Source organism: Lissotriton vulgaris, chromosome 6 (assembly GCF_964263255.1).
Source record: "Lissotriton vulgaris chromosome 6, aLisVul1.2, whole genome shotgun sequence".
NCBI classification, from domain to species: domain Eukaryota; kingdom Metazoa; phylum Chordata; class Amphibia; order Caudata; family Salamandridae; genus Lissotriton; species Lissotriton vulgaris.
In genome coordinates, this window is record NC_141694.1 from 273700519 (window position 1) to 273844697 (window position 144179).

General features: G+C 44.7%; 1 protein-coding gene across 1 annotated transcript; it reads left to right on the top strand.

The window, feature by feature from the left end:
* Nucleotides 1-10137: 10137 nt before the first annotated feature.
* Nucleotides 10138-91206, top strand: RAD51AP2 (RAD51 associated protein 2). The gene is made up of 2 exons (XM_086925183.1): nucleotides 10138-14272; nucleotides 91079-91206. Exons 1-2 carry the CDS (start codon nucleotides 10138-10140, stop codon nucleotides 91204-91206), a joined length of 4263 nt encoding a protein of 1420 aa, XP_086781309.1.
* The last annotated feature ends 52973 nt before the right edge of the window (nucleotides 91207-144179 follow it).

The following is a 144179-nucleotide window of genomic DNA, read 5'->3' on the forward strand; positions in this document are numbered from 1 at the left end:
ACCTTGGTATATATATTTAACACTATATTTAACGGCTGAATTTCTCTGGTTTTGTACAAGTGTAATCTGACCGTACCTATAATGTCCCTGTCACCTTTGTTTTTGCAGTCCAAATTCACACAGGGGGTTCTGCTGAGATCCTCTCCCTAGTCAGGTGGCACACGAAAACGGCGAACCCAGCCGTTGCATTTCAATTCAATTTCATCAAGTGCTTTTTAAGCACTGCGCACTCAGAAGCAGGTTGCTTTTAAGATTTTCTTTTATTCCCAAATACGCTACGCGTTTCGACACACAAATGTGTCTTGGTCACACGATCTTGTGACCAAGACACATTTCTGTGTCGAAGAGTAGAGAGCTGCCGCAGTGGGTGCCTTCAACCATCGCGGACCCGGTAATGCAAGCTAACCCTAAAGGTATGAGGACCCCGGGGGCGGCAGCCCTGGAGGGCTGATTTCCCTGTTCCTCAGAGCCACCAAAGATTGGGATGCTGGCAGTTGCATGACAGCCTATCGACGAAGCAGGAGTTGATCCTGTGGGTCTGAGAGGCTCTGCGAACAAGGAAGCATGGCTTGGCCCCAACGTCTGGAAGCCAGCGGAGGGAGACTGGACTAGAGGACTGATTCCTTTGCTCTTGGGGCCCTGTGTGATCTGAGTGCTTGCCGCCATGAGGCGACCCATTAACGACATCGGAGGGGGCCTGCCGTCCAGGGGCCTGCAAAGCGGAGTCAAAGTTGAGAGGCCGGATTGACGGAGTGAGCACAGGGGTGTGTCGAAGAGCACAGGAGTGGCCCGACCTGTTGCAGCCCTACGGACTGCAGTGAGTGACCTATAAGGGGGTTGAGAGATTAGCTGGGGTCCCAGGGATTCTTTTTGCCCTGGAGGTTGTGTTGATTCCAAGCCCCTTCCCCCACAATAGAGAAAGCCTCATAGAGCCCTAGGGCACCATGCTAGTTGTGGAGAGGTCCTGACTGTTCCAGACAGCGGCCACTGCTGTGGCCCTGGGTTCTGGGACCCACTGACAACACCAGGCTCAGAAACAATTGTATTGAGTACCGTCCGTGCTGCTTTGAGAAGAGGCTCAGCCGGGGACTGATGGCAGTCCCCCCCAGAGGGAGCAGAGGAGGTGAGGCCCTGAGGGCCTGAAAGATATACCAGTGAAGGGCCCAAAGTAAATGAAGATGTACTGAGGAATTGGATGGCTGCACCCCAGTGGGAGTGGCATGTGTAATTCCCTCTACATTCCACCAGGTAGGCTGTGGGCTGTGTCTCCCTTTAACTGAGCACAACCATGTTCACCTGGAGACCAGTGGCACTCTACCTTGGACTGAGGCCCTGTATATTGAATGCCGCATCCACCCTTCACACTAGTGAGGGACTGTGACTCACGATTCCTGAAAAGCAGGGGCCGGGTGACCACTGCTCAGGAATGACAGCGCAATGCACTAAAAAGGACCGTTCCCTCAAAGACTTGTGCTCACAAAGCCCTCTGCCTCATTGCCTTTGGAGCATTCCGGCTCCTCAAGCAGACCACCATCTCCCAGAGACATCGAGGGGGGGCCCCAGTCAACCGTTCTTACCTGGAAACGCTGTTCTCCTCCCTCAGGGAAGACTTGATGACAATCAAGAGGGACCTGGTGCATGATCTACAAGTAGTCTGGAAAGAGGTGCATACATAACTTTCCTCTGAAGGAGCGGATTCTCTGCAAGTCATGGGATACCAACTCAATACATTTCCGGGGCCATCCACTCAACTATTTCAAGATCTCTCAACAATCACACTGCAGAAAAGGCAGAGCTCCATCCCCCGGTGACAGCCTTCCTCCGTGACAAAAATATCATGTACTCTTGGGGCCATCCCTTTCGCCGGGTCTTTACATGGGAGGGGAGACTCCACTAGATCTGTTCCCTTGCAGCAGCCTGTGACATATTGCAAATTGAGGTCCTTGAGGGCCCATCCCCCAGCATGATAGCCTTAGGTCCATAGCCGGGCAATTTTCATGCTGGAATAGCAAACTTTGTGGTTCAGGGATCACGAGGCACGACCCGACCACGATCACCCAAAAAAGACGAGAAACTGGAGAAACTGTCTGAAAATCCAACATCACAAGACAATGCCTGAGGCTCCGAGGAGGCTCCTCCACCATTTCTCATACGTATCCTAGACAAGGGCCGAGGGGACACTCACTGTGGAGACTGGCTAACTATGGACCCCACCCCTCTACTTCCTGGACTGGTAAGGACATTGTTGAATTCCTCGCCCCTCCAGGGACATTGCATACATTTTTTCTTTAGTTTTCTATTCTAGTTCTGTTCTTTGTTGGGAATATTACAAGGGTAGCCACATCCATGCTACTGGGTGAAAAAGGTCCAGATTATGGCCATTTAATGCAGGTACACACACACACACCCACAGATGCTTGGTGACCCCTTTAAGGTGATTTCCCTGAATGTGAAGGGGCTTATCAACCCTGTTAAGAGGCAGGCCGTCCTCTAGTATTTGAAATGCATTCGGCAGGGATCTGCCTTCTCCAGGCTTGCAGGGGACTGGCACAGGCTGAAATCCAGAGCATTCCCTCACCGATTTGTATCCTTGACAGGGGAAAACATGGTTTGGGTTGCCATCCTGTGCTTCCGTAATTTCTGGGGGAAAGTTGAACATACACTAATAGCGCTTAAAGGTCACCTCCTGGTCTGTCGCATACAGCTAGCACCCAGACACTCATCTTAGGCTCCGTCCATGCCCCTAACAAGGGTCAAGAGCACTTCTTGAGAATGGCATTAGCGGACACCCTTGCCTCACAGGATCACATAGTCTTAATAGGGGCGACTTCAACTTGGTATTTGATAATTAATTAGATTGCTTGGCCCCCAGGGAGGGGGAGGTAGGGGCACTTATGTGGGAGGGCGCAGCTTGGCTCCGGAAGGTGGGCTTGACGGACTTATGGAGAGAGCACCATCCCCTTCCCTATGATTACACTTTCTTTTTGCACGTGCTTAGGTCTTAAGCCCACCTGGACCACTTTTTGTGCTCCAGGGTACTCCAGCAGTTAGCCACGAGATTGATCAACTATCTCTCTTCCACTACTCAGCACTCGTCCTTGAGTTGTGCGCTCCACCAGCTGGAGACACCCCCGGCAGTGAAGACTCTCAGAGACCCTTGTCCAGAGACCAGAAGTGGTGGGACAAGTCAGCAAGGCCATTACTGACTATCTTAAAGTCAATGATAATTCTGACGTGCCCGGGTCCATAGTCTAGGATGCCCTGAAGTCAGTTATTAGAGGCAAATTTATTGCGCTCTCGGCGGGGAAAATTAATTGCATTTAACCAATAGGGAAGAACAACAGAGAAAGGTGCTCAAACTGGAGCATATCCAACAACGCACTGGGGCTCCAAGAATATGGTGCAAGCTGGAAATGGCCAGGAAGCAACTGGCGGGGTTGGATCTATGTAGGGCCAAATATTCCCTTCATCAGCTAAAACACTCCTTCTATGTCGGGGTGACAAATGTGGAGGCTCTTGGCAAACAAGCTTAGAGCCCAGTGACAGTCAGCGAGGGTTAATTTTCTCCTGACTGCCGAAGAGGCATCCGTGGTGGGGGACGAACTCATATCATCCAAGTTCTTAGAGTTCCGCAAAGATCTATACTCGGAGCAGTCTCTACCCCCTTGGAACCCAACCCGTTACCTCCACACAGCAACCACTACCTGACTGACCGAAGCACAGACAGCCATGTTGGATTGTCCAATATGCATTAAAGAGGTCATAGCTTTGATATCTAGACAAAAAACCTCTTAAGTCACCAGTATCTGGTGGCTTCCTATCAGTTTTCTATAAACCTTCTGCCTGGAACTAGATTCTATCCTCACAAGGCTTTTTAACTCCATATCGGACACAGCCACTCTCCTACCCTCGATGCAAGAGGCAACCATTGTCATCATCCCTAAGCCTGGAAAAGGTGGGCGGCATTGTGCAACTTATCACCCCATTTCTCTACTGAAAGTAGTTGCAAAACTATTCACTGGTTTTCTGGTGGCCCATCTCAAGCCCTATAAGCAGAGTCTAGTGGCCCCAGGTTAAGTGGGCATTTTTTCCCCAGAGGCAGTGTGCCAATAATATGAAGCAACTCCTTCACATCATTGACAAAGCCAACCACATTTGGAGCAAATCAATGCTGTTATTGGTTGATGCTGAGAAAGCATTTGACCATGTGCATTGAGATTCATTGGGCCACTTTGGTTAGGGGAATGATTTTGCTCCTGGGTCTTAAGCAACTACAGGGTTTCAGAATGCCTTGGTGTCGGTCAATGGGCGTAACTCTATGTTCTGTCGGACAAGAAGGGACACGCAGCAGGTCTGCCCATTGTTGGCCCTTCTAATTGCACTCTATATAGAGCCGTTTGCACAGAGGGTGAGGGACCATCCTCAAATCAAGGGGGTTCTCTTTTGAAGGGGAGGAGCACCTGATTAGTCTATACGCCTTCCTGGAGAAGCTGATGGACTTTGGAGAAGGCTTGGTTTTCCGCATGAACCTCCATAAGTCTCAGTCCCTTAATTTGGGAGTTTCTCCAACTACACTGGCTTCTTTAAACCAGGCATATCAACTGCGATGGCCTACGGGCATCTATTTCCTGGAAATGCTGCAGGCCTCAGCACTGGAGTACACAGAATCCTTTAATTACTGAGTTCTTCTGAAGCAAGAGCGAGCCGATCTGGCCAACTGGAGAAACTATCTGTTTTCTTTGCTGGGCCGCATTGTGGCCCTTAAGATGACAATCCTCCCCAAGATATTCTTACAGATCCTTCCTTTGACTCCTCCAACAGGCACGATCCCCACCCTACAGGCCTTGGCCATCAATTTATATGGGCGGGCAAGAGCTTCCATATGCATGGAGTTGAGCTGGCGCCTACCTGCTGAAGGAGGACTAGGAGTGCCGAGCCCCCTCCATTACTACCAGGCCCTCCATCTTCACTATCTGGTCTAAAAGCCTTGGTTATTCATGGACCAAGCACTTGCGGGAACCTCACTGGGTAAGGTCCAGTTTCTTCCTCATGAACATAGAGCCCCCAGTCTCTACATATCCCTAATTACAAGGTCTTTGTTAAAGGTGTAGTACACTCAAACTTTCAGTGGGACCCTGACCACCCTTTCCGCCCCGTGACGTCAGTGGCGGGCAATCTAGCTTTCACCCAAGCGTGGCAGGAGTCCGGCTGTTGGGCAATTTGGCACTTTTTTTACCAGGACTGCCCCATCCCTTTTGATACTCTATGGGGAGATTTCTCTATTCCTGAAGTTGAACAGTTCTGTTTTCTTCAGATTAGACATTGCATTTTACACCCCTAAGTTGTCAGGAAGCTCAGAGGCTCCTACCAACATTTGAAAAAAGGCTCCTTATCAAAAGGTCAGAGAAATACCTTATCATGGAATTATATACTCTCCTCTTACCATCAGGGAAATCCCCCACCCAAACATGTTGGGAGACTGAATTGGGAAGGTAGCTCACCAATAAAGAGTGGCAAGATGTATTCTATAGAATGCTGTACACTACATACAACACATCTAGCACAGAAACATCTGTAAAAATTAGCATTTACTTGTATTTGACCCCCGTCAGGCTCCACAGAGGCAACCTTACCTGAATTGATGAGTGCTGGCGACAATGTGGGGTGAAGGGCACCCTCTCTCATATCCTATGGGATTGTCTGAAGTTGACCTCATTCTGGAATTCTGTATTAAATGACTGATAACCACTTCCACACCCAGATCCCCAGGTTTCCCTCTTTTATCTTGCTAGGACTCCCCAATGTTCAAACGCACCTGTTTACAATGCTTACAATGCACAGGGGGACACACATTGGTATTGCCCTATGGGCTGCCCATCAAACCATCCTATCACTTTGGGAATATGTCCCGATATTCTTGACACAGTATTTTTGCATCACAATATTTTTTACAATATTTTGTCCAAGCACCGTTTCAGAGCCTGATTGCCAGTTTGGCGCACAGGTTACTCCATCACAAATGTGACAGATATCCCGTCAACCGTATTGTAAGTTTCATTGTATCCAATTGAAAATAATGGAACTCGTAATATGGAGGATGGGATATCTGTCACATTTGCGACGGAGTAACCCGTCAGCCAACCGTGCAATCAGTCCCTCATTGTCCGCATCTGACATCATTATCCGAGCGTTTGTGATGTGTTGTTTCCTAGGTGCGACATACCTGTCTGGCCAGGTCTAAATAGAGCAGGTAGCCTGTCAGTTTGGTGGACAGAGTACTGCACCAATTTTGTGACGGTATACCCAATCCGCCGAACTGTAAATCAGGACTATTGTTTTGTTATGCATAATGCGAATACCGACTTCAAAATCTGCTTATTAACTGATCTTTTTTCATAGCAGTGAAAAACAAAAGTTGGTTTTCACTGCTGTAATGTCAATTGGTCTTTGTTCATCTTACCGGGATATCCATAAACTGCATGTCAAAATTGTTTGCAATTACAACTTCGACCAGAATGAGATTTCCATACTTGAGATCATATTACCAGGTCCAACCGTCTTCAGAGACAGTATACATGTCCTGCCCTCCCTCCCCCACCGAGACTTCATAATGAGTCCAGATTGAGAAACAAATGGTTGAACTACTGCAAAATAAAACACAACCTGTCAGGGAGCCAACAGTTTAACATATGTTTAATGCAAAAGTGGCGAGCACACAGGCAAAATCAGCAAATGACAACTGGCAATTTAATGGATCAAAACATATGCTCAAATTCTAGCTGAATCATGGAATTTTAAATTATATTCAAATTACACGTTTCAAACACTTTATCACCATTGCAAGTCAATTGGAACTTGATAGAAACTGATGCTTTTACAAAACTAATTATTGAGTAGGGTAAGGTATCTTCTCATGAGAAGAATGAGAGGAGTCCTTGAAACAGATAGTGATACATAAATATACTGTTGAATATACTACTTCCTGAAAATCTCTATTTTGGTTACCAACATTGTAAGCAAGACTACTTTTTACTATGAGGTGCACAAAATTTGGAACTGTACACCACTAAATAAAATGGCTTCTGGGCCTAGGAAATCATGCAAGATAGCATGTATGTTAAAGAAACTGAACCTTCAGATTAACACAAGAACAACATAAAAACGTATGTGATATATCAGCACACGTTAAAGAATACATTTGTAAAAAAAAACTTTGATAAAGGCAGCAAGTTTATGAGGTTGTACTTTCTCAATTCAACTGTCACTGAAATTCTTTGCAGCCAATGGAAGCCCCCATAATTCTGACAAACTGATGCTCTATGTTATGTTATTTACGTTGCATTAAATAGTTAAAGCAATGAAATTCGAAGTCTATTGCACATAAATGTACTGTTTTTGGATGACTGTAATTTCCTCCTTTGGGCTTACTCTTTTCATTGGCTGGTTTGAGAAGCAAAGAGGATCTCAAAATCAATATGAAAGCCATGTCAGAGCAGAAAGAGAAATAGCTTCAATTGCCCCATTCTTTTGGACAACATCCTCTGACTGGAAGTCTTATTTTGTGAAACTCTGCAATTTCTTTATAGCTGAGACTTTTGGTATACTTGAGAGTAGTTTTGCTCCTCTGTAATACTATAATCTAAAAGCGTCACTCGAAACCAAAATAAAATGACAGAACTGGCTGCAGACTCAATTCTTTAAGGAGAGCTGATCTGAACAACTGTCACTTGGGGGCATATGTTTCAAATACCGTTATTGTGATTCTGAAATAGCGATTTTTAGAGAATCGCTATTCGAGAATCGTAAAACAGGATGTAATAAAAAATGTGCAAATGTTTTGTGATTCCTAGGCTTTATTTAATTGTGATTCGCAAATTGGGAATCGCAATTAGGGAATACCTTCCCATTCATTGAAAGGGAAGACATTCGCAATTTGGGAGTACCCATTAGGTACTCGCAAATTGCTAATACAATTTCAAGGGTGCAAGGGTGTCATAAGGACACCCTGTTGCACCCCTGAAATGAGCATGTGAGCACAAAGAAATTGCAAATTACCATCAACTTGAAGTTGGTGGTTATTTGCGATTTCTAAAGGGGAAATCGCACAATCTGGGTGCTTTCTACATTGCATTCTTACGTGCATTCACAAAATAGGGAATCGCTAATTTTGCGATTCCCTATTTTGTGAGGGCCTTTTGGTATGATAGATCCTAAAAGGCTTTTTCCCGTTCGCAAACGGGCCGATTCTGAGAATCGTCCCATTTGTGAATGGGAGATAGGCTTCATACATATGCCCCTAAATGGCTATGATCTAAGAAGAGTTTTCGGTAGATTACTTTCTTCAAAGTTGGCAGATCCACATTGAGCTGGCTCTCCACTGACTAGCATGTTTGTAGGCAGGAAGGAAGAGATAAGTTGTATAAGGCTCAATTCAGACTGGGTAAACACAAAGAATGTTAGTTTTTAATAAGCGGATACTTTTAACTTTTAAGAAATGTTTAAAAACCTGGCTATTTTAAGATCTCCTTAAGTGAATTAGTTTTTCGTCTTCCATCTCCGGAATCAGCATTAGCACCGGGATACTCCTTTGGGAGTGACTTGTTGCACTGCACAAACCTGTTAACATAACATAACATTACATGGAGTAGAGCACAGAAGGGTAATACAAAGAGAGGTGGGGATGGGGTGGCAAAAAAACAGATTGTTCATGTTTTAATATTTGGGAAGGGATCGTTAATACCATGAGTGGCATGTGTGTGTGTCAGGATGCCAGGGCTGTTTTCAATTTGTATTTCAGAGGTCAGAGATGGCCAGACAAGGCCTGGGTTGAATAACAGGACACCAGGAATAATGTTTAATGTATGTACAGCACAGAAGGCAGGAGAAGGTTATGCTATGTTGTACATGGCTTCCCCGTGTCTACTCTACACCTAGGCGAATGAACTAAATATTTGTATAACATAAACTTTCAGGTAGGCAACTATTAACAATTCTTTTTATCCTGGGCTTCTGAGTGATATCATAGATAACTGGAGCTTCACTCTTGTTGTTTATTTGATGCCACTTGGAACTCCTTGTTAAACAGAATTCCTATTATTCTCACTTATCAATATGTCATTTTATGTAATCTTTATGAGCTCTTCTGTCATTCACTCAGTATTTGAAATTCCTATCCACTACACTTCTGGCTTGTTTCCTTGCTGCCCCGCTCCATAAAATAATTGAAAACTCAACTCATTTTTGTTGAAATACACACCTCCTCTCCCATTTAATACACCAGGTGGCTAAAATTATGTCCTACCAACGCCAACTGTGCAGAAAACTAAAACCCACCATGCCTCCTATAGTCTTCCGAAACACAGTAAAGGCTTATGTACTCATTCTTCTAGATGGTACAAATACCACCTTGACTGACCTTCCAAAATCTGCCCATGAATCAATTCAAGTTTATCAACATAGGCTGCTCAGTTAGTTGAAGGAGCAAATACATCTGATCATACTTTTCTCATCCAAAAGCACCTTTACTCACTACTGCTGGAAACATTTGCATGTATTAAAAATAAAGGAATTCACACCACCATTCCTCCTTATATAAACCCCAAACTCAGGGTCACAGGTGAAAGCGAGAATGCAGGGGATGAAACCACCAAATTCTTGACGCCCACCCGCCCTGAAAACTATAACAACCATACACGATTTCTGATGCTTTTCTTTAAGACGTTGGACCTCTATTCGAAACTGTATAAGGCTAAACTTGAGCCCTAAGGCTTTCCGGAAAGGCCTAGTTCCTCACTGTTCTTTGTAATAGTCATAGTTCTCTTGTTACCTGCAAAGTGCTCTGCTGCTCGGTGGCTAGGCTCTTCATATAGACATAATTTAAATAAATGCAAAAATTGGAGAACAACAGTTGCAAGCAGGTAATAGCGACTTCCTTTAGCACACCTATCCATTTTAATTGTGAGCATTTGAATTATCACTACTTTCATTTTTTAGAGCTATACTTTCACAGATTATTCTTTTGAGAGCATTTCAAGGTGATATTCATGATACTTAGTACAAGAGGAAAGACAGTTTTAACTATTCGTGTATTTTAATTATTTCAGGGGCTGCAAATTTATGTTCTGAAAAACGGAAAGGATGAGCCTTCAAACTTTTTCAGAACAACCATCTGATAATAGTGAACTTTCACAGCTGTGGCACATGGAAATTGAAGACATAGGGAGACTTACAAAAGGTGAACACTGTAGCATGCACCTCGAAGAAGAATTTAAGAAATTATCACTTAAAACTGAATCCCATAATTTAATTCAACATCGTGGCTTTGGGGACTGGGAATTTGTTCAGTGGTTCAACTTTGCTCGAGAAAGAAATACAGAGAAAACAGAATGCAAGAGTGATATTCTCAAAACGGCATATAAAACTAAAACCATACAGAGCAGTGCCAATCTGCAGTTGACATTGCATTTAGAAAATAATTTTTGTTGCGAAGAGATACTGTCATTTGGAAACTATGAAATCAATACCGCACATTGCTCTGCATCTGGTGCAAAAAGGCAGCACTCACAGACAGATATAATTCAAAAGTGCAGTGTAACCAGGAAGTGCAAAGTAAAAGGAATTGATCACCTGATAAAACTGAGCATACCTGAAACAATTAAGACCATAGCAAAATGTGATGAGACTGAATTTGGAGACGTTGGTACAATTTTAAATAACAGTCCCCAGATAGAATTTGTAGCTCAAACACATAGAAGAAGTAAAGCACGAACAAATGATAAATGTGAGTCTATAAATACATTTTGTGACAGAATGATCACGTCTCCAAAATTAAAATCCATATTTAAAGACTTCATTTACAGCGGTTTTCATGAAAATTTGAAGTACAGTGAGCCCAATGAAAATGAACTAGAAATGTTGGGAAAATGTCAACATCAATGCATTTGTGCTGAATTGTCTGCTAATAGATGTTCACATTTGAAGGGCAAATTTAACTTAGAAATCCCTGAAGGTATAAGGTACTGCAAGCAACAAATAGCTAATTTTCACAATCAGCCAATTGCATTTCAGTGTGGTATGGCTCAAGCACTTTTAAAACTAGAGCCAAAGCAAGATCATTTTGATTGCCATTCAAGCATGCAGTGCAAAGAGGCTCAGCAAAACCTGCAACAGTTTTATGGCAAAGAACAAACTGTCCAAGCCAATCACTATATTTGCAGACCTGCAAGAGGATTTGCTGAGTTCTGTGAAATGAAATTTACTTCTGCGATTAAAGGTGTTTCATCTATTTCAAACAAAGACTTGGAGAATACCGTATCCTGCTTTGATAGTGCGATGACATATGCCCACATACCCTTTCATAGAAATTTGAAGAGAAAATTGCAAATGAACATTAATGATGACTGGCAACTAAAGAAAAAGCGATACTTGGAATTTTCTATATATGCTGAATCTAATTCAATCAAAGATAATGTATACAACAGTTTGTGCCAGAGTTCTCAAGATCCATGTCAAAAAGTAACCTGCAAGATTGGCATTAAATTTAATGATCATTTGTTGTCCTCTCAGGCAATAGAGGAGAAGTTAAAACATGCATGTACACAAAATGTAGAGAATTTAAACAATGCTAATAGAAAATATTGCAATGCAAAGAATGTTTACTCAGATGTGGGTTATTTCCTTTCATCATTTTATATTTTATATCTCACGTCTGATATCTCAACGGACAAAGAAACCATTGTGTACAAACCAACTGCCACAAATGATGTGTTTCTTAAGAATCTACCTGCTGCTTCTGTTGTTAAAAAGGGTGCACTAAGTACACTCAATAAAGAGAGGGAAAAATCAAAATCCTGCATAGATTGTAGGCTGGTACATTTACAAACAACCACACAAAAGAATTTGAAGAGAAAATTACATTTAAACAGAGATATTAACTGCAAACGAAAGTGTTTCTTGGCATTATCTACAGTTGCAGATGCTACCAAGCCTGAAGATAAGGAACATGGCACTTTCAGCATGAGTTTTGTACCTCAGTGTCAGAAAGTAATCAGCAATACTGGTACAAAATGTTGTGAGCTTGTTTCACCTTTTAAGACAATGAAGGAGAAATTGAAACGTGCAGTTGATGCAAATAAGGAAATGTTAAACACTAATAACAGATCCTACTGCAAAAGAAAAAAACACTTCTTAATTACAGAGCATCGGCTACTTCTAAGAGTATATATATTTGATCTCAGGAATTATCTTTTTATCTGGTATTCTACCAATAGGAAACTTTTTTGTAGCAGAACATATTATGACCAAGTCCTTTTGATGGCATCCGTTTCAGTAACTTCTGTGCCTGACTGTATATGCTTACCAAACTATGAAGACAGTTGCTATAATGCTTTTCTCACTAGGATATGTAATAGTTTAAAGCTTGGAAAAATATATACCCCAGACAGTAGAAAAATTGGAAACATTAATGATGATTACAACAAATATAAGTGTTTGCAGAGTGATTTCTCAGTGCATGAATATATATGTTTAGCAAACTCAAATCATAATGTCCATTTTATTAGAGTGGACACCGAAGATTTTGTTTTAAACAGCCAGGTTGTCAGTATAACTCCTCGTCCTTTTACCATTACTGAAGATTGCTTTGATTGGTGCACTTCATTTTCAGTGGAGAAGTACCTTACTACCACAAAATGCATAGATATGAAACAAAAGAACTATAAATCTGCACATTATGTGATTTGCCTTTCAAATTTTGCTGTCGGGAAAGAGTTAGATTTTATTTTTTCAGAAATGTCAATGATGCTAGGCACAGAAACCAGTGTGAAGCTAAATACACGTAGGAGAGGCAAACCTAGGCTTTCAAAAGAAAATATGATTGTTAATAGTGAGCATAGTGACATTGGTATAAACAAACGAAAAAGCCATAAAAACATTTTCCAATTCACAACAGAACTACCATACTCACCCTTCAAATTGCATACCTATCGTCCATGCAACACTTCATTACTGATGAAAGCTGAGGGCAAAAAAGAAGCAAAATATTTTCACTTCAAAAAACCTATTTCCTTTATGTCAGATACATTTAAAAAGATTGACCTATCCCCAGAATTAAAAATCCTTGATAAAGTGGACTTTTTATCTGAAGGTCACTTTGGAAAATGTGTTAACGTTAGGTCCGTTCATAGTACTGTATCAAATGACCATAGTTGCTGTGATACAGGATTGTTAGGAACATCTTCCACATTTCAACCTACAAAAACAAATGTCGCCATAAATTCCAAAGCAAGGGATATAGACAAACATGCAAGGGAACTCCATGACAGTGATCAGTATTTGGAGAGAACAGGCTTATTTGTACAGTGTCCAGGTCAGGGTCTTCGACGAGGATCTACGATGCATAGTGCTTCCACTGATAGGTGTCATGATAAAAATGTTCATGCATCCCAAAATGCTATCAGAAAAAGTATCATCACAAGCAAATGTGATAATTTTCAAGATTCACTGTGTGAAAACATACAACAAAGTTCCACTGCAAACGCAGATTTAAGGGGATCTGTATATAAAATATATACACCTGAAAGTGAGGTAAATTTGAATAAGAACCCAATAACTGCTTTGACAGAATGGAACATAAATAACATGTTGTACAAAACAGTTTCTAAGCACTTAGACATGAAACAATCCAGAGCACAGGTAGAGCGTTCAAAACAACCAGTACGTATGAACCTATTGACAGATACAAACAATGTACCAGAAACACTACTTGAGGAGACAACGGTTAGTGACAGAATGTTAATTACCTTTGGTAGTACATGTAAACAAATGCTGGAAACTGAATACAGCCTGCTAAATGATGCAGAGAATTCTATCGCAATCAAAGAAATCCCTTCTGATGACCAAACAAAAAACATTTTTGCAATGAAAGCACAGTTTGATTTAGTATTAGAAGAGCTTGCCATGTTTAATGATATAAGCCTTGAGCAACAGAAAGAGACATACCAGGAAAAAGAAAGAAATGCACAATATCAAACTAAAACAAGAAACAATTCAGACTACGGACCTTACATGAAAAGTATAGCTGGCAGCTGCCTTTCAAAAAATGTATTGCAGTGTGTAAGTTGTCACACATCACAAAATGAAAATAATTCAAACAAATACCTTGGTGTTTATAAAAGGAAAGTGCAAACTAGCAAGGAAGAGCAGGAAGTTCCTGATGAGAGTTCATATTATAGTACAACAGAGGATGAATCACTGTATTCAGCTACTAATGAAGGTAAGTGAAAATATATTTTATGAATATATTCAGATTCTCGAAGAAGCAACAATACATTACTTAAGTCAAGAACACTAATTAAAGAAATTGCATGGCATATCAGCAAAACATCACTTTTCATTACATTTCTGTTTATTATCATAAAGGGACTCCTGGCTATCAAGTTTTAACCCCTTCGATGCGGATGACAAGGCCAGCTCGTCATGGGCGTTACCTGCGCTGCGCGCATGACGAGCTGGCTTTGTCACGTAACCCGCGAATTTCGAATCTTCAGCGACATTAATTGCAATTCACTTATAAATAACATGTTATAGAACAAAAACTGAGCGCCAAATGTACATACGTATTTTCTGGTCACAAACCATGCGTTTGGGTAAATCGCAGGGTTTCCAATGAGACAATATTTTTTTATAATGCACTACACCCATTTAATGATTCAATAACATGTTGAAGAATTGCTACTTTGGTTTAGGAAACCATTAGGAATGGCTATTTGGAAGGAGCGTGGTTAGTACATCCTTCCCAAATAGCAATTCCTAATGGTACGCATTAATGTTTGGGATCCAACTCCAGTCACAAAACATTACATTTGGCCAATTATTGAAAGGTGGTGGTGACCCGTTCGAAAATTTGTGACCTTTGGACCACTGCCACCACATAATAATAGTTTAGGTTTAAAACGTTCCTTTTTATAAACACATCCCATTTTCCAACAGGCAGCATTTAAGGAAAGAAAAGAAAATTGCTTTATTTAAAACAATCACAGACATGGTGGTTTGATTACCTCAGTGGGCCATCATCCCTGCTATAGCTGTGATTCATAGTAGGTCACAATTTGCAACCTACCTCATTAGCATTCATTCACTAGGTCGAATTGCAACCCACTGCTTTTCAGGATCTTGTTTACTGACCTAGTAGAACCTAGGTCAGTTCCCAAATACCATAGGATTCACACAAAGTTGGCATTTAAATTATGACCACTTTTCGTGAATCCTGTCTTAGCACATCTGACCCTTAGTTATATTTAGTTGTCTTCAATCTTGATTAAGGTATTGGGTTTTGTGGTGAAGTCTTAATAGTGCTTTTAAAAAACAAGAAAATCGTGTAATCTAGCCAGTGTATTAAACGAATTTTAGCTGCATTAATTGCACAATACAATGTGCTTTCTTTTGTATTTGTTGTATACCTTGAATGTATCTATGGGCCACATTTATCAACATTATGAATAGCGATTTCCTAATTGAAATTTTCTGCGAAGCGCAATTAGTTAATCGCCATTCCTAATGTATGAAACTCCAAGTTTCATTTAGTGATTCCTGGGGGTGGAGGGGGGCGCAAATGAGCCTACTTCATTAATATTAATGAGGTAGGTCGCAATTTGCAACCCTCTAGGAATCCCTAATAACATGTGGATGGTGGCCTGCTAGGGACCCTAGCAGACCACCATGCCCGTGCTTGCTTTTCAATAAAGCATTTTTTTTATGCAGACCATTTTCCTTAAAGGAAAACAGGTTGCGTTTAAAATTAAAAAAAAATGAAAAGTTTTCTTTTCCTGTTTTAAGAGCAGGCAGTGGTCCCTGGGACAACTGCAAGCTCTTAAAACATGTTTGCCATCATTCCCCAAGGGGAAGGGGGTCCCTGGCGGACCCCTTCCCATTTGTGAATGGGTTTTGGTGGTAAAATGCATTTTGTTTTTACTGTGTTCACAGTCACAAAACATTCATACATACCGCTGTAATTCAGTATTTGGAAGGGATGCTCAAAACACTCCCCTTCAAAATAATGAATCGCAAACATCTTTTTTGATTCAGTAACCGGTTACCGAATCACAAACTAGAGTTTTATACATAGGAAATGCCTTTTCGCATTCGCAAACGGCCCAGTTCTGAAAATTGGCCTGTTTGCAAATGCAATATAGGTTCATATATGTGGGCCTATATGTTATAAATGATTCTGGATGGTCTGTTGTGATTAACAGCTAAGACAGCCCCTCAATGTATTTGCCTTCTATTCATAAACTTTTTTATGGCATCTGATTTTCTCCTTTTTTGCATTCTTCAATTATGTTGGATTTTTTAAATTTCACATTTTTCTAAATTTACGGCGAAAGCAAAAATTCATTTATGTATTATCTGGAACATTCTCAAGAATGGAACTATAGTATTATGTAAATATGTGGAACAGTGGTTTACTATGGACTCATTCAGTATAAATTTGGAAGTTGGGTAGCATTTCAATTATTAGAAACAAATTACATTTTTATAATTTTTGCTGTCAGACTTACTCCAATTAGATGTACTTCACTGTCTTTGGTGCAGATGATGATTTTGTGAAGCAATGTATTAGACTGAAACATCATAGACACTACAATATACAGACTAGCTCTCTGTCTACCTGTTAATGGATTCAACTGTGATTTGAATTAAACAAAACCATTAAAATAGGGTCCAAGGGATATATATTTTAAAGACCCACACCTGATTTTATCCCCAGCAACAACTGAATGTATAACACACGAAACACAGGGGGTCTAACAGCCAAATTGAGAGGCTACACTGTCGATACTGAGTCAACAAGATCTCAAAATATCTTCATCGCACACACATAACGTATTAATAAAAATAAAGGCTCACACTACATGCATAGAGGAGACCGATACATCATCGATTATTCGTAAATGGCTGATTAATCCACAACAAATTGTAAAGGGTTTCCATCAAATTAGACTCAATGATCAGTCCTATCATTTGGCCAAACCCATGTGCAAATGAGGCTGGTCCCCTGATCAGTGGGACACTCAGCTTCGCACCTTATTGTTGTTTCAGGATTTGGTCCACCAAATGCACGAACCGTCCATGATGACTGATCTTTTGATGGTAAAGTAAAGAAAAATAGTGCAACAAACAAGAAGTGATTTAAAATAGGATGGAATGTCCTCCTTCTAAATACTTTATTCTGCGGACCAGACACGCCTCCTAATTAAAAAATAGAACAGTGCAAGAAGAGACAGTAACAAATATCTGTCTACATAAGGGCCAACATGTTTCTGCCTAACAGGTTTTTTAATCCCATGGCATTCGTCAGGGCCTCTGCTCGTATGATAGTTGCACTCCTACTAGTGGAATATAGAAATCACCACCATCACCAAAACAAATTATAATAAAACTGGTTGGAAACGGTACAACCTGTAGCAACCATGGACATTAACCCTCCGATTCACAATGGTTACTGTGAATTCTGTGAAGGAAAACGTTACATCATTAATATTGTATAAGATGCATCAGTCTCATGTGCATAGTGTGTCACCAAGCCCACCAATAATGTGTGTCAGTAAATTCATTTTTATGCTTACCCTTTATGGTAGGGCAACAGACCTCACCTCACCTGGACACTGCTCAGGTACTAAGAGGCCCCGCACTAAGAAGATATAGGAAAAAAAGAGGAATGTGGCAAAGTGCTGTAAAAAAATTGGTTTAAACTTTAAACCCTGCCTATATTCATTCCTATGAGCAAATGCCCTATATCTAGAGGCAAAACATATGAGGTAGGTCAACAACCCAAACCCAGTGTGCTGAGCCTCAAAACGACCCAAAAAAACTCGACTAAGACACCAAACTTTCAGGAAGATTAAAACTCCTTTGTGTGCTTTTTCAGGAATTTTATCAACATTCTAATCTTGAAAAACTAAGATTTACTAAAGGTTGCAACATAGTATTGCTAAGAGTATTCTGTGGTAGCTGCTCACCTTTCCGTCGGTGCCTCAAGCTCTCATCTGAGACTTGGGGGAGGCACCGTTCTGTAGGAGATGCTAGTATAAATAGTCTAATGAGAGTTTGTTTGTGAAGTATCCCTCCACCTATAGGATGTTTACTAGATAGTGACCATCTTATCATGTGTCCCTTCAATAGATCCTATATATTAGTGACAAGGACATTTTTATCAAACTTTTATTGTGGGGTAAGCCTTGTTGGTCTTGTTTGCATGAAAAAACTAAGCGCACTACTTTGTGCTCGAAATATCGCGAGAGGACGCGCTCAGAACTACACTATGATGTTATGTCGGCCATATTTGTAGTTCCTAGCACTATAATCTTGGAATCATTAGACCATAATTATGCCTCACGTGCATATGTTAGTGGAATGCCCCCAATATTATGAGTTAATGCCTTTATATCTACAAAGTATGCCGAATTCAGCTTGTTTGCTTAGGGACAATAGCGCACTACTTTGTGCTCGAAATCACGCGGAATGACACGCCCAGAACTACATGATGACTGCATATCGGCCATTTTTGTAGTTCTGAAGGTTCCAACCTACTTATCTCAGAACCACAAGAACCACGAGTGACCCTGATTGTTCCTTGCATGCATAAGTAGTTAGAAAGCCCCAAGTGTTGTTAGTCTTTATTTGTAAAGTAAGCCTGATTCAGCTTGTGTTTCTACGAAACAGGAGCGCACTACTTAGCGCTCGAAATCTCGCGGGAAAACGCGCTCAGAACCAACGATGACCAGATATCGGCCATTTTTGTAGTTCTGAAGGCTCCCACCTATTTATCATCGAGTCCCGGGTGTCCATATATTATTCTGAAGTATCAGGTGAAAATGCCTCGGATGTCATCCATAAGACAGGTTACTAGTGACTGTAATTCACACTTGATGATTCGTTTTTCATAGTCTCAGAGTGTATTTAAAGGGCATAACTATGCAGATGCTACACAATCTTACAATGTAAGATCCATCCTAATGTTTGTGCATAGTTATATGCCCCCCTCCAGTGCAGGTCAGGAAAATCCCATAATAGTACCTAAATTTGATAAGCTGAGAAGTGTGTGAGCAAAGTAATTCAGGCATGAATCAGTATGTACAACATGTATACATCATATAGACACACCCTGTTACAGTCAGTATGTCCAGGTTTATTGCTCACTAGTGCCAAGAATACAAGGAGGTCCAAGGAATATCATCATTTAATCCTTCTGTATCAGTCCGAAGCTTATAGATCCATTTTTGCTCTTTTCTGAGAAGATAACCCGACACATCACTTATGTAACTGGGTATATAAGGTTTCTCCAGGACAGTCCATTGGAAGTCCATTTCTAGGTGTGCACGCTCCAGGAAATGTCTCGTAAGTTTAGTGTTGTTTTTCTTACAGTGAGAAGATCTCTTGTGTTCTAACATCCTGGTGCGGACTTTGCGGGTCGTCATACCCACATATCGTGTGGAACACGGGCATATCAGCATATAAATCACATTGGTACTATTACAATTACTATAGTTGCTCTGCAACCAAGGTCTCGTGGTACCTATATCTATCTCCTTCGTGTGTTTGGTCTGGGGGCAGACTGAACAAGTACCGCAAGGGTGATGCCCAACAACTGGTGGAAGATTCCACAGTGTCGCGCCAAGTTTTCTGGGGAGCTCTTTCGGGCGTGTGTGAACAAGTCGATCCCTAATGTTACTTGCCCTTTTGAACGCAAACAAGGGTTGCACGATTTTCTCTCTCCCATGGTTCAGAAGGCGCCAGTGTCTTTTGACAATCTTTTGAATGCCATTACTTCTAGTATTGAAGGTGCTCACGAAAGTGAGTCTAGTCAGTGGTGGTTTAGGGATTGGAGCTTCCAGGAGGGCCTCCCTATTGTTATTGGCCGCTCTCTTTGTTGATCTTTTTATAAGTGAATTTGGATAGTGTCTGTCCCCTAATTGTCCACAGAGATTCCTAGCATGTACCTCAAAATCCTCTCTATTAGAGCAGTTCCTGCGAACCCGTAGGAACTGGCCATATGGTAGATTCTGGCGCAGGGACTTCGGGTGATAACTCTCGTAGAGAAGGAGTGAGTTCCGCGCCATCGGTTTCTTATACAATTCACTCTGCAATCCTGCAGAGGTGACATAGATCGACAGATCTAGGAATGCAATTCTTTCTTTGTTTATTTCCATAGTAAATTTGAGAAACTGGTTCCTACTGTTTAGCCATTGATGGAATTCATTGATGGAATCCACCGTGCCTCTCCACACCACCAACACATCGTCAATATAACGCTTCCACCACCTAATAGAGGTGTGGAAGGGGTTGGTGGGTGTCAGTACGTGTTGTTGTTCGAACTGGTGCACGTATAAATTCGCCAGGCTCGGCGCGAAAACGCTGCCCATACTCGTTCCTGAGATCTGGAGAAACAGCTTGTCCTCATACTTGAAGAAATTCATTTTCATGGCTATAGTTGCCAAAGCCATTATAAATGGTACAGGGGTGATAGTTTCACATATACTGTCCCTCAGAATGGATGTTACGACTTCCAAAGTCTCATCCTGAGGGATAGAAGTATACAAAGATTCCACATCGAAAGAGACCAAAAGTCACCGATAGTCAGTCATGTGGGTCCCGAGTTGGTAATTCGAAGTGTTTGGTTGGCTGACCCAACAGCCAATGAGAACACTAGAAAAACGTTACCTCGCCAGAATGTAAACAAACGGTGTTTTAAAAAAAAAAAAAAAGCATAAAACTTAAACCCCGCTTTAAATAACAAGGAGCAACATATTTCGCTGTGACTGACTATCGGCCAATGACGCTATGCGTCATATACAGCAGCCGAAGCCAGTTCAAGTACCTCCCCGATCGGCTCAGACGCCGAAACGAAGTACCGACGGACAGGTAGGGCGCCTGCTGTATAGATGCCGGTATTTTGTGATCGTTTTAGAACGAGGGACACTGAGACAGAGGTCTTGCTCACTTCTATTTGTTACAATTTGCATATAAAGTTGTGTTAGACATTTTAACTTTAATCCTTATTGTGTTGGTTCGTGGTGAACACCTTCACTCTAATTTCAATTTAAACGTGCTGGGCTAAATCGCCTTTTGGAGTGAAGCAGTACAAAGCAGTTTATGGCGCTGACCTATTTCTGACTAAACATATGAGAAACGAGTGGCATTTTCATCTTGCTGTTTTTTGCCTTTTTTTCTGTAGAGCGGTGCTTCCCCTTAACCCTGAGCCGTGGCCAGGTGGGGTGAGGTCCATACATCTTTCAAGTGGGGTAAGATATCATCTCCTTTGGTGATTTTGACAATTCAATCCACTGTTGAGATATTAGCACTGAATAAGATGTTTCTATGGGTGTGTTTGAGCATACGACACTAACTACTAGGATTGTCAAGTCAGAACCTAGTACATGTATACAAGTATAGGAACGCGGTGTATACTAACAAGATTTCTATTTTAATATTTCCATGTTTTCACTGTTCCCAGAAACCCCTAATAACTTGGAAAGGTGAAGAAACTGATGCGGACACTTAGTGGATTCAGGTGATCTCTGTATCGGTTTTGAAAATTTATGGTTTTGAGCACAATTTTTTGTTTCAACATCACTTGTTCGTAGTAGCAATCAGTTTATTGTGGTCCTGATGAAAGTAATGACAATCTGTGTCATGAATTGCTGAAACATGTTGACCTTAGAATACATCTAGACGATCCAAGAATATTGTGGTTGTCACTGACTACTTTTTAACGTTGGTAGAGAGGGTAGCACCAGAATAAAGTTCACGTTCAGTACCCCCTCATCCAATTTTATTATACACGTTTCCCTTTTGTTTTTTCACAAATTTTTGCACTACGACATCAGTCCCCCCTTTAATATTCCAACATCCTCTTAATTGAGAAGACCACTGAAAATCTGTCTGATCATGTGAGGGTCCTTCTACAATCTAAGCCCTCCATGTGAAAGATAACAGATAATACCAATGGTGGTCTTAAAAGGGACCCAAATGATGAAGGGCGGTCCCGTGTGGTGACTGATGGGCATCCTTATCTGACCACTTTTTGGGTTTAATGTAGGGGTGACCTGTGTCTTTTTCTTGTGCACATGGCATGGTAATAGAGTCCCTTGTAGGTGCATATCCGGCGTCCTTTTCCTTGTTACTCTAGACCCTCTGATACTTTTTGTCTTTCAGATTCCTGAGGAGTGCCATTCATGGAATTACTTATTTTTGACCTTTTTATTGATTTTCACTAACGATTTCACTTGCGCTACTTATGCGCATTGTTTAAAAACCTAAACAGCCTTACCAGTCTCAGCGTACCTTCCTTGGATTCCAAGCGTCATCAAGGAGTAAAACGCGAGAAACGAAGATCGGAAGCTTAGAGCAAGCTTGTAACTTCAACTCTCGCGTCATCCTTTGCGAGATTCTCCTCACGTCCGTCACATACGCAAGGTCAAAAGCGTGGCCCGTGCGTGGCGGCCATCTTGGTATTCGCCTTTCACTTCACTTGAAGCCAATTTACCGCGATCGGCAAAAGGAACAATCAGCGATCAGCGATCGGTGAGAGAAACATGAAAAGCAATCGGCAAGTAAAGCGATTTTGCACTTATTTGTGAGACACTAATTACTCTTCTACTAAGGAATATTACTTCATTGGGCAATGCTAAATCGACTCTTTTGTTGGCTTTTGTTGCAATATTTACAAATACTTCCAAACATGGCTGATCAAAACCTTGCTGCTCCTCCTTCTTTCCTTCCTACTCCGGGTGAACCATCTGTGCCTTGGAAGGAATGTAAAAAAATATTTTTTACTTATGTTTTTGCAACTGGTTCTGACAAGTTTGGACCTATCCGCAAACAAGCGATTTTACTACACCATTTGGGAGTGGAAGGCAGAAGATTATACGAAGACTTACCTGAAATTTCTTTAGGAATGTGGGACGGACAACCTTGTAATGTGTATGAAATGAGTATGCAAATGTTAGAGAAGAGATTTGTCACAAAAATTAACACTGTTTTAGAGAGGCATAAGTTTTTTTGTCGAGTGCAAAAAATTGATGAAGATATTGGGACTTATGTAGCAGCTTTGAGGGGGTTGTCCTTAAATTGTCAATATGAGAATCTTGGTGATTCCCTCATTCGTGATCAAATTGTCAGGTGCACCAACAACAAAAGGGTAAGGGAAAGGTTACTTATTAGAGATTGCACCTTAGAGGAAGCAATACAAATTGCCAAGGGTTTACAGAATACTGATCTTTGGATAAAAGAAATGGATAAGTGTACTAATTCAATGGCACCTAAGGATATTGCATTAAAAAGTTCTGAGGTCCAAGCTTGTGTGGAAAGAAACGAAAGTAGTTAAGGCAGGGGGTAAATTTGATTCAAAAACTTTTACCAAGTCTTTTGGACAAGCCATTCTGTGCCTGTTGGTCAGCAAACTCAAGTGAATTCCCATGTAATAAAGTGCTATAGGTGTGGTGCTCCTGGTCTTATTGCCTCCAGTACACGGTGTATGGCCAGAAATGCTATATGTAGAGCATGTGGTAGGAGGGGCCATATAGCCAAGGCTTGTAATACCAAAACTCAATATGTTAACAAAATTGATAATTGTTACGAAAATGTTCAGGAAGTAATGTTATGTGTTGATGGTGAGTCCCTAGTAGAGAATGCTCAGAGTTCATATTTCGATGTGGAATGTAATAGTATTTCCAATTCTATTTACCTTATTGATGTAGCTTCTGAGAGCTCAGAAAAGCTTGAGAAACCACATTGTCTTATTCATTTTGATAGTAGAGATCTTAAGTATCCTGGCATGAAAGATGTTAGGATGTTGATTGATTCTGGAAGTCTTTATACACTGTTATCCCAAGAAATGTATATTAAGGTATGGGGTAATGAAAGTGATGTTGGTTCTTGGGATGTCCCTGTCATCAGGGCGGTGGGGTATGGTGGGAAAACCATAACATTTTAGGATTTGAATGGATGGTGATTACTTTTTCTCATCGAAAAGTTTTTGAACGGGTTTATTTGACGAAGCAAGGTTCTAACTTGCTTGGATGGAGTCACCAGAAAGACCTTGGAATTCTCTTGAATCCTAATGCAGCCGAACCTGTCTCGTCTTTGCCCATCCTTAGTGTTGATGCTTTTGAAATTGACATCATGAAGAGATTTCCTAATGTCTTTTCTGAGGGACTTGGAAATTGAAGGGGTTTTCTCACAAAATCATGCTACAAAAAAATGCTATTCCTGTAGTACATTAGGCGAGGAATGTACCGTATTTGATGAGGGGTCCTCTTCAAGAGGAATTAGATAAACTCTTAAAATTGAAGATTATTGAGCCCATTGAGGCTTCTGAGTGGCTCGCTCCCATTGTAGTTGCGCCCAAGGATGGGGGAGCCAAAATTCGGCTCTGTGTGGATTTACGCGACCTCAATAAAAATATCTGAGTTGACAGACAACCGCTACCCAACATTTCTGAAATGTTGAGTGCCATGGGTGGTGGAGTGATTTTTAGCGTGATTGATATGTCCTCGGCTTACCACCAAATTGATTTAGATGTGAATTCTAGACATCTTACCTCGTTTGTAACACTGCTGGGAGTATACCAATATTGTAGATTGCCTTTTGGTCTGGCGTCTGCCTCAGCGGTGTTCCAGAGAGTTAAGCAACAGGTTCTCCAGGGGATGAAAAATGTGCTGTGTTTTCAAGACGATGTACTTATAGTTGGAAAGAATTGTGATCATCATGACAAAGTCTTAATTGAAGTTTTTTTGTAGCGGATGGAAAAAACGGTTTAACAATTAAAAAGGATAAGTGCCAACTAAAGAGAGATAAGGTAGAATATTTAGGGCATGAAATATCTGGTTTGGGGATAAAGCCAAAGAAAAGTATCATCTCTGCAATTAATGATGCCCCTACTCCATCTAATAAGGATCAGCTAGGATATTTCTTAGGATTAGCTGAATACTGTTCTAAATTTATTAGGGGATTTTCTCATGTTGTTGAACCTTTGAGGTTGTTAATGAAAAATGGTGTTACCTTTATGTGGGATGAGGCGTGTGAGGAGGCATTCAAGCTTGTTAAGAGGGGAATTTTACATGCACCGACTTTAGGTCATTTTGATGTTAAAGCCAGAGCCTTAGTTACTACTGATGCCAGCGCTGTGGGGATCGGGGCAGTGTTGTCCCAGATTTGTGATGGTGCAGAGAGAATTATTGGTTTCGCTTCGAGGAGACTTCAGGGTGCTAAGGTTTCTTATTCAGTGATTGAGTGAGGGGCTCTCGCATGTACTTGGGAGATTAAGCATTTCAGGTATTTCCTTTGGGGGTTGCCTTTTAGAGTGTGGACTGATCACAAGCATCTTGTACATTTGTTTAAGGGTGGAAGAGGTTTAGAGGGGAATGTTACTCCCAGGATATCTAAGTGGATTTTATCGGTGTTGGATTACAATTTTGAAGTGGAGTATATGAAGGGTGTCAAGAATGTTGTGGCAGATTATTTATCAAGGATGTCGGTGGAACTGGTGTTTGAAGAATCAGAGGACATGTATGGTTTGATTAAGTGCAATAAGGTACAGGCATTTGATAAAGAAGAGTGGGAGAATGCAATGTCTGACGATGAGCTAATATCTCATGTCATGAAATGTGTTTCTGAAGGATGGTCTAAAGATTCTTGTTCTGATACTCGTTTGAAAGGTTTTTATCATGTGGAAGGGGAGTTAAGTGTTTGTGAGAACAAACTGTGGAGAAGGAATAGATGGGTACCACCATACAAGTTTAGATCCAAAATTATGAGCCTAGCTCACAAAGGTCATTTGGGAAGGAATATGATGAAGAGGAGGATTCGTGAGTCATTTTGGTGACCAGGCATGGATGGTGAAATTGATGAACTTGTACAGAATTGCTATGCGTGTGCGGGTAGTGATAAAACAAAAATGGTTAGACAGCCTCCTCTTTCTTGTGTTGATTTTCCTGCTAGTCCTTGGGAAAAGTTAGCGATTGATTTTCTTGGTCCGATTTCTAGATTACGTGTTCGTAGCAAATTCTTAATGGTTCTTGTTGGTTACCACTCAAAGTGGTTTGTGGTAGAATCTACTGACAGTATTGATACCAAGAAAATGATTCATTTTTTGGAAAGAACGTTTTTGAATGAGGGCATTCCGAAAACGTTGGTGTCGGACAATGGAGTGCAGTTAGTGTCAAAGCAAATGAAAGAATTTCTGGATAAGATGGGAATTTGCCATGAAAGGTGGCATTGTTTAGGCCGCAGGATAATGGCTTAGTTGAGAGAATCAATAGGTTATTGATGGATAACATACAGCTATCATTGGCGAATGGATTGTTGTGGTCTGATGAACTTAAAAAAATGGTATGGTCGTATAGAGTTACGCCACATTCAATTACTGGTGTCTCGCCTTTTGTTTCTCTGAAGGGGCGTGAACCTGGAGTGAAGGAGGTTCCTGGGTGGCTCAAGAGTAGGGAGTGTGTGTGGGTTGATCGTGCGAAAGTTAAGAGTTGTGTTGATAAGCAACAATGTGATTCAGCAAAGAATTACAATGTGAGGATGAGGGTGAGAGAGTGTGATATCAAGGAGGGTGATTGGGTTGTGATTAGAAAAGGTGGTATTGTTATCAAAGGTGATAGTAAATATTCACAGCCAAAACAGGTGAAATGTGTTAAAAGAAATGTACTTATTTTAAATGATGGCTCTGCTTGGAGTTGTGGCAATGTTGCAAAGTGTCCTGCTCCCTAATGGTTTATATCTCACTTATTTAACTTTATCTTTGCGAATGTAATGCGCAATTTATTTGTTTCTGTTTTATTATGTTTTTGTTATAATGTGATGGGGGAGATGTGTTAGGATCTATGCTTTATAGAACTGTGGGGGTGTTGCTAGGATCTTAGAATGTTAAAGTCAAGATTTTAATTACAATTCAGTATTGGAGTCATCTTTACAGGGGTAATAAATAACTTCCTAGGAACAGCATAAAAACTACAAAACATTAAAAAGTACATCATGTTCTGAGGAGACTCACCTTCGAAGCTACAGAGCATGAGGCACTGACCTCTGTGGGAGCCACAAGGATGTGCTAAGAGGACATGGAAAAGGTCAAGCTGAAAAAGCGTCAGTAAAAAGCGATCAAGGATGCTTTTAAGCCCTAAAAGATATGGCTCAGTGGTTGGAACAGTTTTTAACACAATGTACTTCTCTTCCAGGGGATCCTCATCAACAGTCATAAGCACATGAATATTCCCGCCTATGTGCGGGACCCCGGAAACACATCACATATATGTGACAACCATATATGTAGCTCTGTATATATATCCATATATATATATATATATATATTCACAGAAAAAACCATAGGTTATAGTGGATATATAGTTAGGAATTTGCATTTACAAAACCTTGAAAATTCAATGAAAAAACCATTGGTTTTAGGCCATATATAGTTAGGGATTTGCATTTACAAAACCTTATTTTACTCGCATAAAACCATTGAAATTCCATATATAGTTATAAGCGCTAACTATATATCGCGCACCCGCAATCCACTGCTGATGATGTCACATATTACATCATTCATGACATGGTTAGTGACATCACTGATGACATCACTGATGACATCTCAAATGACATCACTGATGACATCACTGATGACAACATGCAGTGACTGTATGTTTCTGTAAAGTTAAAATATCTCTTACATATTGAAGAATGAGTGGATATATAAGTGTCTGGATGAAGGATTTAGTAGGTGCATGACTGACTGTATGAGTGAGTGATTAAATGTGTCTCACTGAGTGCATGGGTTAGTGACTAAACTGTCTTAATTTGTGCATCATTATGTCTGTTGTTCTGTGAACTGTTGCATGTGTTGATAAGTAGCTATATGAGTAACTATATGGGTTATTGATTGGTTGCCCAAGTATTTGTATGGGATACTGAGTGTGTGTGTAGGTGGCTGGGAGGTGTATGACTCTGTGCATAGATGTGTGAGCAGTTGATTCACTAGATGTATGGTTTCAAAAGTGCATGTGGAAACAGCTGTATGGGCGGTTGACTGTGTGCATGAGTGCATTGGAGAGTGAATGGATATCTCAGTGCTACATGTCAAAGTAAGTACATATGTAAAACACAGTACATGTTAGAGTTGACATATATAAATAACTGTGCATAAGAGCCAGTGAATGTGTGAGTGGCTGTATGGATCATTGTGAACTTGTATCAGGGATTGTATAATAGAGTAAATATGTGTTAGTATATGTTTGAATAAGTAAATTTTGTATAACTGTATAGTTGAGGAAATGGAGGTGTGATTGATTCTTTGCATGACTGACTAGGTGTGTGAGTAACTCCATGGATGAGTGACAGTCTGTGAGTGTCTGTTTACACTGATTGTATCTAAGGTTATATTAGAGTCTGAAGAGGTTCATCGTATTATCACATGAATGATATCATCAGTGATGTTATCAGTCATGTCAAATGAGATGTTTTCAGTGATGTCATCAGTGATGTCATTTGAGATGTCATCAGTGATGTCATCAGTGATGTCACTAACCATGTCATGAATGATGTAATATGTGACATCATCAGCAGTGGATTGCGGGTGCGCGATATATAGTTAGCGCTTATAACTATATATGGAATTTCAATGGTTTTATGCGAGTAAAATAAGGTTTTGTAAATGCAAATCCCTAACTATATATGGCCTAAAACCAATGGTTTTTTCATTGAATTTTCAAGGTTTTGTAAATGCAAATTCCTAACTATATATCCACTATAACCTATGGTTTTTTCTGTGAATTTCATTGGTTTTTTAATAGCAAATATGAAAAGCTTTAAAATGTCAAGTACGTGATAGATGAAAACATTTTCGTATTTATGCACGCTGATGTGCTTTGAACGCTGCACCCCCCCCTCCCCTCTTTTGTCTTAGTAGTACTCTCTCTTTGCAGATAGTGAACGGTAGTTAACGCAAGCCTTTCCCCCCTTTTTAATCCGTCGTGCCTGCTTGTCTCTCCATTTGATTGATTGTGGTCCAAGCATTTACTGTTTTAGAATTGGTTCTCTTTGGATCATTCTCTATTTACAAACAAGCACAAAGTCGCAATACTCTGTTTAGTCTTTGCAGATAGTGAAAAATCGTGTAAAAAAAATAAAAGTAATCGAGCAAAATCAGTAGGCCACTAATTGGATCTCTTTTTGACCTCGCTAAAATAGAAATATTAGGAACAACCATACATGAGAAATACGAAAATAGTGAGATGAACTGAGCTCCACACCATGAGGGCTGCAAGACAGCTCGGCTCCATCACCCATCCCGCACAAAATAACGACAAACCCTATGCAAATATTAAAAATATAGACAACACACCAGCAAAGAAACAGGGTAAAACATTTTATTAAAAAACTATTTACATAACGTTGGTTTATAAGATGATATCAGTAGTGGACCGATGTGTGAATAGATCGAAAGCAGCACAAGGCTCCAAGATCCGGATGGCAAGCTCCTGGATGTTGGGTGCCATAGTTTAGAGTTCTGAATTTGAGCCTTTTTCAATGCCTGTGCTTTGTTGAATCAAAATGGCGGCTTGACACAAAGCTGACTCAAGCGTTGCTACTGATGCTATGCAGACCAAAACTGGTTTTCAGTTTGTACATTTTTCTAGATTTTTCAATCCAAGTTTGGTTGACTTTGTAGAACGATGGCTTCAAATTTTCAACATACGGTGTGGTGGCGCTGACTGGGAGGGGGCGCTTCGCTCCTGCCCCCTCCCCAAGTAAGATTTTCATACGTGAAAGTACGTTAATGGTTTTGGTCCCTGAGATGCTTCGATGTCACTGCCATTCTCAAATAGCATAAGTTCTGGATGTTGGGTGCCATAGTTCAGAGTTCTGAGCAGCGCTTGTAACACTGTCTGAAGCTTATTTCCACCTACTGCAGCTTCACTACTCTCAAAGTAAGTGAGTGTCGTTTGTGGACCTGACTGCATTAGAAAACTTGGGCGGTGTGATGGCCATGGACTCGGAGAAGACGCTTGGCTCCGACACCCTCCCCAAGTCTTATAGCACTGGTGTAGCCTGAGATCGCCCCCGACATAGGCGGCCGGCTCCCGGGGTCCGGCGGAACTTTTTGCCTTTTGATGACTCTTCAATTCTGGACCTTGTCCCACAATCCGTTTCACCTGAAGACAAGCTGTAGTGGGGCGCCCCTTTACCGTTTTAGTTGCCATTCCGCCCGCTTTTGCTACACTGTGCCTCTTCCGCCATTCAGCTGTTTACCGCCCGCTCTTGCGACTACAGCGTCTCGCTCACCATGTAGTTGAGTTGCTCCCGCTCTTGCGGTGCAGCGATAGGCGGCTGCCACATGGCTCTCAAAATGGCGGCCGGCTCTTCGGTTTTGGGCCTGGTCCACTAAAATGGCCCTGGGACACCTTGGAACTCGGACGCTTCCCTGATAGGGCTTGGGTCCCATTCTCGAAAAGCGTCCCCTCAGCCGTGAAGATTCTACAAAAGTCTTGGGGGCCTCCGACTCCCGCAGGCTTCTGGTGGGGAGCGGCTGCCATGATTGCTCGTGGAATGGCCACGACGGAGCTACGAGATGGTAGTGGTCTCATGCTGACGCCAGCTTTAGTCTGAAACATCCTGAAACACTGTAGACTACCAATTCGATCAGTTCCGGTAGCGCCCCAACATGACCCGGAAGAGAAGAACTTGCCCTCCCCTCTTTGACTGATGGTTCTTGTTGCCTGTCCCCTCTGTTGTCATTTAACAGAACTTTTTGGACTGCTGAAAGGGGTTGTGTTCTGAACGCTGGTTGGTGGAGACATTTTGACTATATTCTTGACCTACGTTGTCGCGTAATGCGTTATATGACACGCCGCGTTAGCGCACCCGGAAGTGATCCGAGGCGCGGCGCGCAGCGCGTAACGTAAGCATAACAGGTCATGTGACTTGTTAATAAAACTTTTCATTGGTTCATTTTACTTTTGTTAATTTAATGATGAAAAGCTTGGTCATATGACCTAAAAATTACGCTTTTTATTGTTTTCGAACAATATTTTTTTTTCAAACATATGTTATAATATTCCAGGCTAATGTACTTTCCCGGAAAATTTACAACTGTCTTGCAAGTAAAATATATTCCTTTTTCGAGAAAAAGGGCGTTTCTTCCTTCCATGACGGAACCGTTGAGTAAAAGAGATTCGGCCTGCTGTCTTAGTCGCCGATACGCCTGATTATCAGATTCTTATCGATCACTTTATGTTGCAGACATGAAAAACACAACTGCCCTTGACCATTTATCTTTACTGCGTTCCTACATATTATACCTTTTATCCGTCATGTAATTGGACTGCTTTATTTCACTTGCCTTTTACTGATTCGAAAACAGTGACTAAAAGTAAAAACTTTACCAATGTAAATACTACTACCGTGTTTTGTTTTAAAAACCTTTATTGTGAAAATGTCAGTATACAAATACGGGCCTATAACCACGTGGGCCGGCCACGGAGCAAACTGAAATCGTATATGATGAGGAGACATTTACACTGTAGAGGAACGTAACGAGCGGGCCATTAGGTTGCAAGAACTAAGGTGTCTAACAGTTGCGGAATCGGTGGACATACATTTTGTAATTAAAATAGGACAGGGCCACTTACAATAACATTTTCTAGATATACATTTGCGGGCAAGGAGTTACGAGTCCCATTTATACCGGCGCCATTTTGGGCGAGGCCGGGCAGGTCCAAGATATAGTCAAAATGTCTCCACCAACCATCGGCCAGACCAGAACCCCTTTCGGCCCTTTATGCTACAAGATGGTGTCTTCCATTCAGAAAATATTGTTGGCAGCATTTTGAAAGGAAACAGAAACAGCCGTTCTCCTAGTGAGTTTCACATTGTTACATTTAGGAAGAATGTTGAAGAGTAGTATGTGGAAAATCTGAAGCCATTTTTCTACAAACTCTCAATCAGACTTGGATGGAAAAAAAAAAACATGAAGAATGTACAAACTGAAAACCAATTTTTGTCTGTATAGCATCAACAGTAACGCTTGAGTCAGCTTTGTGTCAAGCCGCCATTTTCATTCAATCAATAGCGTCCCCCTGCACACATTCAGGGACCTGGTCGTGTCTTCAGATGAAACGGATTGTAGGAAAAGAAGCAGAAAGGAAAAGGCAAAAAGTTCCGCCGGACCTCGGGAGCCGGCCGCCTATGTCATGTGCGACCTTTGGCCACACAAGGGCAATAGTGAAGCTGCAGCAGATGCAAATAAGCTTCAGACAATCTTACAAGCACTGCTCAGAAATCTCAACTGAGGCACTCAACATCCAGGACTTGCCATTCGAATCTTGGCGCCTTGTGCTGGTTCCGACCTATTCACACATCGGTCCTGGATCTTGGCGCGTTCGACTCACTGTACCGCAACAGTGACCGCAATTCAGCTGGACAAGCCGCCATTTTCATTCACTCAATAGCGTCCCCCTACACACATTCAGGGACCTGGTCGTGTCTTCAGATGAAACGGATTGTAGGAAAAGAAGCAGAAAGGAAAAGGAAAAAAGTTCTGCTGAACACCACCTTGGGCAATAGTGAAGCTGCAAAAGGTGCAAATAAGCTTCAGACAGTCTTCAACTTACTCTGATTCTTATAATAAACTTCAGATAGTCTTACAAGCACTGCTCAGAACTCTCAACTGAGGCACTCAACATCCAGGACTTGCCATTCGGATCTTGGCGCCTTGTGCTGGTTCCGACCTATTCACACATCGGTCCACTACTGACATCACCTCATAAGCCAACGGGGCACCCCACGCCGACTTTCGGCGCAGCATTGTAGGATGGCCACACCAGTGCGGCAACTTGCTGGACACAACATCGGGGCCATCCAGATCTCGGCGCGTTCGACTCACTGGACCGCAACAGTGACCGCAACTCAGCTGGACACGCCGTCTTTCGGCGCAGCATTGTAGGATGGCCACACCAGTGCGGCAATTTGCTGGACACCACCTCGGTGCCATCCGGATCTCGGCGCGTTCGAGTCACTGTACCGCAACAGTGACCGCAATTCAGCTGGACACGCCGTCTTTCGGCGCAGCATTGTAGGATGGCCACACCAGTGCGGCAATTTGCTGGACACCACCTCGGTGCCATCCGGATCTCGGCGCGTTCGAGTCACTGTACCGCAACAGTGACCGCAACTCAGCTGGACACGCCGTCTTTCGGCGCAGCATTGTAGGATGGCCACACCAGTGCGGCAATTTGCTGGACACCACCTCGGTGCCATCCGGATCTCGGCGCGTTGTGCTGCCTTCGGCCTATTCGCACATCGGTCCGCTACTGACGCCGCCTCACGTGCCAACGGATTTTCTACGCTTTTTGTAGCCCTATGCCGCATAACAGGTCATGTGACTTGTTTATAAAACTTTTCATTGGTTCATTTTACTTTTGGTTTCCTAAAGATGGAAGGCTTGGTCATATGACCTAAAAATAACACTTTTCATTGGTTTAGAACATTTTTTTTTCCCAAACGATGAAAGCCCCACCTTGTTTCTGGATCATTCAGACTGAAGCTGGCGTCAGCATGAGAGCACCACCATCTCGTGGCTCCGTCGTGGTCATTCCGCGAGCAATCATGGCAGCCGCTCCCCACCGGAAGCCTGCGGGAGTCGGGGGCCCCCAAGACTTTTGTAGAATCTTCACGGCTGAGGGGACGCTTTTCGAGAATGGAGCCCAAGCCCTAGCAGGCAAGCGTCCGAGTTCCAAGGTGTCCCAGGGCCATTTCAGTGGACCAGGCCCAAAACCGAGGAGCCGTCCGCCATTTTAAGAGCCATGTGGCAGCCGCCTATCGCTGCACTGCAAGAGTGGAAGCAACTCAACAACATGGTGAGCGAGACGCTGTAGCCGCAAAAGCGAGCGCAACTCAGCTAGATGGCCGCCACCTGGGGAGGCCCGTTCACGCCGCCTCCCCCACCCCCGGGCCGCCGCACGCCAATTTTCGGAGCAGCATTGTAGGATACCAAAACCAGTGCGGCAGTTTACTGGACATCACCTGGGTGCCTGTCGTACATGTTGTGTCAGCCATGTGACACTGGACACAGTCCCATCAACATCTCAACGCGTTCTGCTGCCTTGGGACTATTCGCACAACAGACCGCTACTGACGAGGCCTCCCCCAGCACCACCCGGGACGCCCCACGCTGTTTTTCTGTGCTGCATTGTAGGATCCCAAAACCAGTGCGGCACCCAGGCGACATCACCTGGGTGCCGTCCAGAACTCTGCACGTTGTGCTGCCTTGGGACTATTCGCACAAAAGACAGCTTCTAACCATTGTTGCTTTTTGTGTTGAAAAATGTTTAAATGTTTTTAGTTTTTGTTCCGTTCGTTATAGTTAATAGTTAATAAAGTTTTATAATCTTACTTTGTTGGAGTGTTATCTATTTTTTTAAAAACGGGTGAATGGGGCCTTGAATCGGGTTATTGTCATGTGTGGGCTTTGGAAGTGTGCTGCTGCAGGATCGGACATTTCAAACTCAAATGCACGTTCTTTTTCTTACCTTTCCGAAGCATGGAGCGCAATAGCAGGCAGAGAAAGGGTGATGCACGTGTTGAACACTACCTGACCTGGCAAGTTGCTGGCAGTGCCCCCCCCCCCGCCCGCTCCTGAAAGAGGACACACACACACCGCCGCCCCGAGTACTTCACAAATCTTTAAAAGACCATGCGCTTGTTCATGAGGCTTAAATGGTTTATCACCTCTTCTAGAACCCCTGCATCGACCCTCTGACGTTTCCTGGAAAAATTACCATGTAACACAATACCAAGCCCTGTCAGCTGAAACCCCCAAGGAATCGTGGGGCATATTATCAAGGGGGTTTATCTCCGCTTTTTTGGCTTTAAAAGCCAAGAAAGCGGAGATAAAAATATCTCCCTATTACCAAGCTGTCGCTAACACCAGTTAGTGACAGCTAAAAGGAGATAGCGACCATCTTGGGCCCCGCTTTGCATGTCAGTGATACTTATCACTAATGACATGCAAAGCGGGCGTGCCAAGATGTTAGCGACTGGAAACAGTCCCTAACATCGCTATCTCCTATTACCAACTTTTGGAGATATTCGCGCTAAACGCGAATATCTCCAAAATCTAACACCTGCCCTGAGCAGTTCTTAGCCATGTTATCCAATGGGAGGTGGATAACATGGCTAAGAGCATTTGCTCGATAATACATGAATATCGCTGACTTTTCTGCGATAATAGCAAGGTTTATCTGCGATAAAAATCGCCGATGTGCGGCGATAATTTTTGTCTCTAAACAAGTTAGAGACAAAAATTATCGCTAGTTGTTCGTAATATGCCCCCGAGTTTTTGCTTGCAGAAATCGGGAGGCGGGAGACTAGCACTGAAATCAGTTGTCTCACGCCTGAATCGGGAGGGTTGGCATGTCTGAATTCTCTACAGCTGGGGCCATAAACTACATCCGCAGGGGTAGGTGATAGCCTAGGTCCGGCCTGGACAATCGGACACAGAGGAAGAGGAGTGTCAGAGGGTGCGGTAGTGAATAGGGTGAAAGAGAGGTGTCGGGAGGGCACAGGGTGTGATTCTCAGAGAAGAGCAGCGCAGATGGGGGGAAGGATATGGCCCATGCATGAGAGAGAGAGCGGGGATGACCAGTGCGTGGGGGAGATGCTTGCGAGGGTGGGAAGCCATGCTGAGGATCGGCGGCGTGCAGAGAGTGGGCCTGGTCAAGGCATCTAAAATGGCTGCCGTGCACGACAAAATTGTGGCATTGGACAAAAAGGCAAGAAGGCGCAGACAATGTTTTTCAATAAGGATTCATTTATAACAAAATATTTACTCGCAGTGACAAAATGGTGGTCAACACTTCCTGATTTCCATCGAATCGAACGTTAACAAACGTCACGCAGCAAAAAAAAAAAAAAAAAAAAAAGCTCACGCACAGAGCAGTTTTTAACCATGTTATCCAATGGAAGGTGGATAACACGGCTAAGAGCATTTGCTGGATAATGCATGAATATCGCTGACTTTTCAACGATACTCATGCATTGTGGCCGATGTGCGGCGATAATTTTTATCTCTAAACAATTAAAACGAAGCACAAAATGGCGAATTCCCGTTTCGCTACCAGTTTGCGGCCCAGTTCGCGGCCCGTGAAGCGCTTCTACCGTGAAAAATCATTTTTTTTTTCTTTTCCCCACGGGACCCTTTAATAACCCCAACAACATTCCTAGGGGGTCAAGAGGGGGATACCTTGCCCCCTTTCATTAAATTCCCCTTTCGTTTTTCACCTCTTCTTCTCTCTCGATCCTACCGAGAGACAAGATGGCGGCCGCTCCGGACTGTCACGCAGCAAAAAAAAAAAAAAGCTCACGCACAGCCGCTGGAAGAGATGTATCAACATATATCAGCCTCCTCAGCCACCCTCAGGAAACATAGGGGATTAGGATACGTCTCCCGCACCCCCTTATACCTAATAATTTAATTAACGAAGCACAAAATGGCGAATTCCCGTTTCGCTACCAGTTTGCGGCCCAGTTCGCGGCCCGTGAAGCGCTTCTACCGTGAAAAATCATTTTTTTTTTCTTTTCCCCACGGGACCCTTTAATAACCCCAACAACATTCCTAGGGGGTCAAGAGGGGGATACCTTGCCCCCTTTCATTAAATTCCCCTTTCGTTTTTCACCTCTTCTTCTCTCTCGATCCTACCGAGAGACAAGATGGCGGCCGCTCCGGACTGTTTAGAATGTTGACAGACACCGGAGAGCCAATCAGCTTTCTGCGCGCAAAGTTCCGTTTCGCGAAAAGTAAGCGGACCGGATCGCTGCCCAGAGCGCTGTTACAGATATATATCTTGTTTTGAACGTTAATTTCTCAAAATCCACTGAAGCACATATATTGAGACCTAGCAAAGGCACATCGGGCTAACAGTCCCTACAATTTTGCCAAGTTTCGTGCAAATCCATTCAGCCGTTAAAGCTAAAAGTGAGGCCAAAGGCCCTATGGAAATTAACATGGGAAAAACGCGTTTTGGGACCCCCCTTTTTTCTCGGCCCCCCCTTGACGAACCCCCCCCAAATTTTCAAGGGCTGCTCAGAAACAAAATGCGCCAAAGTTATTAGACATAGAATTTTCAAAAATGCCATAGGGAAAAAATCCTAACTATATATACCTACTGGCGATAGCCAGTAGGTAATATATATATAAATACACAATGCAGCCTTCCATAGTCATGCTGAGCAATGTTGCAAGAAATGCTCTTGTACATACACACATTCCAATAAAAGCAGGGATAAAGAAAGCCTTTGAAAACTACTTTAATATACAGCAGAAAACACAATCCTGCAAGGAATAATGAAAAAACCTTGCCAGCACATAGGCTTCATTGTAGAAACATTAGTGTAGAAAGCTGAAAAGCGAACCCACAGAAACACTGGCACCGTTCCTTTAAGGCAGTCATGACCCCTAGCTTCCCCTCATGTCTCAGGGGTGACAGTTAGGTCGATTGTTCTTTCAGCTCCTGTCAGAAAATACTTCCATTTTTGTGTCAAAACCCTTTTACTTCAACGTCTTTTTGGTGTTGGAGTATTTCTCTACTGTTTTTTAGAGAGTTGGGAATTGTTTTTCAATCAGAAATACCCGCTCTTTTTCACCCTTGACATTCTTGTGGCAAAAATAAGGCTGAAACAGACCCCCATTCTGTTTGTATTCTATGCCTTCCTTCTGAAAATAATAATAAAACCTGCCAGCATTGCCAGCTGCTGTCCAAGAGAAGTCTGAAGGGCAGGGAGATGATTCGCCTCTATGGGCTGGCTGAGAAGAGAAAATCTCCTTCTTGAGGCAGGTCTCTGATGAAGAAGAGGAAAGAGAGAGCCACCACTCCATCTAGAAGTAAGATCCAAGTATGCTCCCCATCGGCGTCGGGCTCAGCCCCTCAAATCCCTTCATCGGCAATATCGGCAAACGCCGTGCAGAACACCGCAGCACGGCTGGTGACCAACACCCCCCCCAGAACACCGTCCCTCCCCCTCCTTAAAGCCCTTCATTGGCTTCCTATCCGGAAACGGGTAGAATTCAAGATCAGCTGTGTGATACACAAAAGTTTACACAATCTGGGACCACACTACTTGGCAGATAAATTTGTTTATCACCGTCCAACCCGCACCCTCAGGTCCTCCAACCAACAGTTGCTTCAGGTTCCTAGACACCACAAGACCAGACAGGGAGGCCGTGCCCTCTCCATCATGGGGCCACGTCTATGGAACAACCTCCCCCTCTCCCTTAGAGAATGCCAAAGTCACTCAGCTTTCAGGAAACGCCTAAAGACTGTACTATTCTAGGAGGAGTTCTTCGACCTACTCACCTCACCGCACCGCGCGGAGATACACCTTCGGGTGTGATGCCGGCGCGTAACAAGCCTATAAATAAATAAATAAATAAATAAATAAATCGATGGTGGGCTCGTTGTCGACAAAGAACAAAGGTACTTCGGATCCTCCTCCGTTGTCAACCCGGCGACGATCGGTGTCGAGAAGTCGCTCTCCATTGGTGCCAGCCCGCCCAACATTGAGAAGCAGATCTCCGTCATCGCTGTCTATTCAGTGTTCGACGTCGAGACAGGCTCCACCGTCGCAGGGTCACCAGCGATCGACGTCAAAGCAAACGTCTCCGATGCCGTCAACAAGGCGGCGGTCAACTTCCAGACTCGCCTCGTCACCTGAGGCTAGGCACTCATCGCCTCCATCATCGTCCAAGCAGCGTTCGACGTTGAAGGCTTGATCCTCTCCGACTGCAAGGGATTCGATGTCGAAACCAAGAGTGAAATATACCAAACGCCGTTCAACGTCGAGATGGCAGTCTCCATCGACGAATAGGAGTGCCCCGATCTCGACTCTACTGACTTCTGAAAGACGGTCAGCATCGAGAGAAAGATCGACGTCAAGAAGGATTTCTCCATCCAGCCGCTTGTTGTTGAGGTCTACTGCACGCTCAATGTCAAAAGCGAGGTCTATGGGCTCCAGACATTCGACGTCACACCATATAATGTCGAAACACACTGAGAGATCGATATCAAGGAGACGATCAGGTTCTAGGGACTCACCAGTAAAGGTGACACATGTCGAGACACTACCCATCGACGTCACATCGCTCATCAAGATGCTGATCATGCTCCAGAAGCCGCATAGAGTCCTCTCACTCCATTCGGAGCTCACCCCAGACGATTGATTCTGTTCATTTGCTGGAGCCTCCAAGATCTTCGCCAAGAGGTTCTCCAAGGGTACAGCGATCTCCTTGCATCCAACTCTCTCCCAGATGGCTACAACCTCGCCATCATTGGAAGGCAGTGCCTGCAGGTCATGCTCAACAGCCTACGGACTACTCCAGTACGCTGCACAGATCACCATTGCAGCGTCTGGTGCAGGAAGTGGATAGGCTCTCCCTCCACTCAGACCAGAGAACACCGAGGCAGATCCCCTGAACGCAGGTTGACTCAGGTGCATTGCATGAGGAGGCGTACACCATCTTGGACCTACTCTTCAACACACTCAACCAAAAGGAAATACTCTCCTACCCTGACGAATAGTCCTCCTTCCAGAGTGTCACCTATTGATGATGTGAACACTTTTCATGATGTTCTCACCAGAGGAGCTCAAAAACTGAGCATCACCATGTCAGCTCCTAAGACAACCACATCCATCCTTTTCGAGACCCTCCATCAGAGGTCTGCAGTGAGGTCATTACTCCCTTTGGTCCCTGGTATCATCGAGCCGGTAATGGATATCTTCCTCGCTCCATCATCGGCTAAAGCAACTCCAGCTCAGGTCCTATAAAATATAAACCAGCTGCATCAGATCCTCTTTTCCTCAAATCTGATTCACCTCCGGACTCTCTCATTATAGCAGAGGTGAAGAAGACACACGCAGCTGCATCTTCCTCCTCCGTTCCTCCAGGTAAAGAGAGTAGAGCACAAGATTCATGGGGACAGAAGGCTTGTGGCTCTACAGCTTCTTCTCTTCAAGTGTCCAACGCTGCGGCTCTGCTGGGCCGTTATGACAGATCCTTATGGGAGTCACTGAAGCGCTTCAAGGACAAACTCCCAAAAGAGAATGAACAGGACTTTTCTGAGAATCTCCAGAAAGGGGTTCTGGTGGCCAACCAGGTAATCAGCACCGAAGCAGATGGTGCGTCTTTGGCAGCTCACTCTTATGTACATGGCATATGTGCACGACGATCTTACAGGTTACGTCTCACAGCGTTGAAACTGGAGGCGCAACAGCGCATCCTGAACCTCCCTGAACGAAGAAATGGCTAAAATGAAAGCCGAATTTGACACCTTAAAGGTTGTGGGTCTGGAAAAGAAAAAAGGAGTTTATGAGGCGATACAGCCCCTACAATCGGAAAAATTATCAAGAGAGGGTTCAAACCCCTCAATGGTCATAAAACAAACAGGGCAAATCCCAGTACCAAGGCCGTCATTCCTCAAGAGGAAGAGGAGGACATCAACAGCAGTCCTCCACAGCAAAAAAAACTCCAGGAAAGCAATGATTTTCTGCTTCCTCTAGCACCGTTGCACACTCCAGTGGGAGGAAGTATTTCAAGTTACATTCAAGAGTGGCTCAACATAACCAAAGATCAGTGCTTGCTAAATATACAAAAAATGGGTACACACTACGTTTTTGTGCATCCTCAAGAGACATTCCTCCAGTAAACTCTTGTCATCTGCATCTAGACCTCCTGCGTCAGGAAGTGTCGACTCTTCTCGAGAAACTAGCAATAGAAGAGGTCCCTCCTGCACAGAGAGGAAAAGGAGTTTACTCACGATATTTCCTTGTTCAGAAAAAAAAACAACCAAACAAGTTCAGACCAATTCTAGATCTACGTTCTCTGAACAAGTTCATCAAAAAGGAAAAGTATCGAATGTTGGCGTTCCACCAAATATTCCCACATCTGAAGAAAGGAGATTGGATGTGTTTGGTGGACCTCCAGGATGCATAATTTCACATCCCAATCACAACACAACATCGCAAGTTCTTGCGATTCATGGTGGGAACAAAACATTACCAGTTCAAGGTCTTACCCTTCAGCCTAAAATCAGCTCAGAGGGTATTCACCAAATGCATGGCAGTAGTAGCTGCAGCATTACATCGCCAAGTACCTGGATGACTGGCTGTTGAAGGGATCATCTCCTCAAATGGTGCAGGAACACCTTCACATCTGCCTGGATCTCCTTCAGCGCTTAGGCCTGCATGTCAACTTGGACAAGTTGATCCTTCAACCAACTCAATCACTCCACTATCTGGGTGCCAACCTCAACTCCGACCTTGGAAAAGTAATTCCTTCGGAGGAGAGATTGTCATCTATGAGAGACAAAGGCAACATCATCCTTCAAGCTCATCAGCCATCAGTAAGACAGGTGGCTTCTCTGCTGGGATCGATGGCCCCATACATTTTTCTCATACCCAACGCCAGATTGAGGATGAGTCCATTACAGCAAGATCTCAAAGACAAATGGGATCAATCCTCCGGTCAGTGGAACAACTGGATTCTACTCTCTCCTGCAGCAAAGAAGTCCATTCTCTCGTGGCTGCAACCACCGAACCTTCTGGTGGGAGTTCCTTTTCACCAACCTCTGCCAGAACAATTAATGATCAGGGATGCATCACTTCAGGGCTGGGGAGCGCATCTGGGTCATCTGCAAACTCAAGGCAGATGGACCAACAGAGAACAGATGTATCACATCAATATGCTGGAACTGCGGGCGGTTCATTTATCCCTCAAGGCTTTTCAGCTTTCAATTCAGTCCGGATAGATCCTAGTACAAACGGACAATACAACCACCATGTAATACTTGAACAAACAAGGTGGAACACGCTCTCGCCCTTTGTCTCTCGAATCCCAGGCGATCTGGCACTGGCTGCTAGCCAGGAACCTATCGATCACAGCGGTCCATCTGCCGGGAGAGCAGAACTTGCGAGCAGACGCCCTCAGTCGTCACTTCCAAGAGCAAGCAGACTGGGTGCTCAATGAAGAAGTGGTGGCAGACATCTTTCATCAATGGGGTCATCCTTTCATCGACCTCTTTGCAGACGATCAAAACAGAAAATGTCACGCCTTCGCATCCAGGTTTTACCGACCAGGAACGAGAGGGAAAGTTCTTTTGATAGATCGGTCAGGGACGTTTGCATATGCCTTTCCACCCCTCCCTCTCATTCCGAAGGTTGTGGACAAACTTCTGCGATCCAGAATGAAGATGATCCTCATAGCACCGGACTGGCCTCGCCAATGGTGGTATCCGGACCTGTTGCAACTCTTGGTTTGCCCGCATCAGAGACTTACGTGCAGACTGGACCTTCTCACCAAAATGGGAGGTTAGATTCTGTACCCCAGCCTTCCCTCGCTCAGCTTGACAGCATGGCTCCTGAAGTCCTGCTGTATGGACATATGAACCTTCCTCAGGACTGCGTTGACATTTTAAGGGAGTCAAAGAGACCTTCAACAAGAACCTCATACTCTCTTAAGTGGAAAAGGTTTTACTTGTGGTGTATCCGTAATGGTGGAGTCCAATTAACGGGCAAGAGAAGGTAATCTTGCCATATTTACTCAACTTGACTAAATCTGGTTTGAACTATTCTTCCATGAAAGTACATTTGGTGGCTATCACAGCATATCGTAAATCACTTAACCAACCTTCTTTCTTTCAACTTCAGGTGGTCAAGGACTTCCTACAGGGGTTGAAAAAGGTTTATCCTCCTGTTCGACTCCTTCTCCTCCCTGGGAGTTGAATCTAGTCTTGTCAAAATTGATGGGACCTCCATTTGAACCCATTTATAAGGCCCCATTACAACACCTTTCTTGGAAAGAAGCCTTTCAAGTAGCAGTTACATCAGCACTCAGAGTGAGTGAAATACAAGCACTCTGTTCTAAAGAACCCTATACGGTTTTCTACCATAATAGGGTGGTTATGCGAACTCAACCTTCCTTCTACCCAAGGTGTTGAAGTTCCATGTTAATCAGATGAGTTCTCTACCCTCTTTCTTTCCCAATCCTACTACACCTGCAGAAAGGTCTCTTCATTTGCTAGACCTCAAGAGGGTTCTTAAATTTGGAGGCAACGAAATCCATTAGAAAAGCTGATCATTTGTTTGTAAACTATGGCTCTGTTAGAACAGGCTTCCCAGCTTCTAAAAGATCCATTTCAAGATGGATAGTATCTTGCATAAAGTTGGCCTACCACATAGCAAATAAGCCTCTGTTTGCCTCCCCTAAAGCTTTACTAGGGGCAAGGCTGCTACGGTTGCATTCCTACGCAATGTACCAATGGCCGAGATTTGCAAGGCTGCAACTTGTAAGTTGGTCCATACGTTTACCAGACATTATTGTCTGGATTGTGACTCCAGAGCAGATACCCAAGTGGGCAGGCCTCCTTGAGGAATCTGTTCCAATGCTAACCTAATTGAGTCCGTTTAGGCCTTATGGCTGCTATGTATCTTGATGGTACTCTGTTTACTTGCCCGCAGGATGAGGGCTTGGGCTTGCTATTCTATTCATGTGCTTATGACTATTGATGAGGATCCCCTGGAAGAGAAGGATAAGTTATTTACCTGTAATCCTAGTTCTCTTCCAGGGGTATCTTCATCGAAGTCATAAGCAACCCACCCGCCTCCCTGGGCAAGTGAACATGATACATCGCTTTGTAAAATGGTCTGTGGATATTCGCAAAGAACAACTGACCTAACTGTCACCCCAGAGGGATGATGGGAAGCTAGGGGTCATGGCTGCCTTAAAGGCACGGTGCCAGTTTACCTGAGTGTTTCTGTGGGTTAGCTTTACAGCTTTTTACACTAATGTTTCTCCAATGCAGCCTATGTGCTGGCAATGTTTTTTTATTATACCTTGCAGGACTGTGCTTTCTGCTGTATAATAAAGCAGTTTTTCAAAGGTTTTCTTTCTCCCTGCTTTTATTGGAATGTGTTTATGTACAAGAAAATTTCTTGCAAAATTGCTCAGCATGACTATGGAAGGCTACATTGTGTGTATTTATATATATATATATATATATGTATATATATATATATATATATATATATATATATATATATATATATATATATATATATATATATATATATATATATATATATATATATATAGTTACATATATGGTTGTCACATATATGTGATGTGCTTCTGGGGTCCCGCACATAGGCGGGAATATTCATGTGCTTATGACTTTGGTGAGGACACCCCTGGAAGAGAGCTTCGGTTACAGATAAGTAGCTTATCCTTACGCACACTGGGCTTGCACAGCTCAATTTACTCTCTTTCACAGCGGCTCCTTCTTAAAAAACACTCTGTGGCCCAGGCAAGGTCCCCCTTACATATGCGCTCAGGATTAGCAAATAATTTTGCTCTGCCTTACCTGGAGAGGCCTACTATTATATACAGGAGCCATCGGATAAGCAAGACGTGGTCAAGGGAAAGACAATCCTGTAGGACGTCGTTACTAAGTGTATTTTCTTGCTTAGCCCACATTGTAAGCCACAAAGCCACCGGATGGAAAGCCAATTCGTCTGAAAGGAAAGACAACTCCATCTCTTCATGCCATGCACAACATAGAACTGGATGCTTTGTGGGACAGAAAGGACCCATTGCAGGAAAGAGTTTTCAGCACTTTGTAGGGGCCCTATCCCAATGTGTCCCCATATCTCGCTCCCGTAACTGACATTTGAGCTACATTTCACTTGATAGATCTTCAAGCAAAGTAAAAACCAGCTACAGAAGCTTTCACTAAATCCTCTTTCTTCCGGGCAAGCAAGGGGCACCAACTCAAGGAGTTGTCAAACACTACTCCAAAGTAGGAAAAAACATCTATCTTGGGTATTAATGAAGGTCCAAGTTTAAAAGTGAACTGCTTAGCTTGATGAGGTCCCACCTGCGTAATGAACGACTTGGAATGATTAAATGACAAATCCAAGTCCTACATAAAGAGGGCAAAAGAATTCAGTAACAGTTGTAAACCCCTAGCTGTCCTCGCCAAGAGGACTGCGTCATCCCCATATAGGAGGACCAGCAGGCTATGCTTGCCTACCTGGGAACAACCAGCTTTTGTGGCCAAAAAGAATGAACATATAAATTAAAAAGAAAGATTGCTAATATGCACCCCTGGTGCACCCTTCTCTTAATATCAAACTGACTGGACACTTTTAGATCCTTTGAGTAATGAACAGCCGCCATTGTTTCTAGGTGAAGGTCCTTCAAAAATAAGACAATATTACTATTGGTGTATAAAGAAGACATCAACACTAGAACTTGGGCCTATTGACACAGTTGAATGCTGACGAGAGGTCCATGAAGGCTAGGTATATTGGGCCGGAACGAGCCACTGTGTACTTGTTCAAAACCATGTACAGATTTAGAAATGGTTCCACAATAGAACGGCATAGGCAAATGCCATATTTAACCTCGGCTAATAAGTTGTTTTCGTCAGCCCAGGATACAAGTCTATCCAGCACCATGCAACCCACTACCTTCACCACAGAGTCCAGGAGAGAAATCGGCCAATAACAAAGCGTGCTGTCCTGATCTCCCGTTTTGAATACTGGGACTATAATCGATAAGGCCCAGGAACAACCTGAACTGTAGCATTAATAACATCGGTGAGGACAGGCACCCAGGTCTCCACATAGGCAATGTAGAAATCAGGAGCTATCCCGTCTGGCACGGGGGCCTTGTTTTTAGACAGTCTTAAATTGCTGGCTCTCACCTCTTGTGTGGAGAAAACAAGATCCACCTAGCCTTCCACCATTTCATGCCCCTCAGTTAAGATTGGAAGATACTCTCAAGTGATGTACCCAGTCGTCCTCTGTAATAAGGGCATCCAGTAGGTTAACATCATCTCCAAATAGAAGTGGGCTAAAAATGATGCCCAACAACTTGGAACTGTTACACAGTGTGCTTGCCTCCACCAAATCACTCCCGGCCTCCTACTTCAGGGCAGACTTACAAGTTACTAGAGCAGCCTTGTACACTCTTCGTAGGCCTTTGACTGCCACCGGATCTCCAGGCTTAACACCCAGGGCCTGTCTCAGGTTCCTAGAGGCCTGGGAGCATGCCAAATCAAACCACCTTGGACCTAACTGCTTATGGTCCCCACCTGGGGCCTGCAGAAACTTCCCTATGGCGTTGAAGATTTTTCAGAATGCACCCACTATGTCCGAGGCACTTGCCTCACCATCGAGACAGATGGCAAACTCTCTGCGACCGTGAATCAGCTCTGGAACAATATACCCCCACTTATACTCCTACCCACTTCCACTACTTTAAGACGGCCTTCCACCCCCTTCCCTCCTTAATTTGACCATATGCTCTGGACCATCCTGTTGTTACACAAATGGGGTTGTGGTCACATGCTCGCCTGGATAGAAAAATCAGTAACCAAAGAATAACATGGAGCGGATACAAAAGTGAAATCCATAAAGGTATCACACCCTCTCCCAATAAATGTGGGGGTAATATCTGTTTTCCCAGAGGGCAGCTTATTTATGACAGATGTTAAATCTAATTCGAGCAGGATGGAGTTAAGTGCGATACCCTAAGGTGTATGTTCCAAATGTAATCCCGCTTGTGGTGCACAGCCCATAGCTTACACTTCTCCTTGTATGATGTCCCCACACATATGAATATTAAAATCCCCAGTTAAAAAATATGGTAGTAACTCTGACTGTTCAAGGTACTATCCTGAAATACAGACCTCAGCTGAGTTATGTTGTCCTCAACCAAGTGTATATCCCCAGGTGCTATAGAAATTAACCAAAACTAGCTTACTCTTTCCACTAGACAACACATTGCATGTAAGTTGGGAGAAATGTGTAGTGAAGTAATAGAGATGCAGAGGATAGCTAGTGAAACAAAAGTGATAAGCCCCCCTTAGCTCTCCCTAGCCTGGACGGGGTAGCTGGCATGAAGAGGGTTTTACAACCATCCAGGTGAAAGGTATTCTCTACAGCCCAAGTTTCCTGGAGGCATATCACATTGAAACTCTTAACAAAGGACAACAATTCTGGGTTCTTAATCTTACTCACCAACCCCGCGATGTTCCAAGAAAGAAATTTACAACCTCCATTCACCCTTGATAACTTTTCCAGGGGCGTACATTTGTCTGTGGTACAGGTGGCGCAGGCTCCAAGGAGCCCACTCATCGTCAATCGCAATCTTCCAGTGAGCTCAGAGGGGTAAACCTTTTGCTGTACTTACCCCTGCTAACCCCTATGTAACGCTGCTGTGGCCCACCACTTGCGCACGCTGGGACCCTTGTTGGTAATGGTTTGGTTTATAAAAGTATCCCAGCAGGAGTGCCAAGATTGCTGAGTTTCAACACCTGTAGTTAGACTGTGTGGCCCTGCTTAAGAAACGGTTTACCACAACAGGATTATTGAAGTTAATAATAAGGCAACCCCCTGACCAGGATTTATTGGTGCTACCCACCCACTGTGTCTGACGTACCATAAGTATTTGGTTTTCCACCCTAGAACCAGGGACAATGTTGGAGTTAAGCCAGTGCACCACCTTATTCTTCAACTAAAAAAAAGTCTTCATTAGTTCCGGGATCAAGGCACAGTACATTGGCTAACACCACAACAAGCGGAGTCGACTCGGTGGGAGGTGAACAGAGCCCAGACTATGGGAATCGTTATTCCTATCCCCAGAGGGCGTGACTTCGCACCTTTCCCACCTATCATCAGAACTGTACAATCCACCCGCTTCAGAACCCTGAGGTTGGCGAGGCTGAGAAGAGACTTGGTTCAAAGTACTCTCCCCCCTAAGGTTAACTGGTTGATTGGATGGTCGATCCTGAAAGTCATTCCTGGTCGTAGTTGGTGCTGTTGTGTCTGACAGGATGGCTGCGTAGTAGGCACTGCTCTGATTCCAGCCCCAATCCCACCACCGATGGGGCTGTGAGTAGTGGTCGAGCTTGTAGGCTTTGTTGAATGGAGACTTGTGGCAGAAGGTGCACGGTCCCTTTGCAAAGAAGCTATCAGTGCGATCAGGTTTTTTTCCGGCTCATAAAGACAAGTTAAAATGGGATCCAATTTAATATCGAGTGCTGACAACAGGGCTGCCTTGAGCATATCTAACAAGATAACATCCTGGTTATGCATTACTGGGTGTACTGCGGGAATTGACTGTGATCCAGTATTTTGTCTACATTTGTAAGGGCCCCCTGCCGAGGGAAGCATCCTCTTGGCGCCTTCTCTCGTTTGCCAGCCCAATGCCCGGAGTCACACCAGGACCTGCCCAAGGCCTGGTGACTAGGCTCTGACCCATATGGCGACAACTGGGGAGAGGGGAACAATACACCCCGCCTGTTCTAGAGATATGTCCACCAAGCCTACTTGAGGTGACTGTAGATGGGCTTGAAAATCAGCTTGTGAAACAGCACAGGGAGCCTATAGGGGAGGGTTGGAAGGTGAGCAAGATAAACGACTGACAACCAATTCAATCTCCTTATCCAGGAACCCAACAGCAAGTTGCAGGAAAGCGTCCATGGTACTGACCCTATTTGAGGGTTCTTCGCTAGCAGGGTCAGCCACACCCTACATTTACCCATTGTTTAAACACTAGGTCACTAAGATTCGAATCACCCTGTTCAGCCCAAAAGTCACCCACAAGAGTCAGGATGACTTATTGAAAATAGCAAAGTTGTTAAGATGTAGAGGTCAATGCAAACCACGAGGACAAGCAGAGCTTTCAAGCTGGGTTAGGGGTGAGGAAGATGAGGAAGTCAGTCCAACAGGTTTGATGAAAACAGCACAAAATTCTTCCAGGTTGCAGGATGGAAGAGTAGGGAGAGCAGAAAACTAGGCACTCTTACCTTGAATGAGTGAGCCCTGTTCCACCCTGAAGCGCCAGAAGGGTTTGAAGTCCTGGGGCAACAAGATCAGGCTCCTGGAAGTGAAATAAAAGGAGAGCAAACCAAGAGGGTGAGCCCAGCCCAGCCTCCTCTGGGCTTCGTCCACACACATCCCAGTCTGCGGGAACTACAGCTGAACTTTATGTGCCGCCAGGCGCAGTGGCGGTGATGGCGGTGCCAGGGATTCTGGGGAATGGAGTCCTCACTCCTTGGTCCACTCCCGCTGGTTCTGGCGCTGTGCTCTACCGGAGAGCCAAAGTCAAGAGTTGGTGGTAAAACCCCACGAAAAAAAGAAGGCACAGGTATCCAGGCTTCCCACACCTCAGGAGCAGCCGCTGAACTTTATGCACCTCCAGACGCAGTGGGTGGCTATGACGGTAGCGCCGGGGAGTCTGGGGAATGGAGTCCTCATTCCTTGGTCCGCTCCCGCTGGTTCTGGCGCTGTGCTCCACTGGAGAGCAGAAAGCAAGAGTTGGTGGCAGAAATCCAGGAAAATCAAGGCACAGGTATCTGGGCATCCCACGCCGCGGGAGCCGCAGCTAGACTTTATGCGCCTCCAGGCGCAGTGGCAGTGACGGTGGCTCCAGTGAGTCTGGGGAATGGCGTCCTCACACCTTGGTCCACTCCCTCTGGTTCTAGCACAGGCGCTGTGCTCTACTGGAGAGCAGAAGGCAAGAGTTGAGGGCAGAAATCCAGGAAATAAATGCACAGGTATCTGGGCTTGCCGAAGTCATTCTAATATTTTTACTAATAGTGTCCGCATTTTTCCATTTATGAATGAATTACTGGTAATTGTCGAGTGGGACTGTCACTCCAAGGAGCATCTTGGTGCTATGCTAAGAGCTAATATAGATCCTAAAAAGAGAAGCTAGTGACCTTAAATTACCAAACTACACAGTGAATTTGTGGCTCGGAAGATCCAAGTTTTTAATACTTGTTTAGATTCTTCTTCAGATTCGATGAACCGCATATAAAGAGGAAGCAGGTTCCAAGCTTTGGAGCCAAGCACTGTGAATGTCCTTCCACCTCGAGATTTCAGTCAGAAGAAAGGTGATTGATATAAAGAAGAAGCAAAGGTAAATGAAGAGCCACTTCACAGGTTTAATGTCCCTCATACAATCCACAACCGCAGTCCGTTAATGTATTAAAGCGTCAGAGAAAACAAAGGAATATTCCAAACATGCAAAAAGGGGGAAGAGGGTGATAGTACATGTGATAACAGGTAAGACACAATATAATACACGCTAAAGAGAAAACGAAATTACAACACATCACCTTCCAGTATAACAATTGTTTTTTCTTTTGTACCAGGTAAACAGAGGAGAGATACAGAACAAGGTAGAAAAATTCAGAATAGAATTAATAAATAAGGCAATCATTGAAACACATAGGGGCATATTACCAAGGGCCATTATCGCCGCTTTAGCAATGGCTTAGTTTTGGAAATATTTGCACTAAACGCGAATATCTCCAAAAGCTAACGCCTGCCCTGACCAGTTCTTAGCCATGTTATCCAATGAGAGGTAGATAACATGGTTAAGAGCATTGTCACGGTAATTCCTAAATATCGCTGTATTGACAGCGATATTCACGCATTTCGCCTGTTTTTTATCGCTTCTGAGATAAACCCTGATATAGCAAGGTATCTCAGCGATAAAAACAGGTGAAGGGCGGCGTTAGGAATATTCTCGATAAGCCAACATAGCGATAATTATCGCTAATTGTTGGTAATATGCCCCAGAATTCCTGTGCCAGGCTGGAGCCTGAGGGACTCGAGAACTGTGAGAACAGCCAGGCAGCTTCCAGAGATTAGACAATGGTACATCAGCTCCAGATCCCAATCCTGATACTAGAACAAGGCACTTTGCAATTATGTCCATGCTCCACACCTTGCCATCCTCAAGTGTAGGGGAGGAACAAAAAGAGAGCAAGAAAGAACCGAGAGATGTGTTCTCTTCCAATGTTTCGTAATAAAAACAACTATTTATTTGGGGAGAGGATGTAGCCTTTTGGCTAGAGCTGTCGACGTCGAAGCTGGGAAACCGGGTTGGAGTCTCGGCAACGACGCTCAACATCCTGTGATTCTGGGCAAATCACTTAATCTCTCCATGCCTAACAAAAAAAAGGAATGTGTCCTTGTGTAATGAAACTTGCTATGTAAGGCGCTCTGATACCCGATATCTTTGGGTCCAGTTTGTGCTATATAAAACAAAAAAAAAATGTGGATGAATCTTTCCATTTTTCCGACTCGGTGTCAAGCACTGGAGCACAAGAATCCAATGTATTTGGAAGAAGAAGCCTCACCCTCCAACCTGGTTGGTGTCATGCTTCAAAACAGGGTTCCCAGTTGGGCTGCCGAGTGCAACCCAGCTGTGCTTCGACGCCTGAATTACAGGGGAGAGTTTTTATTTGGGGTTTGTCAGTGTGGAATGTGCTCAAAAAGTGGTGAGGTTAAAAATGTCTCTAGGATGCCCAACCAGGAAATAATTTATTTATAGGGTCCTAGCACACGAAGAAGCAGCCTCCTGAAGGTTTGTGTGCTCATTTCACCAGAACTAAAACTGCAAACACTGTGTTAGCTTGAAGAGTTCCGGTCCTCGATATCTGCCAGACAGCAATGTTTGCTCCCCTGCGTGCATTCACCAAACATTACTGTCTGGACAGTCAGGTCTTTAATGATGGGCATTTTGCCTATTCAGCTTTTTAGGACTTCTATGTTTGAAGTTGGTCCGCAGTTCCACTGCTGGGGATAGTATTGCTTGGGTATCTATTCTAAAGTAAGGAATCTGTGGCTGGAAGTCTCTATCAGATGAACAAGGTACTTACTTTCAGTAATGCCTTTTCTGGTAGAGACTATATGTATCCAGAGATTCCTAATTAACTCTGCCTCTGGTACATATTTCTAGGGACAGGGCTGTTCTCCTTTAAGGGCCCTAGTTTTCCACACCAGTGGTCAGTAGTTTTCATGGCTCCACGCTTCTGGCATGGAAAGTTGTGAAAAGAAACTGACATCAGGTCGCCTGGATGATGCCTATATAGGTATCACAGACATCACTTCTGATACAGACTATGCCGCCATTGCACCTGAAGCTAAACAGTGCCACCTGCTGACGCTCTGGGGTACTGCTCACAAAAAATCTTCCAGATGCAGTCTGACGCCTGGGGAAATTCTAAGGTAAGTATTGTGCAGCTAGACTTACCAAAGTGTTGTATCTTGTTTGTCAGGAAAACTTGACTGTGATAATGTAGGTAGTTGAAAAACTAAGTTTCTATAAAGACCCATACAGTGTGAAATTTCACAGTGAGCCCTAGTTATGGTCACGGCTCAACACCTTGAAATGCAAAATGATTGGATGCTTTTTGTCAGTGGTCATTTGTGCAGCTTTTAACTGCTGTGAATGCTAATGTATATTGATCCTAAAATAAGAAAGCTTTACAACCTGGTCTAGAGAATCCAACTGCATGAGTAGTTTTAACAACCAAGAGAAGATCAATTAGTGTGATAAATAAACAAGTTAGTTATCTTTGGCAACTTTTTTCTGGTGGATACTCCACCTAACTGCAGATTTCTCACCTTTATGCTATCCACAGGCATCAGACTGGATCCTGAAGATTTTCTGCATAGCTCCTAAGTGCCAGTAAGTGCCACCCACTCCGTGCTGACAAATCCTACCCTGGAAATGATGATTGGAGCCGCAATATAGTAGACGCCACTCAAGCACACTTATGTCTTACTGGACAATGTCTGCGACCCCAGTTGTGGAGCCCAGAAAATAATGGTTCATGTCAATGTGCAGATCACTAAGTTGGGAACTTTTTAGGTGAGAAAAAAGTAATTCTGAAGACAATGGAAGCAGGAAGTTAAATGTAGTATCCACTAAAAAGAGCATTACCGAAGGTAAGTACCTCGTACATCTGGTGGGGACATCTAACTGCAGATTCCCCACTTTAAGAATAGATACCAAAGTAGTACCTGCTTGCTGGTCCTACAGGAGCGAATGGCAAAAATGCCCTTCCCAATTAGGCCTGACTGTGAAGGCAGAAGTGCTTCATGAACTTTTGCAATGATACCTACTTTGCAGCCTGACAAATATCCAGAACAGGCACTTTGTGTGGTTATGCTGTGGTAGCAGCCTTGGCCCTGGAGGAATTGCGCCCCAACCCTTCTAGAAGTTGACATATGGCCACTGCATAGCAGATCCTAATGCAGACAACTATTTTGCCTTGACAAAGTCCGTTTGTGCATCGCTTTGCATTTCTTTGCCCATGAGAACCACGTAAAGAGCTGATTGGCCTCCCAATGGACTTTGGTACAATTGATGTGACAGCTGAGTACTTTTTTGGGGTCCAGATAATGGAGTTGTTTGTCCTGCTTTGAGGGGTGATGTGGGGCAAAGAAAGTAGAAAGAGTGATTGATTCTCCAATGTGAAAGCCAGCCACATCTTTCAGGTTGAAAGGCTGCTCAAGTCCTCAGAACCATTTTGTCTGGAAAAAAGGTGATATAAGATAGCCGGACTGACAGAGCTTGAAGCTCACTGATGCAATGAGCTGAGGTTATTGTCATGAGAAAGACCATCTTCAGGGTCAAGAGATGAAGGAACCAGCTGTGCAACTGCTGAAAAGGAGTACACTTAAAGAAAGTAAGGACCAAATGAAGGTCCCACTGTGGCATCACAAAAGGTTTGGTAGGAAATACGTGGACTAATTCTCTGTGCAAGCATATCGCAACAGAAGATTTCAACAAGGACAGTGGGTTTGGTAAATGATAAAAGATCAAAAGGTTCAACAAATTGAATGGTGCAAACTCCTGCTGCTCAATCTCCAGGGATGTGCAGATTGTGCAGACCCAAGTACAAGACCCTCTCTTGCTGCTGCAACAGACAATCCTTCCAAAGTGGCAGCCTGCTTGGAGGACTGGTGCTCATGCACAAATGTACCAGGTACCACATTCCCCTGGTGCAATCCGGAGCAAATCAAATGACTTAGGCTGTGTTAGTCTTGATCTTTTTCCAAACTTGCGGCAGGAGAGTTAGCGGCGGGAAAGCATATAGGAGACCTGTGCACTACTCTAGGCCCATGTGCCTTCTAAGGAGAGCCCTTTTAGAAAATCTAGTGCTCAAAAGTGTTGACACTGCTCATTCTCAGCAGTGGCGAGGAGAAAAAGCCAGTCTTCTCCCCTGTGCTGAAGGAGGCCCAAAGCCACATCTGAGTGTAGCTACCATTCATCATCTGTTAAGCTACACCAGCATAGTTTATCTGCCCTGGCATTTATAGATCCGACCAGGCAGATGCCCTGATGATTCAGCCAACTAAATAAAGTTTTTTATTGATTGATTGACTGATTGATTCAGCCGGAGGCTTAGTGACTCCTGGCACAAAGCCCAGACCCTACCCCTCCCATCTTGTTGCAGTACTATATGGGGTGGTGTTGTCCATTAGAACCTGAACCCCAAGATAGCCAGCGGAAGGATTTTAATGCCAAGCAGATGGCTGGCAACTGCAGCAGGAGTCCAGATTCTTCTCATCTAAACCTATCCCAAATGTCCTGCCTAACCAAGCAGTGATACGTCTGTTAATACCATCAGCTCTGGATGGGGGAGGGAGTTTACTGCTGATCCAATAATGGTTGCGTAGCCACCACTGCAAATCTTTTGCAGTCTCCTCTGAAATCTGGATGGAGTCTCACAGGTTTCCTTGGTGCTGAACCCACTGAGACTTCAGATCCCAAGCCAGAACCCACTAATTCCACATGGCATGTTTGGCAAGCAAAATACAGGAGGCCAGTACACCAAGAAGTATCAGAGCCATCCTCACTGGGGCCCAGGATGGAGACTGAAACATAGGGCTCATAGCCCAAATGCCTTGACTCATTGTTCCAGAGGGAAAGCCTGAATGTACACCTAATCCAGGATGGCTCAGATGGAAGGGAGCCTCTGCAAAGAAGTGAGGTGTGACATTGGCATGTACATAATTAAATCCAGTGATGTAAAGAGGCGTGCCATCATCTGAAGTTAGCCTGAAGGTGACTGAAGTAAGCGAGCTTTCAATGTTATTTGGACATAATATTGGATCACTAATATCGAATTACAGAAGTATTACGTTTTTAATATCGTTACACATTAATATCTTGATGCAGAAATACTGTAGAAATAAATCTCGATTTTAAGGTAAGTATTATTGTTTACAAAAATATCGGTATTTTTAATGTTGTTTGCAAGAATATCTATATTTTTAATAACGTTTTAAATAATATTGTTTTTTGTGTTTTAGTTCATATTTTAATTGTATATGTTATATATTGTTTGTAAAATTATTGTTGATATTTTTAAATATAGTTTTTAATGTTACGTTATTTATAATTTTGAATGTAATTGTTAATAGTAATTTATAGTGCTGTAGTGGGTTGTGAGGTTTGCAGGGGTACAGGGTGTGACGTTAATTAAGTATAATTAATTGATAATTCATGTTGTCTTAATATTAATTATTTGATAATTATGTAAATTGTGGAATTATTACATTTTTTAATTGATATTTTAGGTGTGGGTTCTTTTGTTTGTAGGGGTATAGATTAGGAAGTTAATGAAGCAATAATTGATTAATAATTCATTATTTATTATAATTAGTTAATTAATAATTAATTGTATAAAATGTGTATTTCTTTTATCATTTAAGGGGTATTTTGGGTGTGTGTTGTGTTTTTAGGGGTATAGTGTTTGAATATAATTTAGTAACAATTGATTAATTATTAATTTAATTATAACTATTTAATTCATAATTAATTATGTAAATTGTGTAAATATTATTTGTGTAGGTAATTTTTTAGATGTGGGTTGCTGTGTTTGTAGGGTAAAGAGTGGGAAGTTCATTAATTGCCAATTATCAATTAAATATAATTTAAATAAATGTTTAATTTATGATTAATTATGTAAGTTTCTTAATAATTATATTTTCTTTGTCGTGTTTTTAGAGGCATAGAGTGGGAAGCTATTCAATTTTATTTAATTACCAAATAATTATTAATTCATGATTAATTGGGTGATGGGTGGGTGGTGACTTCAGTTATCAAATCGAACCTCTTAGTACCTATAATGGCTCCCTTGTTTTGATGAGAAAAGTGCATGGCATATTCCCAAGACAAGGACTGCACTCATTAAGAAATGGTCAACGGTAGCGTTTCAAATTAATGCTCTCACCCTGAACCTGGGCTGCATGCTTGTAATGGTAGAACTAACTCTGATGGATTTGGCACTCATACATTTAACAGGGCAACTTGCTCAAAATTGATCAATTATATAATGATAGATGTCAGACTTTGTCAAAAATGTATTGATATGATAGTAGTCCAATGTATCGACAGTGACCATAATGCACTGTCCTTACGAATGTGCATTTCAAGCAAAGCAGTAACAATTCCTTAGAGCGAATTCTGATGAAAGGCTCCTGATTGCTGGTAATAGTTGCAGGGTTAAGTGGAGCAGAGTGTTATACGCACATGTGCCGATCGGTGGGGTTTAGAAACTGATTGCTGACTGCTTGGAGGAGATGTCAACATTAGACTTAGTTTAGGGTCCTAGGGAGTCTTTAGAGATTGTAGTGGTAACAGATAGCTGTTTGCAAACCTGAGTGACAGTTGTCTCTATAAAGTGGTTGGTCGAGCTGAACTGAGGAAATGCCCCTGTTCAGGGTACAATATATTGTGTAAAAAACCCAAAACTAAACTGGGACTCAACAATTGTCATAAGCACTGAATAGTCCTGCCCATGTGCGGGGACCCCAGAGCACATAACAAATACAATATATATGTTTGTTGAAGCTTTAAAAACTATGAGTACCCTAAAACATACATGAATATAAACTAACATATATATTAATATATAGCTATAAATAACCATGCGGCCTAGCAAATACAGGCAAAAAATGCCCCAATTGTATTGAATTTTATATTTAAAATAACCATATACATTTAACATTTCTTGCACACAGAATATGAACATATTCAATTACCAGACATATCCTTTAGTTGAACGGAAAAAGGCAAGGAAATAAAAACGCATTGTTAGCCAATAAGCTGCATTGAAAACATAACAGATAAAACTGTCCCGTGCATTTAAGACCTCTAAGACCTCCTCAATCCCAACATGCTCTACAGGTGACAGTTAGGCCAGTTCTTTTTTCCGGTACTTCAATGAGGATCCTGGGTACTGAGCTCTTCAGGTTTGACATTCCTGTCAGAATTGCCTCTTCAGAAATTAAGTTTTTGCTTTCACTTAACAGTTTTAAGTACCTACTGTACTTCTAACCATTTTTCTGACTGAAATTGTATTTTTTTCAGTCAAAAAATGTCACCACTGTTTAACAAATGCCCTTAGTGTTGTAAGAAGATGGCAAACTCTGACTCACACTCGGTTTGTATTGTGTGTTTGCCTTCTTATCATAATCCAGAGATGTAATATCACTGTCAACAACTTTCCAGAAGAACGAGGACCCATGGGACGACTATATTGATCCCCCAGGTGATGCAGGCCCGGATCTGTACCCAGATAGGCCATCACCTGAAACGCTCCTTCTCAGGAATGGCGCCCAGGATCTGGAACTCACTCCCTCCTGAAACCAGGCTCATCTCCTCCAACAAACTTTTTAAGAAAGAAGTAAAAGCGATCCTCATGGCTAAATACACATGAACTATTATTCTGTACTTCCAGGACTCCGCGTTGTACTACCTTCCTGACCCCTTGGCCTATTTGTATTACTGGTATTATCGACTCACTTGATTGTATACGTTCCCTCTCTGTTTATCTTATTTTATACTATTGAAGTACCTATCTGACTTTGCACACTCTACCTACACCACCTCAAATATTACCTACTGTTATTTTACTGATTTTCCTGCGTGACTATGCACCCTGTAATCTCCTACCTCAGCTATGCCTACCTATATGATATTTACAAAAGTAGTTTAAGCACGCTTAAACAAGTATATGCTCCCTCTTTATGTACTTTCATATTATTGGCGTACCTGTTTGACTTTGCACCTTGTACCTACACTACCTCAACTATGACCTACCTCTTGTATTTTGACCTACCTATGTAACTATGCATCTGAAAGAGACACGTTAGTGATAGAATCCTTACCTTAGAATATCCCCAGGCGTCAGACTGGATCCGGAAACTTTTGCGTAGCAATACCCCTGCGCGTCGTCGGCATCGTGAGCGCCGGGATGACGTCGTCGGAGTACTTAGACGGCGCCCATGCGCGCTGACGTCAGTTCTTCTTTTTTCCGCGCCAGCTAGCGCAGATCCGGAAGAAGCTCTACCCCCAGTCAATTTTTGACTGAAATTTTTGATCCTTTTGATCTCTCTCTCTTTGTCGATTTCTCGACTATCGGTGCCAGGGATGCCCGGGTTCAAGCCTTGGTCGAAGTGCGACCGACTCATGTCAGTCACGGACCCCCATCGCCGGTGCCTGAAGTGCTTAGGCCTCGACCACGACGATCGAACCTGCTCCAACTGCCGGGCCCTGACGTCGAAGGCTAGGCGGGAGCGGTCCCGCAAGCGTCTCGAGCTGAGGCAGTCGGCCCCGCGCCGCTCCAGGTCCCGGTCCCGGTCCCACGGGAGGTCGAGGGACAGGTCGCGAGGTCGGAGTCATCGACGCTCTGGGAGTGGACACGGTTCGTCTGGTTCCAAGTCCTCAGGTAAGAGGCATGAGAGGTCGGAGCGACGTCATCGATCCTCCGACCCGCCCCGACGCTCGCACGATGCGGCTGGGGACTCGGGCGACACCGCCCACGCGGCTCCGCGGGAGTCGCAAGCGTCGCCGCCTGCCCCACACCTTCGGGTCCCTGGGCACGACGCAACGCAGGAGGAGGTCGAGAGGTACCTCATGGCCATGAGGGCCCTCCCTCCTCAGTCGGTTCCCGTGGCGCCTTCGGGCCGATCGGTTGCGTCTGGAGGTCCTTCCGGGTCGGGCGCTTCGGCCCCGACGACGTCGGGTGCTTCGGGCCCGGCGCCGCTGGCGACTTCGGTCTCGGCGCCGCAGGACCTCGCTGGATCCGGCTCCGGATCCGGGACCTCACCGGTCGACCTTACGACCTCGCCGGCGCCGTCCCTTCAGGTGTCGTCCCCGGCAGCCGATGTGGTTGCCGCCCCCAATGTCTCCTGCGGTTCTGCTCAGGCGTCGGGAGGGCGCCGCTGGGCGCCGATTCCGTCGGCCTTTGGAGATTTTTATCTCCACGAGGAGGCCCTGGCTGTTAATCCTGGTCTCCAGGACACAGGTGACGAGGAGGCTTGGGAGGGGTCCGAGGACCCTCTGGCACATGATTGCCAGTCACAGCAGGACTGGACATATGAGCTTGGGGAGGCCAGTGGTATTGACACCTCGCCAGACACTGGATTTACTTCGCCCCCGACTGTGGCTTCGGAGGCGGGTTCTGCTTACAGTGTAGTGTTGACGAAGGCAGCTAAGGCCTTAAACCTTCAGCTCCCCGTCGCGGCCGTGAGGACTAATCTCCTCACAGAGGTCCTCAAACCGCAGACAGGCTCCGCAGAGCCCCTCCTGCCGTTCAATGAGGCCTTGTGTGACGTTCTTCTGGGCACTTGGTCCAAGCCCGCCACAGGCCCGCCTGTGGACAGGAATGTGGCCAGACGCTACCGCCCGGCACCGGGCGACCCATGCTTTTTGTCCACCCATCCCACCCCGAGAGTCTGGTCATCCAGGCCTCAAACTCCCAAACCGCATTCCCGTCGGCCCCGCCCGACAGGGAATCCAAGAGATATGAACAGTTCGGGAAGAAGGTTTTCTCGTCTGTAAGCCTAGGGCTGCGGTCTGTGAACACCGCCTGTCTCTTGGGCCGCTACACCCACACTCTGTGGGACACGTTTGCGGAGGTGCTGCCTAGATGCCCGGAGGAGGTCCAGGCTAAACTCAGCCAAGCCCTTGCGGACGGCCGAGATGCAGCACGCTTTTCTATCCGGTGTGGGCTGGATACAACGGACTCACTGGGCAGGGCGATGGCAACGACGGTGGCGGTTCGACGCCACGCCTGGTTGAGGTCCGCCAACTTCTCGGCCGATGTCCAGGCCACCCTCCTGGACATGCCGTTTGATGGCCGTCGCCTCTTCGGCGACAAGGCAGACCATGCGCTGGAACGTTTCAAGGACTCCAGGGCTACGGCCAAGTCCTTGGGCCTTACGGCCCCACGCCAGCAATTGGGTGCCTTTCGCTCCTTTCGTGGCCACGGAAGGGGCGCCTCACCACGGACCGCCAGCCACGCACCGCAAAATGTCCAGCACCGCGGTGGCGGACGTGGGAACCGCCGTGGCGGTCGGGGCCCGCGGCGAGGCCAGTCCACACCTCCCTCAGCAGCACCTGCCTCAAAACCTTCCTAGTCCGAGTTTTCAGGCCCATGTGACGCCCGTGGGGGGCAGGGTTCGCCATCACCTTCCCCACTGGCATACAGTCACTTCGGACAGGTGGGTGCTGCAGATTGTCCGAAGGGGCTACTCCCTCCCCTTCGAGACATCCCCTCCATCCATGCCACCACAATGCCACCGTGTGTCGGGGGATCACTTGCAACTTCTGCAAGAGGAGGTCTCGGCCCTCTTGGCCAAGAGGGCCATCGAGCGCGTTCCTGGGCCAGAAGTAGGGTGTGGTTGCTACTCCCACTACTTTCTGGTGCCCAAGAAGGGCAAAGGGGGCCTACGCCCTATCTTGGACTTGCGGAACGTCAACGGCTTCCTCCGAACAGAGAAGTTCAAGATGCTCACTTTGGCTCAGGTCCTGGCTGCTCTAGACCCGGGAGACTGGATGGTAGCGTTGGACCTGCAGGACGCCTATTTTCACATCCCCGTCCTGCCGGCCCACCGGCGCTACCTGCGGTTCACGGTAGGCCAAGAGCACTTTCAGTTTACCGTGCTCCCCTTCGGCCTTACCAGCGCCCCACGGGTGTTCACGAAAGTGATGGCGGTGGTCGCGGCTCATCTGCGCAGGCAGGGGGTATCAGTCTTCCCCTACCTCGACGACTGGTTGTTGAAGGGGGGCTCGCCCCAGACAGTCGTCAGCCACCTCCAGACTACGGCCGACCTCCTGCACCTGCTGGGGTTCTCCATCAATGTGCCGAAGTCACACCTGTGTCCCTCTCAAAAGCTCCTCTTCATCAGAGCGGTTCTCGACTCGGCGCAGTTTCGGGTTTATCCACCCGAGCAGCGGGTTCGGGATATTCAGGCTCTGGTTCCACTCTTCCAGCCGTTATCCTGAGTCTCGGTCAGGTTGACGCTCCGGCTTCTGGGACTGATGGCCTCCTGCATCCTTCTGGTGCGTCACGCCAGGTGGCGGATGCGGGCTCTGCAGTGGGACCTGAAGTTTCAGTGGGCCCAGCATCAGGGCAACCTGTCCGATCATGTCCTGATCTCGGAGGGCACTGCGAGACAACTGCAGTGGTGGCTCACGGACCGCGACTGGGTCAGTGGCAGATCCCTCTCCCTACCCCACCCGGAGCACGTAGTTGTGACGGACGCGTCCCTCCAGGGCTGGGGGGGCCACATGGGAGAGGCGGAGATCAGAGGCCTCTGGTCTCCGGCGGAGTCCCGGCTCCATATCAACTTGCTGGAGCTTCGTGCGATTCGTCTAGCACTGAAAGCATACCTCCCCTCTGTCCGGGGACGTGTAGTGCAAGTGTTCACCGACAACACCACCGCCATGTGGTACTGCAACAAACAGGGCGGGGTGGGGTCGTGGACCCTTTGCCTGGAGGCTCTGCGCCTATGGCAATGGCTGGAACATCAGGGCGTGACCCTGGTGGTTCAACACCTGGCAGGCTCTCTGAATGCCAGGGCGGACGAACTCAGCCGTCGGTGCATGATGGATCACGAATGGCGTCTGAACTCGGACGTGGCGCAAGGTCTCTTTCAGCAGTGGGGAGAGCCTTGGTTAGATCTATTCGCCACAGAAGAGAACGCGCAATGTCATCAGTTCTGCGCGTTGGAATTTCCAAGGCGGCACTCGCTCGGAGACGCTTTTCGTCGCGAGTGGAGCTGCGGTCTGTTGTACGCCTTTCCGCCTATATCACTTCTGCCCAGAGTGCTGAAGAAGATCAGGCGCGACCGGGCCCAGGATATCCTTGTGGCTCCGGACTGGGCACGAAGATACTGGTATCCCGAGCTACTCAGCATGTCAGTCGATCCCCCGATTCGTCTGCCTCTTCGGGAGGACCTTCTGTCGCAGCAGCAGGGGACGGTCCTGCACCCGAACCTGTCCAGTCTCCACCTACAAGCTTGGAGATTGAGCGGCGGCAGTTGAGGCCATTTGACTTGCCTCCTGAAGTCTTTGATATCATTCTGGCAGCCAGGCGTCCCTCCACAAAGTCGGTATACGCCTGCCGGTGGAACAGATTTGTGGTATGGTGCACGGCAAAGGCTGTGGATCCTCTCTCTGCACCCCTTTCGGAAGTGCTGCTCTTTCTTCTTTCCCTTGCCCAGCAGGGCTCTGCCCTGGGCACTCTTAAAGGGTACCTTTCTGCTCTATCGGCCTTCTTGAGGCTACCAGATCAACCTTCTTTATTCAAGTCCCCTATCGTAAGTAGATTTCTGAAGGGCATCACGCACATGTTCCCTCCTGTTCCCTTCGTGATGCCCCAGTGGGACTTGAATCTTGTTCTCACTTACCTGATGTGTGCTCCCTTTGAGCCACTTCATAACTGTCCTCTTCGTCTCCTTACTCTGAAGACTGCCTTCCTGGTTGCCATCACCTCTGCCAGGAGAGTGAGTGAGCTCCAGGCTCTTTCTTCTTCTCCACCTTTCCTATCTGTTCATCCTGACAAGGTGGTGTTACGCACACGACCTTCCTTTCTGACCAAGGTTGTCACAGCCTTCCACATCGGGCAGTCCATTACCTTGCCCACTTTCATTCCGCCTCCGCATCCCTCGAAAGAGGAAGAGAGGCTCCACCGCCTGGATCCAAAACGTGCGCTCTCCTACTACCTAGATCGCACACGCCAATTCCGGGTGGATGACCAACTCTTCGTTGGTTACGTGGGCGCGAAGAAGGGTAAGGCGGTGCACAAGAGGACCATCTCTAGGTGGATCATCCTGTGCATCCAAGCATGTTACTCCATGGCGAGGAAGGAGCCCCCGGCTGGATTGCGGGCTCACTCCACTCGGGCCACGGCAACGACAACTGCTCTGGGCCGAGGTGTCCCTCTGCAGGACATTTGCCAGGCAGCCACGTGGGCCTCGCTGCACACGTTCGCAAGACACTACTGCCTGGACAGTCAAGTCCGGAGGGATGGCTTCTTTGGCCGTTCCGTCCTCCAGGACTTTCTGGTGTGATATTGGTTCGCAGACCCACCACCGGGGTTGATATTGCTGGGGTATCTATTCTAAGGTAAGGAATCTATCACTAACGTGTCTCTTTCAGATGCACAAGTTACTACTTGTGTAACGATATATCTGTAAGAGACATTAGTTAGTGATAGATTCCTTACCGACCCACCCATCCTCCCCGTTCTGCGAACCGATATCTAGGGTTAAGGTCATCCCCTTTCAGGGCCCTAGTTTCATGGCACCAGTGTTAGTTCTATCATGGCTCTGCGTATCTGGCGCGGAAAAGCTGTGTGTCAGAACTGACGTCAGCGCGCATGGGCGCCGTCTAAGTACTCCGACGACGTCATCCCGGCGCTCACGACGCCGACGACGGACGCGGAGCCGCAGACGACGCCTACCGGCGCGCAGGGGTATTGCTACGCAAAAGTTTCCGGATCCAGTCTGACGCCTGGGGATATTCTAAGGTAAGGAATCTATCACTAACTAATGTCTCTTACAGATATATCGTTACACAAGTAGTAACTTGTGCATATCGTACCTAACTACCTCAACTATCACCTACTATTATGCTATCACCCCATGTCTTGTAAAGCGCTCTGATATCTGCAAAGATCTTGTTCGCGCTATATAAAACTTTGAAATAAAATAATAATAAATAACGTTGATTGATAGAGAGAAGATGAGACTTCATGCTCTGCAAGAGAGAGGAACAGTATGTCCTTCAAGTGGCCTTGGAGGTTCCCAAACTCCTTTCGAAGAACACTCCTCTTGTGAAAGAACTGAACACAGGGGAAGAACAGAAAAAAACACATCAAAAATGCCATTCTGCATCGCTTTCGACAGGTAGGGAATCAACGTCATGCGAAAAACCTGTGTGTTTTCCATCGGTCTCACAATCAATGTAAAAACGGCCTTCCCAGCATGCAACGATGTCAAGGCATAAGGCGATGGAGAGATCGCCATTGAGACTTATATCAACATCCCTGTCAAGGCAGTGAAAGTTGACGTCAAGGCTGCATGCATCGGTGTCAATGCCTGACACAGGGCAAGTGCAGTCACGCCACTCAACGGTGCACAAGAGTTCAACATCGAAGCAGACATCTCAGTCGCAAGGCTCAACATCGAGGCCTTCGCCATCGTTGCACTGGTGGATGTCGACACCAGCACTACAGAACTCTGGCTCGCCATCTAAGGATATATGGCGTCAATCAATGTCAAGGCACTAGTTGACATTGAGAACTATTCCTCCTGTCGCAGTTGACTCAGAAAAGCCTTGAACGGCGTCAAGACCAAGAAAGTCGATGTCAAGAAGCTTTACCAGAGATCACAATAATCTAACTGTCTCCAGATGGATCTCTACGTCTGGAAAAGGAGTCTGCTGAGCCCATCAATCTTTCCCTAAGTTGGCTTTTGAGTGTGAAAGAATTGCAAGTGCCACATCACAGTCCCCAATCGGACTATTCCCGGACCTACTCTCCATCTAGGGTCTCAGCAAATACTCCTCCCCTTCAAAAAATACTTCTAGGTCCCCACATTTATCACCACAGAGGCATAGAACACCATCCACATGAAGATCAAGATCTAGAACACCTCTTAGATGTACACCATCTAGATCTTATCGATCTCACTCATCAATATCTTGCAGAGACAGAAATAGGTCTCCCTCATGGTCGACTGCCACTTCTCGCTCTTCAGTGCGAGCTTACTGCTATGGTTACATCAGCTTCTGTGATATTTGATACATTACATCATCAAGCTTCATCTAAACCAACGCTACCGCTGGACCCTGGACTTTTAGAGACAGATATGCATATTGTTCCCACACCAACATCGGTAGGGTAGGCTCTTTCCCAAATCATGAAAAAGTACAAAGCGCCTGACTAAGACCCCCTCTTTCTCAGTGCGATCCACCACCTGATTCAGTGATAATAGCTGCTGCAGGAAGGTGCATCCAGGGGCGTCCTCATCAACAGTGCCCCCTGATAGGGACAGTAAACAAATGGACTCGCTGAGCAAAAACATGGTCCCACTCCCCGGCAAACCAACTGATCCCATGTTTATCCAGTCCATCAAGAGGCCAGGCCTCAGAAATGTGCATTCCAGAGCTGGTGGACCTGGCAGATACAGTCTCCCTTGCACCCCCCCCCCCGCCGGTCAGGATTTAGTCAGGATAGTAGATACACTGGACGTCGCCATCGCACCCATGTCTGTCTGGCTGTAACACAATCACTATCAAGCCGGTGGTGCCCTTCCCTCTTGCCCTGGTGGCCGATATTGGTAAGGGCACCGGGACTGGGGCCAAGCAAAAGTGTTCCTTGTCGGGGCAAGGCAAAGCGACCCAGAGCAGAGACCTTGACATCTATCACATTTGATGTTCAGGCCTTGTCTAGTTATTCTCGAAATATTTGTGGGTTCTCTCTTGGCAGGACTGAACTCCAAAATAGAACCGATCAACCTATGTCTGGTTTCAATTGAGAGGGAACTCCTTAATCTTGCGCAATATAATATGAGGGGCAGCAATGCAGACAATAACGGCCCTAAAAAGGACTTCACTCAGTCCTTACAATTGGGGATTACCTACCACCCCACCCTATCTTGCATGAGAGCACTCTCCAACCTATTCAGCCCGCCCCGCTCCCTATCTCAAAGGAAGGGTCAAAGGAGAACCCATGATGACTATCCACCTAGTAAGTAACAGGAATACCATGAAGGAGTCTGGGATACGAGGTGAACCCACTCCATTAAATGGAGTGCTGGCTATGCAGACTCAGGGCCCAATTACCCCTCACTTACCACCGGAAGCTGCACTGTATGTCGTGGTCCTGGGAAATGTTCCTGTGTTGAAGCATGGTGCCATTGAAGACTTCCAAAAGTTAAAAAGTAAAGTGTTGCACTGGCTGAAAACAATACAATCTTGGGGTTTAGAGTGGAGAGATACATTAACATGGTCCGAAGAGTTGACTGAGTAGGAGGGTCTAAAAAGAAATGTGGTGGTGACTGTGACATAATTAACTTTAAACGACCACATCTGACAGAGATAATCCTTCATTTGGCCAGTCTTTGTACCACCATGGGTCCTGCCACATCCATAGTGGCCCTCCCTCTGGGATTCTACTCCAGTCCTTCGTTACTCACATAAACTCCAAGCTTATGGCGTCCTAGGAGGTTTCCTGGTCTGGTCCACCAGGAGTGGCAACAGGCGTACCCACCCGTCCAAGTTTCAAATGCATTTGCTCCTCTGGGGCTAGTAGATATCTGTGATTGGTTCTCAGTGTCAGCGCATGTGAACACAATGGTTTCCATTTTTGCAATTCGACACCATTCTCCAGCCGAACCAAGTCAGTCTTGGAGGTAATCTTTTGGATGGCATTTATTGTGACCTCATCTCATGGAACATAGCTGGTCTGCAAGCAAGTGTATGGCCCCAGGGTGGAGCTGATTTGTTAATAGATTTGAGGTTATATGTTTGCAGGCGACGTGGACAATTGAAAACTTTTTTGGGGAGGTGAATAAGTCCTTTTTCATGCCTGCTACCTCTTCTAGGGCTGGACAATCCAAGGGTGGCTTGATTGTTTATGTTTCTCTTAGGCTGGAATGTAGTATTGTTGAATTGTTAATAGACAACTCATTCTTGCTGGCCTTGTTAATCTCAAGTGGGCTCTATAAATTATTGCTGTTGAATTTTAATAATGATGCATCGTCTCTTCCAGGGACCTGTAATATAGCTCAGCTGGGCACTTTCCTGACCAATCTTAATGTCTCTATTCACCATATGACTCAATTTGTATTGATGGGAGATTTTAATGTGCACTTATGTGGGGATCCAAGAAAGCAGATTACAGAGGACTTTTTTGGTCTCCGTCTCTCAGGTATGCATCTGCATCACAGTGGCCAGGGTGATAATATAAATGCCCTAATGAACAATTTTGATCTTTTATCAGCAATGGGCAAACTGGATCCAGGCCAGATTGACACCCCTCCACCTTTAAAGGGAAGAGTAGTGATTCCTTTATTAATTTTAACTTTGTCTCCACCCCCTTTTATGTTTAATATCGTTTTTTCCATCAAAGTGAGTATCCGCAGTGATCATAACTCCCTGTGTCTCGGCCAGTTGGCCCTTAGTATGTCTGAATAAGGGTGGATAAAAGGGGGTTGATTGCTAGCTATAGATGGGGGCAGAAGGCTCAAATGGGCTCAGACTATTCCGGACTTTTTTTTAGGAGGCCATTTCAGCCAAATGTCAAAATGAGATACAGATATGTCTTCCCACGCAGTCGGAGTTATAAGAGATCACTGTCAATGCCTTTGTAGCCATTTCCTACTCTATAGCTGACCTACTGAAGGTACCTGCCTCTAAAAAGCATCCAGAAAAGGCTTCAGGATGGTTTGATTCTGCTTGTTCGCTTGTGGCTAGGAAGCACTATGCACCTCCCCAAGAGACAGCTCCCTACTAAGAACACACAGAAAGCTGTACAAAGAAGCCCTGGTCAGGCGAAAGGAGGCATTGAATTATTATGCCTGGAAATAAGCTCTTGAAGGCCAGTATAATGAAGATTAGCACCAAGTTTTGGAGCATTGCCAACCATCCTTTCCTAGCAGCGGACACAGTAAATGCCCTTGACACTCATATTACCTAGCATGAATGGGGTTTGCCATTTTGAGTAAATGTTTCGGTACCCTCCTGCTCAGAGTGCCCCCTGTGGAGTCTCCGGGGGAGAATTCAGGTTAGGTATAGCTGGGTTGACCCGTAACAAGGCCCTGGGACCAGAAAGTATCCCCATGATGTTTACATTTTCAACCTGGAGTTGTGGGCCCTTGTTCTCACTTCAGTTATCAATGCAGCCGTTAGATCTGGTCTCCCAGCCTCATGGGCCATTTCCATCATTTCACAGTTTTTTAAAAAGGGAAAGGAGATAGCACACATTACTACAGGCTCATCTCCCTGTTGGACTCAGTGGTCAAAGTGGTTGGACGTATTTTATTGGATAGATTATCTAACTGGTTCCACGAGAATAGCATTTTGTCATAATTCCAATATGGCTTCTGCCCTGGTAAATCAACGCTTGATCTATGTATGATTCTGAACAAGTACACAGTTGCCAATCCTGGTACCATCTAACTGGCCTTTATGGACCTGTCCTCTCCATTTGATCACATGAATAGACGCAAGCTGTGGCTGAGCTTGCTATCACTGGGGGTGGACGGGGACATAGTTCTCATTTGACAAGATCTCCACCAAGAAACGAAAGAGGTGGTTAGATACGCTGATAATCTTAAGGTAATGTGCCCGTTTTCTACACAGAGAGAGGTATGCCAGGGATGTATTTTGTCCCCATTCTTATTTAATGTATACATAAACAATCTAGAGAAGGTGCTATCAGAGACCTAGATGGATTACCACCAGGTGGGATGGTGTGGCCTTCCTGTTCTGCTGTATGCAGAAAACACGCTATTGATGGCTAGGACTGGGAGGGGCCTGAAAACATTGTAAAATTCCTTTGTCCAATTCATGGAAGATCTGGACTTGCTCGTTAACAACTCAAAGTCCAATGTCATGCAAATAGGTACTGCTCCAGTAGGCCGTACATCTTCAAGGTTGAGTGTACAAATGTTTTCAATATTTGGGTGTTCTGCTTCCAAGATTAACCGTGAGGCCCTAAAAAATGTAAGAAGAATGATCTTACCAGGGCGACTGCAGCTGTATGGACCGGTAAGGGGACATCATTAAATAAAATATTCTTAAGGGACTGTATGGCCCTCAATAATTTCTCCCAAGTACTGTGGCTCAAATATGTCCAGGAGCGCCTTGCGAGCATGGGGAGAGGAGATATTTTTGCTAACCCCGAATTGAGCAACGAGGAGGTCCTGGTTGACATTAAGGTTGCCTTTTTTAAACAGAAGTTAATAGCCAGGGAAGAAGCTATTGAAGCCCAGTGTATGTCGTTTCATCATGCTAAGATCCACACAGATGGCGGAACCTACTTATTAGGGTTTGACAATTCATTTTTTACTGTTCCGGTTTGACCCCTTCCATCTTCTTCTCGCTCACTCAAGGGGGCAGCACAAACGCCACAGTCTGTTGCCCTGTGGTTGCGACGGAAAGTCCCCACAGGACATGCCTCATTTTTTGATGTTCTGTAGCATTTACGACCAACCGAGAAAGTCTTTTCTAGTCCTGATTCTGAAAGGCAAATTTTAGGCAAGTGCGCCCCGCTTTTATCTTTTTACAAATGCTTATGGTAGCACAGTTTTCTAAGTGCTGAAGCTTTTTGAAATTCTGCTGTCAGGCGTAGGCCCAGTTGTGATTAACTAGTTTGTTTTTAACATACTGTTTGTGGCACAATGCACTTCGGAATGCTTTGCTCACCCCTCTGTCTATCAATTTTTTTTATTTGGATGAGACCATTGTTTGTTAACCTGAGCGCTTTTACTTTATTAGGTCTTGCTAGTCTCATGTTGGTGTTATTTGTACCTTGCCTTTCACATTCAGCTTCAGTCTTTATCTTAATTGTCGTGGTTCGTCAAGGATTGTTTTAGATTATTTTGATTTGATTGGATTGGATTTCAGATGGTGCAACACCTCCGCATCTTTGATGAAAGTCACCAGTGCCTCTACACTAATAGGGACGTGCACACTGGCAACTTTGAGCAAGTGAGATACGGCAGTGCGGGCAAACTGACTAAACCTTTTCCAGTGAACAGAGGGGAACGGAAGGGTGCGTCCTTGCTCCTACAATACTCCTGTTATATATGAACGCTGATTACCTTGAGTCGTGTGACAATGATGCACTCAGGCTGGCAAATTTGAGGGTCCCTAGCTCATGTTCACTGATAATACCTTCTCTCTAAATTTCCAATGGGACTACAGAAGCTTCTGGACCGGTTCAAGAGCTTCTGTAAAGAGAGGGGTTTAAAGATCAATGTGAGGAAGACGAAGGCTATGGATCTGAATCTAGGGCATCCAAATAGGGCAAACCCTAGGTGAACAGGGATTCCCATTGAGCATGTAAGCACCTTTGACTATTTGGGTATAACACTCACTAAGCATTTGGGCTGACATTCATTTCTTATGCAATGTAAGCTTAAATTGGAGCAAGTTTATTTGTTTATTTGTTTATTGGTGGTTTTGTAGCGCGCTCAATTACTCACGAGTATCCTGGCGCGTAGAAATATGTATAAATGAAGAGGAGAAAGAAATATCTGGAATAATTACAATGATTGTTTAAAAAGGTGAATTTTAAGTGCTTTTTTTAAAAGATTGAAATCCTGGATAGCGCGAAGCGGCAGAGGGAGGAGGTTCCAGGTAGTGGCTGCCTTAACGGTGATGGACTGGCCACCAAGGTGGGAACGATTAAAACGGGGAACAACCAGCAGATGTTGGGAGGTGGACCGTAATGGGCGGCTGGGTGAATACCAGGCAAAACGCATCCTCAAGTACGCCGGCTCTTGGTCGTGAATGGCTCTATGCACGAGAGTGAGAGATTTAAACACAACCCTTTGTTTGACAGGGAGCCAATGAAGGCTGCGCAGGTGTTGACGGACACTAGACTGCCTTGAGATATTGAAAAGGAGTCCGCTGCCGCGTTTGGTATAATTTGAAGACGGTGGTGAGGTAGGCAGGAATACCAGAGAACAGGGCATTTGAATATTCAAGGCGAGAAAGAATGAGAGCCCTTGCCACTGTTTCTTTGGCCATCCTTGGCAGCAGGGGAAAAAAACCTGCGGAGGGCTTTCAGAGTGCCAAAGCACCCACAAGTGAGCTTTTTAATGTGCTCCTCAAATGTTAGGTTTTCCCCAAACCAAACTCCTAAGTTTTTTGCTGTTTTGCCAACCGCACTGGGAAAGGGGACGTCAGGTGGCCATAAAGATTCTCTAAAATTGGGGGGAAACTGCCCATAGAGAAGTATTTCTGATTTATTTTCATTACATTTTAATTGGGCCAAAGCGAGCCAGGAAAAGACTGCTGAGAGACATGTCTGGACCGCAGAGGTATCCAGATCCCTGCCAGGCCCGGTGAACAGCAGCTGCGTGTCGTCAGAATAGCAATTATTTTTGCCCTTAATTCTTTGGCCAGAAGATCAAGTGACGGGAGGAGTTCTTAAGATGCTATTAAGATCCCAGTTCCACCCAATCTAGCCTGCCATATTAGGGTGAATTCTCTTACAGCTGTGGAAAATGGCTTTATGTGCCAGCTGGCTGGGCTCACCTTAGGCATCCCACTGGAGCAGCTCAGGCTGGATATTGGGCTGAGAATAATTTCTGATAAAGTAGAGTTGTGCCCTTTACTTTATTGGTGGAGAATCTGGCTCACCCTTGAGCTCTCCTTCTATCGTAAGGGCCTGGAGGAAATCCTAACCATAGCTGGTTTAATAGATATCCTGTAGATAAAGTACATTTAAGACCACCCTACTGCTTATACGTGGGTCGAGGTTGGAGGCAAGATGGTGTTATATATCATATCGGTATCCTAATATAGGTCCAGGGAACATCGTACACTTTCCCTACATCAGCTCCCGTCATTTCATATGAACGAACCTTATAAGGACATAACTCCAAATGAGGACTGACTGCCTTGTATGGACAGAATGCCTTATAAGGTCTGCAGCCTTTTATGGACAAAACCTTTCACCTATTTCATGAAGAGGGTGGGTTCTACCTGATCGAGACTGCTAAGAAGTCATCCTTAGCACATATAAATAATTAATGAGTACACTCTCCAGAAGGTATACTGCACCTTTCCCATCGACACACAAGGTTTAATCCCCAAACGTCATTCTCATACTGAACAATGGGTAACACAAGTTCATAGACTGTATAAATACAGCACCTCTTGCTATCAGTAAGCAGGAGGGAACCGAAACTTCAAGGCTGACACACTCACCAGAGACGCTGCAGCTCCGACATGACATCGCTTCAGCTGAGAATGGTCCGACGTTCACTTGTGGGGTGTCCAGCTCAGGTCCAGGACAAAGTCCCACACTCTCACTATTCAGGTATGAGGGTTTGACTAAAGCCTAGCGGGATTCTTGGCTCTTAGGCTCTTAGACTTAGGCTCCTGGGCTTAGGCTCTCTAGCACCTACTCATTTTCTAGGTACACTTAGGTGCATTTAGTCAGGTATCTTAGTAGTACGCAATTATTTTATAAATGCATTCTGTATTCATGAATATGTTCATGGCTGTTGCAAAATGGTAGAACAATACTATTCCATCCTATTCACTGTACTGCTGGTTCTATATTTCTGCTACTGTGTTACAGTCGTAACAGCGTACTTATTCTATATGAGACGAACTTCTGTAAAATAAATTCTTATTGTAAACACGTTCGACTGTTTCTTCTCTGTATTTCTCTGAGAGCAAAAAAAGCAAGCAGGAGCAATTGGGTGAAAAGTAATATATTGTTTCCAAGTCTGAGTTTATTGTGTTCTAAAGTTGCAAAAACGAATCTGTCTGATAACAGGAGATTCTAGTGGCACTGCGAGGTAGCGAATGCAAACCATAGGCTAATATATGTGGCGGGGATGTACAGAGTTAGTCTGCCACCAGACCCACAGTATGTTATCCCTAATCGTCGCAGGTCCTGCATGACAGGGTACTTTGTGGCATCCCACGTGGTCTAATGTCACACAACGTGTCAAAATAGTTTGCCCAAAGTGGTAAAATATAGGGCGCACTTACTCAACAGTAGAATATGAGTAGGCCAGCCATGCTTATTCTCAGAGACCCTACTTACAAAGCCCAGAGACGTTTGAAGTAGGTGCGAAAAAACTCTGCCACAGCTGAGTAGGTGAGATATTATATGTATTGGCTGTTGGTTAATGATGCTTGAAAGGAAAATTACCAAAATTGTGCATAAAACCTTTGCATAAAACCTTTTTTAAGTTTCCTTGGACAGTTATTCCGTGTCTTAAACACGATGTCTGTTGAGAACGGAAATTTAAACCCACTAGAGCAACTGCTTCCCGATGATGAGAACGATGTGGATGCAATACATATTGCATCCAAAGTAAGACAAACACTTACATTCAAACTACTCAAACATGGGTTACAACCCAGAGGAGGTGTAGCAATATTTGTGCTAGAGGCACACAGAGATTTCAAAGCAGAGGTATTCTACTCATGGGTTACATTCCCAGAAGCAGATGCTGTAACAAAAATGTTTCATTATTACACACATGAAGAAGGTCCAGCGGCTTACACTCCGTTTGAGGAGACTGAGATTCCGCTTACTTTCCAGGAACACTTGTTCTGGTTTAATGGTGCCCTACCCCACACAAGACCAAGAGCAAGGCTTGGTCCTTTAGGAAGACCAAAGCAACATGGCCGATATTAGCGACCTATGCACGACATCCAGATCTTGACACAATGCCACAGGATGAACTACTTGTTCAACTCAAAGAGTTGATAAAACTCTACAGAAACATGACACATTTTGTCTTAAGAAAACTGAAGTCCAGCCTACAGTAATTACAACTACTGCAGCTCCTACACAGAGCTCAGGTACTAAAATTACTCCACAAACATTATACACGGTAATGGGCAAAGTGCCCACAAAATGTGAACAAATTCCTTTCTGGGTAGCTCAAAAGATAACCCAGTTAGAAGCAGTATTTCCAAATACAACACCTTTCAAAAACACAGAATGTTAACAATCTGTTTGCCCATGGGGATTACACCACAGTTTGAAGATTGCACCTCTTGGGGTACAGTCCTTACTGCCATATATACCAGAACACATGGTATTCCTTCATTAGCAGTAGTACAAGATGTATTAAGACAAATACTGAATGACTATGGAGCAGAAACTGCCCTAAACTTAGGGATGAAGTTATTAAATACCTATGACCAGGTGTCAGCCATAATACTAGCTGATATTAAAGGGAAAGCAGCATTACGGTGGAAACACCAGACACCAGGGTGAGCGTCCCACATAGGTTATATGTAATTAACAATCCAGCTGGAAAGGGACAAGCCCAGGAAAGTAAAAGCTCTTTTCTGGAATAACTTTTCATCTGGTGATGACATCTTGTTAGCAGAGCAAGATTGTCCACCTGCATTCGTAATGGAGTGCCCCATGGGAGAACTATCTTCCTGTTCACTTAAAACATGCTTATGCACAGGAGTGGGCAGTAGCCCAAGCTCCAGCACTGTACAAAAATCACGCAGGTTGGGATGAGAACTCAACCTACCACATGATCCAGTTAAAAGTTTCACCTAATGCTCAGAGGCAATATCCTATAAAGCAAGAAGCTAAAAAGCAGATTAGGGAGATCTTAGACCTACTTGAATACCACAGGGTAATTGAAAAATGTACCTCTCCACTGAACTATCCTTTTTTTCCTGTCGCCGAACCCGACAATACATATCGTCTAGTTTTAGATTACAGACATCTAAAGTCATGCACAAAGACATTTGCAGTCCAAAATGTACATAGTGCTGCACTAATGAATAACATTGTGCGCAAAAAATACAAAACCACTCTTGATATTTCAAATGGATTTTTCTGTGACAATTTATCGCCTGAAAGCAGGTATCTGACCGCCTTCAGTGCGTTGGGGACCCAGCGACAATTTTGACGGCTAGCACTTCACTTTAACAAACTTTATTTCGGTCATAAAAGGCCATAAAAAGTATAAATTCATATACAATGTAGCATTGATGATCAGATTTTAACAGTTCATTATTTAAATATTGCAGTGCATCCCCCCAAAAAATTTGATATGACCAAAGCCTTTATGCCGATTAAAAACAAGAGTGATTAAAACAAGGTATAAGCTTTTAAAATTTAGAGGCTAAAGGGGACAAAAATGCAAAAAGTTTTTCACTAATGCTGAGATGTATTAAAAAGGCCCTTCGCCTGTTCCACATGGAATTAAGGAAACAAGACACGGCAAAGACTATGGGAGGGTGCGTATCAGATCTTAACATTCTATACCCTTCAAACAGTGTGTGCATCCCAGGTTTCTGCATACTGGTATAAGCCAACGCCGTCTGGCAGATTTATAGCCTGAAAAGTAGCTCTCCCGCCTAGGGAGAGAACGCCCCTGCGCACAACTGGAGGTGGACCAAGAGGTCTGATTCAATAAATCCAATATTCAATGAATAGTGTTCACAACGAAAAATATTTTCATCTTTCCAGATTTATTGGAATATCTTTTTTGATACGTTCTTGTATGTGATGCATATCAAACTTTGTAATCCAAAACAACGTGCATGATTCAAGGTGTGTTCATTATCACACAACCCAATGCATTTCGGACGAAGCCCATCGTCAGGGGGTTACTCTACAACAAAAAACAGAATGGCTGGCTATAATCACAGTGTAAAACAATGACGGGTTGCAAACAAAGAAAACGCAGTGCATGCAACATAGTTTAAAAAGTAGCACTGTGGTCATGCGTGGCAAGACAGGTAAGGGTGTATAAATATTCAAATAGGCCAAACAAAATGCGTGAAACTAATGAGAAAAAGTGAAAAAACAACATCTGTGCACTTAGAGCAAAAGCCTTCACCAATAAGCGACCGTGTTACAAAACGGAGATACACCGTGTCTGAACCGAACGAGTTGCCCCAAGTAAGTCAGAATCTAAAAGGCATAACCGCGATTGAGCCTGGGCAGAAAAAGAGAACGTGAATGTCGGTCTCGTCAGGGCTGTCACAGGCAGGACATCCTACATAGGTATCTTTTGACCAGTTGTTCACAAAAGCATTAACTGGGAGGGTCCGTGTTCTGAACTGGACATACAGCGTCCTTGCCATAGGCGGCTGCATGTCATCCAAAAAGGACTGAAAGAGGTACTCGGATTTTATGTTAAGAAACTCAGCTGTTAGGTGTCCAAATTTGGTGTTCACCTGCAGATCAGCTAATTTGTGTGCCCTGTAGGCTCTAACAAGTTGTAGTTGTGATATTGTTAAGGACACTACCTCCGGGTTGGTCCACAGATTGGGCATCCCTATTCTAGCACAAGTTTCTTTGATGTGCTTGAACCAAGACAATTTATCCACCCTGGTAAACCCAAGACACCCTTAAGTTCATTTCGGTACGATGCTAATTCAGGAGTTGCCCACCTACTGCACCAGAAGGTCAGTGGTCTTAGGCCTATCTCCTCTGCAATTGGTTTGACTCCTAAGTCCAAGCGCAAAGGAATGAGGGGAGTGCTAGGCGGTAAGCCCAGGAGCTTTCTCATAAATTGTTTTTCTGTTTTGGCCAATCTGCCAGAAGGGCGGGGGCCCCATAGTTCAGCCCCATACATTGCAACACTTCTCACTTGCACTTTCTATATTTCACCTGCAGTACCTGTAGGTTTGTCTGAGGAGTTTCTATAGGATTTGATCATTCCCCCCGCCAACTGCGCTAGCCTCAAGCCTGCCTTGGCTAGTTGTGGGCCCCAATCAAATGTTTCGGACAGCGTGACGCCAAGGTATTCGAAGACAGTCTCTTGCTCTAAGTAGGTACCATTTAAGATGGGATTTGGGCAAGATGTTTTAGCTGGATTAAAAACCATAAATTTGTCTTTGTGCCGTTGATCTCCAGTCCTCGATTTTTACAGAACAGAGAAAAACTATCTAGGATCCTTTGAATGCCCATGGGAGATTTGGATAAGACATTATTGCTGGCACCCTGCCTTGCTCCAGCTTCGGGGCATTGTTGTCTGCCACCTCGTTTAATTGAGCCACCAAGGCATTGATAAAGAGACAAAACAAAGTGGGACCTAGCACACACCCCTGTCTCACTCCTCTGTTCACTGGGAAGCAGGGGGTCAGTTCTCCGGATTTCCCATGCCTGACTTGGGCAAAATTTCCTGTATGTAGGGCGGAATACCCAGCTGCTTCAAAACCTCCCACAATTTTGCTCGAGGAACCAGATCGAAAGCCCATTTGAGGTCGATGAATATCAGAGACTGCCACCTCTATTGACACTGTCTTCTAATATAAAAGTTGGAGACTGAAGTGCTGATCAATGGTAGAGGTATTCTCCCTAAAGACAGCCTGATACAGACTCAAAACTTCATGGCCTTCCATCCAAGAATGGAGTCGCTCTAAAAGAATCCTATTGAACAGTTTCTGAGTGCCGTCTATGAGGCTGATTGGCCTGTAGTTTGAGGGCAAGATGGGTGAGCCTTTCTTGAACACGGGGAAGATTTTGGCAACAAGCCATGTGTCCGGAATCTTCATGCCTAGAATTATAGCGTTGAATACTGCCCAGAAATAGGGTCCCCAGATGTTAGGTACCTCCCTGAATAAGTCCCCAGGGATCTTAGCTAAACCGGGGGCCTTTCCTAGAGGGAGCTTCCTAATTGCGTTTCTGACTTCTTTTAAGGTGAGCCATTGAAGTTCTTCACTAGGGCTCCCTGGGGTTGCTAAGCTTGTTACATCTTTGGGCTAAGTGGGTTTCACAGTTGTGTAGAGGGTTGGAAATGCTATTTCCATGCTGCTGCAGAGATGTTTGACTCTATCACTGAGATCTCTACGTTACCGTCTGCACTCTCTAGCGACCAAAATCTCTTCATGTCCCTTTTATGTAGAGCTGCCTTGATGTCTTCCCACCTTTCAAGCTCCCAGTTCTTCTTGGCCAGCTTGGTACAGTCGCTATACTGGGCCCTGTTTGTTTTATTAAGGATCTGTCCTTAAACTTGATAGCATCTATGAAAGAGCCCTTTGCCTTACGGCAAGAGTTATTATACCAGTTTTGGTTAGCACCCTTAGTGGGCATAGGACCTGTCATAGGGTTAAAGATGTTGGTCAGACTAGTTGTCAGTTCTTCATGGAGTACCTCTAGTCTGCTGATGGTGAGTGGAGTGCCAAGTGTTGCAGTGGCCAACTCCATTTCCAATAGGGGCGAGATGATTTTGGAGTATAATTCGGCCTCGTTGCCTGGAAACTTCTTGAACTTTCCCCACCTGATTTTCCTTCTGTTGTTGGTGAATATTAAATTGGTACTAGCGGAGGTGGCAGTAGACGTAGGATTATAGATTTCTGGAAGCTCAAGGTCCAGTATCAGTGCATTGTGGTCGCTGTCAAATCTTGGTATGACAGTGAAGTCGACCACCCTCTGCCACATGCTTGTCTTCACTAAAATATAGTCCAGCAAGGAGGATTGACCTGTTCTGTTGAAAGTTAGCTTCCCAGGCTGATCAGACTTGGTACAGCCATTACAGGCCCTCAAGGAATGGGTTAGGGTTACTGCATTGATCCGGAGTACCAGAAAAGTCCAGGCCTGTACCGGTGGAACTTGCGGGTCAGGGATTGACCAGAGGCTATCCTCTTCGCTGGAGGGGGCATCCATAGAAGCAACCAGGGGCTCAAATTGGTAGTTGAAGTCCCCCCCAAGAATCATTCTGGCATTCAGGGGGACTGTATCAATAAAAGAGTTGAGTAGTTCTATAGTCAGGGATTCCTGGGTAATGTTTACGGGACGGGAATAGATGTTAACAAGTGCAAGTTTCAAACTGGAGGGGAAAGTGCACTGCAGGTCATTGGATGCAGTACTCAGCTGGACTGCTGTGCAATCCAGATGGGTAGCGGCCCAAGTACATAGGCCGCCCGAGGGTCTACCTCTTCCCCCTGAAGTGGCCTGCACGTTAAGGGTTACAAAACCTCTCCTCTCTATATCCTCTCTTGCCCAGGTCTCCTGGAACATACAGACATCGTGGGAGGCCACAAGCATTCCCCAATCAGGGCAGTGGAGCTTGTTTTTGATTCCAGCAATATTGCAGGATAAGATCCTTAGCTTGTCACCAGAGGAGGTATTGCCGCCATAGGCATTCTGGCTGATGAAGGAACAACTACGAGTGACTGCTGGCCATGCCAACGAAATACCTTTGGGTTCCTCAGTTGTAAGGACAGGGCGGGGAATTACATTATCCATAAGAGTTGAGGCTGGATTATTGGTCATGGCTGGACCTAGCTCATGGTGGTCAAGGGCTCCTCCAGGATATAAGGGTGACTGTATCCCTAATTCATGGTCTTAACTACTCCTGAGGGTGTTCTGCATCCGTGACCCACTGAGATTGGCCCCTTCTGCCTTCTTAGGATCCCCCGTCCCTCTATTGGGGCTGAAATCCCCTTGCAACCCCAGTCAATCCACCTCCTGGAGGGGCTAATATCTATTTGCTGATGGAATGCTAAAAAGAGGTCTAAGGGGTTGGCCTGCATTTTTAAATGACTGGAGTCTGTTAATTGGAGTTCTAAATGGTAGAGTCCAAGGCATAGTGTGGTTGCCTGGGTAGAAAAAATACAAGGTGTGGGCACAGACCGTGGTGTGCGGGACATGAGTGCTAACAAGCTGGCCTGCAATCTTTTGTACAGTTAGGGGATTGCTGAAATTGATAAGTATACAATCTCCCTGGATTGTTTTTGGATTGTTGCCCATCCATCACACTCTTCGGACCATTAGGATTTCCCCAGGCCTGTCATAGGAGAACTGCTAATGCCTGGTTAACCAAAAAAGACACTTGTTCCTGAGCTGTAACTGCAATCTTTCTTCCCATGGTGGATCTCAGGAACCCCTGTTAAAATTATGACATAGGGAAGTGAGGCAGGGGGGTAAATTTATAATTGGTGTCATCGGTGTTTCTGGACCTGCGTGAGTATAACCTCTCCCTACGTCCCCTCTGCTCTGTGTGGATAGGCCCTCTTCTATGTGAGTCTGCCCCAGGTAGAGCGGGTCAGGGAATTGCCCTAGACTCATGTGGGGGATAGATGCCTGATGTTTCAGAGTGCGTCAGGGGGTTAGCAGTCGACAAGGCAGTAGGGGACTCTGCCCTTCTATCACTTGATAGTGTGGCAGAGGTTGGAGCCAACATAGGCCCCTTTTTTCCAGTGGAAGAATTGGCCAGGCTATCGGTCTGTGAGCTACAATCCTGCCTCTTTCGTAAGACGATGATAGTTGTGCAGGTGCAGCTGCCCTTACCACTAAGCCCAGTCTGTTGCCCTGCATCTGGGTGCTTGAGTAAGAGAGCAAGTTCTTCCTTTACAATGGCTCTCATTTTGTTCTCCAGCTCCAGTATCAAGTTCCTTACCCACGGAGGACAGTCAGAAGCTGTCAAGGTGTTAGTGGGGGATTCAATCATACTTGAGCTAATAGCGATTCAATCGGCACTGATTGTTGAAACTGGGTTTTTCCTTCTCTTGTTTCCTATTGCATTTCCAGCCTGGCGTTTAGTATCCTTAAGGGTAGAAGTAATGGTGCCACCTTTGCAGGTGGTTGGCTTCACTGGGAGTTGTTGGTGACGATGACTCTAGTGATCTAGACAGGAATTCTGTTGGTCTCGATGGAGAGCCAGGGCTGTTTGGTTGGGGATTAAGTGATCCCAACTCTGGCCTAAATAAATCTGGGGTTAGAGACAGACGCCTCTCTGTCAATTCTATTTCAGTTGAAACCACCCCAATAGCCCTCTGGAGCATCCTGTCTATTGAGGTTTGGGGCAATGAGGGTGGGATGGGGGCCTGGGGACCTTTTTTGCTGCACATATGCGCCTACCCATATTCGGTCAGTTAAAAGCAGAAAATGAGAATATGGCATGTCAACCCTCCAGCTGACAGTGGTCTAATGATCCCTTGCAGGGTGTCCAGCTCAGGTCCAGGACGAAGTCCCACACTCTCACTATTCAGGTATGGGGGTTTGACTAAAGCCTAGCGGGATTCTTTACTCTTAGGCTCTTAGAGTTAGGCTCCTCTCTTTATCTATGTGAGAGCAAAAGCAAGCAAGCATGAGAGATTGGGTGAAAAGTAATATATTGTTTCCACGAGTCTGAGGTTATTGTGTTCTAAAGTTGCAAAAACAAATCTCTCTGATAACAGGAGTTTCTAGTGGTACTGTGAGCTTGCTAATGTGCACTATAGGCTAATATATGCGGTGGGGTGTACAGAGTCAGTCTGCCACCAGATCCACAGTATATGTTATCCGTAATCGTCGTAGGTCCCGCAATACAGGGTACTTTTTGGGACTACACTACAATGGTGCCTGCCTTGCTGGATGCTTAAGCTGGGGCTCCTGGACCCCCACCCCATTCTTGAATTTGCTAAACCCCATGGACTAAACAGACCTACCGCCCTCCTGGTTCGCTATGCTCAGGAGCATCCCAGTGATTTCGCTGACCTGGTTGCCGAATGGGTGTGGCGCACTCCATGGTCTCCGCGCCTGTGCTGTGCTGTGCTGCTGCGACAGCTGGGAGCTGCTCACAGATTGGAGGCGGAGTTGACCTGGTGGTGCCCCCAGCTGCAATGCCTCTGAAGTCCGTGCAAAGGAAACTTTGCATTTTGACTGACGCCGCTGGAGCCGCATGGATTGGCCCAACTCAACATCATGCTGGCAAGATTGGCAGCACTGGAGAATCCGCGAGAGAGAGACAAGAGAGTGCGCTAAGAGAAAGCATGGGTAAGCGCACTATACCCTTTTTGCTGGGATTGGGGAGGTGAAGGCCACAGGAAATCCACCCCTCCCATGGTAGACCCCCCTAAAAATCATACAGGACTCAATGACATTGGCAAAGGAGATTGGGGTAAAACTACCATAAGGGCAGGACAGAGAGATAACTCCTCTAACATGGATAACCTAGGGGCAAGAGATGAAAGCAACACCCAGATCATGGAAAGGAAATTGACTCAGGGACAATTTCTTCTCCCTGTCTGATCCTTCTGATTCATAAGAAGACGAGATGGGGTTGATTTTGCAGTCTCGCTCTAGGGTAGGTTCCCCGGGTAATGGTCATATCGCTACAGTGAAGTAGTGTGGCTCACCGGTTAGAGGCGGCAGACCCGAGAGCAGAGGACGGCCCGGGACCAGGGTTCGATTCCCGGCGCGGCAGGTTTCGGGACCAGGGTCGGCGGACTCGATAATTCTCTCGCCTCGGTGCCCACTCTGATCAGCGATCACACTCGGCAACTCTGGGCATTAGATTGCCTCATCTTCACTAACGGCCCCACCAGACCGCCGGGGATGCCTGGTCTCACCCTGGAGATACCCATTAAGGGACCATCTCTCAGGGAAGCCAGGAAGGGTTTCGCAGCGGTCGAAGCGCCTTGGGACCCACCGGGTAAGTAGTGCGCTATATAAATGCCTATACATTTACATTTACATTTACGTCATAGTAAGACAAGCAGCATTCACCCTGAGGACCCGGGTACAGATACATCAGAAACCAGCCAGCGGACAGTACGTAAGAAGCATGAACCTGAAGAGAGAACTATGCAGGCGGGGCAGCATGTCATAGGACTATTCTTTCTCAGCTGAACTTGGGGTAGACGGGGGTCCACATCTAAGCATTCAAGGGACAACATGGTAGAGAAATCAGAGGTTATATCACTGGCTGTCATTTACCAGAGTATAATGGCCCATAGAGAGGAGATGTGTACGGTGAGTCAACAGACCTGTCACAAACTACAGAATTCTGTTTGACGCATTGCAAAGTCTTGTTCTGAATTTATAGAAAAATTCAATGAGGCATAACCCCAGATTTCTAATCTGGAAGATGAGCTGGCAGCCCAGAAGGCGGTAACAGAGTCAATGCATTCATTGAAAGAGGACACATAGTGGAAATTGATGGACTTAGAAAATCGTCTTCGGTGAAACAATCTGATGGTTTTGGAAATGTCAGAGGGCGCAGAAGGACAGGAGCTTAATAAATGTATTGTCAATCTCTTCTCTGAGGCCCTTCCTGAACTCTCGCAAAGGGACTGGAATCAGGAGAGCCAAAGAGCGCATTGATTATCGTTTACGCAACGCACAAGACCAGGACAAAATACTCCTAGACCTAGAACAATCATAATATCAATTAATATTTTATTTATTTTTATTTTAGAGGTTTTAGATAGTGCTCGGTTGACCCAGGGTTATCAGAGTGCTTTACAGAATTAAGAGCAAGGCAACAATCAATTGAACCGGTTTCATACGAAATGGCAAAGGAAGTGAAAGATCAGTACAGATTTTGGAGCAAGGCAATAAACTTAAGATCAATGGTTACATATGCTTAAAAATAAGGGAAATGTAACAGAGCAGGAACATGCATAAAATCAGTACAAAGAACGATGTGTACGGACATGGGGGATGAAGATGCTGAAACTGAGGTCCAAACAATTAACAATTAAGGAGACATAAAGTGTTGGCTCGCCAAGAGCCAGCAGAAACAGAGCGATGACCAGACAAATTGAAGAAATGAGGTTAGAACAAAAATAAATTGGGTTAGATTAAGGGGCTCCAGTATTTATTGAGGAGATTGCGTTTCAGGTCTCTTTTGATGCCTGGGCAGGAAGGGTTGCAGCGAAGGTCCCTCCGGAGGGCATTCCAGATGCAGGGAGTATTGCCTGAGAAAGAGCGAGTCAGGGTAGAGTTCTTTTTTAGTCACGGGGGTACAAGAAGAAGAGGATTGGAGCTTCTCTTTGGTCTGGCACATACTGCTCTTGTGAGTTTGTTGTTGAAGTAGTCAGGGGAGTGAGAGTGAAGTGCTTTGTGGGTGACTCAGGCAGTCTTTTAGATACATCTACCTTCAATGGGGAGCCAGTTGAGGGACTTGAGGGCGGGCGTGATGTGTTTATTCACTTTACAGTCGGGTATGAGACAGGCAGCCATGTTGAGTGCTGATCTAAGGGGAGTCAGGTGAATTTTCAGGGTCCTAGTGAGGATAGCGTTCTCATAGTCAAGTTTGGACAGGACTAGTGAGTGAACAACCCTTTTGAAGTCATCAGAAGGGATGAAAGGTTTGATTTTTTGAGGTGTTTAAGTGTGAAAAGCGCTCTTTTGACTAATGTTTTGATATGGTCCTTAAGAGACAGATCTTTGTCCAGGGTGAAACCTTGAGATTTAGCCGTGTTGGATAGAGTGAGCGGACAATTAAGGGCTTTGATGTCAGTGGTCCAGCTTTGAATAGGTAGGTCGTTACTTTTGGGGGGAGAATAGAATGATTTCCATTTTGTTAGGGTTGAGTTTTAGATGGTTAGAGTAAAACCAAGGTTGAATCTTGCACAGTGTGATGTTAAGATGAGGGTTCTTGCTGTGAGATTTGATTTTATAGTAGAGTTGCATGTTATCAGCATAAAGGTGATACTTGATCCCAGCTTGTTTCAAGATGATGGTAAGGGGTTCCATGAAGAGGTTGAAGAGAGAGGGAGTAGGATTTGAGAGACAGGAATTGATTTTAATGTGTTGTGCTGGTGTTGGAGGTAGGAAGTGAACCATTTAAGGATTGTACCATTGAGGCCAGAGCGAGACTTCAGAGATTCCAGTAAGGATGAGCGGTTGACTGTATCGAAAGCCACTGAGAGGTCCAATAGGATAAGAAGGCAGGCATCTCCGTTCTCTGTTAAGCATGGCGGTTTCTGTGCTGCAGCTTTTCCTGAAACCAGATTGGAAGGAGTCCAGTAGGTTGAATTTGCCTATGTGTCTGTCGAGTTGTTATAGGATAAATTTCTCCATGGTTTTAGCTAGGAGCGGGAATTTAGAGATAGGACAGAGGTTGTTTAGACCATTAGGGTCAGCCTTGTGGTTTTTAGTATGGTAGTGATTTGCCCGAGTTGAAGGGAATCAGTTACACACCCAGAGGTAAGGGGGGAGTTAATATTTCTGTCCAACAGGGGGTGATGACGTGGTTTAGGTTGTGTATTAGTTTTGTCGGGAGAGGGTCTTTGGGTGTGTGAGGTTGGCTTTAATTTCTCAATGATATTAACAACTGCTAGCTCGGTAATGGGTTTGATGTTTGTCCAATTGGCGTCATTTTTTAATTGGGTGTTGAAAAGTTTGTCTTCAGTTTCAATTTGAGTTGATTGATTGAAGAAAGGATCCGGAGGTCGAGTTGTCATAGAGAGGGTGGAGAAGTTGAGAGAGGTTTGATACGTAGGACAGGACAAGAGTTGAAGGAAGGATTGTTCGATTTTAGCAAGTTTGTCTGTGAAGAAGCTGGCAATTTCCTCTCATCTTTCTTTGGAGGGGGTTATGTCGGGACAAGCAGATGAGGTTTGTTTTCTGACAATGTTAAAGAGTTCTCTGGGCCTATTTTTTACACGGTCAAGTTGGGTACGGAAGAAAGATGCTTTTTCCCTGAAAATGTGCTTCTCGTAAGCTAACCTAGCAGATCTAAGGAGAGCTAAATGTAATGTTGAGGAGTTTTGTGTCCAGGTTCTTTCAGCTAGCCTATGTTGTCTTCTTTCATTGTTTAGGTCAAGGTTAAACCAAGATTTAGATTGGATTGCTCTTTGTTGTGTTAGTTTCAGCGGTGCAACTTGGTCCAGAACTTCAGTTATCGCTTTGTTGGAGTGGTCAATGAGCTCATTTGAGTTTTGAGAGTGCAGGAGACTTTGGAGTTGAGCATGAATTTTTGACTCAAGCTCAATGAGAGGGACTTGCTTGAGGTTTCTGGTCCAAATATTTGGTTTGTTAATTAAGACTAGGGGAGAGTTGACGAGGATCAAGATGATGAGATAGTGGTCAGACCAGCCAATGGTAACAATGTCATTGAGGGAGACCAGTTCATTGTTAGTGATGATGACGTCCAGAATATCGCCTTTGATGTGGGTTTTGTTGCAGAGCTGTTTAAGGTCATTCATCTCAAGAAGATTTGTGAGGTGCCTGACTGTGGGATCTTCTGCGTTATTCCAATAAATGTTATAATTGCCTAAAAACACATTCTTTGATTCAGAAAGGGAGAAATGCGTAAGAAGGTCATAAAGCTCTTCAGGGAAGAGAGGGAACTCGCTGGCGGGTGGTAGATGTTGTGCAATTTGATAGATGGACAGCCTTTGACATTGAGTTTAACACCAAGGTATTCAAAGGTTGAGTATTCAGCATTCTTTAGAAGGGAGAGTTGTATTTCAGATTTGTGGATTATGGCTAGACTTCCACCAGCTCTGTCAGGTGTATCATGTCTAATGATGGAGAACCCGGGCGGTGTAAGTGGGTCAAGACTGGCCATCGAGTAGTCGATGAGCCAGGTTTCTGTGAGGAAGGCAATGTCCATATCCTCACTGAGGATGGTTTCAGCAATCTCCGTAGCATGTAGTGCTGCAGATTGGCAGTTAACTAGCATGCAAGAAAGAGGGCAGGTATTATCCTTAGCCGAATTGAGGGTGTGATGGTGGTGTATTGCGCCGGCGGTCTTGGCACGTTGTGGGTAGCAGGGGCTCGATTAACGCCAACTATGAAGAGGATGTTGGAGAAGGGGAAATGATCAGTAACCTGTTTTTTGGATAGATAGGAGTTACAAAGGGCAATTAAGTCCAGGGCGGAGAGAGTGCAATGAGCACAGTAAGGCCTGTGTGTAATGCCTGCAAAGGGGAGTGGTAGGTCACGGGGGCGTTGAGGGGAATTCGGAGAACTAGTAGGTTAACTCTCCTGAAGCTTGAGCCAGGAGACGGCTAGACTTTGACTGTGAATTCCATATTTTGCACAAAACTAAATCGAATTTTAATGTAAAGATGTGATTTTAGAAACATTTTGTTTAATAGATATTGTTGTTTTACTTTCTGTTAATCCTGTATCTGACCAGTGTTGGGTCAGCTCACATTCCGCACTGTTTGGCGGGGCCGCCATTTTGGGTAATTTTTGGTGAGAAGACTAGGCTTTTTCCAAATCGGGCTACATTTAACGGGGCTGGCGCAAATGCGCAGTGTTACCTCTCCTGAGGCTTGAGCCGGGAGACAGCTAGACTTTGACTGTGAATCGCGCATTTTTAACAGAAACTAAATTGAATTTAATGTAAAGATGTGATTTTAGAAACATTTTGCTTAATAGATAATGTGTTACTTTCTGTGAATCCCATATCTGACCAGAGTTTGGGTCAGCTCACATTCTGCACTGTTTGGTGGGGCTGCCATCTTGGGGTTATTTTTGGTGAGCAGACTAGGCTTTTCCAAATCAGGCTATAATTAAAAAGGCTGGCGCGAGCGCGCATAGTTACCTCTCCTGAGGCTTGAGCCGGGAGACAGCTAGCCTTTGACTGTGAATTGCAAATTTTTAACAAAACTAAATCGAATTTTTGTGTAAAGATGTGATTTTAGAAACATTTTGTTTAATAGAAATTGTCGTGTTACTTTCTGTGAATCCCGTATCTGACCAGTGTTTGGGTCAGCTGACATTCCGCATTGTTTGGCGGGCCCCCATCTTAGGGCTATTTTTGGTGAGCAGACTAGACTTTTTCCAAATCAGGCTATTATTAATGAGGCTGGCGCGAGCGCGCAGCGTTACCTCTCCTGAGACTTGAGCCGCGAGACAGCTAGACTTTCACTGTGAATTGCGTATTTTGCACAAAACTAAATCGAATTTTAATGTAAAGATGTGATTTTAGATACATTTCATTTAAAAGATATTATTGTGTTACTTTCTGTTAATCCCGTATCTGACCATTGTTCGGGTCAGCACACATTCCGCACTGTTTGGCTAGGTTTTTTCCAAATCAGGCCAAAGGCAAGCCCATCTGCTCCCGTCCGCTCCCGGTAAGCGCTCAGCGCCAGGACCCCTGCCAGTCCATTATCAGGTAAAAGCACACCAATTAGATATTCTAGAACAGATTTGCTAGGTCTAAACAGGGCAGACAAGGTTTTGGAATGCTTATCCCTTACTTTTCATTCTAAGCCCACATTTCTTTTATTGACTTGTCCTAATTGCAAAGTGACCCTGCCAAACATTGAATATCAAACCACTAAGTAAATGAGGGACACTGGTAAATTGTCAGTGTGGCACAAAACACTTGTGTTTAATTGCATCTTGTTGGTCAAGCATAGCTAATTGAGGATAGGGACATAAAAATGCCTTTCATTAAGGAAGCTTGGACTGATGAAGCATCAGTGCCAGATCTGGTGAAAGCCACTCCTCCAGGGTTCTCATGTTATACGTTGAACAGGGAATGGGAAGGGAGGAGAACTGGTGGTCATCTACCCTAGCTCAATGAAGGCGGTCTTCTGTGTTGCCTCCAACACAGCTTGGAAGCTTTCTCTTTTAACCTTACCCTCTCCCATCACCATACCTTTAAAGGTATTTCATTATACAGACCACCAGGAGCTAGAAACTTGTTTAATACGTTCATTGGTAATCTGCTGGAAGAGAGCATCTGCATAGATGTGTACACTATCATGGGGGACTTCAACTATTATCTGGAGGCTCCCTCCAAACCAGACACAGCGATCCTCATCGATTTGATGAAGAGTGCAAATCTCCAGCAGAATTTTACTGGTCCAACTCATGTGGCAGGACATACCCCGGACGGTATTTTCTCAAACCACCGACGTCTCCGGTTTACTGGGGTACTTCCTTTCGTCTGGACAGACCAAAGTGCTGTCCAGTTTGAGATAGCCCCTAGGGACCAATGGGTAAGTGGAACATGTATCAAGAGGCAGATAGAACTTAGAGTCTGGAATAAAGTGGATGGGAATATGCTTTTCGGAAACTCCTTACATCAACTGTGAACCAAATGGCACTGGGGGTAGAGGAAGAGGCCATTGCATATACTAAATTGTTACTGAGAGCGTGTGATAAACTAGCTCCAGTGAAAACCATATTTCCCAAGAGAGCACTCCCCTCTGCTGCATAACTGAGATGTGAAAAACTTAATTGTAAGCATCCTGAGCAGACATGGAGGAAAGAATATAATGAAACAGAGAAGAAGGTCTATAAAAATAGCCTTCTGAGTTACAAACAACTCCTGCCAAACAAAAGTTCTACTCTAGCCAAATTGATATGGCAAAAAAATTGGCTAAAGAACTTTTTAGAACAGTTTTTAGCTTGGCGCTACCACAATCAGCTAAAGTTCAGTCGAGTCAGGAAGTTGGTGAAAATATCGCAATTTCCTCCTTAAGAAAGTAGAGGTCATTTTCTTGGCATTCAATGGTCCTAGTGCAGCAGGGAGGGCGATGGTTAAGGAGGAACATGAGGTTTCTTTAATGCGTCCACCCATATCCTTGATAAGTTCGAGCCACTATCCACGAATAATACTCGTAACATGTTCATGGCAGCAAGGTCAGGTTCACCTTTTGGCCCATGCCTGGTCGCAGTGGCCAAATTAGCCGTAGGACCAGTGACTCTCCCACTTATGCCTATCTTTAATGCTATGATTGAAACAGGACATTTTCCTAAACTTTGGAACGTGGCTTTGATTCTACCTCTTTAAAAAAAGCCCAGCCTTGACCCGAAGGACCCAAACAGCTTCCGTTCAATTTTGCGGCTCCCTCTGCCTGCTAAAATGATAGAAAGAGCTATAAATGGACAACTTAGTGCCTTCCTTCGAGAGACCCAAGCCCTGGATCCTACCCAATATGGCTTTAGAGAGGGACATAGTAAGGAGTCAGCTCTCATCACGGCTACTGATAAGATTAGGAGAGTTGTGGATCGAGGTGGTAGGGCCACCTTAGTCCTACTGGATCTTTCTGTGGCCTTTGATACAGTCCATCATGATCTTTTTATGGACCATTTAAGGGCATGTGGGATCCAGGAAAAAAGAATGAAAACTCCTACATTCCTTCCTAACAGATAGGGTGCAAATTGTATTTCTGGGTGACTACCATTTAAATCCGTTTGAGCTGCTCTGTGGAGTCCCACAGGGGTCATCGTTGAGCCCTACATTGTTTAATGTATATGTTTCATCACTGGCTCCGATCTTCAGTGCATTTGGCTTTGGTATCACCTCCTATGCGAATGACATCCAAATTGTGGTGTCCCTGCTTCCAGGTCAGAAGGGGGCCCTAGATAAACGTTTCCAGGAGTGTATAGTATCTGTTGGCAGCAGCATGGCGAAAAATTGCCTAAAGCTTAATTCAATCAAGATGGAAGTCATACTATCCTTGAATGACGCCAATTTCTGGAACCCAAAAAGGTATATGCTAGCGATGACACAGCTTCTGGAGGGTTTACAGGTTCATTCCACCAGAGCTAATGCTCCTACCATGGTATTTACATGTTGCGTAAATGGGTTGCACATTGGTGAAGTGGCTACGTAGGCATTGGTGTATACGTACGCAAGGTACTACTGCCTCAACAGTCAGGTCCGTTGAGAGGGGCATCTTGCTCACTCAGCCCTACTGCACTTTTTGGTCTGAGCCAGTACACCGACCCACCACCGTGGAGGTACTGCTATGATATCTAATGAAAGGGTGAGGAATATGCAGTTAAAAGTATCCAACTGAAGAATAGGTTGATTACATTTGGTAGCGATCTTTCTGGTAACTAGTCTTTTTAACTATAGATTCCTTACCAACGCTACCACCTCCCCATTCTGTGAACTGATTCATTGACCTGGAATCTTTTTCCATCTAAAATGGTCCAATCTAGAAATCTGTATATTGGTCATGCTAACTAAGCAACTGCCAATTGGTTCTGCATCTGAAGGCCCTGACAGCCTGGAAATGAAATGGCATCAGCATGCATGTGTGGAGCTTATCACTTCTGCATGATTACGCATGATGCCACCTACAGTGTGAAGGAGTACTACTTTAAAGTTTCCAGATCCAGTTTGATGCCTAAAGAATATTCCCAATGTGAGCAATCTTCAGTTAGATTATCTACCAGAAAGATCATTACCATAAGTAAGTAACAAGTTCCTCATGTTTTAGGGGCTTTCAGCTGTAAAAATACCTTATAAAATCAAGTGACTCCGACGCTGCCATAACATACTGGTTTTCCACATGGAAATGTAACATATGCTTAGGAAAATGTTCTGGCAATTGGGGCCATTATATGGTCGGCTCAACCTTAGGTTTCAAAGAAACTGATAAATAGCAATGTATATTTCCTTTGACATGTTTTCTATTTCCGTGCATGATATCTCATGAAGAATCAAATGTGTAACCATGAAATACATTTATAATTTATTTTTCACATTCTCGATTTAGGGGAATGTTTTTCAGTTGGAATTGTAAGAGTTCAGCCTCTTAAGACATGTATTGGTCCACTTCGGATAGGCCTATCAAGAAAGGCCAAAACTAAGCATCTTCATCCATATCTGAAACTGGATAATTGAGTTCAAAAGAAGAAAGCTTACCAAAATAGTTGAGACATGTTGGAAAAATGTGTTTTTCCAGGTATTATGCCAAATGGTTTTTTAATAATTTGTTACTTTTAGATAATTTATAAGTACAATGGCTATGGATTTCTCACAAGATGGAGTAGATCTCTTTAAATATATTAGCTGTGCAATATTTCTGCTTTTACCAAAAAACAGAAATGTAACGTTAGCATGTTGAATGAAGCACTTGTTATGTAAGGTATATGTGTTTAAGTGCTAATTTAAGTGAGCAATAAAATATTGTACATCTTTGCAGCTTATCATCTACTAAGCGCTGTTGGTAAAAGTAAACAACACAAATATGTTTAAAAGTGTGTTTCTTGCAGAAAAACTGAAAATATTTTTCAAATAATAAATATTTTTCAAATAATGTCATGAGTGATGTAATATGTGTCGTCGTCAGCAGTGCATTGCAGGCGCGCAAGTTATAGTGAGTCCAACTAACTATAACGTGGAATTTCAATGGTTTTATATCAGTAAAATTTCCAGCTAACTATAACTGGTGTGAAACCTATGGTTTTTTCAGTGAATTTAATAGGTTTTTTAAATGCTAATTCCTAACTATAACTGGTGTGAAACCTATGTTTTTTTCAGTGAATTTCATAGGTTTTTAAAATGCTAATTCCTAACTGGTGTGAAACCTATGGTTTTTTCAGAGGTTTTTTAAGAGCAAATTTCTGTAGCTATGAAATGTAATATTTTATAAAATTAATCCTATATTCTATATTTATGGAATACTATTTTTTGTTATGTTTATTCTTATTTATTTTTTTTTGCCTTGGATCGCTCCCAGTGCGCGTACCGGTGAAGCGCACCAGTAAGCGCAGTATTCCGGCGCGCCCCGGTGTGCATCCCGGGGCGCGTCCCAGTAGCGCACCCAAAAAAAAAAGAAAAAAAAATATGAAGGAGTGAGCATGAAGAAAAGGGACAGAGAGAGTGGTGTTAAGAGAAAGAGTGATTGAGGGAGGAACACAGAGGGACTGTGTAATAGATAGTAAGACAGAGAAAAGGTGTTAGAGGAAGTAACTGAGAAAAGGAAAGACATGGGGAGTAACAGAGAGAAAGGACAGAGAGAGTAAAGGAAGGAGTGACAGAAAAGGACTGAGTGAACCAGAAAAAAAAGGTAAGTGAGGGAGTGTAGGTGAGCAGGGAGACTGAAATAAGTTGAATGTCGTAGGAAAGTAAGGAAAAGAGAAGTAAACATGGAGGATAAGAATAAGTGAGGGAAGCAGAGTAAGGAAACAGGGGTGAGGTAGGGTGGGAGAAAAGTAGTGAGGTTAAAGCAAAGGGTGATGACAAACTGCATTTTTTTTGTCACACTTACCATATAATTAATGTAAACTTAATTACATGTTTTTACTACACTTTGTATCTGTGAAAGACAGAAGAATTAACTAAGTTATAATTAGTAAAATATATATTTTAAAATAGAAGAGACGGGTCAAGAGGTAAAAAAAACATAAAAGTATACTAAGAAATAAAGCAAGAGTGAAGGATACAGAAAGGGAAATAAAGTAATGTAGAAGGACAAAAAGAGGGAAAAAGAAATAGAAGGAGAGCAAATTACTGAAGGTAAGTAAGATACTAAAAGAATGTGAGTTACCAAAACTAAATCAGGAAAGAGGAGTAAGTAAAAGGGGAATGAGTGAAGGGAAAGGAGTCTGATTGAGGATCCATTTACAAAAAAGAGAAATGGAAGATGACTGAGAGTGAGTGAAGGGGAGTCACAGAGTGAAGGGATGAAGGGAGTGAGGATAATATAGAAGGATTGAGGAAAAAGGAGTGAGGAAGTAAGTACACAGAAGGACAAAGGGAAGGACTGAGTGAAGTGCAGTACAATGAATGAAGAAAGGAAAAAGAGTAAAGGAGCAAAAGAAGGAAAGAGAGGGAAGAGGACTAAAGCAGTGGTACTGATCGAATGTGATTCGGTGATGAAAGTAAATAGAAGGACATTGAAAGATAGGAAATGCGGGGTAGTAATGGGACCGGAGTAAAAAAACTGGGGTGAAGAATGATGAGAGAGGAGCAGTGAAGTTGTTCTAAGAGAAATGATAGAAGGTAGATAAACACAAGTGAGCATAACACAAGGAGATTGAGGGACTGAGGACATAAAGGTAGAGAACGAAAAAAGAGACAAAAGTAAAAAGCAAAGAAAGATAAGTGAGAGAGAATGGGTGAGTTATAGTGACAGAGTGCGACAAAAGAGGTGAGTGAGTAAAGAGGAATTAGTAAAAGAGCAAAGGAGGAAAAGACGGAAAAAGGAAGTAAAGTAGAGAAACTGAAAGCTGAAAAGTGGTGCAAGGTAGAGAGGGGATGCAGACAGTTGAAATGGGATTAAGGGGTTGTGAAAGAAGTGGAGTAAAGGAACAGCGATGAAACAGAGTGAGAGAATGGCAGTGTGAGTGAGTAAAGAGAGCTGAAAAAAGGATGGACAATGGAAAGTGAGTGTGAGACAATGGGAATACAATATAAATTACACAATACAAACTACAGAATAACTGGTATAACATGTTAGATAGTTTATTTTTGCTGTTCTCAGAATATATTGAATTTCACTAAAAACATTGAGTTCAAACTATTCATCATATGACAGCGGGAAAAAAAAACACAATCTAAAAGATTGTGTTTTAAAAAACCCATATAAACTTACAAATCATATATCTACACTAATCTTTCATTCACTTACTTTTCCTTGAGGCCAAATAGTAGATTGTGAAGGTCCCTTTTGTTGGAAAATACTCTGCTGTTCTTTTAAATTTCCATTTCATCGACTTTCTATAAAAAAAGATCTAAGAACATCTGAAATAATTCTCAACGTTTTAATTTTCCTCCTTGTGTTAAGTTATGACTCTTTGCTCATACCTACACTTTTCCTTACGGCCAAATTGTGTCAGATATATCAGTATGTTTTTAAATTTCTCAAATAAAACTCTGAAATTACCGTTTACCCGATGTTTTGAAAGAAAATCTCATATGACATTTTCACAATGTTTAAATATTCATATTCCCTTTTTGGATCACTCATGTTCAACATTTCCTATAATACTGATATCACTTACTATGAGATCCACTTACAGTACCTATATGAGAACTGGATTTTTTATATTATGTTGATCACTTTTACTCACAATATAATTTTAAACAGTAGACTAACTTTAATTAACTGCTCCCGTCTTCATAGGCCAATGACCTTTACTTAAACTTTGGTTCTAAAAACACTAGGTAAGAATTTTTTAAGTCAAAAGGCAAACGTTGTTTATAAGTCAAATGAGAATCATTGCAGTAAGTCCAACCTTTTCGACATTTTAATAAGCTGTATAATGCCCTGATGTTGTCGAAGGACCGTCATGATAAATATTAGCTACAGTTGCAAAGGTTCTTCCTGAAATTGATAACTGAGAAGCTCCAAAATTTTTGATACAAGTTGTCAATTTAGTTCCATAAGGTCTACATCGTTGGAACACTAAAATGACATACTGACCATAAGTTTGTATAAATAATGTGGACAGCATTGGACACTTACATTGGGTACACACCATATTATGATCAGCTGCTTTAACTAGATTATTAAATGACACTGATTTGCAGTCTGGTAAAGTGAAATATATAAATCTTTCAGTGTCTATTCTAGTAGTACTTGATAAACTACAATTGTCGCAGTCATGCTGCCATTGATAAGAAAGGCTAAAAAGATTTTCTACATCTACACCTTCATCTTCCAAAACACCAAACATATACATTAAAAATTCCTGACAATCCTGCTGAATGTTCTGTGAAAATTTTTCTTGACCAGAATATATGTCTAAAATATTGTGAATTTCTGTTACACTTTCTATTTTTGCTCTATCACTGCTACATTTCTCAAACACAGAATTCAATAAACCGCACACTCTTTGATCCCGATTTTCAACAATCTGTTCTTGTAAAGTTTAAAGAAAAAAAACGACATTAACCACTACATTAGCATAGCAGTTGACACCAGAACTGTTTTCAAACTGAAATCCAACAACATTTTCATCAGAATCCTTTTTCTTTCTGTTTTCAATTACATTTTCATCTACTTTTTGTCTTTTTGCTACTACCTCACTGCAATTATTCTCATTTCTTCTTTTTCGGCCTACCACACGTTTTTCAAACAGAGGATATTGAGGCAAATGTGGAGCATACTCTCTTCTTAACCTATTGCATTCTTTAACACAATCTAGATCTGCACAAATATTTGTCTCATCAAACTTAATCAAGTACAATCCTGATAAAGTTCTGACTCGTGATAATGCCACATATGCCATACCCTCTTTAAACACAGAACTTCCAATATTCACCAAAGCACTATCTACACTTAAACCTTGAGATTTATGAATGGAAAGGGGCGACCACTCGGTCCCCCCGAACGTATGGTAGGGGGCCCGGATCCCCCCGGGAAACCATTTTGGGCGGGGGGCGTGTCACGGCTGGTATGCCCGAAGCGGCGTAGCCGGGGCGCGCCTTTTCCCGCCCAAGAGGGGTTGTCCTAGACACCTACACCATTGGCCACGCCCCATAGGCGTACCGGAGGAGGGTACACGCCCTCCAGAAGAGGAATAAAGAGAGCTGGAATCCGAAGAAGCATCCTCTTGTTCCTGTGCTTGGAAGCTGCACCCACTCGTTGCACGTGAGCCCTCGACGAAACAAGGAGCAATTTTGAGAACTTGTAATTTTTGTGTTTCTCTTTCAGGACTTCGAGCCTAAGGGTCCAGGACCGTGTTGAGCAACAGGGGTCGAATATCCGTTAAACAATGCCTGGCAAGAAGGCGGGAAAGAAGTCTGGGACTGATCAGATGCTTCGCATGCTGATAAAAGATATGGCGAGTATGAAGAAGCAGATGGCGGCAATGAACAATACGGGTAAACCGAAGAAGGTTATAGGCCCGGCATTGCCGGGAGTTGTCCCCGCGGGGAGGGGTAAAAGGGTCAGGAATAGGACTGCAGGGGAGGAGGTCCCGGTTCCCGAGTTACCCCCGGCAAGCCCGGTCATTCCAGTCGAGGCCCCGGTACCGATCCCAGACGCGGGTCAACCGATTTCGGTTGTTGTTACGCCCGCCAGCGAGGAGGACATGCCTCCCGAATTAGCCGCCCAGTTAGCCGCATGGCTTGGCAGAAAGACGGGGGGTGCTACGGCACCGGGAGACACGGCCGAAGAGGCCAAGTTACTAATGCAGCAGTTGCGGCAGTCGCGAGATGCCGCGAAGGCGAATCTCCCTCTTGTCCCCCAACAGGTGACCTCGGAAGGACCGGCAGCTGGTGTCGAAAAAACAGCGGGAACAGCAATGGAGCCGGGTAAGCAAGCATTGCCAATGGCAAGGGAGGGGTCTTTGCCCTCAAGACGGGAAAAGGTGGTCCAGCATATACCGTTGGCCACGAAAGAATTGATATGGGCTGATAAGTACATGAATATGTTTTCCCTGCTAACTGACCATCGCGAGATGGAGTATGTTAAGACACAGAAGGATTTGTGGCACCCGAGTGTATGGTGAGCCAAAATGGCGGGATTCAGGGTTGACGAGACAATCTCAAATTGGGCCAAGGCCTTTGCGATGTTTTCTGCAATTATTGGGGAACGTAAGCCCGAGGTTTTGTCCGAATTGTCCTGCTATCAGGCACGAATAATGGATTTTTATGAAACGTATGAGGGTGATGAGTGGATGGGGTACGATATGAAGTTTCGTAAGGCCAAGGAGTACGATTCATCTTTGACGTGGGATTGTCTCGACTCGATCTCTTGGCAGAAGCAGCTCCTGCCAGGCGCGACAAAGTCGTCCTCGCTTGGCAGGAATGGGTCGGGCCTTCCCGCCATCAGCCTGCGGCGCCCTTTCGAGCGGGCCCGCTGGTGACCACCAACCAAGGAATGGTGGGAATGGGGGTAAGAAAGGGGTCTGTTGGAATTTTAACAGGGGCAAGTGCACAAGGCCACAAGGGACATGTAAGTTCAGACATGAGTGTGCAGGTTGCGGAAATTCTTCACACCTGAGAGTTCGTGCAGAGCCAAGAATGGTGATACAGGGGGTAGAGGAGGGGCCAAACAGGTCTGAGGGGGATCATTGTGTACCGCTACCTACCCCCGTAGATATCATGGCAATGATCCCCTGGCTAACGAATACCCTGATCATGTCTCCGCTGGGGTGTTGAGGAACGGCTTCTTATATGGTTTCCACATCCCGGCGGGGGATTTTCGTGGGGAATCACTTTGTAGAAACCAACTGTCGGCTCAGCATAATCCAGCGGTGGTAGAGAGGAAGATTGCAAAGGAGGTTGCCCTTGGCCGGGTTGCTGGCCCATATAGGCACCCGCCAGTAACTAATTTCATCTGTTCCCCGTTGGGAGTAGTTCCCAAGAAGGACCCGGGGGAATTTAGGCTGATCCATAACTTGTCAGCTCCGAGGGGTCTTTCGGTGAACGATGCGATTGACCCGGGAGTTTGTTCGGTGCGGTACGCATCCTTCGATGATGCCGTCGCCATGTTGAATCGCCTGGGGCCCGGAGCGCTGATGGCGAAGTCAGATATCGAGTCAGTGTTCCGGTTGCTCCCGGTACACCCACGGGATCAGTGTCTGTTAGGTTTTGTGTTCCAAGGATGTTACTACATGGATAGATGTATGCCAATGGGTTGCTCCATCTCTTGTGCTTATTTTGAGAAATTCAGTTGTTTTCTGCAGTGGGCGTTCACCAAAGCCACTGGCCATACCCAGGTTATGCATTACCTAGATGATTTTTTATTCTTGGGGGCAGCCGGCGACACACAATGTGCGCAGGCGTTACGGGAATTTTGCACTCTCATGAAGCGGTTCGGGGTGCCATTGGCACCAGGTAAGATGGTTGGACCATCTACTTCACTCGAGTTTCTTGGAATTGAGCTCGATTCTGTGGAGGGATGTTTCCATTTGCCAGTGGGGAAAGTAGCGAAGTTCAGGGCTTCCCTGGAACTGTGCATTAGCAAAGAGAAAGTTACTCTCCATCAGTTACAACAAGCAGTGGGCCAGCTTAACTTTGCCCTAAGAGTGATACCAATGGCCCGCCCCTTTTCCCGCTCTATTGCACAAGCCATGGTTGGTCTCAAGGAAGGACACCATCGCACGAGACTGTCTGCAGAGGTTCGCCAGGACATGCGCATATGGTTGGCATTTCTGGCGGATTTCAACGGTCGAGTGGTGTGGAACAAGCCGCCAGCGTCCTCGGACGAGCTGGGTTTGTGGACCGACTCGGCGGGGAGCGTGGGATTTAGCGCCATCTTTGGTAATCGATGGTCGGCACAAACATGGCCGACGTGGTGGCACACCAGCGGTCTCACAGGTAACATTGGGTTTCTCGAGTTGTTCCCCATTTTTGTGGCTCTGAAGGCATGGCCGGATGAGTTCCGAGATCGCTCCGTGGTGTTTTGGTCCGATAATATGACTGTAGTTGAATGTATAAATAATCAGGCAGCACGCTGCAAGTGGATATTGAGATTGCTGAAGGAAATTGTACTCCTTTCTATGAGACTGAACGTACAATTCTGGGCGAAGCATGTGCCAGGTGTACTGAACCAGGCGGCTGATGCACTCTCTCGTTCACACATGCAGGCTTTCAGGGGTTATCTACCTTCCGCGGACCTAGCGGGGGCACCATTTCCTGAAGCACTCTGGCTACTCGGTGCCCCGGATTACAAGACCACGTGGCAGCAAGCCTAGCCCCCAGGACAAGGAAGGCATACGAAGGAGCGTTTCGTTCCTATTGTGCATTTTTGGGTCCGGCAGGAGGGGACAATTGGGGTCAGGAGGAGTATGTCCTGAAGTTTCTAGTAGCACTGCACAGTGCAGGCCGATCAGCGGCAACGGCCAATAGGCACCGGGCCGCCATTTCATTCATGGCGCAGGCGCATGGCATCAAGGACCCCACATCGTCCTTTTTGGTAAAGAAGGCCCTTCGTGGTTGGCAACGCCTTGAGGGTCGTAGAGTAGACGAAAGGCGCCCGATTGGGTTAGAAAGGTTGTCCCTGCTGATGTCGATACTCCCCACGACATGTTCCTCACAGTTCGAGGCAGTGCTGTTCCGGGCCGCTTTCGCATTAGCATTCCATGGGGCTATGCGGGTGAGCGAGCTGGTTACAAGAAATAAGAATGATGTGGAGGGGGGTCTGTGTCGGGATCACATTCTGATCAAGGGTGATTCAATGGTGGTCACAATAGCCAGGTCCAAGACCGACCAGGGTGCTATGGGAGACAGTAGTTGAGGAATATTTGGGCGCAGGGCGGATGCATGGGGGGAAGCCTGCTGAGACACATCAACGCCACCCCACTGACAAGGTTTCAGTTTCAGAGGGTGCTAATAATGGCAATCGCAGCAGCGGGCTTGGACCCGGGCGATTTCGGGACCCATTCCTTTTAGGATAGGGGCTGCTACAGAGGCTACAGCCAGGGGTCAGAGTGTTGAGAAGGTGAAACAACTGGGACGATGGTCCTCGAACTGTTATAAGAGGTATGTGCGGTTGCACATGTTGTGAAGTCAATGTTATGCACTCACGCTTCTTGTCTTCTGTTTGGTTTTCAGTTTCGCGAGTATGCTATGCGGGGCGGACTGTGCAGTCGACCCGGCACCTGGGGACCAGCGGTCGGAGATCACCGGCTGAGGAAAGAGTGGTGTGGGTCGTGGGCCACTCATACGTGAGGCGGGCCGGGGACGTATTCAAAGCAGGTGACGTGATTCACGCAGCTGGGGAATACGGGTACAGGGTGACCTTCTACGGAAGGGGCGGGCTCTGTATTGACCAGTTTCAATGTTTTGTCGAGGAACTGTTAGGGCGGAAAAGGTCACCGCCATCTGTAATCATATTACACATGGGGGGCAATGACTTGGTGACACTCGGTCGGCGAGTACTACTCGAGCGAGTTCTATCCACTGTTAGCTGGCTGGCGAGAAGGATCCCGGGGTGCACGATAGCATGGTCCCACATGATTCCCAGGAAGGTGTGGCGGGGGGGGCCTCTCTGTGTCAGCACTGAACCATTCAGTAAAAAAGGTCAATAACAAACTTGGTAGGTTGTTTCGTTCGGCGCAGTTGCACTGTATTCCGCATGGATGTATTCGGGGGGATCACATGTATCTCGAGGATGGGGTCCATTTGTCTCGGGAGGGGAATGTCTTACTCATAGGAGACTTCATAGCATGGTTAAGGGGTTTGTAAAAGCATGACCTTTAGTAGGAGTTTGTGGGGGGGCCGGATAGCCAGTCAACTATCCGGCCTGTGGCGGTAAGGTCATGATCGGTGAGCAGTAATTTCAAGGTCCCTAGAGGGGGGGCGCCACCCATTATGGATGGGAGCGCCCGGGGGGAGGCGGCCATTGGCCCCTCACACGGGGAGGTGGCACCCACTAAGTATGGGTCGCCTAAGGGAAGGCGGTCATAGGCCCCTTCCAGGGGAGGAGGCGGCTGGATGCCCCTCCTATGAATTTCCCGGGGCCCGGATATCCGCGACGGCGGATGTGATAGACAGTGTGGGGTGGGAGGGGGGTCCACGCTACCTTCTTACAGACACCTCACACGAGTCCTCGGACGACCGTCAAGATGGCGTCGAGTTAATAGGGGGCCCCCGCAAAGACAAGGGAAATTGGAGTTGGCACAGAGGTACAGTCCTCTGCGCGCCCGCCCTCACATCATGAGGGGGAGAGTTCTGGTAGTAGGGATCTGACACCGGTTGCGACCTTGCCGTTGGCCCGTAATGCTAGGATGTACAATTTTAATTTAGAAAGTATGCATTTGCAGGATGTTAGACTCGGCTAGGAAAACCTTTGTACTAGAGATTTGTTAAGGTTAGCCAATGAACGTGTCTTCATCGAAATGTAATAAATGAAAATTGTACATGATATGAAACTGTTATTTTTAATGTTTTAATTTTGTTTCATATTTTAATAAATACGGCCGGGAGGGTAACTCCCTGCCGCCTTCCAAAAGTTCATAACTGCGTCCGTCTTCCCATCCTTGGGGATTGTGTTGGGAGGGGGTGACAGGCATCCCAGCCATATTGTTACCGCATATGCCAAACAAACAGGAAACTGTTTTCGGCGAACATATAAGTCTTTTACAAGCAAAAATCTAGCAGAAAAACAACTGATTTGTTGTACTTGCTCAATGCCATCAAACTTAATTTTTAAAAATTCAATTCCATCTCTATTTCTATAATTCACAAAATCAACAACATGACCCATTGCTCCATTTACCAGACCTCTTTCAACATTTAAATTCCTTCTCAAAATAATACGACAATTAAAACACACATTCAGAGTCTTTTCAAAACCAGCTGTTTTAGATATACTCTTCTCTAATGAATCCAATTTTGATTTCAAATTTTCTGACAAAATAATTGTTGCTCCCATATGCTCAATTTTATCTATTGCTTCCAGTTTCACAATCTCTTAATTTTCTAACTTTAACATTTTGAAGATCGAACATTCTTGCAGAGTTGGCATCAAACATATCCCAGATTTGTTCTCAGTAATTTTCTTAAAAATATTCTCTGGAAGAATGTTTTCATTTGGATACAAATTTGAAATTAATCGTGCATGTAAAGCTTCTTTCCCATGCTCGCTTACTTTTCCGATTCTTATATCTTGTAGAATTGTTTTATAATCTTCATCCTTTGCATTTCGCATATTTTGAAACAGTTCTGCATATTTGAAATTTAACCATATATTAACATTTCCAATGCTTCCGAGGAATTTCCTGGTATCTTCATGTGTAAGCATTTTAAACACTGGTTGTCCATTTACTGGAGTCAACTGCAGTAGATCTCCAAAAACAATAATGTGTTTTCCTCCAAATAACACATCATACTCTGTTCTAAGAATTTCTTGCATTCTCAAATGCACAAAAACAAGCATTAGATTTGAGACCATGCTTACTTCATCAATGATAAGAAGTTTCATTTTCTTCAGGACTCTGGAAACTTCAGAACACGCATCTCCAGATAACTTGTTGTAATGCAATTTATTATCATGCTCAACTGGCAGCATCAGTAAACGATATAGAGTAATCCCTTTAATGTTATGTGCTGCCAGTCCAGTTGGAGCGGTTACAACACAAGACAGCGGTGATTCAGTCCTTTTCTGCAGATACGTTGCAATTGCTTTAATCAGAAAACTTTTCCTGTTCCCGCTTCTCCACTTACGTACAGTCGGACAGCTTTAAATGATGTACATGAGCACTCTTTTTTCTCATGTCTGAATCCATGTTCAATCTGTTCTGTGACTTCGTCATATATCTTTTTCTGCTCAACGTTTAGTTGCTTTACCTAATCTTCTAAGTTAACTACATCCTCTTGAGCTTGTTTCATAGCTCTTTCCACCTCATCCATGGCAGTGGCAGCTTCATTTTGGATAATTGGTCCTCCTAGTGGATCCTGACTCAATGAAGTAGAACTCTGACTGTATTGAGAACTGTCTCTAGCAATCTCTTCAGCAATTGTGGCTTCTTGATGTATTTCTTCGTTCAACATTTGCAGATAATTTGGAAAAACTGGACATTCTATGGTATCATTGGTTGAATTAAAAGAATCTTCGTAACAGAGAAAATCTCCAAGCAGTTCCTCTTCTGTACGCCATGGCTTAAAGCGTTGCAAAAGAGCTAAATAGTAAAATTCTCTTTTGTCTGGAGATTCGCAACTGAAGTTTTGATGATTAATCAAATGGCCTTTTCTCTGCTTCACTGGACATCCTTCATACCCAATGACAGCATATTTTCCATTATTGATATCTTCTGTGATGTTCCTCTTATAACTATAGTTTTGCAGAACTTCATACAAACAAGCGTTCTCAAGGTGAGTACTTCTATTTGGATAGTATGTATCCAACATGTTTGTCTTCAAAATATCTGTACTGTTTGGTTCTTTCTCCGCCAAATACTCAATTTCTTGTACAGATTTCAATACTCGGTTTCGTGTTGCAGCAAGACCTAGACTCACCCAAATGATTGTTCTAGATTTGGCATAGAGACTTGCTGATGATAACCGATCAGAACATTCATATGCTCCAATTTTTCGATGCGATAACATCTTCAGACTGAAACTGTATAATTTTTTACTTTCACTCTTTTCATGTGAAATGTCCTCCCACATTTCCTTCAGTTCTGTCTTTTCTTTTTTTGTGATGTAAGACGTCACATATCGAGCCACAGCAATAGAGTTGTCAGCAACGAACTGAATATCCATGTTAGCATTCCACATGGACAAAATCACTGGGTTGTAGTTGTTAATATAATTGGACTCTTCGTTTCTTTTTAAATTGTATGTATTTTTTTGTGATTTCCTCGTCACAGTATGTCGCAGAGAAGACATCAAATTATTTACTCTTCCTTTAGAAATCACTGGTCGTGGAAACGCGAAACGACATTTTGTGTAGAACTTGTCCTTGTTTCTGAATTTTCAACGGCAGTACTTTCCACAACGATGGGATTGAAAGCGTAAAACTTGTTGCCTTAAATGGTTTTCTTCAGTAGTTTTCGGAACAGCACAAGTTGAATACTCTTCAATGAAACTCATCACTGGGTCATCCGAATCAGTTCCAAATTTGGGTGCATCTTTAATCCATAACAACATATGTATGTGAGGAGCACCTCTCGCTTAATACTCCTTCCTCCAAAAGAAATCCAAAACCTCTCCAAGGGGAGGATTTTTTTTGTTGGTAATAAAAGACATCATAGCTTAAAATCTATGATTGAAATAGCTGCATAAATTCACTGGATCCAAAGAACACAGTTCTCCAGGTGTTTTGAATTCTATATTTTGTATGTTTCCATTTGCCTCTCATAGAAATTGAAGTAAATCATCCCATGCATACTCAGCACAGCTAAGAGTGAGGAACCATGTAGGAGTTCCTAAGTTTCTTAGCATACATGTCAATTCCCCATGACGACGGAACCAATACTCGTTTGTACCACGCTGACATGCCATGAGATTGATTAGCGGAGATTCCAAAATACTGTCTTGCAGATTGACTTTCTCCATAAAGTCCCTTGCCGAAACATTTTGCAGATGTGCTCCACTTTTCAGTATATGGTTCACTGCATAAGAAAGCCCAGACCAGTCACTTTCATACAGTAGATGAAACAAATACAGAATGCATTGGCGAAACCTTGGATCTTCAGCATATAATCTTAAAGTCCGGTATTCAGCTGCAGGAATTTGAACTGGTCAATCGTCATATCGTCCACCTCGACCTGTTGGAAATAACTGTGGAAAACAACGAGCTTCCAAACTTTCTTCCCATACACTAATGGGACTTCCTTTTGCAGCTTTCATTTGAAACAAGTCAATTGCATTCCACATTACTTCTTTGGAATGCAAAGGATGAACAGTATAATGTTCATATATTTCTTCACTTCTAGACACATCAACTTTTTCAATTTGGCTGACTGAACAATCACTGTCTTCTTCTGTAGCTGTTTCTTCTGCTCCAACACATACATGTTTGTAGTACTCATTGTTTTTGACCAAATACAACGTTGCCTTTTTGACTTTCCTAACATCCACTAAATCTTGCCAGATTTTCTTACTCTTTGTCGGAACCCCATTAACTAGAATAACCAGAGGATCCTCTTCTACTCTCAAAATAGATTCATGAGTATTTAAATCCATCAATTCAGAAGGAATATCTACCAACTGAAGATTATTATGAACAGCTCTAGCAGGCATTCTGTTTTTATTTAATTTTTTAAAACAATAATTACAAATACGCTGATCAGAACTCAAATCAAAAGAATTCTCCACCAACAAATACGTTACAAAATCCTGCCATTCACTATTGTTTTCAATTTCACTTTTTGCATATAAATCAACTAACCTAGTCTGAATCTTATAATGAGTCCGTCGACAACACACACAAGTAAAATTAGGCCTTTCACTTGATTTAACCTTAAGCTTGGTAATCTCCTCGTCAAACTTTTCTGTACTTAAAATCTGTACATTGTCTTCCACATTACCATCTATTACTATATCCATTTCTACACTGTCCTCTTTGTCCCCAAAATAACAAAACCCAATTTCTTCACAAATGCTCTTCACATCTAATTCAGATCCATGCAAAAGAGCACTGTTTAACTGTTTAAGCTAAAGTGCTGGACTTTTTGCATAATACAACCTTCTCACTAATTTCCTCACTTTATTATGATGCACTGCTAACATCCTAAAATGATGAAAACACTCTGACATATCTTTTTAGAAAGACAAGCCAGTGAATGCCCATGCAAACCTGTTTTTTCTCTCACTCTGCAAGGATCTAACTCTTGCAAGATCTTCATTTTCTGTTTTACACTTTTCTTACTATATGTACGTAAGAAATTACGAAGCAAAACGATTGAATCCTGTCGAACACTACAAATACTACTACACTTCCATGTGTACACTGGACCATTAGTACGTCTCCCTAAAACTTCATCAGCTAACACCTCTTCTGCATCTCTGGAAACAAGTTTCTCTTTTTCCATCAGACAACCGTCTTTCACCTCATATGCTCAACCACTGGTGTCAACTGCATGCACCAAATCATTCTCCTGGAAGTAACTCTCCTCATTAAAAAATGTCTCAGAACTTGAACTATGCATCCATTCTCCTGAAAATACTTCACAAAAATTAGTCCGATCAATTATTCTTTTCCATCTACTGTTCGATTTGAAAACATCAATTGCCTTGTTAAGTATCCTAATTCTATTGATTACTAAAATAAATAATTTTTTCTTAACTTCGAAAGCCTGATCAACAATCTTCTCTACACTTTTCATTTTCTTGTAGAAAGCAGCTCTCTGTTTACCTTTCTTCATATTTTTTAAAAAATTTAAAACTACCCTATTACGAAACATTCGTCTACAAATGTCCCTAAATTGGTTTTGTCTTCTATTACTATACATACTGTTCTCTCCTGGTCCAGTAGTAACACTTTTGGGGGGTCTTTCCTACCTTTTCAAATTTGCTCTCTCCTTCTGTATATTCTCTTTCTCATTAACATTTTTTTTTGCTCTACATATGTTCCGAAAAAAAGACATAGGGGGTCATTAGGATGGCGGACGGAAGTGCCTCCGCAGACCCTGAGTATGCGGAACAGGCCTATTTTCCGTGCGCCCGTCGCGGACACTCCGACCGCCAAATCAGGATACGAAATACGTGCCAAAATCCGTCCGCGGCGGTAGAACAAGGTCCGCCGCACCACCACACCCAACTACGCGGCGGACGTAACCTTACCAGAGACTCCGCCGTACGGACTGACGACTAGGACCGACCTCCAAATCAAGATGGCGGAAAACACACATAAAAGCGCTGCGGATAAACAACCTGCCTGAACACGGCGGATGCTCCACAGCGACCATACCCACCACGAGCCGCACGCCGACATGGACCCTGCACTACAGGCTTACCCGATACTCTACGCGATCCAGTACGTCCTCGTCTTGGCCCACCATCGACGACGACGCAGGTAGGCACCTAAGCATTCGCTGTCTGGAGAGGAGTACCGGCAAGGGCGGTGACGTAGGGAGGGGGGAGTGACAAGTCCCAAAATGCACAAATGCCTGTGTACGGCTACGCCTCCAAGGGCCGTGACCCAGGTAGGGGAGAGTGACACGTAGCAGAAGCAGGGCACAAGTCGGGGTACCACGCGGGTGGACGGCGTCCCCCCACCAATTTAACAGGGAGCATGATAACCATAAACTGCAACTGAGTGGAAGCCACCTTTTGTGTCGTCACTTCCTGTCATGATGTCAGCGTCCCCCCACTTCTTTTTGCAGGACTTGGGTCCTGAGCAGAACCCACCGCCCCCAAGAAAATACCAATCCACACCAGCATCACACACGCAAGAATGACTCTGACAAAGCACGACACATTAATCCCCATTTTATTTAAGCAGATTCGGAGCAAAGTCACAGTCTAGGATGGAGCATGGCCATAGTGGACACCAGAGCAGGTACATCAGATGCAGTACATCAGTATCAGAACAGCAACAGGGCAGCAACAGGGCAGTGTGGACACCAGAGCAGGTACATCAGATGCAGTACATCAGTATGAGGATAGCAACAGGGCAGTGTGGACACCAGAGCAGGTACATCAGATGCAGTACATCAGTATCAGAACAGCAACAGGGCAGCAACAGGGCAGTGTGGACACCAGAGCAGGTACATCAGATGCAGTACATCAGTATGAGGATAGCAACAGGGCAGTGTGGACACCAGAGCAGGTACATCAGATGCAGTACATCAGTATGAGGATAGCAACAGGGCAGTGTGGACACCAGAGCAGGTACATCAGATGCAGTACATCAGTATGAGGATAGCAACAGGGCAGTGTGGACACCAGAGCAGGTACATCAGATGCAGTACATCAGTATGAGGATAGCAACAGGGCAGTGTGGACACCAGAGCAGGTACATCAGATGCAGTACATCAGTATCAGAACAGCAACAGGGCAGCAACAGGGCAGTGTGGACACCAGAGCAGGTACATCAGATGCAGTACATCAGTATGAGGATAGCAACAGGGCAGTGTGGACACCAGAGCAGGTACATCAGATGCAGTACATCAGTATCAGAACAGCAACAGGGCAGCAACAGGGCAGTGTGGACACCAGAGCAGGTACATCAGATGCAGTACATCAGTATGAGGATAGCAACAGGGCAGTGTGGACACCAGAGCAGGTACATCAGATGCAGTACATCAGTATGAGGATAGCAACAGGGCAGTGTGGACACCAGAGCAGGTACATCAGATGCAGTACATCAGTATGAGGATAGCAACAGGGCAGTGTGGACACCAGAGCAGGTACATCAGATGCAGTACATCAGTATGAGGATAGCAACAGGGCAGTGTGGACACCAGAGCAGGTACATCAGATGCAGTACATCAGTATGAGGATAGCAATAGGGCAGTGTGGACACCAGAGCAGGTACATCAGATGCAGTACATCAGTATCAGAACAGCAACAGGGCAGCAACAGGGCAGCGTGGACACCAGAGCAGGTACATCAGATGCAGTACATCAGTATCAGAACAGCAACAGGGCAGCAACAGGGCAGTGTGGACACCAGAGCAGGTACATCAGATGCAGTACATCAGTATGAGGATAGCAACAGGGCAGTGTGGACACCAGAGCAGGTACATCAGATGCAGTACATCAGTATGAGGATAGCAACAGGGCAGTGTGGACACCAGAGCAGGTACATCAGATGCAGTACATCAGTATGAGGATAGCAACAGGGCAGTGTGGACACCAGAGCAGGTACATCAGATGCAGTACATCAGTATGAGGATAGCAACAGGGCAGTGTGGACACCAGAGCAGGTACATCAGATGCAGTACATCAGTATCAGAACAGCAACAGGGCAGCAACAGGGCAGTGTGGACACCAGAGCAGGTACATCAGATGCAGTACATCAGTATCAGAACAGCAACAGGGCAGTGTGGACACCAGAGCAGGTACATCAGAGGGCACAGTACCGCAACTTACAGCACACTATCAGGTGGATTGCGTGAAGTACCCGCATCGGACACACTGGCAGCACCAGAAACCGGAGTGTGACACACAGCCACAGATGTAGTGACTGACACGTGAGCCACAGACCCAGATACACTGCCAGCACCTGATACAGGAGTGTGACACACCGACACAGCCCGAGTCACTGACACATGGCCCATAGACCCAGATACACTGCCAGCACCTGATGCAGGAGTGTGACACACCGACACAGCCCGAGTTACTGACACATGGCCCATAGACCCAGATACACTGCCAGCACCTGATGCAGGAGTGTGACACACCGACACAGCCCGAGTTACTGACACATGGCCCATAGACCCAGATACACTGCCAGCACCTGATGCAGGAGTGTGACACACCGACACAGCCCGAGTTACTGACACATGGGCCATAGACCCAGATACACTGCCAGCACCTGATGCAGGAGTGTGACACACCGACACAGCCCGAGTTACTGACACATGGCCCATAGACCCAGATACACTGCCAGCACCTGATACAGGACATGTCTCGACTGATACCCTGCCACTAACAGACACATGCGAGTCAACTGCACCAGCGCCACTGTGACCACTGAAATGATGAGCCACAGGGCTGTATGGTCCAGGAGGCAGGGTGGCTCTGGGAGCGGGGGATAGTTGCAATTGGCCGATATCGGATTGTGCATGTGTCAATGCTGTGTGTCTACGCTTCTTTTGGACATGTGCCTGCACCCTGGACAGGACAGGACTCACAAGTCGACCGGACTGAGAAGCAATGTCACCCACCATGGGAGGTGCATGTGCTGGGGGGGGAATGGTCTCTGGGGACGTGCTGGAGCCTGCTTGTCGTTTGCTGTGTGGCTGCCTTGTGGGCTCTGCAACATGTGTCATGGGGGATGCCACGACAGGGTCCACCTGCATCCGTCCCTGACGGGCCATGATGGGAGTGGAGGTAAGGGGTGACTCCACTGCTGAGTCTTCTGTGTCCGTTTGCCAGAAAACAGCTGTCTCAGAGCAACTATGGGTGATGTATGCCTGTCCCTGACAGCGCCACTGTTCATGGGCGAGTCCTTGGGCCTTGGATGTTCCATTTCCGTCGGAGTACTGTAGTCTGTGGACTTGCCCTGTTCCCTGGATGGTGCCCTCTTCCAGGCAGCAGACTTGTCGTCTGTGGTGTACATATCAGCAGGACACCCCTTCTGCCCGTGTGTGTCCCTGCCCCTGGGACTGTCCGTGCTCCTCTTAGGTGCGTTTGTCTTGTGACTATTCTTGTCCCTGCCCTTGGGAGTGGCACCTTCCTTCGTAGTATCCCTGCCCTTGGGAGTGCCTACATCCTTCCTGCTGTCCCTGCCCTTGGGAGTGGCACCTTCCTTCGTAGTATCCCTGCCCTTGGGAGTGCCTACATCCTTCCTGCTGTCCCTGCCCTTGGGAGTGGCACCTTCCTTCGTAGTATCCCTGCCCTTGGGAGTGACTACATCCTTCCTGCTGTCCCTGGCCTTGGGAGTGGCACCTTCCTTCGTAGTATCCCTGCCCTTGGGAGTGCCCACATCCTTCCTGCTGTCCCCGCCCTTGGGAGTGGCACCTTCCTTCGTAGTCTCCCTGCCCTTGGGAGTGCTTACATCCTTCCTGCTGTCCCTGGCCTTGGGAGTGGCACCTTCCTTCGTAGGCTCCCTGCCCTTGGGAGTGCCTACATCCTTCCTGCTTTCCCTGCCCTTGGGAGTGCCTACATCCTTCCTGCTTTCCCTGCCCTTGGGAGTGCCTACATCCTTCCTGCTTTCCCTGCCCTTGGGAGTGCCTACATCCTTCCTGCTTTCCCTGCCCTTGGGAGTGGCACCTTCCTTCCTAGTGTCCCTGGCACTGGGAGTATGCGAGCCCTCAAGAGATGTATTCGTCTTCTCACTGTCCTCGTACAGGGTAGTGTCAATGGAAGCGGGAGTGAGTCTTGGCCTGGTAGTACCTTGTGTGTGGGATGGCTGTGCAGCATGTGTAGCCATTACACCCAACCCCTCTTTTGCCTCACGTGTGTGTACTCCACTACATCTGACGTTGTCCTTGTGAACACAGTTACCTGACCTAGGGGATGGGGTCTGAGGCCTCCGTGCCTTGACGTGCTGGCTGACGCTGCTTCTAGTGCAATAACCTCTATTAGAGTCCAGATCAGAAAATTCACTCCCCCCTGACACATCCTGAGTTGTAGATGGTGGAACAGAAGTACCACCCAGTCCATGCGACTGTGCAATGGCAGACGACACACTGTTAGACAATTACTGCAGTGTCCTGTGTACACCAGCCAGATCACCATGCATACCTTCCATGAATGCCACCACCTGCCCTAACTTCCTATCGTGGTCTTGGAATGCATTAATCATATTGGTCTGGCCCACACACAGCTGTCGCAGCAGATCTACAGCCTCTGCACAAAGTGAATTTTGGGTCACCGAGGCTGGGGCAGCGGTGCCGACACCGAACGCCACTCTGCTCCCCCTACTCCTGCGTGCATGAACAGTACATGGTGCAGTTGCCGGCAGGGTGGGCCCTGTGTGCTGTGTCCCGACCGAAGGTGTAGGTTGTCCACTCCCAGTCTGTGACAACAGTGCTGACTCACCAACACTGTCGGAAGTTGATGACGATGTTGTCTCCACATGCGAGTCCTCCGGGACGGTCCTGTCCCCCTCTCCGCCGCTGGCCCCTTCGGTGTCAGTCTGCGTGTGCGCGACGTCTGATCCGGATGCATTGCCTTCTGTAACCTCCGCCGTCTGTGGCTGAGTGCCCTCTGCCAAAGCTGAAAAGCACAGGAAATGGGTGTAAGTAATGGGCACACACACGTACAGTACTGCTGCGGAATCCCTAAAGCCACTGATGACACTGTCCATCGATCCCCCAACCTGCACACAGCCCACCCCAAGCAGTCATCCTCACAGGAAATCTGTGGCGTTGGCCGTAATACATGTACAGCATGCACACTGGGCATGAGGAACTACATCAGCACACAAGTGTTGCCAAGGGGTGACGGAGCACTACAGCATGTGCATGATAACTGAACAGCTTAGCAGGTGGCGTCTCAACATTCCGCATGTGCAAGTGAAAAGTTAACAGTGGCAATCTCACCAACATGCCATTGGAAATAGACTCACGATAGACGGAAGACCCTAATGTGTGTGGGCAACCATACATGCATTGCACTCACAAGCAACATACACTGACAGTAAGCTTACCGCCACGTTGCTGTTCATCCACACGCAACCGCTCGGACAGGTCAGGATGCGTCACAGCTATGATACGGTGCATGAGAGGGGTCATTGAGCGTCGGGCCAGACGTGCCGTCCGTGGAATCAGCCCTAGTGTCACTTCCGCTACATTCTTGCTCAGTCTGGAAATGTCGTCCCAGCGTTTGTGGCAGTGTGTATGTCGTCTATTGGACACCCCCGCTGCTCGTACTTTACGTGCAATGCTCCTCCACACGTCCTTGCGAAGGTGCAGCTTTACCTACCATGATGGGAGACAAAAGGGTGGAAGTCAGGGGACAGTTGGCCAGTCACACAGATAGGAGCAACACATTACTCTCAGCAGCCATGCACATATCGATTTTTTTGTTGTTCACACATCACACCGCCAAGTTTCCCAGAGACCAGGTGCCATATCACACCTCATGCACCACAACTCATCCCCCACGACACTTACCGCCTGTCCGGGTGCGCCGTACAGGCGTCCGTAGTTGCGTAGCACAGCGTCCACGAGGACATCCAGCTCCGCGGCGGTGAAGGGACGAGACCGGACCTCTTTGACTCCAGACATGGCAAGGTCACGGAGTATGGCACTAGAGCGGCAGTCGGTGGTCAGCTCCGCAGCAGCAGGTGGAGGTGATGGTCACAGGCAGCAGTCGGTGCTCAGCTCCGCATCAGCAGCAGGTGGAGGTGATGGTCACAGGCAGCAGTCGGTGCTCAGCTCCGCATCAGCAGCAGGTGGCGGTGATGGTCACAGGCAGCAGTCGGTGGTCAGCTCCGCAGCAGCAGGTGGCGGTGATGGTCACAGGCAGCAGTCGGTGCTCAGCTCCGCATCAGCAGCAGGTGGAGGTGATGGTCACAGGTAGCAGTCGGTGGTCAGCTCCGCAGCAGCAGGTGGCGGTGATGGTCACAGGCAGCAGTCGGTGCTCAGCTCCGCATCAGCAGCAGGTGGAGGTGATGGTCACAGGCAGCAGTCGGTGGTCAGCTCCGCAGCAGCAGGTGGCGGTGATGGTCACAGGCAGCAGTCGGTGCTCAGCTCCGCATCAGCAGCAGGTGGCGGTGATGGTCACAGGCAGCAGTCGGTGGTCATCGTAGAAAGTTTGCTTTTGCACATCACACATATATAGGGCCCTGTGGCCATGTCAGTGGCATACGGCGCCAGCCATTGGTCCGCCGTGAGAGCGTGTTTGGAATTGGGCCAATGATTGGCCCTGGTGTTGCGGTGAACACCATACGGTACTTGCAATTGGCCAACCGTGGCCCATGTCCACACCTCCCATTGGCTGCACTTGCACAGACCGTCACGCTCACACACCGGCAACTGCACGTGCTAGAGACCGGGACGGATGCATCATTTGCAACAAAGTTGTAACTGTGGCACCACCATGGCGGGGCACGTATTCGGCGGGGGAGGTGGAGGCCAATACAGCCATTAGGTGATGTCCATGCACATGACAGGTCATGACCCCCTTACAGTGACATTGCATCAGCCAGCCTACACCGGCCGGCCCGGCTCTACCCACTACCGCCGTGCCAGACCTAGGCCATGACCGCCGTTGCGGCCGTGCCAACTACCGCCGCTTCAGGCCCCTCCACTACCGCCGTCCCAGACCTAGGCCATGACCGCCGTTGCGGCCGTGCCAACTACCGCCGCTTCAGGCCCCCTCCACTACCGCCGTGCCCTGGCGGCCCTGGCACGGCGGTCATGGCCTAGGTCTGGCACGGCGGTAGTGGAGGGGCCTGAAGTGGCGGTAGTTGGCACGGCCGCAACGGCGGTCATGGCCTAGGTCTGGCACGGCGGTAGTGGAGGGGCCTGAAGCGGCGGTAGTTGGCACGGCCGCAACGGCGGTCATGGCCTAGGTCTGGGACGGCGGTAGTGGAGGGGCCTGAAGCGGCGGTAGTTGGCACGGCCGCAACGGCGGTCATGGCCTAGGTCTGGGACGGCGGTAGTGGAGGGGCCTGAAGCGGCGGTAGTTGGCACGGCCGCAACGGCGGTCATGGCCTAGGTCTGGCACGGCGGTAGTGGGTAGAGCTGGGCCGGCCGGTGTAGGCTGGCTGATGCAATGTCACTGTAAGGGGGTCATGACCTGTCATGTGCATGGACATCAGCTTATGGCTGTATTGGCCTCCACCTCCCCCGCCGAATACGTGCCCCGCCATGGTGGCGCCACTGTTACAACTTTGTTGCAAATGAAGCATCCGTCCCGGTGTCTAGCACGTGCAGACAATTGGAATGTTGAACGCGGGCCGCGTATGGCCAGACGTCAACAGCGGAAGCAGTGCACCGCCATGGCGGCGTCAATGAGTGCATGTCAGCTGACGATGCACGATGCACTATGTTTAATTGTCTGCAGCTGCATGATGAGGGTTGTGTGCGTGATTGCGTGACTCCACACTTCAGGCTCTATCCCATGTTTTCCATGCCATGCCCATCGGTGTGCCACTAATGACCGTCACTTTTGGGTCATGTCACATGCCTTGTTGGCAGTGATGTTGAGGTGCAACAGAGTGCATTGGACATGTTGCAACACATCATGTAGCTGGTGGGTGCACATTGCTACGTCAATCCATGTTGTTGTGACAATCAGAGGTGTCACACATGAGCAAAGCGTACACTGCCTATTACATGTTGGATAGAGTGCGGTGACATGTGTGTGAGTTGCACAGACATGCGTTGTATGTGAATTGACTTCCATTCCATTTACTCCCACACAGGAGGGCTCAAAATGTCCATCGCCCATATACTGTGCTGGAGGACATGGTGGACGAGGAGGTGATCCGGAAATTCAGGCTTGATCGACGTAGATTGCTGGAGCTTGTGAACAAGTTGTCTCGTCACCTGCAGCCGCGGAGAACTTATCCAGGCTCAATTTCACCCACCCAAAAGGTGATGGCGGCACTCCATTTTTTTGCGACAGGCACATTCCAGTACACTATAGGACATGCCGGGGGAATGTCACAGGCCATGTTCAGCACGGTACTCAAGGATTTACTGACAGCCATGATGCTGTACAAGCATGAGTACATACATTTTCCACAGGCGGCAGAGTTGGCAGCGGTCAAGGCAGACTTTTATGCACTGGGTCGCATTCCACACGTTGTGGGTTCAATTGATGGCACGCATATTGCGATAATTCCGCCACGGGCACGTGAGCAGGTGTTTCGGAATCGGAAGCACTTCCACTCCCTTAACGTGCAGGTGGTGTGCCAGGCCGACAACATTATCTCACATGTGTGTGCAAGATTTCCTGGCTCTGCACATGACGCCCACATCATGCGGAGCAGCATAGTCCCACGACTGATGGCAAATCTGCGTCCGGCACAAGCCTGGCTTGTTGGTGAGTATGCTGTGGTGACTGGAGTGATATCTGGGTGGCTTGGTGTGGCCACATGTGCAGGTACTGATGTCTCTCTCTCTCTAATTCCCACATACACAGGCGACTCGGCTTACCCAAACAGGCCTTGGCTTCTGAGTCCAATTCGCAATCCCACCACAGCAGGAGAAATGCGATACAACGATGCCCATGGTAGGACACGTCGAGTGGTGGAACGAACTTTTGGCCTGCTTAAGTCTAGGTTTCGGTGCCTAGATAAGACTGGAGGGGCCCTGCCTTACGCACCTGGCAAAGTATGCATGATTGTGATGGCCTGCTGCATGCTCCACAACCTGGCTGTGCGGAATAACATAGAACTGATCTTGGACCCAGATGAACAGCAAGTTCCTCGCCCTCCCGACCCACCCATGTCGACTGATGAGGATAGTGGTGAGGAGGAAGGTGTGGGCCAGAGGCGCCAGCTCATTGAACGCTACTTCCCTTGACTGTGAGTGTGCCCCTCTTGTGCTGCTTGTGTATGCCCTGTGTCGGTGTGCTGCTCTAGTGTCATTGTGTTGGGGATCATCTATGTGTTTTGTTATGTGATGTATGCATGTGTGTGTGTGTCTTCATTTATGAGTACATGCACTCCTCCATGATGTGTGTAGTGTCAGCCATTCGTGTAGTGATGTGTGTGGTTTGTTGTAAGTTGCACTGCAGTGAGTTGGGATGAGTGTGATGCTGTTTACTAACGTCTGTTTGCGGGTTCTATGTTTCCCTAGGTCACTCCGTTGCGGCATGATTCTGTACCTGTTGGATCCCTGAACCTGGTTACGTCTGTTTCTGATGCAATCATGTGAATAAACATGGAGGCAACACATCATTGAGTGAGTAAGTGGTATTTATTTACAGATTGTGCATTGGGGTAGGTGCATATTTACAAAGGAGTGAAGGGGTGGGGGAGTGACAGTCCAAGGTAATGGTAGATGAAATGGCCGTGCGGACACCACATAGGGTGGTGTGTGCCTACTGCAGCAGGCCTGTGGGAGGTGTGACCGGATACTTTCCAGGTTGGATCGGAGCCTCAGGTACTCCAATGAGTCACTGTCGGCTCCTCTTGGAGCGTGTGCCATGTGCTCCAACACTGCTCTCGGCCACTTCGTTCCCCGGACGGCCCCTCCGTCTTTGTGCCGGGACGGGGTCAGCTAGGGGCGCAGGCTGATCCGGTACCACATCCGCCGCCAGGGGCGCAGTCGGCAGTGGCGGTGTTGTGGCCGGTGCCGTTGTTTGTGGGGGGCGGGGAGGGGCGTTGGTGTTGGCGGATGCCCTGGCGCTGAAAATGTCGACCAGTTGGCCAAGCCGCCTCTCGATGGCCCCCAACATGGCGGTGTTTTCCACAAAGTCCTGGTGGGCCCGGTCTGCATGTTCCTGGCTACGTGCATAGCCCGCCTCCACCCGGACTAGTGCTTCATGGCACTGTTGCACAGCATTCAGTGTTGTGTCCTCAGCCCTTCTTTCCGCCCTGCTCCTGCCTGCAGGATCTGCCCTTGCAGTGGTGGGTTGCCTGACTGTCTCCCTGCGTGGCTGGGATGGCGCAGGCCCAGCGTTGGCGGCGGGGTTGGGCAGGGTGGCAGGGGCAGAAGTGGTGGTAGTAGTGGTGGTGGTGGAGGTGGTGCTGGAGGCAGCTGTGCAGGTCCGAGTCGCCGGTGTTGTTGTGATGCCAGTGCCCGTTGTGGTTGTAGTTGCAGGTGTGACCTGCGTGCCAGAGGTCCCTGGCTGGGTGCTTGGTCCGGCACCATCCTCTGCCCCGGAGGTGGCTGCACAATCGTCCCATGAGTGCTCGGAGTTTGGGGATGCTGGAGGCCTGGTGTCAATGGCGGCAGTCAGATTGGGATCTCCTGCAAAAGAAGAATGTGATGATGAGTAATGTTGCCTAGACGTGTACATGTATTAGTGGTTGACATTCAGTCGGCATTGGCACACACCCCACCCACCACCACCACCCTCTCTATGGACATGGGGGCCTGTTGGAAGTTGTAGTTCCGACCCCTCACACACTACACCCACCACCACCACCCTCTCTATGGACCTGGGGGCCTGTTGGAAGTCGGAGTAGTGACCCCTCACACACCACACCCACCACCACCACCCTCTCTATGGACCTGGGGGCCTGTTGGAAGTCGGAGTAGTGACCCCTCACACACCACACCCACCACCACCACCCTCTCTATGGACATGGGGGCCTGTTGGAAGTTGTAGTTCCGACCCCTCACACACCACACCCACCACCACCACCCTCTCTATGGACCTGGGGGCCTGTTGGAAGTCGGAGTAGTGACCCCTCACACACCACACCCACCACCACCACCCTCTCTATGGACCTGGGGGCCTGTTGGAAGTCGGAGTAGTGACCCCTCACACACCACACCCACCACCACCACCCTCTCTATGGACCTGGGGGCCTGTTGGAAGTTGTAGTTCCGACCCCTCACACACCACACCCACCACCACCACCCTCTCTATGGACCTGGGGGCCTGTTGGAAGTCGGAGTAGTGACCCCTCACACACCACACCCACCACCACCACCCTCTCTATGGACCTGGGGGCCTGTTGGAAGTTGTAGTTCCGACCCCTCACACACCACACCCACCACCACCACCCTCTCTATGGACCTGGGGGCCTGTTGGAAGTCGGAGTAGTGACCCCTCACACACCACACCCACCACCACCACCCTCTCTATGGACCTGGGGGCCTTATGGAAGTCGGAGTAGTGACCCCTCACACACCACACCCACCACCACCACCCTCTCTATGGACCTGGGGGCCTGTTGGAAGTTGTAGTTCCGACCCCTCACACACCACACCCACCACCACCACCCTCTCTATGGACCTGGGGGCCTGTTGGAAGTTGTAGTTCCGACCACTCACACACCACACCCACCACCACCACCCTCTCTATGGACCTGGGGGCCTGTTGGAAGTCGGAGTAGTGACCCCTCACACACCACACCCACCACCACCACCCTCTCTATGGACCTGGGGGCCTGTTGGAAGTCGGAGTAGTGACCCCTCACACACCACACCCACCACCACCACCCTCTCTATGGACCTGGGGGCCTGTTGGAAGTCGGAGTAGTGACCCCTCACACACCACACCCACCACCACCACCCTCTCTATGGACCTGGGGGCCTGTTGGAAGTTGTAGTTCCGACCCCTCACACACCACACCCACCACCACCACCCTCTCTATGGACCTGGGGGCCTGTTGGAAGTTGTAGTTCCGACCCCTCACACACCACACCCACCACCACCACCCTCTCTATGGACCTGGGGGCCTGTTGGAAGTCGGAGTAGTGACCCCTCACACACCACACCCACCACCACCACCCTCTCTATGGACCTGGGGGCCTGTTGGAAGTTGTAGTTCCGACCCCTCACACACCACACCCACCACCACCACCCTCTCTATGGACCTGGGGGCCTGTTGGAAGTCGGAGTAGTGACCCCTCACACACCACACCCACCACCACCACCCTCTCTATGGACCACCCTCTCTATGGACCTGGGGGCCTGTTGGAAGTTGTAGTTCCGACCCCTCACACACCACACCCACCACCACCACCCTCTCTATGGACCTGGGGGCCTGTTGGAAGTTGTAGTTCCGACCCCTCACACACCACACCCACCACCACCACCCTCTCTATGGACCTGGGGGCCTGTTGGAAGTTGTAGTTCCGACCCCTCACACACCACACCCACCACCACCACCCTCTCTATGGACCTGGGGGCCTGTTGGAAGTCGGAGTAGTGACCCCTCACACACCACACCCACCACCACCACCCTCTCTATGGACCTGGGGGCCTGTTGGAAGTTGTAGTTCCGACCCCTCCCACACCACACCCACCACCACCACCCTCTCTATGGACATGGGGGCCTGTGGGAGTGCTTTTGAGGTTGGTGAGTATGTGGACTGCATGCAAGGCTGGGGTATGTGGGATGTGTCTTCAGAGTTGTGTGGCCCACACCGTGTTGTTGTGTTTGTGGTGGTTGGTTGGTACTTACCAGCCTCTTCTCCATCAGGAAGTCCATCGAGGGTGTCAGGGTGCAGGATGGTCAGCACCTTCTCCTCCCACTCGGTGTATGGTAGGGGCTCCGGGGGGGTTCCACCGCCGGTGTGGTTGGCCCGGAGGAAGTTCCTGGCTCTAATAGACTTCACCCGGGTCTTCAGGTCGTGCCACCGCCTCTGGATGTCAGCCTTGGTTCTCGGAACGCTCCCGGAGGCATTGACCCTGGTCACGATACGGTCCCACAGGCTGTTCTTCCGAGCTATGCTCATCTGCTGCACGAGGGACCCGAAGATGTGGGGTTCCACACGAAGGATCTCTTCCACCATTACCTTGAGCTTGGTGTCGGAGAATTTGGGATTCTTTTTGGGAGCCATGGTGCTCGGGGGGTGTGTTTGTGTGGGGTGCGGAGGTGCTGGTGTGTGCTGTTTGGGTATGGTGTGGATGGGTGTTTGTGTGCAGGGTGTGTTTGGGTGTGGGTAATGTGTCTGAATCAAATAGTTTGCTGTTAGTCAAGTCAAGTATTGTCTCCTGCTGTCAGCTATGCTGGGATGCAGAGGATTTCGGGAGTGGGTGGGAGTCAATTTATAGTCTGTGTGTTGGCCCTGTGTGAATGTTGATTGGCAGTCAGGTGATAGGTGGGTGTGTTGTCAGGTGTGGTCTATGCAGTTTTTGGGGGTGGGTAAATGTGTCTTGTGTTTGGTTTAGATGTGTCAGGTGGGTTGTCGGCCATTTTGCTGTGTTTGGTGATGGATTCTGTCGGTATGTATGCCATTGGATTGACTGTAGGGATGTTGGACTTCCGCAGTGGTGCCCCGTTTCTCATTGCATTGCTCCCGCCGCGGACGTGGATCGCGGTGGCTACCGAGGTACTTGCGGAGTTATCCTAATTGCGGACACGGAAAGTACGCAGGTATCGCGGGGGAGGATGTTGTTCTCCTGGTCATGTGCGTACGCGGCGGTCGGTGTTTTGTAGGTTCCGTCCGCATGGCGCGGAATCGGGTGTACTTCGACCGCCGCGGACGGGGATTGTTGTGCTCCGTCCGCCGCGGTCGGCGTTTCGGTCACATTTGATCCTAATCGCTAATGCGGTTTTTCCGCTGCAAGGTCCGGAGTATCTTGCCACCTTCCGCGGCGGACGGAGCACGTTTCCGTCCGCCATCCTAATCGGCCCCTTAGTTGTCTTACGAGGAGCTTTTTTTGTGTTTTTTGAAGTACTTGTTGTAGAGGAGTGCTTTCATTCCGTTGCTGTTTTTGTTTTTTTCCGTATGGCATCTTTCCTTCTCCTCTGCCTTGAAGGCAAATTTCCAAAACTTTTGCATTGTTGATGTCAATCTGTGGTGAAGAAAATTGTACACATTATAGACTACTATTAGCAAACAACAAAGGAATGACAATAAGCAAACGATATAAACACTAGTTTACAACATATCTACATGATTGCACATTTTACCTGTGTTTCCTCAGATTAGGAAGCAGTTTGTGCAGATGAGGTGAGGCCTGTCCAAAAGCACAGAGGAGGTGAAGCCTGTCCAGGGGAGCAGAGATGGTGAGGCCTGTGTCTAAGAATGCAGTCGACTGGACTTCATGAAGCCTCTCCCCCACTGCATTCTTAGACATAGGCCTCACCTCCTTTGCTCCCCTGGACAAGCTTCTCTCCCACTATACTCTTGAACACAGGCCTCACCTCCTCTGCACCCCTGTACAAGCCTCACCTCATCTACAACCCTAAACAGGCTTCACCTCATCTGTACCCCTGGACAGGCCTCAACTCATCTACACTATTTATTCCTTCTCAAAAATGTAAAAACCATTCATTTGCCCCAAAATCGTTTTTCGCATCACATTTAAGAAACACAGCACATGTCCTATGAACAAGCATACAATTTCACTACTGAAACCTCACTATTTCTTAAAAGACAATTCCTCTATCTTCCATATGTTGATATCAAGCATTTCCAAAAAACATGCCACAAACCAACAAGAAAGAACCTCAATATGTTTCCTAATCTGAGGTAACGCAGGTGACATTATTCTAAAAGGTTCAAATATATTTATTTAATGAGGCAAACACTATTAATTCCTTCTCAAAAATATAAAAGCCATTCATTTACCCCAAAATCGTTTTTTAAATAACATTTTACAAACACAGCACAGGTCCTATGTACAAGCATTTCATGTCACTAGTGAAACTTCTCAATTTTACATAATGCAATTCCTCTATGCAGCAAAATCTATTTACCAAGCATTATCAAAAAACATGATACAAACCAACAAGAAAGAAGCTCAATCTGCTTCCTAATCTGAGGTAATGCAAGTGACATCATTGTAAAAGGTTCAAATATATTTATTTAATGAGGCAAACACTATTAATTCCTTCTCAAAAATATAAAAGCCGTCCATTTACCCCAAAATCGTTTTTTAAATAACATTTTAGAAACATAGCACAGGTCCTATGTACAAGCATTCAATTTCACTACTGAAACCTCACTATTTCACAAAAGACAATTCCTCTATGCAGCAAAATGTTTTAACCAAGCATTATCAAAAAACATGACACAAAGCAACATTAAAAAAACACAATCTGCTTCCAAATCTTCTCCATAGAGCAAACAAGTCTCTATCTAAATTAAATGAATCATTACTTACCTTTACAAATGCTTTGGGAGATTGAGAACAATGTCAGACACACACACCAATTTTTCTTTAGCAGAGCAAAAGGTATGCACTCAAGACACTGCAACCATGACTGGCACAGAAAACCTCTAATTCTACACACATATGCCTCATTTCAACCAATCAAAACTCTTTCCTCACTATTTTCAAACCAACACCCTTCCCCCCTCAGACCTTTCACCTGTTACCATAGCAACTCCCTCTTTACGGAACTCTCAGGTTCAAAAGTTTATTCCACAATGTTGCAAATGAAGTCAGCAAGGATGTTTGACCTCTCAATACACCAGCCTATCCGGTGCAATATTTCTTTAATTGACTTTTTCTTAACCATTCAAATTGCTTATTTCACAAAACACAACCATGCACCCTAACTTTTACTTTTCAACTATCTAAATCCACCAATCATTGCTTGTGATTCAAGAGCAGGGAAACTCCACAATTATTTTTTTGTAAACTCCTACTGTTCCAACTGCCATTTCATTCCCACACTTCACCTGACTGCACCAGAACCTTCTCTCACCATGTATTCTGTCTGGATTATTGGACATAGCTACATCCACTGGGCTCAAAGGTATGCAGCTAGCAGAAATGTTCACAATCTTGATTTATCAAATGTGGAAATCAAGTGGATTGGCCAAAGAGGATTGAGATGTCACCAATTGATACCATTGGTGAAAACCTTTTTGCAACTGCCAAACCCTGACCTCTTAATAGTGCACTGTGGTGGAAATGACTTGGGCACTTTAACTGGGGTAGGTCTGGAAATGCTTTTAAAGGACACCTTTGGTCAATTGATGACACTTTTTCCACAAACTGCCTTGGTATATTCCAATATATGTCAAAGACAGAAATGGAACTGGTCCAACCAATTTTGTCCACAATTTGAGAAAGCACGGAAACATGTGAATAAATCTGTTCTGCTTACATGAGAGACTATGGAATAGGTTCAATATACAACAATAACTTGCGTTACAACATGCAAGATATCTACAGAGGAGATGGTGTGTACTTCTCAGATGAGGGGAATAGAATATTCCTCCTGAATTTAAGACTGTGCATTGGAACCTACTTGTTGGTATCTAAATCAGCCCCAAAACCCTAAAAGTTCTTTTCAGGGCTACCCTACCTCTGATCACTCAAAATGATTATTTTACTCTAACTTTTTTCACAATTTTTCACCGAAGTACGCTTCCCGGTGCGCTCCCCGGTGTGCGTACTGGGTGCTCCCCCGCGAAATTAAAAAAAATATATATTTCTTTTGGCCTATATAGGCCTTCTAAGCCCCCCTCAGAAAACCTAGGGGGTCAGGGGCTGTCTACCGTGTCCCCTTCTACCCTTTCCCAACGTTGTTTGTCCTCCATCTTGTGTCTCAATTATACCGAAACACAAGATGGCGGACTCCCGTAGTGCTCCCAGTGCGCGTACCGGAGCACGCACCGGTAAGCGCTCCCTAAAAAAATGTGGGAAGTTAATTTACATAAAAACCAGAGGAGACACTTTCACCAAATATAGAAAGCCCTACTACATAGCAGTCCCTACCATTTCCCCAAATTTGGTGGTATTCCATTGAGCCATTTAGGCTGTAGCCCTGTCTAAATATCCTGAGGTAAATTATATGACAAAAACACATATTAAAGTGTTGGAATTTACAACCAATTAAAATGTTACTTACATTTTGTACTTTTATGTGCTGACATTTGATTGGTTAAGTACATGAATATATATGAAAAATGAGAGGGAAACACAGCAATTTTGACTAATACTACCTGAGGTACATTTTGAAAGAATTTTGACAGAAAACGTCAACTACTTTGAAAAAGGTAAGTTGTTAATTTGGAAGGGGAGCTATGTTGTGCACTTTAAGTTAATTTGGGAAAACGTTTTCTGATAGTTATATACTGTCCCTCTGTAAGAGTTAGAGATTGAGATAGACTTCTCTGTTATAATTATGGATTGAGTTAGGCTTCTCTGGTATAATTATGAATTTACTTAGGCTTCATCACATGCACTTTTTAATAGTTCTACTTCCTGCCTGAAACCATACATTGCCCAAAAATTACTTCACTGTTAAAAACTCAGAAGTACCTGTCTGAATTTAACCCAACAGTACCCTAACTCTACTGATACAGTTATTTTTTATGCAATTTTCAGAAAGAAAATGGAAGGAGAAAAACAATCAAATGTTATTTCTTTCGAAGTAAAGGTGGAAAATCCAGAAGAACAAAAAGATGAATTTGATTTCATGGATGACTCTTTGGACCAACAGTTAATAGAATGTTTGGAACAAATTGAATCATGTACTAATAATTATGAGGAAATTCCGGACAATATTATGTTGGAAGTTTTATTAAATTTTGAAAAAGAATCAGAAGAAAAATTTATATTTCATAATTTTAAATTGTTTGAGACATTATTCAGTTTTTATATGTAATTCATGAAGTAGTACCAAAATGATTATATTATAAAGTGAGACTTATAGTATACTGTGCAACTTTTTTGTGTTACATAGTAAGTTTACTCATAGTTACTACCTTTCTCCCACTATATTATCTCCAATGTGTATTTTACATCTCTTTTTCATCATAAGGGAGCAGGATAGACTACCCATGATCCCCTAGGACTTCTCAGGGAGTGCTTAAAGGATCTGTTTCTGCTTTCCTGACAGACTATGGTATGGATTCCAAATACCACAATAACTTCTGTAACAACATGCAAGATATCTACAGAGGAGACGGTGTACATTAAATTTAAGTCTCTGCATTGGTACCTACATGTAGGTACTTAAGTAAAAAAAATTAAAAAATGCTCCTTCCTTGAAAGTTTGGGGGGAATTCGTCAAGTGGGGGGCCGAGATAAATGGGGGGTCCCAAAACGTGTTTTCCCCATGTTAATTTCCATAGGGCGGTTGGACTCACTTTTAGCCCGAACGGCTGAATGGATTTGCACAAAACTTGGCAAAATTGTAGGGACTGGTAGCCCGATGTGCCTTTGCTATGTCTCAAGATATGTACTCCAGTGGATTTTGAGTAATTTAGGTTCAATAAAATTATATATATCAGGGCGGAGCCTAACCACACATCTGATCTGATTGGCTGTCAGCACTTCATCCAAGAAGTGTTGGCAGCCATCTTGGGACCAATATACATGATAGCACCTCATTAAAAAGCATTGTAGTTAATAGAGGGTTTTAGGACTTCAGTTACATTATAAATCATTTGTTGATGGTACCATACTGATTTTAGGAATTGTGGTGTGTTCTAAGGTGATTTTACCATGTGAAAAAGCCTTCTGCTGTGATATCATGAATCATGTTTGAAAGAAAACTAATATCTCATGATTTTTCCTCAGTGGTTTGGAAGGGGATCTATAAGCTAAAATAAAAGCATATTTTTTGTAAATTCACATTATCTTTCTCAGTCATGTGAGAATGAAGTCTGACATTCTCAGTAAAACATGTACATCCAACAAGGACAGAGACTGTCAGTTGATTCCTTTGTGTTCCACTGCAGCCTCCTACAGTGTTCTAAAGAACAACAAGAGCGCTAACCGTCCTACTTATTACAAAGGTATAGCACACCTGAAGCCATCGTGATGGGAATAAAGTGGTAACTCTTAAAACTTTTAATTTAAAAAGGAACAAAATGAGGGGTTATTTTATGCCATAGAAAGTATTATTAGTGCTGCAGAAAGAAAAATTAGGGCACATTTTGAGTGACTTCTCAAATCCTCTTCTATTTCATTAAAAAATACTGACATGCAGTCTCCCAAGATGGCCACAAGAGACAAAAGAGCCCAAATGTAGCCCACTATCACCCAGATGTAGCCCAAGTATAGCCCAATGACAGAATGTCCCAGAGTGTTCTAAAGAGCAACTAGAGCGCTAATAGTCCTACTTATTACAAAGGTATGGCACACCTGAAGCCATCTTGATTGGAATAAAGTGGTAACTCTTAAAACATTTAATTTAAAAAGGAACAAAATGGGGGGGTATATTTTGCCATAGAAAGTATGATTAGTGCTGCAGAAAGAAAAATTAGGGCACATTTTGAGTGACTTCTCAAATCCTCTTCAATTTCATAAAATAAATTCTGACATGCAGTCTCCCAAGATGGCCACCAGAGACAAAAGAGCCTAAATGTAGCCCAAATATCACCCAGATGTAGCCCAAGTATAGCCCAATGACAGAATGTCCCAGAGTGTTCTAAAGAACAACTAGAGCGCCAACAGTCTTACTTATGACAAAAGTATGGCACACCAGAAGCCATCTTGATTGGAATGAATTGGTAAGTCTGAAAACATTCAATTTAAAAAGGAACAAAATGAGGGGGTTCATTTTGCCGTAGAAAGTATGATTATTGCTTCAGAAAGAAAAATTAGGGATCATTTTGAGTGACTTCTCAAATCCTCTTCTATTTCATTAAAATAATTCTGACATGCAGACTGAAACATGCACTTTGAATACCAGCAGCAGACTTCCCTGGTGCGCAGTAGCTTTACTACAGTGATCTAATGAGCAACTAGAGTGCTAACATTCAGAATTTATGGCAAATGTGTGACACATCTGAATGCCTTCTTGATGGAACCAAAGTAAACAAGCATTGAAAATGCAATAGATCTCGCCCTCGTTTAAGTTAAAGCCATTCTGTTTGTAATGAGGTGGCTTTTTAGCTTTGCTTTTATTAGTGTTTTTTAAACTTTCATGTAAATAACATGCATCTCTATGCATACATGTATATGTATGCATGCATTGATATTTGTATTTATATAGATATACAGATTATATCTGTTTATATATGTATGTATGTATATATATACATACACATACATATATATAAATGCATATGCATATATATGCATATATATATATATATGTGTATATGTGTGCGTGTAGAGAGAGGTAGAGAGGTAGAGGTGTAGAGGTAGAGAGGTAGAGGTAGAGAGGTAGCGGTAGAGAGGTAGAGACTAGTCGAGAGAGAAGTAGAGAGAGGTAGAGAAGTAGAGAGTATAGAGTGAGTGATATAGAGTAGAGAGTGAGTAGTAGAGAGTAGTAGAGAGCAGTAGAGAGAGTAGCAGAGAGTGAGCAGTAGAGAGTAGTAGAGTGAATAGTAAAGTGAGTAGTAGAGAGTGCGTAGTAGAGAGTGAGTAGTAGAGAGTAGTAGAGAGTAAGTAGTGGAGTGAGTAGTAGAGAGCAGTAGAGAGTGAGTAGTAGAGAGTGAGTAGTAGAGAGTAGTAGAGAGTGAGTAGCAGAGAGAGAGAATAGTAGAGAGTAGTAGAGAGTGAGTAGTAGAGTGAGTAGTAGAGACTAGTAGAGAGAGAGAGTAGTAGAGAGTGAGTAGTAGAGAGTAGTAGAGAGTAAGTAGTAGAGTGAGTAGTAGAGAGTGAGTAGTAGAGAGTAGTACAGAGTGAGAAGTAGAGATTGAGTAGTAGAGAGTAGTAGAGAGTGAGTAGTAAAGAGTGAGTAGTAGAGAGAGAGTAGTAGAGAGTGAGTAGTAGAGAGTAGTAGATAGTGAGTAGTAGGGAGTGAGTAGTAGAGAGAGAGTAGTAGAGAGTAGTAGAGTAGTAGAGAATGAGTAGTAGAGAGTGAGTATTTGAGAGTAGTGGAGTAGGATAGAGTAAGTAGTAGAGAGTAGTGGAGAATATTCCAAAGTTTGGCACAGCACCACTTGCACAATAAGTCCAATCAAATCATATCACTTACAGTCCTTATTGAAGCGCTGAATCTTGGTGTACATTCAAATGCTTTTATTTTCCTTAAGTGTATGTACCACAGCCAGCTGAAACGTTTCGTTCTGTACAACAGAACTTCTTCAGGGCGTTCTTATTTCCTTCAAGTTATGTCGGTATCCTGTTGTCATATAACTAGATATTTCTTCCAAATGTTAGACGAGACGTAAGTACATTCTTATTCAAAGTGACTAGGTATCAATTTTACCCACACAATTCAGGCAGTCTTGAGTAATTTATAGCATCCTCAAAGTCAGTCTTTCAAAAAATTACAAAGTATAGGCAGGGGGCTGCGTTGCAGAGAGGTGTAACAAGGGGCATAGCCTCATTACACCTCTGCAATGCAGCCCCCTGGCGCATACTGGAGGTTCCGGGTGGGCTAGTTGGCCCCCAGGGGCCTCCAGTATGCAAGGGGAATTAGTTCCCCCTCTTCAAACATGCACGGGGGCTGCGTTGCAGAGAGGTGTAAAAAGGGGCGTGGCTTCATTACACCTCTCTGCAATGCAGTCCCCTGGCGCATACTGGAGATTCCTAGTGGGCTTTCAGGTCCTATATAGTTAGGAATTAGCATTAAAAAAACCTTTGAAATTCACTGAAAAAAACATAGGTTTCAGGCCATATATAGTTAGGAATTAGCATCTAAAAAACCTTGCAAATTCACTGAAAAAAACATAGGTTTCAGGCCTTATGTAGTTAGGAATTAGCATTTGAAAAACCTTTGAAATTCACTGAAAAAACTATACGTTTTAGGGGTGTTATATTTAGCTGGACATTGCACTCATACAAAACCATTGGAATTGCTCCTATATAGTTAGTTGTACTAACTATATTTCGCGCTTATATCGGGTGCGCTTACTCCGTGCTTATCACGCGGACGCGGCTATAGCGCAAACGGGACGCTCACCGGTATGCGTGCCGCAAGACTGCGCTTTCCGGTGCGCACATCGGTACGCGCACCGGGAGCGCTCCAGAGCAAAAACTTTTTTTAAAAATGAAGAATATACATAAAAAAAATAGTATTACATAAATATACAATATAGGATTTATTATAAAAAATATTATATTCGATAGCAATAGAAATTTGCTATTAAAAATCCTTTGAAATTCACTGAAAAAAACATAGGTTTGAGGCACTATATATAGTTAGGAATTAGCATTTACAAAACCTATGAAATTCACAGAAAAAACCATAGGTTTCACACCAGTTATAGTTAGGAATTAGCATTTATAGTGAGTCCAACTAACTATAACGTGGGAATTTCAATGGTTTTATGTCAGTAAAATTTCCAGCTAACTATAACTGGTGTCAAACCTATGTTGCTGAATTGTTAGAGGAGCTTAACATCCCAACTGACGTCAGACCAGCAACAGGACTGAAGAGGAAATCAAGGTACTATCCAACACTGTCACCTGGGAATAAGATAGACCTATTTTCGGAAGCAGTGGTAAAAGAATTGGACAATCTCATCAAAGTCAAGAATAAGACACGGGAAAATCTCTCAAAAAGTGAGCGCACAGCAATCAAAACATTAATGAACAATACTAAAATCACCATAAAACCCGCGGACAAGGGGGGGAATATTGTCCTGATGAAAACAACTGATTACATAGAAGAGGCAATGAGACAATTAAACCAGGCAAACAACTATCAAAAATTGACAACTAATCCGTACGAAAGGATGAAAAAAGAACTGCATGAATATTTGGAAACATGGCACAAAAATGGTCTAATAGATGAAGAAGAACAAAAGTACCTAACCATTGACCACCCTATAATACCGTGCATATATTTTCTCCCGAAGATTCATAAGACCTTAAACCAACCACCAGGGAGGCCAATTGTTTCTTCGTGCGGATCATTATACGAAAATATCTCCAACTATGTCGATAAATTCTTAGCTCCCATTGCTCAGAATCTTCCATCGTACATAAAAGACACTGGTGATTTTTTGAGAATTTTAATGAATGTGACCTGGAACCCTGAATTCTTACTGGTAACCATTGATGTGGTCTCACTTTACACCTCAATCCGCCATGACATTGGAATGCAAGCCTGTGAATATTATTTCAAACAACGAAACATCATATACCTGGACCATTCGAAAATGCTAACATCAATGATTGATCTATGCTTAAAAAACAATGTTTTTTTCTTCAACAAGCAACTATTCAAACAAACCTGTGGCACCGCTATGGGCATTTCTCTATCACCAAACTACGCCAACATCACCATGGGGTGGTGGGAGAAGACCATAGCGTGGAATGAAGAAAATCACCAAGATCTGGAAAGAATAATGTTATGGGTCAGGTACATCGACGACCTATTCATTATATGGCACGGCACAAATGAGCAATTCCAGTCATATTTCAACAAACTCAATAACAATGATGTCGGACTGCAATTTACATGCAATACGAGCACCAAAGAAATAGACTTCTTGGACACAAAAATATATGTGCACAATGAAAAGTTGGAAACAACTCTATTTTGTAAAAAGACAGCCACGAACAGTGTGCTTCATGGGACAAGTTTCCATCCTACACCACTGCTGCGAAGCATACCATATGGCGAATTCACAAGATTAAAAAGGAACTGCTCAGTAGCTGAAGATGCGGAGAAAATCATTGAGGAAAGCAAATGCAGATTCAGAGCGAGAGGCTACGAAGAAAGAGTGTTGACCAATTGCAAAAAGAAAATTGATCAAAAAACACGCACTCAAACCTTGATGGAACAACCAAAAAAGGATGAAACCCACACACCTCCAAGACTAATAATGACTTACAGCAAAGAAAGCTCCAACATTGCCAAAATAATGAGAAAATACTGGCATCTCTTGAAAAATGATCCTGATATTGGCAATACCATTGGCAACTCACCACAAATAACATACAAGAAAAACACTTCACTTAAAGACCTATTGGTCAAAAGCTACTTCCAAGAAAAACCGAGAGAAAACTGGCTAGAAATGCAGCGAAAAGGATTTCAACCCTGCAACACTTGCAAAGCCTGCAAAATTGGAAAGAGTATGAAAGCAATCGAAGAACCAGATGGCAAGCTAATGAGAATAGATCAACAAATCTCATGTACCTCAAAAAACGTCATCTACATAATCGAGTGCAAATGTGGAATGAGATATGTGGGGTGCACCACATGTATGTTAAAAAAAAGGATCTTAGAGCATATTCGAGCAGTAAAAAATGCCAACATGCAATATGCCACTGCGAAGCACATGAGTACATGCCAAAATGGTGATTGGAGGCAAATGCATTTCTTCGGAGCGAAAGTCCTAGACAAAATGGAAAGAGGAGGTGATGTGGTCAGAAGATTGCGACAAATGGAGTCTCGCATGATAATTAGACTCCGAACCAAACACCCGAAGGGGATGAACTTTGGAGAGGATCTGCATGTCCATCTGGAATAGAACCTCAGAACTAAAATGGGTACTATACCCAGAACAACTCCGAAGAAGAACATCTAACAAAGACATTGGGTACTAAACCCTTGATTTTGAACTATAATTATTATTTAAGTGCAAAAAGGATGCAAAGTCTTTCTTTTCTTTTTATTTACTTGCACTAAAACTACATCTCCCATAATGCCTCATAAATGGCTACAAATGGGTCAGTATAAATACAAACACTGTAGAGGGACTAACCAACCGTGAGCAAGGCCGAGTGAGGCCGAAACGCGTTGGTGGGGTGAAGTCTTGCAATAAATAAGGCTTAAAATCGATATCTGACTGTGCCGCCTCCTTTGTTCTAAATAATTACCTGGGTCAGGATCCGACCCCTGGGCAGAGCACACACTGTAGAGCGCGCTCCCATGGCTATGGGATCTCTTTGGTTGCTGATATATATATATATATATATATATGTATATATATAAATTCACTGAAATAACCATAGGTTTCAGGCCTTATATAGTTAGGAATTAGCATTTAAAAAACCTTTAAAATTCACTCAAAAAACTATAAGTTTTAGGGGTGTTATAGTTAGCTGGACATTTCACTCAAACAAAACCATTGAAATTGCTCCTATATAGTTAGTTGTACTAACTATATTTCGCGCACCCGCAATCCACTGCTGATGATGTCACATATTACATCATTCATGACATGGTCAGTGACATCACTGATGACATCTCAAATGACATCACTGATGACATCACTGATGACATCATCCAGTGAATGTGGTTTGCTTCCTTATTTAAATATGCATTATATATATATATAGCAATTTGCATTGAAGAATGAGTGTATATATAAAAATAAATATTTGAATGGAGGATTTAGTAGCAGTGTAATTGACTGTTTACTTGACCAATTTATAGTGTCTCACTAAATATAGTGGATAGTGACTAAACTGTGTAAATATCTGTATCACTTTGTCAGTTGTTGTGTAAACTGGTTCTCCAGTTGGTAACTAGCTATGTGAACGTCTATATTAATTATTCATTAGTTAACTGAGTAGTTGTATGGGAGAGTGAATGTGTGTGTGGTTCGGTGGGGGGTGTGTGACTGCCCAAAGATGTGTGAATACTTGATTCACTACATATATGAAGTTAAAACTACATGCTCTAACAGTTGTTTGGGTGAGTGAATATCTTTCTGGTTTTTGTGATGAGCAAATATATTTCTCAATGGTACATGTCCAACAAACTAGAAAAATAAAAGGCAGTGTATGTGTCAGTTGTTGTATATAAATAGGTATACATAAGACTCAATGATTGTGTGAGTGACTGTATGGATAACTGTATACTTGTAATAATGATTTTATAATTCACTAAGTATGACTTACTATCTAAATGAATAGATGAAGTTGTGTTTGTATAAGTGTGTAGCTAAGTAAATATATAAGTATGATCCATTGTTTGCATAAGTGAGTAGGATGACTTCATATGTGAATAGGATGTGTGCTGGTGTGTAATGTCGATATAGGTGTATAAGTATTTTTGATAGTGTTCTATTGTTCATTGACAGCATGTATGAGTGAATCTACAGGTAAGTGATTAGATGTGTTTATACATCTATGAATCACTGAGTGGGTTTTTAGATACTTGTATTGCTGTGACAATGGATTCAAATATGATTCTCTGTATTTTACAAAGAGTGATGAAAGATTTTACTAGTGTATGAAAAGGTGTATGTGATTGTCAACTAACTATATAGGAGCAATTTCAATGGTTTTGTATGATTGAAATGTCCAGCTAACTATAACACCCCTGAAACTTATAGTTTTTTGAGTGAATTTTAAAGGTTTTTTTAAATGCTAATTCCTAACTATATAAGGCCTGAAACCTATGGTTTTTTCAGTGAATTTCAAAGGTTTTTAAATGCTAATTCCTAACTATATAAGGCCTGAAACCTATGGTATTTTCAGTGAATTTGCAAGGTTTTATAAATGCTAATTCCTAACTACATAAGGCCTGAAACTTATGTTTTTTTCTGTGAATTTCAAAGGTTTTTTTAATGCTAATTTCTAACTATATAAGACCTGAAAGCCCACCAGGAATCTCCAGTATGCGCCAGGGGACTGCATTGCAGAGAGTTGTAATGAAGCCACGCCCCTTTTTACACCTCTCTGCAACGCAGCCCCCGGGTGTGTTTGCAGAGGGGGAACTAATTCCCCTTGCATACTGGGGGTCTCTGGGGGTCAACTAGCCCACCTTGAACCTGCAGTATGTGCCAGGGGGCTGCATTGCAGAGAGGTGTAATGAGGCCACACCCTTTTATACACCTCTCTGCAATGCAGCCCCCGTGCATGTTTGAAGAGGTGGAACTAATTCCCCTTGCATACTGGGGGCCCCTGGGGGCCAACTAGCCCACCTGGAAGCTCCAGTATGCGCCAGGGGGCTGCATTGCACAGAGGTGAAATGAGGCTATGCCCCTTGTTACACCTCTCTGCAACGCAGCCCCCTGGCACGTTTGCAGAGGGGGAACTAATCCCCTTGCATACTGGGGATCCCTGGGGGCCAACTAGCCCACCAGGAGCCTCCGGTATGCACCAGGGGCTGCATTGCATAGAGGTGTAATGAGGCTACACCCTTTTTTACACCTCTCTGCTACACAGCCCCCGTGCATGTTTGAAGAGGGGGAACTAATTCCCCTTGCATACTGGGGGTCCCTGGGGGCCAACAAGCCCACCAGGAGCCTCCAGTATGCGCCAGGGGGCTGTGTTGCTTTGCCCCAGAGGGCGGCGGTCCCCGGGGTAGTGTGGGGGGATTGGGCACCTGCCACACTTCTTTATCACTATGCCCCCGCGATTTGGTCCCCCTGGGGGGTAATTTCTAAACAAACATACCGGATTTAAAAAAAAAACAAATTTGGCCTTGGGGGTCTTTGTGAGACCACACTAACAGGCCTCGGGGGTCAGAGTGTTTCTACCCTGCCCCCTTTTTGTGTTCTACACATTTGTTTTGCTGCTTTCTTGTGCTCAGTCTAATGAGCCCAAGATGGCTGCCAACACTTCCTGGTTTGGAGTGTTGACAGCCAAGCCTTTCTGAGAAAGCATGCAGCTTTCTCAGAAAGGTACGCGCACCGTCCGCCTACCGTACGCATACGTACGCGGACCTGTGCGCGCACGGTACGCGCACCCCGCAAATTTTCAATTTTTTTTTGCCTTGAAGGGTCCTAGTGGGACCCCCTGAGCAGGCCTAGGGGGTCAGGGTGCTTCTACCCTGCCCCCTTTTTGAGTTCTACACTTTTGTTTTTCTGCTTTCTTCTGCCTCAGTCTACCGAGGCACAAGATGGCTGCCAACAATTTCTGTTTTGGAGTGTTGACAGACATTGGCAGCCAATCAGCATGCAGGTCGCGCACGCAAAGGTCTGCACACGTCCGCGCATGTATATATAAATATATATATATTATAGTTAGCTGGACATTTTACTTTTACAAAACCATTGAACTTCCCCCGTTATAGTTAGTTGTACTCACTATACCTTGCGCGCCCGCAATCCACTGCTGATGATGTCACATATTACATCATTCATGACATGGTCAGTGACATCAATGATGACATCACTGATGACATCATCCAGTGAATGTGGTTTGCTTTGATATTTAAATATGTATTATAAATACACTACTTTGCATTGAAGAATGAGTGGATATATATATAAATATAAATGTGTGGATGGTGGATTTAGTAACAGTGTCATTGATTGTTTCCTTAACTAATTTGAGGAGTCTCACTATATATAATATGTAGTTACTAAACTGTGTGAAAGTCTTTATTGCTTTGTCTTAATTGCTATGTTAAAGACTATATTTGTTATTGGTTTCCTAACTGAGTATTTATATGGGTAAATGAATGTCTATGTGGTTTGGTGGGGGTGTGTGATTGCCAAAAAATGTGTGAATAGTTCATTCAGTAGGTATATGAGGTTAAGACAAAATGTTATAACAGTTGTTTCAGTGAGTGTATATGTTTATGGGTGTGGTGGTGATGAAGTATTTTTCTCAATGGTACATCTCCGTTAAACTTGAAAAAAGGCAGTGTATGTGACAGTTATATCTAATTAACTGTGCCTAAGACTTAGTGATTGTATGAGTCACTATATGGATAACTGTATACTTGTAATAGTGATTTTATAACACACTAAGTGTGAGTTACTATCTATATAAATAGATGAAGTGGTGTTTGTATAAGTGTGTAGGTGAGTAAATGTAAGTATAATCAATTGTTTGCATAAGTCAGAAGGATGTTTTTATAAGTGAATACAATGTGTGCTGGTGTGTAATGGTGAAATAGGCGTATAAGTATATTTTATAGTGTTCTGTTGATTATTCACTGCATATAACACTGAATCTATAGGCAAGTGATTAGATGTGTGTATAGTTCTATGAATAACTGAGTGGGTGTTTAGAAATTTCTATTGGTGTGTCAATAGTTTCAAATATGGCACCTTCTATTTTACAGTGAGTGATGAAAGATTATAGTACTGAGTGATGAGGTGTATTTGATTGTCACATGGATGATGTCTTCAGTGATGCCATCAGTGATGTCACTGACCATGTCATGAATAATGCACTTTTTGTGACGTTCTGGTGGCACAGAAGACTGAGTGATATTTATCAGGCAGGACTAAGCCACTTTTTGTGGCGTAATCCTGCCTGATAAATATCAGTCCCTTGAACGCAGTGTCCTGCGTTAAAGGGGTGTGCAATGGGTGTTGCTGGGGGCGTTCCCAGCAGCATCCATGGACTTGAGTAATTTATAGCATCCTCAAAGTCAGTCTTTCAAAAATTCCAAAGTATAGGACATGATAATCCAAATCCAAATGTTTCTCAAGAAAAGTCATAAACCGTGTCCGTGGGTCATATCTGCCCAAACGCCGATATTCGGAACGATTGAAAATGACTTTTCTTGACAAACATTTGGATTTGGATTATCATGTCCTATACTTTGGAAGTTTTGAAAGACTGACTTTGAGGATGCTATAAATTACTCAAGTCTGCCCGAATTGTGTGGGTAAAATTGATACCTAGTCACTTTGAAGAAGAATGTACTTACGTCTTGTCTAACATTTGGAAGAAATATCTAGTTATATGACAACAGGATACCGACATAACTTGAAGGAAATAAGAACGCCCTGAAGAAGTTCTGTTGTACAGAACGAAACGCGTCGGCTGGCTGTGATACATAAACTTAAGGAAATAAAAGCATTTGAATATACACCAAGATTCAGCGCTTCAATAAGGACTCTAAGTGATATGATTTGATAGGACTTGTTGTGCAAGTGGTGCTGTTCCAAACTTTGGAATATTCTCCACTACTCACTACTACTCACTCTCTACTACTCCACTACTCTCTAATACTCACTCTATACTACTCATTCACTACTACTCTAGTACTCTCTACTGCTCTCTCTCTACTACTCACTCCCTACTACTCACTATCTACTACTCTCTACTACTCACTCTCTACTACTCTCTACTCTCCACTACTCACTCTCTACTACTCTCTCTCTACTACTCACTCTTTACTACTCACTCTCTACTACTCTCTACTACTCACTCTCTACTTCTCACTCTTTACTACTCTCTACTACTCACTCTCTACTACTCTCTCTCTACTACTCTCTACTACTCACTCTCTACTACTCACTCTACTACTCACTATCTACTACTCTCTACTACTCACTCTCTACTACTCTCTTTCTACTACTCTCTACTACTCACTCTCTACTACTCACTCTACTACTCACTCTCTACTACTCTCTACTACTCACTCTCTACTACTCTCTCTCTACTACTCACTCTCTACTACTCTCTACTACTCACTCTCTACTACTCACTCTCTGCTACTCTCTACTACTCACTCTTTACTACTGTCTACTACTCACTCTCTACTACTCACTCTCTACTACTCTCTACTACTCACTCTACTACTCTCTACTATTCACTCTCTGCTACTCTCTCTACTGCTCTCTACTACTCTCTACTACTCCCTCTCTACTCTCTATTACTCACTCTCTACTCTCTACCTCTCTACCTCTCTCTACTAGTCTCTACCTCTCTACCTCTACCTCTCTACCTCTCTCTACACGCACACATACACACATATATATATGCATATATATGCATATGCATTTATATATATGTATATGTGTATATATATATATACATACATATATAAACATATATAATCTGCATATCTATATAAATACAAATATAAATGCATGTATACATATACATATATGCATACATTTGCATGTTATTTACATGAAAGTTTGAAAAACACTAATAAAAGCAAAGCTAAAAAGCCACCTCATTACAAACAGAATGGCTTTAACTTAAACAAGGGCGAGATTTATTGCATTTTAAATGCTTGTTTACTTTGGTTCCATCAAGAAGGCATTCAGATGTGTCACACATTTGCCATAAATTCTGAATGTTAGCACTCGAGTTGCTCATTAGATCACTGTAGTAAAGCTACTGCTCACCAGGGAAGTCTGCTTCTGGTATTCAAAGTGCATGTTTCAGACTTACCACTTCATTCCAATCAAGATGGCTTCTGGTGTGTCATACTTTTGTCATAAGTAAGACTGTTAGCGCTCTAGTTGTTCTTTAGAACACTCTGGGACATTCTGTCATTGGGCTATACTTGGGCTACATCTGGGTGATATTTGGGCTACATTTGTGCTCTTTTGCCCCTCTGGCCATCTTGGGAGACTGCATGTCAGAATGTTTTAATGGAACAGAAGAGGATTTGAGAAGTCACTCAAAATGTGCCCTAATTTTTCTTTCTGCAGCACTTATCATACTTTCTATGGCAAAAAGAACCCCCTCATTTTGTTCTTTTTTAAATTAAATGTTTTCAGACTTACCACCTCATTTCAATCAAGATGGCTTCTGGTGTGCCATACTTTTGTCATAAGTAAGTCTTTTAGCGCTCTAGTTGTTCTTTAGAATGCTCTGGGACATTCTGTCATTGGGCTATACTTGGGCTGCATCTGGGTGATATTTGGGCTACATTTGGGCTCTTTTGTCTCTGGTGGCCATCTTAGGAGACTGCATGTCAGATTTTTTTAATGAAATAGAAGAGGATTTGAGAAGTCACCCAAATTGTGCCCTAATTGTTCTTTCTGCAGCACTAATCATACTTTCTATGGCAAAATATACCCCCTCATTTTGTTCCTTTTTAAATTAAATGTTTTAAGAGTTACCACTTTATTCCAATCAAGATGGCTTCAGGTGTGCCATACCTTTGTAATAAGTAGGACTGTTAGCGGTCTAGTTGTTCTTTAGAACACTCTAGGAGGCTGCAGTAGAACACAAAGGAATCAACTGACAGTCTCTGTCCTTGTTGGATGTACATGTTTTACTGAGAATGTCAGACTTCATTCTCACATGACTGAGAAAGATAATGTGAATTTACAGAAAATATGCTTTCAATTTAGCTTATAGATCCCCTTCCAAACCACTGTGGGAAAAGCATTAGATAATAGTTTTCTTTCAAACATGATTCATGATATCCCAGCAGAAGGCTTTTTCACATGGTAAAATCCCCTTAGAACACACCACAATTCCTAAAATGAGTATGGTACCATCAACAAATGATTTATAATGTAACTAAAGTCTTAAAACCTTCTATTAACTGCAATGCTTTTTAATGAGGTGCTATCATGTACACGTACCCCGCGATTTAAAACAATATATATATATATTTTTTTTTTGGGCCTGGGGGGTCCTTGTGGGACCTGATGAGCAAGCCTAGGGGGTCAGGGTCCTTCTACCCTGATCACTTTGCGTGTTTTGCACCTTTGTTTTTCTGCTTTCCTGTGCCTCAGTCTACCGAGTCACAAGATGGCTGCCAACACTTTCTGGTTTGGAGTGTTGACAGACATTGGCAGCCAATCAGCATGTAGCTCGTGCTCAGAATGGTACAGAGTAGAGTAAGCTTACAGTAAGCCGCTATAGATATATATATTTGTTCTCTTTTGATTTTCTCAGGAACTACTGGAGGGATTTTCACCATTTAAACAAAAGGCACTCGTGCGTACCAGTCCCTACAATTTTGCCAAGTTTGGTGTAATTCCGTTCAGCGGTTCGGGCTGTAGCCGTGTCTAAATGTCCTATGGAAATTAACATGGGGAAAACAGGTTTTGGGACCCCCCTTTTTCTCAGCCCCCGCTTGACGAATCCCCTTAAAACTTTCAGGGAAGGAGCAGAACTGAGCTGGCCAACATTTTGGGAAATGTCACGCAAATTCCTCAATCGACGCCAAAGTTATTCCAAATAGAATGTTGTGGATTTCCTATGGAAACTAGGTCCTAACTATATAAACCTACTGGCGACCGCCAGTAGGTAATATATATATATATATATATATATATATATATATATATATATATATATATATATATATATATATATATATATATATAGCGCATGCATATTTGGGATAGGATATTTGCGGCACTCGGCCATTATTCACTCAATGACTATCGGTCATTAATGTGAGAGCATATTATTAATTCCAAACGCTATTGTGAATTAAAAACATTTTCATTTTCTTTTGACTTACTATATGTCAAAAACACATGCCTCACATCATCCTGGTAATTTACTAGTGATGTCTACCCAATAAACCCTTTGCAAAGCGCCAGCTTGCAGACCAGCAACACAGCGATAAAGCTAGAAAAAATAGCACGTAACTGAAATTGCCTACTGATCCGACAATGCATCGTAACTTGCTATGTGGGATTTTCAGTATAAATATGCAACACAAACACAGGACTAATGTTTGTAAACCGTGACCAGGGACTTGTATAGTCCGAAACGCGTATGTGGGAAAAACCTACAGGAGAATAAATACAACTAAGCAGAATTGAAGTGGTGTGCGGCGTCTTCTTTGATGAAGAAAACTTGTTGTAATGATATGTAGCGAGGTTGTCCCGATCCTCACCGCCAGCGCCAGCTAAAGGGCGCTCCCCCCGCTTGGGATGTTTGCTTGTGAGATATATATATATATATATATACCACACGGAACCCTCCTGAACCAATAAGGAAGAGGCCACTCGGGGAAATTCCTCAGGAAGCACTTTATTGGACCTTTTGCTAGGCAGAATGCATTTCAGCTTTAAATAGCCATCCTCAGATGCCGCTAATGTCCGGATGCTGTCACATCAACGTTTAAAATAGTCCCACAGCACTCCAATTGGTGCAAGCACTGTTCACCCCGGGTCACGTGATCGCCCATCAGTTGCAGCCTAGTGCTGACTACAACTCCCAGAGTTCACCTTTCTTGGAACGATGTTGCACGGGCAACCTGTGTTTGAATACTTGTCGCAGTGGACTGGTGCTGTGTGGGACTCAACGTGATGTGTCCGATAGCAGGAGTCCAGTCAGGTAAGTGTCCTCAACCCTTCCTCGAGTTCCCGCTCATGTTCCAGCCTCTAGAGCAAGAATCTGTCTGGCCGTGAGCTGGAAATAAGTAAGGCAAACTCCTTATGCAGTGATGATCTGCACATGGCAGCAGCCCTTACTTCACTTGCTCACAGAGGCGGGCCGGAGCTGTGCCAATACCTTGGTGAAAAAAGACTACTGCAGATGCAGATTCCTATAAGGTTCCAGCCTGCTTGTGGAACGGGGCCTCTTGACACGCCTCTGGCTGGCGTGAAACTATCACACGGAACCCTCCTGAACCAAGAAGGAAGAGGCCACAAGGGAAAATTCCTCAGGAAGCACTTTATTGGACCTTTTGCTAGGCATAATGCATTTCGGCTTTAAATAGCCTTCCTCAGATGGCGCTAATATCTGGATGCTGTCACATCAATGTTTAAAATAGTCCCACAGCACTCCAATTGGTGCAAGTACTGTTCACCCCGGGTCACGTGATTGCCCATCAGTTGCAGCCTAGTGCTGACTACAACTCCCAGAGTTCACCTTTCTTGGGTTGATGTTGCGCAGGGAACCTGTGTTGGAATACTTGTCGCAGTGGACTGGTGCTGAGTGGGACTCGACGTGATGTGTCCGATAGCAGGAGTCCGGTCAGGTAAGTGTCCGCAACCCTTCCTCGAGTCCCCGCTTACGTTCCAGCCTCTAGACCAAGAATTTGTCTGGCCGTGAGCTGGAAATAAGTAAGACAAACTCCTCATGCAGTGACGATCTGCACATGGCAGCAGCCCTTACTTCACTTGCTCACTGAGGCGGGCCGGAGCTGTGCCAATACCTTGACGAAAAAAGATGGCTGCAGATGGAAATTCCAGTAAGGCTTCAGCCTGCTTGTGGAACGGGCCCTCTTGGCACGCCTCTGGCTGGCATGAAAATATCACACGGAACCCCCCTGAACCAAGAAGGAAGAGGCCAGAAATTCCTCAGGAAGCACTTTATTGGACCAAAGTGTTTTCGAAGAATGAGTGGGTGTGCGTGTCTGTATGGATGATTTAGTGGGTGCGTGACTGACAGTATAAATGAATGATTGAACGTGTCTTAGTGAATGTATGGGTGAGTGACCAATCTGCGTGAAGGTGTGTATCAGTCTGTCAGTTGGTGTGTAAGTGGCTGCATGGGATGGTGACTAGGTACATGAGTGTCTATATGTTTTATTGATTAGTTGTTTGAGTACCTGTATCTGTGCCTGAGGTATCTGTGTGGGTGGGTGAGGGGGCTGCATGGATGTATGAGTGGGTGAATCCCTAGGTGTATGGGTTCATGAGTGTATCTGTGAGGCACTGTCTGGTTGAATGAGAGTGTGTATGGCTGTGTCGGTGAATGAATGGATGTCTCAGTGGTATACGGGTGAGTAACTGCATATGTGAAAGGCAGTATATATGAGTGTTGGAGTATATAAGTGGCTGTATGTGTGAGTTATTGTATGTGAAACTGGCTGTATGGGTGAGTGTCTTCTTGTGTTTGCGACTGTATAGAAGAGTAAACATTTGTTAGTAGCTGTAAGAGTAGTGAGTGTGTGTGTGCTTCAGTATGGGTGAGTAAGTGGCTGTGTGATTGAGTGTTTGGGTGAGTGAGTAGATGTTTGTGTAGGTTTGTGGGTGTCTGACTGTGTGAGTGGCTGTATGGGTATATGAGTGGAAATATCAGTGACTTTATTGGTAAATGACTGGCTATATGAGTGCCTGTACGGGTGAGTGAGTGGATGTGTATCTAGACCTATGAATCAGTGAGTGGGTATGTATGTACTGGTATTGGTGTGCCAATGATTTCAAAAATGGTAATCTGAAATTTGAAGTGGGTGTATGAAAGGTTATATTGGAGTGTGAGCAGGTGAATCAGAGAATATGTGGATGAGGTAATCAGTGATGTAATATGTGATGTCATTAGCCTTGCGGGGCACGAGTTAGAGTTAGCTCAGCTATAAATTCTGAATTTGTTTTTTTACGAGTGAAATGTCAGCCTAACTGTAACGTTCCTTTAACCTGTGGTTCTTTCAGTGAATAGGTAGGATTTTTTAAATACTAATTTCTAACTGTAACGTCACTGAAACCTGTGTTTTTCCAGTACATTTCTTTTTTTTAAATTATTTTTATTTTCCCCCCCTCTTTTTCTGTTAATTACAATACAGTATTTACAATACAGAGTTTTGTTTTCACATAGTTATACATGTATAATACCGCCAGCTACATGCCTAAAAAAAGCAAACAAAAGCAAAAAAGGAAAACATAGAAACAAGTCAAAACAGAATCCGAAATAGCCCAACAGTAGCCAGCGTCAAACAAACAAAGAAGTATGCCAGCTCCCCTATTTTTCAGTTCTTTCTGTTCTTCCACTGCTCGATGGGAAGCCAGATCCTGCCCCCCAAAATTCTTGCCCTTCTGCCTTTTCTATCGTAAATAGCTTTCTCCAGATTATATATGTGTAATATCTTTGCTATCCACATCTGAAACGTCGGCGCCAATTTATCTTTCCAGGCTTTCGCAATAATAAGCCTCAAAACTGCTGTGACCAGGAACAGAAATTCTGTATGTATATTATTATCTCCTATACTGATGCCTAATAATGTCAATTCATCCGTTAATTTAACTTTTAACCCCAGAGAATTCTCCAGAAATTCCTCTATTGCCAATTTTAGTGTATAAAGCTGTGGACACTGTGAAAACATATGAGTGATATTAGCACTCGTTGAGTTACAGCGTGGGCAAGTTATTCCGGTGCTACCCCCCCACTGTGCAATTCTGGCTGGTGTATAGTATAAAGAATAAATAGTCTTGTAATGTTGAGTTTGTAATGTTGCTGAGCATAGAACTGTTCTACCTAAATCTAGTGATGCTTGAAGAGCTTCAGGATGGGCCCTTACTTGTTCCACCCATTTCTCGCTATATTTCTCCCTATCATCTGTTTTGTATGCCTGTAATTCTACATACAGTTGTCTAATTGAGCACCGTAAACTGCTCCCCAAATAATCCATTATCCTGCAACTTGTCATTCCTGCTGATCCCCCCTGTTTTGTATGAAAGTAGCTTCTTACTTGTAAGTATTTAAAGAAACTATTCCCAGGTACTTTAAATTTATATTGGATATCTTGAAATAGCAAGAACCCACCTGTCACATCCAACATGTCGCCTAATTTCTTAATTCCTCTGCCATCCCACTCTTTCATAACAACATCCCTAAAAATCTCTGCCGGAAGATCGCTATTCGTGTATAACCTCAGATATCTATTATATCTTCCCAATCCTACCTTCTTCTTAATTGCACACCATATTTTGTATACAGCACTCAAAGTCTTAAACCTTGTATGTTTGAAATAGGCGAAATCCACAGTGGTGACAAAAGCATTCTCTGCCATTTTTCCCATCAGTGCTTCATAGACATTCTCTGGACATGCTCCCTCATCCTGATGATCACTTCCTCCTAAAAGCCCCTTGGAATATTTCAGAACTGCCGCCCAATAGTAAAATCTAAAATCTGGTGCCCCCCATCCCCCCTTCTCCCTTGATAGTGTCAAAAACCTATACGCCC

Bases quoted from the DNA above. Each gene is read 5' to 3' on its own strand.
- RAD51AP2 (XM_086925183.1), top strand. From the start codon at position 10,138: ATGAGCCTTCAAACTTTTTCAGAACAACCATCTGATAATAGTGAACTT. The intron at 14,273-91,078 runs GTAAGTGAAAAT...TTCTCGATTTAG, and splicing joins GTATTCAGCTACTAATGAAG to GGGAATGTTTTTCAGTTGGA.